The 123,667-nt window shown below is 41.4% G+C and overlaps 7 protein-coding genes across 29 annotated transcripts; 2 read left to right on the forward strand and 5 right to left on the reverse strand.

Annotated features, from left to right (window-relative positions):
- Positions 1-3,553: 3,553 nt before the first annotated feature.
- Positions 3,554-29,320, forward strand: rhobtb3 (Rho related BTB domain containing 3). The gene is made up of 13 exons (XM_080494909.1): positions 3,554-3,652; positions 4,103-4,334; positions 5,173-5,365; positions 8,441-8,598; positions 8,923-9,031; positions 11,473-11,668; positions 11,819-12,015; positions 19,755-19,864; positions 21,277-21,382; positions 22,568-22,741; positions 26,338-26,504; positions 26,988-27,084; positions 29,181-29,320. Coding segments are annotated over exons 1-13 (1,860 nt in total). The 5' UTR covers positions 3,554-3,650; the 3' UTR covers positions 29,300-29,320.
- glrx (glutaredoxin (thioltransferase)) lies at positions 29,183-36,549 on the reverse strand. Its single transcript, XM_080494910.1, has 3 exons — positions 36,285-36,549; positions 33,495-33,626; positions 29,183-29,320 (listed from the first exon to the last, which is right to left on the reverse strand). Exons 1-2 carry the CDS (start codon positions 36,489-36,491, stop codon positions 33,513-33,515), a joined length of 321 nt encoding a protein of 106 aa, XP_080351036.1. The 5' UTR covers positions 36,492-36,549; the 3' UTR covers positions 29,183-29,320; positions 33,495-33,512.
- A 2,400-nt stretch (positions 36,550-38,949) lies between these two features.
- Positions 38,950-55,784, reverse strand: ell2 (elongation factor for RNA polymerase II 2). Its single transcript, XM_080495165.1, has 13 exons — positions 55,723-55,784; positions 55,284-55,600; positions 52,420-52,467; positions 51,461-51,585; positions 51,183-51,346; positions 47,976-48,235; positions 47,523-47,647; positions 47,103-47,172; positions 46,349-47,018; positions 44,724-44,796; positions 43,780-43,951; positions 42,776-42,820; positions 38,950-41,477 (listed from the first exon to the last, which is right to left on the reverse strand). The coding sequence occupies exons 2-13, from the start codon at positions 55,455-55,457 to the stop codon at positions 41,361-41,363; spliced, it is 2,043 nt and encodes a 680-aa protein (XP_080351291.1). The 5' UTR covers positions 55,458-55,600; positions 55,723-55,784; the 3' UTR covers positions 38,950-41,360.
- Positions 55,785-60,044: 4,260 nt separating this feature from the next.
- On the reverse strand, positions 60,045-63,085 carry LOC308129570 (globoside alpha-1,3-N-acetylgalactosaminyltransferase 1-like). Its single transcript, XM_080495541.1, has 3 exons — positions 62,973-63,085; positions 61,523-61,585; positions 60,045-61,206 (listed from the first exon to the last, which is right to left on the reverse strand). Exons 1-3 carry the CDS (start codon positions 63,004-63,006, stop codon positions 60,254-60,256), a joined length of 1,050 nt encoding a protein of 349 aa, XP_080351667.1. The 5' UTR covers positions 63,007-63,085; the 3' UTR covers positions 60,045-60,253.
- Positions 63,086-66,211: 3,126 nt separating this feature from the next.
- Positions 66,212-79,402, reverse strand: pcsk1 (proprotein convertase subtilisin/kexin type 1; the record flags this gene model as incomplete). The annotated part of the gene is made up of 14 exons (XM_080494699.1): positions 66,212-66,637; positions 67,103-67,264; positions 67,886-68,019; positions 68,116-68,273; positions 69,369-69,602; positions 69,717-69,817; positions 69,955-70,167; positions 70,493-70,665; positions 71,509-71,597; positions 72,258-72,334; positions 73,759-73,905; positions 77,340-77,462; positions 77,547-77,651; positions 79,214-79,402. 14 exons carry the CDS (start codon positions 79,400-79,402, stop codon positions 66,212-66,214), a joined length of 2,331 nt encoding a protein of 776 aa, XP_080350825.1.
- A 5,341-nt stretch (positions 79,403-84,743) lies between these two features.
- cast (calpastatin) lies at positions 84,744-118,614 on the forward strand. 23 transcript variants are annotated; one of them, XM_080495022.1, is made up of 35 exons: positions 90,275-90,414; positions 99,058-99,108; positions 100,021-100,065; positions 104,157-104,225; positions 105,997-106,122; positions 107,740-107,868; positions 108,405-108,515; positions 108,835-108,876; positions 108,963-109,064; positions 109,166-109,246; positions 109,713-109,751; positions 110,545-110,631; positions 110,781-110,900; positions 111,100-111,129; positions 111,216-111,320; positions 111,442-111,558; positions 111,656-111,754; positions 111,849-111,929; positions 112,750-112,806; positions 112,907-113,011; positions 113,104-113,220; positions 113,337-113,420; positions 113,504-113,617; positions 113,976-114,080; positions 114,247-114,363; positions 114,682-114,795; positions 114,888-114,995; positions 115,092-115,196; positions 115,297-115,389; positions 116,087-116,131; positions 116,225-116,359; positions 116,527-116,613; positions 116,792-116,821; positions 117,062-117,163; positions 117,266-118,614. In XM_080495022.1, exons 1-34 carry the CDS (start codon positions 90,340-90,342, stop codon positions 117,152-117,154), a joined length of 3,018 nt encoding a protein of 1,005 aa, XP_080351148.1. In that variant the 5' UTR covers positions 90,275-90,339; the 3' UTR covers positions 117,155-117,163; positions 117,266-118,614. The 23 variants fall into 23 exon arrangements, with proteins under 23 accessions (XP_080351167.1, XP_080351157.1, XP_080351162.1 ...); XM_080495040.1 differs by lacking the exon at positions 90,275-90,414 and adding an exon at positions 97,273-97,475; XM_080495039.1 differs by lacking the exons at positions 90,275-90,414; positions 99,058-99,108; positions 100,021-100,065 and adding exons at positions 85,842-85,961; positions 86,516-86,611.
- A 623-nt stretch (positions 118,615-119,237) lies between these two features.
- Positions 119,238-120,974, reverse strand: cd8a (CD8a molecule; the record flags this gene model as incomplete). The annotated part of the gene is made up of 6 exons (XM_080494397.1): positions 119,238-119,289; positions 119,933-119,972; positions 120,138-120,245; positions 120,335-120,433; positions 120,524-120,835; positions 120,926-120,974. 6 exons carry the CDS (start codon positions 120,972-120,974, stop codon positions 119,238-119,240), a joined length of 660 nt encoding a protein of 219 aa, XP_080350523.1.
- Positions 120,975-123,667: the final 2,693 nt, after the last annotated feature.

Consider the following 123,667-nt stretch of genomic DNA (forward strand, 5'->3'; position numbering starts at 1 on the left):
TTAAAGCTCTCTTGTACTTTACATGCGTTGCAAAACAATTTTATTACATCGTCATTTCTTTTACCATTTGATGTAAAAAAATAAAGACAGTCTGTCATATTGAGGTATTTTTCTGTTTCAGTACCCACAACAGAGTCTTATGGCCCCACTATTGCAGATACCATGTTTATAGAGCACAGAGGCTACAGGGTACAATGTGCCTCTGTGCATGAATGATGCTGGTCTCTGGCGCTGGCATACAATGAACTCTCCGCTTGAAAGGCTTTGGCCTATGTGACGCTTCAAATACAATCACGAAAGGCACAGGGTTACACGGGATGAGGGGTCTCTTTAGTACTCCTCATTAAACATTAAAATATGATGATATAATCAAATTGGAAATCTTTATACAAGGAAGAGTCTATCATCAGCAGGTGGCCACTTGCAAGAGGTCAAGTGGAGGGTCATTTGTCAAAATAAAGGGAAGACTGTAGGGGAAAGTACTTAGTAGGCTTGATGCATCTACCAAACAGACGGTAACAGCATGTAAGCAGCGTGGATTTACAATGTTGCAATGAAGTCAAACTCAAAGCCTGCTTTTATGGGTTGCATTATTCATTGGGCTTGTGAATGACACCACAGGCTGTGCTGATTAAACCCGTAAGACTGCCTTTCCTCCAATAACTCTGCAGGCCCTTGAGTCTGTCCAGGAGGGACCACCAGATCTCATTATTACCTTTTATTTACTCATCCCACAACAGTCCCAAAGCAACTTTAAGCGATTTGTAGTTTCTTGCTGTGTCAGCAATCACTCATTATAGCTGTCATTATTGTTGTCTCTATCATTAACACTGCACAAACGCTCCTACATCAAAAATTAAAGTACACACAAGGTGCCTGCTATTGTGAAGATGAGCTGGTACTCCGTTGATCAACCTATCCCAGTTGCTGCATATCTTCAGCACACACCTGTCTCACTCAGAAGAGCACCCTGTTTCATTTATTCACGCTACAATCTGCTCTGAAACACTCTGACACGACAAGGCAGCTTTAAAATTGACACATAAATATAAACATTGATTCTAAATAAAACAGCCAAATGATTCAGTGATAGCATGTATTGCAATTACTTTTTTGCTCTTAAGAGACACTGATTTGCTTTAAGTTCAAACAAATCAACACACAAGTAAGTGCAAACCTTGAGTTATCGCACCTGAAAATCTATTGTCAAAATAAAAAGCAGCAGATTAGGAGAAGAGTATCAGAGCAAGTTCAGAGCGTGACAGGTGCATCCGGTTTTATTTAAACATTTGACATTTAAGCTCTGCTTGTCTCGTTGCTATTGCTGTTTGGTGTCAATATGCCAAGAACTTAAAAGCTCAAAAAGCCTTCAGATAATGCTTTAAAAAAAAAAAAGAGATTCAAACAGACCTACATAGTTTAAAATATATGATTGCACTGTGAGAAAATGTATCTATAACTATAGTAGTTTTCAGACAGTTACAGAAAATTCAGTGCAAGAACATAATATATGATGCAAAGAAGTAGGCGGAATGCTAAAATTCATCAGTGTCTTGCACAAATAGAAAGAGATCTCCTATGGTGGATCTTCAGGTACAGAGTACCAGGAACAGTGCCCTATAACTAATAATAAATCTAATAAAGATTCAATTACAATATTATCATTATCATGATTGATGTTATCATTCAATTACACTGATACTTGGACAGAAGGATGGATGACTCATATCCACGAAAAAACACACCCTCAGTGGTTCAGTCCTAAGCTATTTAACTCTCTAACAATCATAGAATTGACCGTGAACATAATAATAGATGTGCACAATGTATTTATCAGTACTTTAATAGCACTGGGTTTCAGATCTGTATGTGTGTTGAAGTCACATCTTCGTTTTGAAGAACACTGCTTGAAACACATTTTGTGTATACTGCACCCGCTCATCTCATGTTTAACTTCCTTTCTGTCATGTGTCTTCAATATGTGATGCTTATAGGTCACTGCAATGACTGTGCTTACCTGTGTCTGATTACCTCATCTTGCCCTTGTGTCGGTGTAGTCTGTGCTGGGGGTGTTGCAACTCTTTATTTTCTTCCTTCTTCTTCTCTTCTTCTGTCTATACCTAGTTAGTTATTTTTGCACCAATGAACTTTTCCAGCCTTTCTGGTAATTCATTCATATTTTTGACTGCCCTTGTGTAGTCAATGTGACTCTTTACGATTCAAGGAGACAGTTCAGCAGCTGGAAACTCAAAACATTACCAGCAGGGTAAGTCCTATTTCTCATTTAGAAACGTCCACATGACAACAACAGATAGCCAGCAAGTTTGTTCCACAATTATCAGTTGAATGACGATTAGTGTTTTCATTATCCAAATAGGGCAACACATGGATTAAAAAAAAAAATGGGTGCAATTTCAAAATTATACAACAATTACGGAATATAACAAATGACCCAAACTTGTGCTTCATTATGCAAGTCTGCAGAAACACTGGAAAGCCTCGTTTCCATAATTTAGGCTTATATTGGCACAGTGAGCCATTTTTGCAACATTATGCATGAAAAGTTTCACAAGAAAAACTATATTTTGCAGCTGCATCACTGATCTCTTAGTTTCAGTCTCAGTATTGCGTTATATTTGCAACTGTTCCTGAATCTATTAATAACAGCAGTTCTATTAACAGAGACATTTAAATTAATGACATTTATGCTTTTTACACTTTGCAAAGTCATCACGTCGGTCAGTTTGGATCCTCTGGCAGGCTGGAACATGTGGACGTGTCCTTGTGCAAAATATACTCAACTCCAAATTGTTCACCTCCGTGTGTGTGTGTGTGTGTGAGAGAGAATATGTGAATGTGATGTAACATTGCAGCAGCAACAACAGCAACATGTTGCATGTTTCTTATACAAACGGTGTTTGTCTCGGTCATGGTGAAGGTGAAGAGCTTTGGAAAAGCCAACAAGGTGTAAATATGAGTGAACAAAACGACGCTGTCACGCTGTATGGCGCGTCAACAGCGGCAGTGGTGCTGCTGAGTCAGTCACAGTTCAACCTCTCTCTCTCCCTCTCTCTCTCTCTCTCCCTCTCTCTCTCTCTCTCTCTCCCTCTCTCTCTCCCCAGTTATTTTGTTGCCTCTGAGACTTTGTTTAACCCGCAGACGTCATTCACGCGGTGTGGACGTCTTGCTGCGCCGCTGCCCTCTCCTTTGTCCGTCATCATGTTTCCGACGGACTGACAACTTGTCCGTGTGTCCGGTCCAACGGGCGCCGCTCCGCCGCTTGGCTGCCGTTCAGCCCCTCCGCCCGCTGCTCCGCCCGGTCCGGGCTGTCCCGGTGCGCGTCTCCGCCTGCGGTCGGTTCGGGGGACGGGATCGAGCTCCGCTTTCTTTTTTCATTTTTTTTTTTTTTTTTCATGAATGAATAACGAGAGCCGAGAGGCGGTGGGGGAATCGTAGCATGCCAGCGAAAGCCCCCTGCAGCCGCGCTCCCGGGGGGCCAGCCGCCGATGAGAGGGATTAACGACGGAGCGGAGCCGCGGCTCATTGCGGAAAAGCGAGCCTCGCTGCTGCAGCCTGGCGTGGAGACGCAGCGTGGAGAGACGGGCTCCACCGCGGCGCACAGCAGCGGAATAAAAACCGCCGTGACCACAATGTAAGTTCATCTCAAGCAGCAACTCATTGGGAGATGTGAGGGAAGAAAGAAAGAAAGACAGACAGAGAGAAAGAAAGAAAGAAGGAAAGGGAGAAAGAAAGAATGGGAAGAGAAAAAAAAAACCAGGGGCTGCATGCTTCATTTGTTTCACTGTCCATACATCACTGCTTTGGTAAACATAAAATCAGCGCCGGGGAGATCTGTCAAAGTGCCTAATTTATTGCACCATTATGCCCACTCAGGTATTTAAAAAAAAAAAAAAAAAAGGGGGCCTTGGCGAGCTCATTCTCAAGTCATTTCCAGTGACATAACGGTGATGCACTGTCTCCGTGATAGACATGAATAATAAGGACCAGTGTGAAGAGAGGTGTCTCCAAAAACCCTGAACATCAGCCATCCCTTTGACGCCTCCCTCCACTTCCCACCACAGTTATGTGCCTGTCTTTGCAGGTCCATCCACATAGTGGCTCTGGGTAGTGAGTGTCCCGGAGGAGTGGGGACCGGGGAGGAGATCCTGGGCCAGGGGCAGCTGCAGGGGGGCTTGCTGTGGAGTTACCTCGGTCATGGGGCACTGGTGGGACCCTGCGACCTGGAGAGCAGCCTGCACAACCCAGCCTTCATGGAGTACACCTCACGGGTGTTTGGGGATGTCACTGTCGTGGTCCGGGATTGTCCCAGCTGGGTAAGAGACAAGTTTGTGTGAGAGCAATACGAAGAAAGCCTCCAATGATATGTATTAATTTGTTTCTGTGGCGTTCTTTTAACTCAACATTGCCATTTTCACCTCACCTTGTGCAATGGCAAATCAGACTCGGATTTATGGAAGCAGTGACAGTTTCAGATGGCAAAACTCGTCTTGAAAAAGTGGTGTACTATTGCTTGAGCACTGTCATTGTCAGAAGGTGTGCATCGCCTCACTGATTGACTATTTACTTTTCACTCTGTCTCTCAGAAGACATACAACATTTCAAATTCCAAGGGCGCCTGCCTTAAAGCAGCGATTGCAGGCTTTTAAAAACATCTCTATTCTTAGGAGGAATGCTATTTTAGCATGCACTGCACGACACAAAATCTGATGAAAGAACTTTTGTTCCTAATAGCATATGAAATTGAAATGAAAGCTCTGTTTTGATTTTGTATAGATGCAGTGTGGGTCCTAATAGCAGACTGTCGAAGTCTGACATGGGTGTTTGCTGGGAAAAAAATCTGTCAGTCTAATTCTGCATCACTTTGTCCTTTTTATATTCAAATTGCTCAAAGCTTTCTTTAGTGCCCCCCTCTGCCTAATGAGTAGAATCAGATTTGTCTCAGAAGACTTCTTATGGGTAAAGTCCCAGCAGCAAGCCACACTGAGCCATTCATAGTTAAAAGGGAAAGGTTTGAGGTTATGCGAGGTAAAACTTGTGGCGGGCCACAGGTTGGATATGCAGACCGCTTAGAATAAAACATTCCTCAAGCATCTGTCCTTGTCTGACTTCCCTGTGTGAAAAAACATTGTCACCTCTTTCATGTCTTTCTAGGACCTGTTGGACAGCGATTGGTCCAGCGTACGGAAAGTTCTTGAGCAGGCGGACATCCTCGTCATCAAATACTCAGTCACTGACAAGCTGGCCTTCCAGCAGGTCAGGAATGGCTACGCCCCGAGACTCCGCCCCCTCCTGAGGCACTGGGGTGTACCTGTTATCCTTGTTGCGGTTGGTGCACGTCTGAATGGTGAGAACGCTTTCGATCTGTTTTTCTAACAAGTAGGAGGGAGTTCTCCTCAATTAGTGGATCCTCTAACAAGATGCCAAGGTTGTGTGTAAGCAGTTGGAAGGTATACATAGCGCTATGTCTTTATAAGTCCGCCACTGTGCAGGATACTTTAGTATTTACTGGTCCGATGGCTCTCGCCTCGCTGCTTAATTGGGGTTCTGGGAGTGTGTGAAGCCGTTGCTTCTCTTGTTGGGTAAGTGAGATCGCTGTCAGAGTCTTGTGTCCCTTGGTGTGTCCTCTTCAGCTATGAGGAGGATGCTCACGATAAATTCTCCCCTTGGCTGCCTTCAGGCTGTCAGCTCACGTGCCTTTCAGCGGAAAACACAAAAGCGAAAACTCCAGGTAGCTAGTTTTGGACCAACAGAAGCCCTGCAAGTAGACAAGGGTTCATTTTCATGTTACGTTAAGGCATCCAGGTGCAGCTTTCCTGGACATTATTTCACCCGTTATGCATTAACATACCTACATGTGCGTCAGTGCCTCAGTGAGGTGTGCATGTGTTCACAGGCACACTGACCTCCTGTGAAATCCAAATTCTATAAACAAGCCCATCAAATGCTCCAGGTTGTATTTTTAGATTTCCTGCTCAACATACTTTGGGATCCTGTCAGAGCACTGCTGCAGAATGATCACAGTGGAAGCCAATTCTTTGCTGGAGAGGGGAGGAGAGGAGAGGGGAGGAGAGGAGAGGAGAGGAGAGGAGAGGAGAGGAGAGGAGTGGGTTGCGGTGGACCCGAGCTTTTGTTTGTGTTTTTGTTTGTGGCTGCTGTGAGTATTTTCATGCTATCCCCTCATGACTGCAGAGAATGACGGCTGAGCTCTGAGCGCTTCCTGCTGCTCGACTCTCGACCACCTCAGGCACAGCTGTGGCAGAGAGCCCTACCATACGTGCATTAACGCAACCATTAAACCAGCAATAAGCGAAGGAGCACAGACAGATATAACCAAGGGCACGCACGCAGACCCTAACACACAAACATACCACGGATATGCCAAGTCACTCCCTGTCAGACACACACACACGCACACACACACACACACACACACACCCTCAGCCTGGCTGCGTCTCTGTGTCATGCCTGTAGGTTATTAGCAGTATGATTTATCCAATGCCTCAGCACTTGGCTGCTTGTCCTGCCCATTCTGTCGCTCTCTCTCTCTCTCTCTCTCTCTCCCTCTCTCTCTCTCTCCGCCTTTGTGAAGTCTTTCTGTAGTTCTTTTTCCTCCTTCAAGATAATCCCTCTAATTTTCTGTCTGACTCTGTCTCTGTGGTCCTCGTGCACACACACCACTGTGCGGCGGGTCTCAGCGCAGGTGCCTCTGCAGATTTGACACATTACTGTGGTCTCACTTATAAGCTGCTGTACAGTAATCCCCACCTAACGGTTTGGCCAAGATGCAAAACTGGCAATCTTAACGTGCCAAAGCAGTACTATTATATTTAATTATTTTATTTATCATGCTAAAATTTCCCAAACCAGCAAACCGAGATAATTTCACAAGCTGAGTAAATAAAATAATTAATGGCTTGTGTTGTTAAAGCTCCTTTTGCCTCTTTTTACACTGTGGTCCTGAGTAGGAGTAGCAGCAATGAGAAGACAGGGCGAGTCTGCATAATACAACCACATGTGGCTGTGCCATCTGGATTGTACGCAGGGTTTTCTGAAATATATGTTCTATTTTTGGCTACATTGCACAATGCTATATTACGGGGTCTGTGCTTCACATAGGGGAACTTTAACTTTGTGTTTTTCACTTGATGCATAACATTTTTTACAAATGTTGGGGCAAATGATTGTATTGGATTTTCATGTTAATGACACTGCATTCTAGTATGCTCACATGCTTTGTTCACATTTATGGATATGGTGCCTCCTCGAGGAGTGACGAAGAGTGTAGTTTGACCAGCAAGGAGAACTTTGAGACCAGCTCTCTATGAAGGATGGGTGTGACTGATAACAGTCTTCGAAAAGGTTTCTTTAAACATCATTTCACACAGCGGGTGTACCCTCGAAAGTAATAGGATTATATCCTCAGCATTTGTTTTTACCCTTGGGGTTTAAAGGTCCATATTTGTTTTCACAAATTAGTGTTGTTCAATTTCATTACAGTTTTCCCATCTACAAACTCACCAAAATTACAAAATGCTGAATATACCTGAAAATCATGAGAATACAATAAAACTACTGAATAAAAAAAAGAGTGAAATCGATATTTGAAGTCTTTTACAAACATAAAGGCACCTTATAATGTTTAATAACAAATGTATACCAATCTGGCCTTATGTTCTTCTATCTCTATGCGTTTTCTTCAGTATTATTTACACAAGTTTTAAGCTTTGAACCCAGTGAAGCTGGGTGAATGCACAGCCGCTTGAACTGCCACCACCGGTAAAACACAATAAAAATATAGCAGTTGTTTTGTATGTTCCATGTACATCTGATTCACAATTTCTCCATGGTCTGTTTGCAGGCCGGTCAGGGACAGCGAGGCAGCCACATGTGTCCCTGTATATGTGCTGAGGTTTGGTGTACAAGTAGATAGAAATGCTGCTGCAGCCTCGTGTCTGACAGAGAATTTTCACCACAAGCTCTCATTTGATTTGAAATGTCCAATTCATTGAGAGAGAGCTCTGTCGTGCATTGTGCAATTTGTGAGGTATTTTTGTCCCACTGCTGTCGTTAATGTGTATTGATCCATGCTGAGTATGAAAATGACCACCGAGCTTTTTGTGCTCGAAGGCATCCGGATACATTCTTCAAGTGACCGAAGGGTTTTTGACAAGTATAGATTACACTTGAGCTCTTTTCATATTTACTGTGAGGAGCAGCTCTTTCAGTCAGACCCAGCTGTAGTATTGCTAACATCAGCTGTCCAATTATTCCCGGGCCCATGCTTCCTAAAAAGCATAATGTAATATTGGTAAGTCATGAACTTCCCCTCGCACCCGCGTTGTCCATTATTTACACGGTTGTGTTGTGTGTTCGGTGTTGTGATGCTTCATCTTGGAGCTGAATTCCCTTCTGTGTTTAGATGAAGGGCCTCCGTGTACGTGTCCGTTGTGTGCGTCGGACTGGAGCAGCTGTGTGCCTCACAGTGAAGGTCTGCAGCTGTCCCGGGACCTGGGGGCCACCTACCTGGAGCTGCCCTCGCTCAACCACGTCTTTGTGGGCCGCTACTTTGGCAGCGTGGTAAGTGTTAAGGCGATATGGGAACCAGGTGATTTAGTTTTGAATAAGCTTAGGAGCTTAAACTATCGATGCTGTTTTCCCTTTTACTTTTTTTTTTCTTTTGTTTTTCATTTGACCCTGTGCTTGTGAGATTTCACTCTCACCATATTTGCAGTCGTAGATTAACTCAGTGTTTCCAGAGAGACACCATGCACCATACAAGAGGAAACAATGACAGGCTGGTCTTTCCAGGGATTCATCTCTAAAGCAAAGAATCGATGATGTAACTGCCACTATTTTTGCTGCCTGTCTCTGAACTAACGTGTGCATTTCTGTTTTATTCAGCTGGAGTACTTCATGATTCAGTGTCTGAAACACAAAGCCAAAGAGAGACCAGAGAAGAGGCGCGGGAATAAAGTGAATGAGCTTCGTCCCCCTCACTTAGAACAACCAGGTCAGACGAATACTACAGCATGTAATGGACAGACACTGCTTTTACTACAGTATTATGCTTTTATGTCTTTGCTCCTCTTGTTCCTCTTATTTTTAATGTACTGTTGTTGTTTTTTTATATAGCTATTTCATTTTCACCTAATTAGGTAATTAAAGTTTATATAAATGACTCCTTCTAATGGCAAATTTTCTGCACACTGAGTTGATTGGTTCTACTCAAGCTTACTTAGCCATAAAAAGAGCTGAGCGCAAAGGTTTCATCTGGATCAATATCTTCTGTTCCAAACTGAAAACAAGAAAAGAGACAAAGACCGAGGTAGACTACTTTTATACCACGACATTTGGATCAATTTTAGACTGAACTCTGTTCCGCTAAACATGCAGTAACAGCTGAGTTTAGCAGCTCGAGCTGCAGCAGCTCTGTTGTGGGATTGGAGAGGATTAATCCTCAGCCATCGAGGACATTTTAGAGAAGACTTCAGACATACATTTTGCGTCAATGCACAGGGAGCATTCAAAAAGACTCACTGTGCTTTTTTTTTGGATATATAGTTCACGATATCACAGAGAAAAGAGTTGTACGGTATTGTTGTGATTCTTCCCTTTTCAGATGCTAAGACCAGGAAATATCTTGTGTTTGTTTACTGTGGAATTGCTCAAAAACGTTTCAAGATGTGGCTCACTTTTTATGACTTCTCAATTAACCTTAAAAACGAGGGAAGAAAAGTGTATTTTTATAGCACTATTCAGCCACAAGCCGATTAAAATCACTTTGCAAAGGCATAGATGTACAATGAATTTAACACAGTTAAATTGCCATTAAAACAATGACAATGGAAAGCAAGCTAATAAATAGATAAGGAGATCTCACAATTAGTTGAAAAGCCTCTCATGTTCAGGGTTTCGACTTTCCAGCAGTATCATCTTGACTCTTGCAGATTTAATACAGACTTTTAGTCTCTGAGCCAATCAGATGCAGTGAAAAGATTAATTATGAGGAGATGAATGGCCATGCTAATGAAGGGAGGATGAAACCCACCGAATCACAAACAGTTTTACGCGGAGAGCCACTCGCACACTGCAAGTTGATTACTTGTAGCAGAGCTTTAACGAAAACAGAGATTGTGGAGGGCCTCGACAGCCGCACTTCGGTTGCTTTTCCTTCATCTTAATGTTCTCCTCTTTCAGACTGGGCGTCTCTCTCTCACTCTCCTAATTTGATAAAAGATAGTGTGATTAAAGTGTCTGCCTATCTTAATGGCCTGATGTTGCCACAACCTAAAAGCTTTCCGTGTGTTGAAATTGAAATGGCATTAAAATGGAAAAGGTCTGAAACCGGGCGCCCACTCTATGAATAGATCTCGCGGCAACAAGTTTCATTTAAAAATAGGAGTTCATAATGGTATTCTGCAAATTTCATATCACTCCACTCTTGTGCTTTGCCACATGCACGCTTACGTCTTCATCACGTAAATTACCTGAAAACATTCAATACAAACAGTCGTGTAGAATATTGATCTGAGCGCTTTGCTGCCGTGTGTGTTTCAGTCTGATGGCTGACAGATTTATGTCCGGCCAAAAATGGCAATGGGCGCTTGTGGATTTATTGGTGCTTGTCCAACACTACTTTAAACTACTTATAGAGTAACTTGCATTAAATATGACATGCACTGATTCAGGAACAGCATAGATGTCCCAGGCCAAATCAGAGCAGCCATTTAAAAAAAAAAGAAAAAAGGGAGATGAATTCCACAGAGCTGCCCTGAGTGTGTGAAGCATGAATAGGAATGTAATTGGACGATGATTTGTGGACCTCACCACCAACTACACACCCCGTTAATCCGACGTTGTGAATAGATGAATCACAAAGAGGAAGCAGCTCTTGTTGTTCCAGGAAACATCTAAGATTTTTGTGTCGGAGAAGAATTCGATCTCTGTGCTTCTTGAGCTTGACCAGAATGCAGTGCAGCAAGTCTGAGCGCGCATCTTTTCACGACTGTCATGAGAGCAAAGACAAACATATCTTGGAAGCCTTTATTTCTCTGAAGCATAGGCAACAGGGCAGGACACCGCTTGACATTGTCCACTTTTAGCTTCCTCTTCCTTGGATGAAAGCTCCAACTGCACAAAAGCTGTCAAAATCATTTCCTGCACCGAGCAGTGCTCACTACATTTTTCTTTGACTTGTCAAATCTGATTACCCATTAAAGGGGGTAATCTCTGCCATGAGTAGACGAGGTAGATAGAGAAATAATGGGCACATCAAAAGTCTGTATTGTACGTCTTCCAAAAGGCTTTGCACGAAATAAATGTGGTGGATTGACTTTATATTTCGTGGCTAGGGGGTCAAGCATAATTACGGTAGTAATCGTTAATGATCTTAACTCGTTCTATCTTCCTCTTTCTTTTCTCGTAATCCACTTTGCTGCTGCTCCCATTCAGCTCGTCTTCCCCCGATCCGAGTGGAGGAGTCCAGCTTCTCCCAGGACATGCAGTGGCTGTTGGAGCGTGGTGTGCAGTTCGCCGATGTGGCCTTCTATGCCGGGGATTCTGGGAAAGAACTGGGGTGGGCCCATGCCGCTGTGCTTTGTGCTGTCAGCCCGTACTTCAGACAGCTGCTCCTGGGGCCCAAGACCAGGTAGGAGGGATAATAACTTATTCATAGGATGAAGCTTAATAAGCTTTTTTCACCACCTGAGCCTGTAGCCGGCAGCGGCGGCTCTGTCATTTCTGCAAACTCTTCTTTTGCGTAACTCTGAAGCTTTGTACTCGCCTCTGGTTTGGACAGGGAGCGTCCGCAGTCCCGATGCGTGTGCAGGGACCGAGACGGAGCCCCTCATTCACTGCTCTCCACCTGGGACGGCGGCATCATTGATGACATGCCAAGATCAGAAGGACACCTGACAGGACGTCTCACACGTCTGGTAGTGAAGGACCCCCTCCTGTGCATGTGCCTTTGGGAGACGCTCATGTTTATTTACAGAGGTAAAAACCACCAGACACAATTCTCAGGTGCATTCATGTCAACATTATAGCTCCACACTGCTCATACAGAGAGAACAAACATGAATTTGTACTTTCGACAAGCAAAATATGTCTCAAGAATTTGAGTGAATGCTTCCACAATATCACAGAGGGCATTGGATGTACAAAGAAAACTGTGAATTCTCACATTAAAAGATGTTGGCAGCTCTGTGAGGCATTGCTCTGAGCTGACTAAAAGCTACAGTGATGATGTGCCGTCGCTGCTGTTTAGCAGGTGCAATGTTTACAATGTTCGCCCTCTTATTTGAGTGTTGGCTCATGATTGGCATGCTTGTTGCTGAAGGATGACTGGGAGGTTGGGAGTTTTGTAGAAAAGCAAAAATATTTATGCTTTGCAGATCCTCAAAGTCTAATTGCAGTTACTCGATTCTGAAGTGGTTATCAAGATCTATTTTTATTAAATATATAAAAAAAGTCGGGGCATTTGCATTGTATTGTGCTACAAATGTGCAAATGTAAATTCTGTCGTTTGACTGAATGTCGTAAAGCACACGCCAAATGTTGAAACGCAGACATTTGACGTGTGTTGTGTCTGGACTGCAGTCCAGTTTACCACTCAGGCTCTTTTACTGAGAGGCCAAATAAGCATCTCTCATTGAAAAGAAATGTCTTGCGTATCATATATGTATGTCACTCCAAAGCCTGTAAATGCTGTTAAATTACTGTGGAACCTCATTGCATGTGTATCATACCATACCTCAGTCTGTCTTAAACCAATCCAGCTCAGAGAAGACAACAGTATAGTTGCAGCTTATTTGTACATGCATCACTGACTTTTGATTGAGATTGGGATATAGTGATTACCTGCATTGACAGACAACTCGTGCTGGGTTTTAGAAGACATTTTTCCTGTATTGAGGACTGTATTTCATTAACTTTTCTCTGTTGGCACAGAATTACTGTACTGAATGTGTATCCACATGATTTGAACATTTTCAGTCACCAAATTTCAGTTTTTAGCTTTCAACATGTTGGCGTTTTAATAATTGCCGCTTTTAAATTAATTTCAGACAAATGTCCCACCAATGTTTTTTTTTCTTTTCAATAAATTTAAAATTTTGATAATATGCCTGTAATTTCAACTCAACCATTTACCTTGTTATGAGATTAAATCCTCCAAAAACATGAGCCACTACGCTGAAAAATCGAAGAGTGAGAACTTTTGTTCTGAAGACTTCGGTGAATCACATGTGAATGCAGCTAAATTACTTCTGAATTAAAAGCTGGACCGGCCTGAACTCCAACAGCAAGGCTGAAGCACAGAAGAGCGTTCCTACCAATTAAAGCCGTGTGATTTCACCAGGATAAAGTTGCCCAAACGGACGTTCTGGCAGCGGGATCTGATGCACTGAAAGTGCCAAACACAAAGTGGAAATCAGAAAAGACAAAGGCATCTCCAAAACTGGTTTTTATCTACTTGGCTTGGTCTTCTCTCTCTCATTATACCACACAATTTCTGGAAAAAGAGTTGCATTTGTTTCATGCTACTTGTGCCAGCTCTAAAATATATACATTTATTTTAAAAAAGCAGTAGTTTGGTTATATATTCAGCCTCAAAGCTTCATGTTTTACTTATATAGACACAACTAGGCCTGTAGTTTAAATACAGCTGAGAGAGCTGGACCAGCTTTCACTGTATAGAAACTCCATTATTAAAATTGCCAGGTCCTCTTTTTCTTATAACTTAGATGTAATGATTAATGACCCCTGGCAGTTGGAAGCAGTTTGTCTGCTATTGGGTCTTGTCCAATAATCCATTACACCAAGGAACAGGATTCAGTCAAATGGAAAGCATTTCACAGTAAGGAACCGTAGTATTTTAGTCTTGGATCTGACCATTCATTTTGTAATTGTTTGATTTCACAAGGTTTTTTCTAAAGCTTACATTTGCACTTGGCTGCCTGCAGCCACTCGTACCTTCTGTGTCTCCTCCCAACTCAGATCTATTAAAGAATTATGAAAATCTGCTTGGGGTGATGGGTATATTGAAGAAAGCCTTTGAAGAAACTGACATTCATTTTCGATAGCTAATAGGAGCTGGAGATAGTATCGCACACCAACCTGTTATACTGTCATCTTCAGTCCCATGTGTACACGGTGAATAGTCCTCTATAATGAACAGTATCACACATCAGCTTCACATAACAAGCATACAAGCTTAAAACACTGAAGAGAGCATTCGCAGGTGTCATAAATTGTCATGCTTGCATTCAAAATGTTCCTTAGACGCTCACGAAGCCTTGTTAATCAAGCATGAGTTTTTCTTTAATGTGGTAAAGGAAAATCGTGTCGGTCGGCAGCTTAAAGAATCTGCAGTGCCGTGCCTGCCGCATGTTAGATCAGAGCGCACGCCCCGTCACATGCCGTGCATGAATCGTTATGGCAATAGAAGCTGCGCTGGCATCTCAGTCACAGAGGTCTGTTAACATGTAGGTGAAAGGCAATGCACATGTAAACAACACTGGAGGCACACATACAACACATGCACAAGCTGCTGAAGTTTGAGCGGAGAAGGGAAGATTATAGGGTGAGACTGGTTCTCTGTGAGTGACTGCATGAATAAAGATAAGTGAGCCAGCAGTCGAGAGATGAAAGTGCGTATTTTCATGCACGCTTGTAGAAGTCTTTGCACGTTCCTCTTCTCGAGTGTGCAATGAGAGAGATGAAACGGCACAAAGTTAAAAACTGTGGTGAGAAATGAAGGTGGCGGGATGAGAGGGTGAGACAGGGGGCGGGGAGCCTGAGGGCCACAGAGCAAGGGGCTGCTTTTTCTGCAATTTTGTCATAATGTGACAAGCAACGAGGTGGGAAAGAGCATATTGTTAATATATGTGAGTGTGTGCTGTACGGAGTGTAGCGGAAAGATGAGTGCAATACCAATGTCATGTTTTCACGAGAACTGCAGGGATAAAATGTGAAGTCTCGTGTGAAAAATAACAAACGTTAACCTTCAGCATGGCGGGCCTGATTGTGTGTATAAAGCATCTAACTTCCTATCCAGTGTGCGAGTGTATATATGCAGTATATCTGTATGTTCTTTGAATTGGTTAATCAGTCGTGAGTGGGCGCCTTCTTTGTTCAGAACAGCATTGAGAACACAGTGAGCTAATGTCTAATAATCTTACAGGAAAATCCATAAGAAGCTGCTCGTTGTATGGGTGGAAGCACAACTCGCGCTTCCTGCTTGAGATTCATTTCATTCATTTGATTGTTGCAGTCCTTTTTAGAGGCATGGCAGAGCAAATTTCCACATTGTGTTTTTTTTTTCTGTGAACACACACTGCGTCATACTCGTGCCTTAACTCCACACTCTGGGTTTTTATCACTTGAGTGTGTGTGGACAGTCACAGAGGCCACGACTTTCCTCGTGTGACATTAACTCTGTGAGACTGTGTCTCCTTGTGCAGTGTTCTGCTGAATTATTGAATTTGTCACTTGGTTGTTATTGTGTGTGCGTGTGTGTGTCCGTGTGTGTGTGTGCGCATCATCAGTATAATACAAACTCAGTGTGTTTGTGGTCTTATGTGGAGTCTTATTTTGGACAATACAGAAGTTGTGACGGCAACTTGTCTAACTTTGGATAAATATAAAATGTTGGAAGTTGCTGTCCTTGTACTGAACTGGGTTATGTCTGCAAGATGTTGGAGTGGCTCGCTCCATGGTCCCACACTGTGGCGAATCGGGTTCAGTGTATTTCTGTGTAATTTTGCACGTTTTCCCAATGGCCTTTGTGGGGTTGTTTTAGTTAATCTGTGAGTCCACATTGGTGGTATATGTATGCGTGTGATGATCGGTCTTTCTGTTTGCACTCTGTTTGCTCTGGTGTCAGCTGGGACAGGCTGTAACCCCCTTGACCCGAGTCAGAAAGAATAATACATGTTTGCGAGATGGACGGATGAACTGGTTTTTCCTGCTCGCTTGGACGTACTTTGTTTGTGCACCTTGGAAGAGGTGAGGCGAAGCAAGCCGACCTCATAATAAAACAGAATGAATAGTAAATGCAAGGCGGTGCAGCGTAAAAATGATTGGCTGTTTTACTAAAAGAAGCTGCAAGCATAAAGCTCTTAAACCTCTTCAACCAAAACAAGTCAGCTGTCGGAGCCGACCTGCAAGTGTCTCCGAGCTTCTTTAGAAAACAAACCGAAAGCAGCTTCTGCCTGTTTGGGTTTGAGGTCGGCAGCAGAGAGCAGGTTCAATCTTGATGTCCGGAGACGTCTGGATGGCCCACAACGGCAGAATAACAGAAATGTTGACTGGGCCTAAAATGTTCAGAGATTTGGGTATGAACACCTGAACTGATTTGGATTCAAGCATTCGCTGCAACTGTATGATACATTTTTTTCCCCCAGGAAAGCCAGCAGCAGATTTACAGACGTCCAATCTACACAGGTCATAACCTCAGCTTTTTTTTTTTTCCTATTTGTTTTCACACACTGGTGAAAGAAGTTACATTTGATGCAGAAACTTTTTTATAGATAGATGCAGAAGAGGTTTAAGCGCTTTTGTGGCTTTTGCGTCCTCTATATATATCTTGTCCCATTTGATGCGTTCCTCTTCCATCAGCTGGTGTGTTTCGGTATGTTTTTGGTGTCTGGCTGCATCATATCTCAGCACAACAGCTCCCGAGCTAAAGCTAATCTCTCGCCCTGAGTTGGAGGTGTCTGCTCCGTGCAGCGTTATTACCAGAGCAGCGCGCGTTGAGGTAATCCCTCTATCAGTCCAAATGCCGTCGTTATGAACTAATGATGAGCTAAATCCGGCCCAGTCCAGCTCTCCGACACTCATTGATGGTCTGTTTGCGTCCCCATAAGAGAGAGAGAGCACGCCGCCCGAATCAAGCTGCTGTGCAGGGTTTATATACCAGAGCGGAAGTGCAGATGTGTAATCCAGATGCTTTCTCATTTAAGTTGATGTGGTATTTTGTGTGGGTTCATATTTAGGTTAGTCTTTCTAAATATTTAGTGACAGTACCTGATTCTTTTTTTGTGACTTTGTCATGCTTAGAACACACTGAACTATCAAAAATGTACATAGTTTTTCTCAGCTCTATAATTCAACACCTATATAACTCGATGTGGTGCCATTTAATCTTGTGTGGATGTTTATTGCTGCCAGATGTTGATTTAACCATCCATCTTTATGCCACGTTACGCTAATGAGGCTCACGAGGGGCTCGAGCTAATCCCAGCTGGCTCTGGGTAAAACCATGTACTCTATGCAAAGGTTGATAGTCCATCACGGCGCAATCGGGATAACGCCTTTAAAGAACCTCGCAGGTTAAGTCCAGGAGCATCAGGATGATCATCTGTGTTGTTGGATGGGATTGGAGGATCAGTCCATTCTTTCTAATGAATGTCCTCCTTGTTTTGATGCTTGTTTTTTTTTTCTTTTCTGTTTTTGTGTTACCCTATATTTAGTGTGTCCTGTGTGATCTAATTTAATTTGAATGCACCTTTGTCTCTTGCTGTCAGCAGCTCCCGTCTTCTTTTCCTCTAGCTGTTTGCTCCAGGGGCATGTGTTGTACCTGTGAGGGGGGCTCTGTCTGACTGTCGTACAAAGCATTTCTTTTCATTTCAGGTCACACCAAATATGACTGATGACAGTAAAACACCAGTATAAGGTTTTACTGGTTTATGTTATCCATGGATGATGTATTGATATCAGCTTGGTGTCTGGTTGTGAGAAGTATAGATATATACGATAGTATATTCTGTGTATGAACTCACTCAGTTAATTGCAATGGAATCGACACAGCTACCATCTGCTGGAATGTAGTTGATTGTGTGCTTGTCTGCTTTGACTGCTTTTAATCCTTATTCTGCTGCCGGTCACATAATGCCCAACAAGCAGGTATTGGCTTAATACCTTTGAAATTGGGATGCAATCTTACTGTTGCGTTTGATAAAGTGCTTGTGTGTTTTTAGGTGAGTGTGTGTGTTTTGTAATCCTGCTGTCTGCAGATGGATCTACCTGCACCTGTGTCTGTTGTGTCCTTGTCAATGCATTTTGTGTCTGTTTCACCATACTTTCATTGTCAGTTTGTCTGGTCTGTGTTTTATGGCTCACTTCTATCCTGCACTTTAAAAATGTGTTTTTAAAAAAAAAGTTTTTGTTCCTCCTCTTGCTGTTTGTTTAGGACTTTTCCCATCTCATGCATATTGAAACTTTTATCTTATGTTCGTGTGAGCTTTTTGCCTTCTGGGTAGAATAACAGACTAACAAAGTGTTAATAACTAACAGAGACTGATAGGAGTGGTGCGCGACGAAGGATGTCACATCAATGGTTGACTGAAAGTTGCAATATGTTTGACCAATGTGTCGAAGTTTCTGAAAAGTAGACATGACACTTTTGTGTCTTTTATAAATCTTTCTCACTGATATTCATTATCCGGCTTGGTCGGTACAACTTGAACAATCAAAGTGATTATGAGCACATTCCGCTGCAGTCTTTATTTAATTTATGTCAACATGCTAATCTCCGTGATAATGAGCATGTTAGTTGTTACCGCCGCTGTGTTCATTTCACTTCTGTTGGAGTGGTAGAGTCTTTGTTTTCACAAAGAGAAGAGGCATCATATTTCCACTTCTGTAAGTAAAATGGTTCTATATTTCTAACGTTATACAATGTCAAACAATGGAACATTGACAGATTGTCCGTTAATAAATGTTCTCCGATTCTTTAATGAAGTAGAAACAGATAGTTGTGTAAAAAACCCTTGCAAATATACAGGTTCTGAAATGTTCTAGAGTATAAAGGTAGAAAAGTGAACTTTATTTGACCCACGGTGGCTTTTTTAAGGGGCTGGTGCTCATATGCATGTACAGACCAACAATATAAATGTTGGTCAATGATAATTCAACTCAATTCAATTTGATTCAGCATAACTTAAAAACGAGTCTTCAAGCTTGAAAAAACTGGTAATAACCTGACTCGACTTTATCTAAAACACTATGAATCCATAGAGGAAGTCTTAGCATTCAGATATGACTGATATTAACTTCATCACACTTAAATTCATGACTTTCTGCAGCTACATTGTTCTTAACTGTGGCCGTCAGCTGCTCTGATCTTTTCAATGCACCTGACTCGTCATGATGGAGGTTAAAACAATGAAAACACAAAAGAAGTAGATATTTGTGCTTAAGAGTAACATTAAAAAGTTGTGATCTCGTAAGTACACTAACAAATTACGAATATTTTGTTCCTTGCCACCTCTGCAAACCATAAAGGGTGTAGGGGAAAAAAAAGTTTTCCTGTTGTCAATCGGCTGCATATCAACCCCAGCTCATTCTTTTTTGACAGAAACGATTGATTACTATACTGAAGGTTGCATTGACTGCGTTACTGTCGAATGTTTGATGCTGAATATCTGAGGGAGACTCAAACGTAACACACAATGGCAATACTAGTTATGATTTGTGTAACATCAAATCATAACTCTCTTATTTGTTTAACATTATCACGATTTGCCAAGATGTGAAAGTATCCCACCCGTTAGCCACTGTACGTTACGTAAACCGAGAAACATTTCAAACAAGACAACTTGGACCAAAACAGGATCCAAGTGTTCGTGTATGTATGTGGGTGGTTAGAATACAATGCCTGCTCGAGGAGTTTGCTCGTGTGTGTAAACTGTTGTGAATCCATAGCATCAGAGTGTTTGTGGATGTTTTTTTAGGAGCGTGGGAGTGGGATCACCTCCAGGAGGCCCTGGAAGAGAAGCTGAAGAATTCGCTGGCCGTGGCTCAGCTCATGGAGCGCATACGAACTCTCATCGGCAGAGACAAGGTGCGGTGTACAAATTGTCCTGTGTGCCCCTTTATTAGCTCGGTCAAATCTGAGAAATGTTATTATGTTTGTAAATGAAATATACACGTATGAAGCCCTCCCTTAAAAAAAAAAGAGGTTAAACACAGACAGCCTCTAAACTGCTGTTTGAATGCATAAACACATGTTTTTGTATTTGGAGACTAAGAGTGTCTTAATTAGCTAGACCTCGTTTAGGAACAGTGCCTTAATAATGTGGCTATAATTAGCATGTTTACATAATTACTCTCTGTAATCACTTCACAGATACTGTGAGAATGAGCACAAAATAAATAAGGGAGCCTCTCCAAGGAGCAAGAGCACACTCCCAGCCATGAGCATCAATGCACTGTTGAAAACTACAGTGTGACATATGTAATGTATTGCGTCTGTTGGGAGAACGCGAGGTGGCTCCCTATAATAGGCAGCAGACTCTAAACATTTAGAGAAGGATCAGTAGATGTGACGTGGCCGTGTCTGACAAGCTCTTGGCACCATGTATGGTCCACCAGCCCGTCTGGATAGAACTCGGTTTCGTACCTGCGGCTGTGTTGAGGGGAGCCGACATGTTGAGATGACAGGCTCACTGTAACGCGATGAGACACCCTAATGTCCTGTCACGATTCGATTCCATCCTCTGCAGACACCTCCGGGTTGTGTGACTCCCTGTGAGAGCGGCTGAAATTGGCTCTCTCCATAAGTTTTTTGCATCGATTCACAAGATCAAAAGAGGCTCAATTTGTGGGCTGTTTCCCACTGAAGTGTGTTGTGTGTGTCGAACGCTCTCTCTGCAGCTGCGCGACCTGAGAATATGGACTTCTTCTTGCTTCAGTTGACTGAGAAAGGTCAGGTGATGGTAATGAGAGAATGTGACGACGCTCATTTGTGGGCTTTAGAAAACCCTGTGTGCGCACAGAAAAACTCTGCACGCCGACAGCCTTTCTTAGTCCACAGCTGCAATTCATGCTGCACCGAATACTGAAGACACGTAGATTGCATTGTGCTTATCCTTAAAGAGCCTAAATTGAGCACGAATGAGTTGATAATAGACTGGACGGCCGTCTGGTTTCCCCTCTGCTCTCAGTGGTTTGCCAGGTCGGCCTTCTCCTTTTTGGGATTGCACTTCAAGTTTGTTTGGGAAACATTAAGCAAGACTTGCAGAGAGGCGTTTTGTATTCGACGAGGGAAGTGGGAGAGATGCACTGAATGACAATTGTGTTTGTAACCGTTACCTGACAGACAGCAGAGGAATGTTAACTGTCGGGGTGTGTCGGCTTTCTCCTTGGCTTTCTGTGTGTGTGTGTGTGTGTGTGTGTGTGTGTGTGTGTGTGTGTGTGTGTGTGTGTGTGTGTGTGTGTGTGTGTGTGTGTGTGTGTGTGTGCGTGAACGCGCAGGGCCCCAGGGACACGCCGAGTGCACGTGCAGCTCAGCTCTGTCCCCAGACTCTTGTCAACCTCTTCAATTCTCCTCTTTACTCTGATGTCATCTTCATGGTGCAAGGTGGGTTTGAGTCGATCCATTTGATCTACGCACGTTTACTCTGCACGCAGCATCACACACCAGAGGAAGGTCACATTTTATTCGCTGTGATTGAGTTATGATCTCAGTCCCACCCAGGGCCAGTCACCCATTTCAAGGCAAAATAGAATGGAGCGGTCCAAACGAAGCCGAGCGTTCCCCTCCTGACGGCAATGTTTCATCTTGACAGAAGCTCAACTATGACCTGAATTTAGCAATTCTCTATCATGGTGAGCAATGTAGGGGCAATGCCCCAAGCATCTTCAAATCAATACTTATCTCATCTCTTGTCCTTGCACCTCCTGATCTGTGAGTTAAACTCCTGGAGGTCATTAAAGGAAAATGTAGAGATTTGTTTTGATATGAACAGTTATTAATATTTAATAATGTCCCTTAATGGCACTTAGTGGTTATTGTCATGCAGCCAACAATCAAATATCAAACAAACTTTGTTCCTATCGTAGTTTTTACATACGACAAGGAGGAAATACACAGTGGTTTACCCTGAATAATACAACTGAGCCACACAATCAAACACCCACACCATCAAATGCACAAAAACTCAAAATGCACACATAGACACACACGGGAAAACACGATCGCAACCCTATTTGTGTCTGGGGAAAGCTGGAATAGTAGATGAAAATATCAAAACAAAATAGTAGGTAAAAACTCTGAGTACAAGGATAGAAGCTCAGGGTTCAAAATAACAGATACATTGTTATTGTAGATCAAGAGAATGCACAATACATAAAAATAAACTAATGCAGGCTAAAAATAACAAAATAAATCCCACATTAACTTAATCTACAAAAAAATATTTGAAGAAATCCATGCATCCATCTTCTACACCACGGAATATTGAATACATAAAGAAATCAAGAGTATATAAAACATAAAACTTCAAAGATTAAATACATTATTAACTACATCAATAAACAAAACATCAAGACTTGTGCCCAAAGACAGATTGAATTAACCTTGAACGCTGCAAATTTGTGATGACGCCAAAAAGCACGTTAGTGATATTAGAAACGTCTAATTGAGGAAAGTTAAACATGATTTAATGTTGTTCTCTCTTCCTATTGGGTATTTATTTTGATGCCGACATTACATGATGGATTACAACAAGTTCAGGGATTCGTTTTGTGCCGGCCTCTGATTCAGGGAGCGTGTTGCCGGCCCACCGAGCCGTGCTGGTGGCCCGTTGTGACGTCATGGCAGCCATGTTCAGCGGGAAGTACGCCGAGGCCCGGAGTCGAGTGGTGCCCATCCACGGAGTCTCCTCAGACACTTTCCTGTCCTTCCTGGAGTACCTCTACACTGACTCCTGTTGCCCTGGTGAGTTCACTGCACGCAGAGGAGCACTCAGCCTCGCTTCATTAGAAACGCTATAATGTGACACTGTGGAACAACATTCAATAAAAATAATTAAAATCCCAAAACCATCAAAAGCCACATTTCCTCTGTCTGTGAGAGGAGCTGTGCTCAGCTTTTTGTTTCAGTGAGCCCCGTTTGATTTGGCAAAGCTCACGTTCAGTATTTGTCTTTCTTTCAGAGAACTGCGTGCTTCAAAAGCTACTTTTGTATAGAGGGAATATTTTAAAACATGTTTTGATAGCGCTGAATGTGGAAAATTCTATTTAAAATGTGTAAAGCCAGATGCGCTTTATATAAGTCAATGTGACTTTTTCAAACTTAAAAACAAAACAAAACAGCTTATTATTAAATCTGCAGTTTGTATCAAACATTTAGTAAAAACCAAGCGCAGCAGAGTTTTCATGTAAAAATGAACGCGTGTATATCCAGAATGTTTGAATGTCTTCATACCACTGACAGTATTATCAGCTGTTCAACAATGTGTGATTTCATGAATGAATGAATAGTTTTACCTTACATTTGTTTCCGGCGTACACATCTGTTTCAGGGATCGTGAGTTCATGCTCAGGGGATGTGTGATTCACACAATGACACTCGTTTACAAAAGCACAATGAACCTTTCATGTAATCTTAATGTATGGCGGAAGCTCCGGTCTCCAAATCGAAAAAAGCCCTTCAGAGGAGTACATCAGTGTTTTCCTCATGGCTTCACAAAACAAAAGCACAGACGACAAGTTGCATCAACCATCTGTGTGACTGCGACATGCTGCCAGTGTCGGTCTCAGGAGGCGCCGGGAGAACAGCACCGAGATTAAAATTAAATTAGATTTAGCGATGACAAAAATCAACCCGTGGCATCACCGCATCATCTGGTTTTAATAGAGCCAAATCACCGTCCCAGAGACGCTGTTGCTGCTTTGCTGTCACTATCTGACACATTGCGTGCAACAATTTCAAAGTAATTAGTCCTGATAATTCTCTCTGGTGATGGCGTGAGCGACAGTACATTACAAGCGTGAAACCGTCAGTCATGTGAGCTGCTTTTACAAACTCGAGGTTGCATGGAGAAGAATTTTTAGAACTGATTCCAATCAAGAACCTCATTTTTAGAATAATCAAACAACCGGTCGGCAGATTTTCGCATGTTTTTGTTCGTCTCTTAAACACTGATAACATTCATATACAAGCAAAAAGTATTTTTCTCTGTAATGATCACAATTTCAATGTGAGCCAACACGACTGAATAAGCTGAAATATCTTAAAGGCTTTCTTGTTGTAGGTTTTTTTACTGCTTCCAACTAGTAAAATTGCTTAAAGCAGCTTTGAATTGCACATTTGTTTAGTGTCTAAATCAGCTTCCTGTGCTTGTTGTTTTGTGACAGCCATGAAAATGTTCTGACTGACGTGCCTTTTAACTTCTGAACATTACAGATCCAGAGAACAAAACAATGTTATGTTCACAAATTATAAATAATACTTATAATTTCTGTAATGTAGAGTTGCAGAATTAGTTGCTCAAAACAGTGACTCTTCTGCCGCTTTGTTATATAACAAAGCGGCTGAATAGACAATGCAAAGCTTCAGAACGATCACCTCAGAATAAGCAGCTCCCTCGCAGTTGACAATCTCATTATGTTCGTGCCACAAGATCTTTGTGATGAAATAATAATGGGAAAAACGTCTACAAGCAATACTGAAGATCCGGCTCAGGCGCAGGTAGGATGAAGCTGTTCTCAGAGTTACAGCTTCAGGTTGAGTCACGGCAAACAGGAAATTAAAGGCGTGAAACAGCTTGGGAGGCTGCAGCCACCCTGTCGTTATGTAAGCACTCAAGGTCAACGCAAGGTGACTCCATCAGCAGCAACCAAAACGAAGGGCGCGCAATCAAAGGAGGAGCGCGATCAGGGCGTCTCATTCTGAGAAGCCGAAATAAATAGATCTGCTATAGTCAATGAGGGTCAGAGTGAGAGGCTGGAATACATAGTTATGGCTCGTTTGTGCAATTGTGCAGTCAAAAAAAAAGCTAAATGTGTACCGCTGCTGCTCAGCTGGTGGTGCAGCAGCATGCAGGCAGTCGGTGTGGGCGCTGGGCCAACGACTCAGGTTGCATTTGGGCTAATATGATTTGACACTTTGACATTACATAATAGGGCCGACAGTAGTTTCTGACGTTTATTGCACGCAAGCATGTCATTCGACGGCATCAGAAGAGCAGCGGGTAAATATTTCAAATGACTCGACTATTGAGCTTCATCTGTGATCACATCTGGTTGAGATTGTACTTATCTGATGATCACGTGGAAGCTTTCCCCGGGGCGTCAAGAACCTCCGCTCGTATGTTGCATGTAACGGGTAATATAGACGTAGTACATAGATTATGTCTGCGGTGACGTTCAACCATGATTCCAAAAATCTTGAGACATTGTGTATACATTCTGCCATCTTCATAAAACATACTGTGTTTATATTGACAGTGCGACTCCAATTTTTTATTTTTTTTATGTGTACACCTAACAGTGTCCAACTCTGTTGAGCCCATTATGACCGACCCATAATTATAGGCAGCTCACAAACAACACGTGTTTAAACCTAATATGAGTAGTTATTTTTTCCAGCCACGGTCTGACACTACAAAGCAGCAGCATTTTAAAGGCACTTAAACTCTTTTATCGGTCATGAATATGGAACATGAACAACAACAGCTTTTTTTCTCCATCAAATAAAGGAAAAATAAATGCCGACTATTAAATTCTTTAGTTGAGTTTTGCCATTTTCCAGCAATACTTTGTTCCAAGTCGTTGCTGCTGGTGGAGAGGAGGCAAAAGTTTAATGCGCACAAGAGTCTCTTTGTTAGTGAACACAGTGACTCAACCACAACTTGACACGACAAAAAGATTTGAAGTGAAATATATTTACACATTATTTGACAAATATGGAGAGATAACTGAACTAAAAGCCCAAACACACCAAAGAAAATCATTGATTGCTGATGAACTGGTGAATTTTCTTGCCATTATTCACACCTGATGCTTTGCTTTTTGGACCCTTGGAAGCTTTATCATGTTAAGACCTAATATCAACCTCCTTAGATTATCTTTTCTGTTACATGATGGATTTGTAAATTCTGCTCCCCGGCACACAGGAATATTTAAAAGAAATTGACTGCTGTCAAGTAATCAGTGTGCAGAATCTGTTGGAGGCTTTTTAGACCGTGATGTGATACACCCGTTTTGACTTGAGAGCTGCAAATTCTTATTTTCTCTGAACACACGCTGCCGAGATGTTTATAACTTTGATCATCGTGTTATTTTCATAAATATGATTTATGGCACCTGCTTGTGGGAAAACTTCAGTCTGGATGATATCTGAATTTGTTTTATTGCAGATCACAATACACTTCACCGGTCTATAAAAAATGTTTATTATTTAAATAAACACATCAAATCTGAGTAAGAGTAGAATTTATCATCATCATTCAACAAGAAGAAAGCATTTGAATTGTTTTTCGACTCACTGGCAGTATATGAGCCCGGTCTTTGTGTGTTTGGTGTGTCCAGCCAGTGTGCTGCAGGCCATGGCCGTGCTGGTGTGTGCGGAGATGTACCAGGTGAAACGACTGCAGCACCTGTGTGAGGTCTGTGTGTGCGCTTACCTTCAGAGCATGCCCAGTAGAGAGCTGGCGTCGACCGGCATCAGCGTGGTCCGTCTCCTCCGCAGAGCAAAGGTCAGTTGCAAATGTTAGTGCATGTGTGAGTACAGGAGGGGAAACCTGAACACGTTGCATCCTGCATTATACTGGGACATCTCGGGGATATGTTAGTACTCAACAAATCTGGCCGCAATCAGTTTCTTCAATTTGGTGTCATTGTTTTTTTTTTCTTCTTTCGAACGATTCATCTTTAAAGTAGCAGATTCCCCTTTATTTTGGAGCACATCCATAAATATTTGGACATTGACACCATATTTACAGATGATTCACAAATCTGCAGTGCAGACTTCTTTAATTCCTCGACGTGAACTCATTTAAGAAGCACAAACTACAGTAATTAGACAACTGGCTGCTCGTTGTGGTGATGGTATACAGACCACGAAACGTTGAAAATAGAGTCAGTGCCCCGAGTTTTTATGGCTCTAACTGTAATAAAAGTCATCATAAATTCTTAAGGCGCTCATTATTTACAGCGTCTCTTTTTCCATCGATTCTCAGTGCCACAATGCAGAGCAGCTGTACGTCTGGCTCCTCCACTTCATCGCCAACAACTACCTGATCTTCAGTCATAAACCAGATTTCCTGGAGCTTTCAGGTCAGTTTGAACTCTTTATCCAACACAGAAATGTCACATGGTCCACTGCATGATTGATGTTTTTTTTTTTTGTTTGTTTTTTTAACAAAAAGCCAGTTTGTGGATTTCCTTGTTAACAGTTTGACGTTTCCGGATTTCTACACATTATTCATCTTCATAATTAAACAACTGTCACATGATTTATGAAGTCAAAAACTAGTAAAACAATCATGTTGGGCTCAAAATATAGTACACTAAAATGATTAACAACACGGTTACACTTCCTTCACAACTTGTAATTGGATTAATCAAAAGTCGGTTTGCACACACAGTGGAGGAGTGGTTCATGCTCTTACTTCAGTCAGAAGATCCCGGATTCAAGTTAAGCGGATTTGGTTTGTTGCGATCATGTAACATGATACATCAAAAAACATGATGTATTTGAGGTTAACGGTTTATGCTCAATTTTAATGTTGAGTTTCATCCAATTTTCCCTATTGTTTATGTTAAAATTTAATACTCCTGCCATCCGACTGCAGTGTAAACAGTTGACGGCCCTGAAATGGCCTGCAAAAAAAGATACATTTTTTGTGTAATTGGAGCCAACAAAATTGAGAAGAAAAAGAATAAAGACAGAAATGTTCAACTTTTTGTGACGTTGTGGCTGCTACCTTTGAACACAGGATACGTGACGGAGCATCCAGTGTCCTCCTGCTTCTCAATTCAATAAAAATCTGGACGACAGGTGGCATTACTGTTCAGACTGAGGTCACTGAAAAATATCAAATAACCTTCTGATTTGGGACCACAGGTGAAACGGGCCTGCAGCTCAGTTTTGCAGGGGGGGGGGCTGTTTTGTGTTGTTCGGGCTGCAGATCAGATAAAGCTCAAAGGAATCCAATTTAGGCCTTTTTCCTGCAGTGGTTGTTGGCCTCCGGTGTAACCCGTCTGCACAGTGAGGTGAGATCAACTACTGCTCCTCTGGATTGGAAAGTGTTAGAAATGGCTGGATGTTAAGATGTTAAGAGCTGAATGGCAGACTTTTAATGTATTTTACATCTCAGATGTAAAATACATTACATATCAGATGTAATTTTACATCTCAGATGTAAAATACCTGCGAGTCATTGTTGTGCCCAGCAGTTAGTTGTAATAACACAATGCCCATGATAATGCTTTATTAGCCCCAGGTCACATGGTTAGTTGTGGAAGTGGAGGTCACGACAGAGGAACAGCTTAAATATGTACACGTGTGGCAAAATACAAAAAACGATGTGCGCATGTCTCCCCACACATCTCTGCAGTGGAAAGTCTGCAAAGAAAATGGCCGTAGCCTGGCTCTGTTCATTATGCCTGTGTGAAAGGGGCTCTTAAATATGTAGAATACTTCACATTCTGTGTACTCGGATATTCTTGTAACACCCTCTATGTGCTGCCATGCATGAGAAACATGGCAGGTTGTCCATTCCTCAGAATAATGTCTCCTTTTATCTTGTTCTTTGATGAGCTTTACCAGCAAATGCTGCAGGCTTTTCGCACAAATTAACAGCAGTGTTTTATAGCAGAAGCATATTTTATTATCATTGTCGGTCAAATACAGAAAATTGTATTCAAGCCACAAAGACCTGGTGCGACATCAGTGTGTAGGTCCCTTTAAGACCAGAGGAACAGTTTTATGTTGCTCCTTTTACAGTCACATAAAAACAGATTTCACTTCACTTCAGAATTCCAACATCGTCCAAAGCTTACTTTCACGAGCGAATCTCAAAAGGAGGTTTGAGCAGACATTGCACAAGTCAAAAGGGAGAATACACACTGATGTTGCTTTAGGTCTTAATATGGTTTGATTTCTGGACGGGAGGTGAATTGCACAAGCAAAAGCCAAATAACTCAACTGAGTGCCACTGGTCCTCAGTTGCCTTTTGGTAGAAACAAGACATTTCAGCTTTCTTGGCTACATTTACAGCAACAAGCCAAGAAACGATCACACATTTGTCTGCAAGGGCAAAGCAAAGTACAGGAAACCTTGCAGATTTTTTTTTTTTAAGATCGGCAAAACCTCTTGTAGTCGTTTGCAGCATATTAGAGGATAAATGCCCTGATTATGTGCGTTGTAGATGAGGAACGTGAGCAGGTGGAGAGGCTACGCTGGCCGTCCAGAGGCTACCTGCAGGAGCTCAGCGAGTACCAGCAGCGACGGCGCAAACTCCGCAAGTCCCGCTGCATAGTCATGTGACCACATCTGGACGCCAAATCCCTGCAGAAGATGGAGAGAGAGACGAGGAAGGAGTCCAAGGAGAGAAAAACGACAAAAGGGGGTGGTCATCCACATGTGAGACATAGAAAAAATATCTTTTTCTACTTATCCTGCAGGATGAAAAGCCGCCTGTGAGGCCCGGCGCTGCCGAGGAGCACGTTGCTGAACTCCTTAACGAATGGGACCCGTGTCATCGACACGCATCTCACGCAGGGATTGACTGGCGCGTCCTTTCCATAATGACTATCTCATCATGGGCAATACAAAATGAACAATCCTTGAAACGCTGTATGATTTTAAAACGGCTGTCCAGCAAATGACCACAGGCTCTGTGACGGATTTAGTTTCGAAACGGCGCGATGGAGGTGAAAGCAAAACGGCACCGTTTGCGACCGCGTGGATCAGGTGGGAAACGACCCGGCATGGCGTGTGGCCTGGTTCAGGCTGAAATGTGACTTCGGGTGGCAGAAGCAGGATAAAACTACAGCACTGAAGGCCTTTCTTCTCTACTTTGACTCCTGGCAAGGTCTGTGTACCCTCTGCAGAACTGATCCCACATTGATTAAACCCATCCTTGCTCACAAAACATTTGTATCCTGTTGGCTCTAAAGACTGTGAACACTTGGACACACAGCAAAGTCATTCATACACACACACAAAATTCTGATTTGGAGACGTTTTTTGTTTTTTTTGTGTAGCAGAAAGTTTAATCTGGCTGGAAATGACATAAACAAGTGACAAGTCATGGGAATACCATGGATGATTATTGGAAAATGCTTCAATCCAAACCACTGTCCTGCATATTTTATGTGTCTCGTGGTACCGACACCTTTTCTCTCTGCAGACCTGCGTGTTCGAGCTGGAACACATAGAACATGCAGGGTAGTGGACCTTCAGGACCAAGACTCAACACAGCTGCTGTAAAAATCTAGAATTTGTTAAATGCTGAAACCACAGGCTGAGTCGTGTTTCTATAGGAACAGTTTGGGTTGTTATTAATGCAGCTGAAGTCAGGAGTGGTAATCAGATTTACCAAAACAGACTTTAAGTGATTGTCCAGTCCAATAGAGACTTAACAAGGCTGGTCTTGGTGACAACTGGACAAAAATATTATTTTGAAAGTAATAAAGCATGGAGCCAGATGGTCAAAAACAGAAATAGGCGAGTCGGTGTAAAACAACAAAACCAAGATGAGCGTCATCCTCAAAGACGTCAAATCTGCTCAGCCTTGTTATATTTGGTCTGATTGACGGGGTCAGTTTGTGGAAGTGGAAATGCTGCAACAAGCGGCTCAAACAACTGGACAGAGTCCACTTCTGGAGCACGTGCCTGAACCTACTCTGCAGTTCAGTTAAGGTCTGAACACTGCACTGACCAAAGAGCTGTGAGCGGACCAAACAGAGCGTGAAGGACTTTAGCGGTGCGGCGGCCTCAAAGTTCACCGTGACTGACATGAATAACGGTGCAGTTCTTGGCCCCGGTGTATCCGATTGGCTTTTGAGACGTTTTCAGTTGATAATCCCAGCCTACACAAAGCCTTTTGTTGGAATTTAAGATTTAGTTTACATCTTATCTAGTATATTTAAATGTCAGTGTGACGCAAACAAGATTACATGGGGTCGTTTTCTATTTTGGTCTGGACCTGTCTACAAGTGTGTATCCTGCCTTAGTTGTGTTAGAGCCACTTGAGCGCTGTGACGGCAGCGAAATGTGATCAGAAGGAATCTTTTTTTTTTTTTTATTAAAGAAAATAAAGGACTTGATTAAAAGAAAGAAAGAAATCCATATACATGAGACATATCTGGTACAATCTGACCTGCATTTGTCACATTGTTTATGTCATGATGTCCGAGACTGCAAAAATGACTACAAATCATAATTTGGCATGTGTATGAATTACATTTTAGTCTGAACTGTAAAGCTTAACAGAATCTAACCTCTCAGTAGCTCAAACATTCTAGCAAAGCGATCGTCAACCCCCTCAAAAAAGGCAACTGATAACACAGTCGAGACCACCGGCATACCCATTCATCTGTAATATATCGAGACCGTTTAGAATATGAGCAGGACCAACTTAATTAAAATTCTTTTATTAGATTCTTTCACATTTATAATGCAACGTCTGTGAGAATCTTAGAGCCCGGATAGTTTCGCAGGATGGACTTCATTCAGGTCGCAGTTGGGGTCAAACGAGGCCACGTCACAGTGAAATACAAGATATCATGACTTACAATGAAAGCCTCAATAAAAAAAAATAACTTCAAGCCTGTACCAAGATCCCGTGCTCTGTAACTGAATCCAGAGGAGGAATCACAAAAAGCTTTTTTTGTGTGGGTTGACATGGAGTCATGCAGAAGGTTTTTGTGGGTTTGCAATAAGGCGGGGGGCTTTCAGACAGAGTGTGTGTGCGTGAATGTGTGTGTGCGCGTGTGTGTGTCTGAGTGGACACACAATTATTTCTATCCGATCAGTTTTTTTTTTTTTTTGGAGAAGTTGTTTTCAATCATAATAAGATTATGATTTATTGGTGCTGCAATTATTTTTGTAACCTATGATGTATGTGAACATGTATTTTTGTTTTGTTTTTTGTTTTTATTTACATTGAGAAATCAGAAAACAGGGTTGCACTACTTTACAGTCTAATGTTTCACTGCTATTTACTCAAAAGAAATGATCAGTTATAAACAACAAACAGTAACTGATCAGCCTAATTTGTACAATCAAAAAATAAATAAATAAATAAATAAATAAAAACAAACAAACCCAGAGTGAATTCTCAACGAGTTTTTGATTCCAAGAATCGTAATGTAGCGGTCAACAAATGGTGTAACCATATTTTTATCCAAAGATCTATGTATTTACTGTAGAAGTGGCAGATTCTTGACCGTGTACATGAGATATCTGGCACTGTGTGAAATCAGTTGGCGTAGCTTCTGCGGCACAACACTCAAACCTTTGTGTCTGATTTAAAAAAATAAAAATAAAAAATAAATAAATTACGAATCCCAACCAAACTGATGAAGGCAGTGAAGAGCAGATGAAACTGTAGACTGTAAACAGAGGCGTGTCCCAGTGCTGCATCCACACCCAGGCCGTGGAGACACTCGCACCAGGCTCAGCGCTGTACAGACTGTAGATACCATGCCGTCTGACTTTAAATAAAGACATGTTTTAGAATGAACGTCGACTCAGTCAGTGTCTGAACTGCTTCACATTTCCTCCTCTTTGACTCTTTCCACTCCACAAACTCACAGGTAATTAATTGCACCTACATGTAAGCTTTTACGCTCATTTTCAGGCTTCTTTTTTTGCGTGCTGGAGCGTCATTAAAGCATTTTTTTCATGATTCAGAATTTCAGTTTTTCATGTGATGTATACATTGTGCCACCTCAGTCTGGAACCGGTTCTTTGAGGCCCTTGTCCTTGATCACCTGTTATCCAGAAAGCTTCCTTGTCCAAGAGCTAAAACAGATTCAACTTCAGGTAATTTGACATCAGCCTCGTGGCAGTCCCAGCTGCTGCACCGCAACCAAAGTACAGTAAGATAATGTGAAGAAACCTGACAATCATGTTTCTACAACATGTGGGTTATGTCATTGACACTCAGACTGTGTTCAAAGGTGCAATGAGATTGAATGTGTGGAAGCGTTACATGTGATATATCTATGAGGCTTGTGTTTAGTACTGCAGAGAAGGGGAACAGTAAAACCACTACAATACTTTACAGCAAAACTGTATAAGGGCTAAAAATGCTTCTTTCTGGACACTTGGTTTGAATAAATCATTTGTCAACTTGGAAAACGGCAGCGGGAGACGACATCACAGCCATTTCAAAAGCAGCAGAAGAAAAGAGTGTGAAATTTTTAACACGTCACATAGAAACAACGGCTGAACATCTTCTCAGCGATCATTACCGCCACCGATCAAAGAGACTGACCACAACATGCAGCTACATCACAGATGGGTTTTTATTTTTTCTTCCCCCAGTGGAAAGGGGTGACATGAGGAGTCACGCTTTCTCTCCCAGGAGAAGGGGAGGAGGGGGAACACATATCATGCTCTATAATATACAGCATATAGAGTCTATATGCTCTGCAGTGAATACAGATACACACAGAGGTAGGGTGTGTGTGTGTGTGTGTGTGTAAGAGAGAGTCTGCTCTCTGTTGTTTACCTGAAGCTCTCCAGCCAATCACTGCAGCGCTCCAATGGACTGCAGCATGCGCTCCAGCTTGCCACTCTTATGCAGGGCCTCCACATCGCTGCCACCTCCAACACACTCCTCACCGATGAACACCCGTGGGACCTGCAAGTCAGAAACAAGAGAAGGAGGGAGGGAGGATGCAACTAGTGCATTAACAGTGATTTTTTATTTCTTTAAATACTCTCAGGCAGAGAGAAAGGTAAAAAAAAAAACTTTGTCCTTTCACTTTGATGGCTGTGTTCACTAAAGCCTCCAAAACCGGATGAGTCATCCTTTGCCAGCACAGTCTGGCTATGTACAAAAGCACTTCCTGTGATATGTGAGGAATGTTTGGCCTTCACATCAGCCAGAGCCTCCAGAAATATTCACTGTTTGAGGGCATGTGGCTGATGGAAAAAAAAAAGCCTCACATCAGACAGTGGTCATGGGTTTTCTTTGGGCTTCAAATCATTCACATAAAGCTTTGAGGAGAGTTTGGGCTCATGTTCCTGCTGCAGTACGAATACGTAACTACGAGGATGCAAGCCAGAGTGTGTAGCCCGTCTCTTGAGGAGGGGCTGCTGCTTGCTCTTGGTCAGAGTGGAGATGATTCACAGTACCGGTATTTAGAATCCCACATTTGAATATGTCCAGCGCCACATTTCATGGTGGGTGAAACTAGTGAAGCGGCAGGATGCCCTTAGGTGGTGCTAGAAATCACAGGGTAGGCCAGAGGCTGCCCGCATTAGGTCTGGGTTTGCACATGTCAAAGAAAGCCACTTTGAGAGTTCCTGCTTTTGCATGAGTTTGACCTTTATTTTTCCAGGCAGTTGCTTGAGATCAAATGATCTTTTGCAAGCGAGACCTGACTATAATGGCAGCATTAAAAGCAAAAGGATGATCAAAGTACACAAATAGAAAATAAGTTGTTGATACACAAACAGAAAGACAGTGCATGTGTGCAGCAGCTTTTGGTTTCTCTGTAATGTTTGTGTAAATCAGATAAGACTCCAAAAAAAAAAATGCTTTTGCGCTTTGAGCTTTTCAAAGATCAGTCCTATTCATCATGTTGGTAAAGAGTAGAAAAGTCAATCTCATAATCCAGAGCCACATACATTCCAATTTGACCTCAAGCGGATAAGACAAACAAAACAATACCCTTTATATTGCATTATGCGATCACTAACGATGGCCCCTGGTGCAAAACTGTGAAATATCTAAAAATACTTTCCCCTTATTTGCAGCATTTTGCAGCCTTCAGCATGTATTTACAAATCCACCCTCCAGCTGTGATTTTGATGCTAATGATCCGTGCAGCTCACACTGCTCACAGTACTGTACCGACTCAGGTCTCAGCATCTTGTTCTGCCTCTTACTAGAACAGTGCAATCCTCAGTAAATCAATTACAAACACCACTTTTTATTTATAGAAATCACAGTAAGTGCCTTCTTCTTTTAAATTCTGGAAATGTAATCACTGGATTAGACCCTCTGGTGTGCCGGTTTCTAAACACCTCAAGGGACGAAACTGTCTTTCTGTGTTAAAGTTACTCTACCAGAACAAATCTTTAAATTATACTTCCCATAAAATGTTATCACAGAGAATAAACCAACACATGAAAACGAGACCATTATCACTCATCTCCACTAATTTCCAACCCGCAGTTTCCCAAAGTGATCATCATAGTTGATATGTTTACAAACAAACTGGAATTTGCAGGGATCAAACTTTAGGGATGTTTTGCAAATTGACCTCTTCTTCAGAAACCTGCTGCATGGGTTTCTGGGATATCAGAGATGGCTTTGCAGCAGCTCAAGTGAAAATATCAACATTTGACCAATTCAGCCCAAAGGAAAAAACAAAACAAACAATGTTTGGGTCTTTAATGTTTTATTTGTCCCGTGTGGATTCTAGCCATTTATGACTCTGCACTTGTCTGAAGATGGGAAAACCAGTTTGGTAACCTGATCCTGAGCTGGACAATCAGGTATTCTGGTCAACGAATGAATGTGACATTGCAAAATATGACAAAGCAACTCTTTGTATCGCACCATTATGTCTCAGTGTTTAAAGATGTTCCCTCTGGGATTAACTAAGCATTTCTATTCTATTTCATTAATTAATGAAATGTACTAATTATTTGGATGTCATTATTTTGAGCAGGTAGCTCTGTGCATAATCTATCTTCCACACCACTTTCTTCCTGAGTTGCAGTGGCTGGAGTCCATCACATCCTGTCTATAATCATTACCGAACAATTAGGAGTTAGATTTAAAAACTGACAATTTTTATAGCTCCCCAAAATGATGACTTAAAAACCTGACCATACTCAAGAGACAAACAGCTTGTATTGATTAATACACAGTAGGTATTTTATAGTAAATACCTCTCGTAATATAGACTTGGCATTTGGTTTTTCCACAACGATTTAACAACTGATAAATGTGTTTCCAGATAATGACTAAGCCTTTCATCATAAATTTGTATATTTTTCTAATATCCCACACTAATGACTGAGTAAAAATAACAATAATCCTCATGATCGTTAATAGTCATCGAGCCACATTACACAATGGAAAACACTACAGGCATCTTTTCCACTGATTTTATAACTAAATTATAAAGGAGCAAAGTCAAAGTATTTAGTGTTTGCTAATAAAAAAATAAAAAAAGGATAAAGAGTCTGTAATGCCAGCGCTTTAGAAACAAGTGCATGTGAAGGAAGTGATTTGAATCCGGTGTGTGGTGCAGTGCGTCCCGGGTGGAGCGCCGGTGTTTACCGTGCGGGCTCCGGTCAGCTCCAGGAAGTAGTCCTGCATGCTGCCCATGTCGCTGCGGCCGCTGATGTCCACAAACTCCAGATGTCCCGGCTTCAGCTTGTACTTGGACAACACCTCTCTGGCCATGGTGCAGTAGGAGCACGTGGGCTTGATGAACAGCACCACTTTGTCGCCTTTGATCTTCGTCTGCACGAACTGCTGTGCCATTGTTGATCCACTGCTTCCGGTCAGGCAGACAGACGTTTGAACGAGGATGAAGAAGAAGAAGAAAAGAAGGAACACGAGCGCCCGCTGACGTCAGGGTTCCGCCCACAGCCTGCGCGCGCATCCCTTCTTCTTCTTCCTCCGAGCTGATGCCAGTTCGCAGTGCGCGATACTCCAAGATTTGGTATCGATCCGATACGAAGTAAATACAGGGCCAGTAAGGCCGATACCGATGCTTTTTTAAAATTCAAGGCGAATGCATCATCAAACTGCTAAATCTGGGTGAATTATCATTACCTTTAAGTGTTTTTATGATTTTTCCCCCCCCATTGGTTTATTGATTAGCTACACCGAGAACAGTATTTTGAAAAAGTTAATAGTTAAACATAAAATAGTTATCATGATAAAATATTTATTTCAGGTAGAGCGTTCAGGATGGAGCAACATGCAAACAGGCGTTACCTTCAGGTTATTATCCGAATTGTAATCAAGAAGCCTGGTTAATTACACGTGAATCTCAGACTCGCGTCTGCTCATATTAAAAGCTGCCTGTCAGGCGATTCGGATGTGGATTTGAGTGGACGGAGAAGGGAAGATGCCAGTGATTGCAGAATTGTGGCCGTTTATTCTTCTTTGGAACACACCCTCGACTAACACGGTCAACTCACAAACATCTGCAAATAGAACACTGGAACGCAGCGGGGCAGCAAAAACTGCACTTCCTAAAACCAACCCATGCTACGACTGCACTTCCCACAATGCACTCGTCATTTTAAGTGACATGCTCAGCATATAACCCAGGAGAGAACAGTAATTAAGTCAACTGTAATTAAGTACCAATCTTATTGCACTGGTATCATTCGAGATTGATACCAATGTAGGTTGCAACACACCTGAATGCAACAAGGGCCTCGTTACTGGGCCTTTTTACAAGCTTCACAATGACGTCAACATCCGATTGAGGTGTGTCGAAGCTGGGAGAGCTAAAACATACTGGACACTGGCCCTCGAGGCCCGGAATTGGGGAACCCTGTTCATAGAGAATTCGAACGTTCCTTATCATGGCCGCCACTTAAACACATCTGGGGTAAAGGAGAAATAGATAGGAAAGGAGATAGGAGGGAATATTCGGGAAGTCCACAGGGACTTGCTTCACCAGCCTGTATGTCTGCACATTCAAGTGGTAATAAAGATGGATGGAATCTGTTTTCAGCACCCTGTGACCCCGAGTGTGTTACTGTTATGGAGACAAATTAAAATGATAAAAATGATAAAATAAGCTTTGGTAGAAAGCCCTGTGGTCACAGCTGCATAAGAATGACCAGTTCATACTTTGTTTGGGTTCAACTACCAATAACCTTTAATTACATCAAAATATGTTTAAATGAGCTAGAAAGCTGATAAAAATTGAGAAAGAGTGTTGACTTGACTTCTAGGATTAGAAACCTTTACCGATGCAGTGAATCGTTCTATTAAATTATGGTAGAGAACGTGAACTCTGCAAAGCACGGAGGTCTTTGTCAGTTTTAATTCTCAGTTATCAACTCCAATTGAAATGGGACATTTTTGCTTGTTGGGTTATTTTAGCTGTCACTGGAGTTTCTGGGTTGTAGTCACCTAAACAACCACATCCCAAAATAAGCTTTTTTTAGAGTCACGAATACTTGAGCCACCCATTTAGTCGTGTACGCCAGCTCCCCAAAGCCAGAGGCGCAGACAGCATGGTGCCTGCAGGCGCATGATGTATGCAGCCGTCTGGTCAAACCTTTCCCTGTGTGATGCTGGGAAGGCCTCCGGGCATGTGACAAACTCCTGGGACCAGACGAGTCTTTGTGCAGGAAACTCTGGAAGTTACTGTTTGTCAATGTGCTCAATGTGTGAATGTTTTGGAATTTTACAAGCGACTGAATTACAAGTGGGTTGCTTGGTGAAGTGGCGGATAGTCGTCATGGGAATAACCAGATGGGAGTCCAATTGGGGATCTTCGTGTGCAGACTGAACTTGTTTGAGGTTAGCTGGCCATTCTAAGTTGACTCAGAGACACAGTGTGTAGTTGTCTCTTAGACTTCATCCTGTGATGGACAGCCAGTCACCCACCTCGAGTTCATTTACTTTAGTGGCAGTGCAGCAAGGCCAAACCAACAATGATTTCAATGGAAATCCAGTCAAAGTGTGTGTTTTAACATGTATGATACTCCGCAGCAGCAGCAGAACAAATAACTTTGAGACGACGGTTGATAAAATGTATTCATTCACAAGAGCTACTCAGGACACCAGGTCTTGTTGCCATTACCTTGATTCTGATCACCTGCTGCCTCAGCATTTCACATGATCGGGTGTAAGAAAAAAAAAAAATATATAGTTTTTATAAAGTGTGAAACCCAAAGCCATACTAAACTCTCAAAAGGAAACTGGATGTAAAACAATAAGAGGCAGACACATCACCCAAATAAAGCTACGTTTGTTTTTTATTGAAATGTCTCGTACATTTTCAGTTGGGCAGGATCAGAATACACTCAAACTTCACTTGATGTCTTGTGGTTTCTCCTATTCAAACACAGCTTGGGCCGGGGGGTGGGGGTTCCATACTTTCTCATTAAGACTCTTGATCAAAGCCCCCCCTTGCTTCCTCCCACCACACAGATTTAAGTCACATGACGCTAATCCACATTGTTCCGACCAAACTCGAATGTGACAAGGGAGAGAAATCTTTGGAAGGCTGAGAGGAGGACACAAAACCACACATGTAAATAGCTTTCAGTTTGTTAGAGTGGCCCGTTGTAACTCAAATGATAAATGTTAAAGGGAAAGGGGAGGGGGGATAAACTAAAACACTGACCCTGTAGCCCACAGCTCTGAGGACAAGTGTCCGCTCTCGTGACTCCTTAAAGATACAAGTGCTGATTTTCTGTCCAGAGTAAGTCCAGATACAACAAATAAAAGTTTTGAATGATGCTAAATGGATTTTGACCGTCGATCAACCACAGCCGGTCTACTGCAGAGACCGACTGCTTGACACAACGTCACAATCACAATAACTGCACAGTATTTACTTAAATCTCCATAGTTGGGGAAAAGCTTGTGCCTTTTTTTTTTTTTATATTATTATTTTTTTCTCATAAACACACTTTTTGATTTGACCCCTGAGAAGAGACTGATCACTATAAAAAGGTAAAGTTCAACCAACAGGATCAATCTCTTCTTCAAGACCCCAAAGCAGAAATTTTATTCGGTGGAAGCAGAACCAGAAAGGCATTTCATTTTTTTTTTTTTTCTTTTGGCAAACAGTCCAACACAAGCTTGTAAACAATATTTCCCTTGTTGAAATACAGAATTTTAGAGAAGCCATTCATCCATCCATGACACTAAATCTGTATGTGTTGGGGAGGGAAAAAAAGAAAGAAAAAAAATTTTTTTCACCCCTCTTAATAAAAGTCAAACTGAGAATCAAATAAATTCATCTTGATACAGACGAGTCCTCCGGTGGATGAAAAGTGCTTGCTTGATCTCAAAAACAGAAACACTGTTTGCCTCATGATAAAGAGGTGGCTGCGCTCCTTTTCGCAGTCCGGAGAGGAAGAAGTTCGGAAAAATAAGGGATCTTCTGCATTTCTTCGATTAGGATCAGGTATCGTTACTCCGGCCAGGTTGATCCTGAAAGTTCTGGCTGGTCAAACACTATAGCAGCTTTTTTTTTTTTTGTCGTTTGTTTTTCATATTTCTCACATCACACACTCAGACACGCCACGTGATGAACAATCATACAGTTTGTAACACTCCTTCCAGACGACACCCTTTTCTTTTCTACACACGTACACACATGCATACACACACACACACACCTGTTTCCAGGCAGTTGTAGTTCCTTTGTATAGCCTTTGTATAGTTTTATTTTGTTTGTTTTTTTCCGAATGTAAACACCTTAAGGCACCCATAACACACCGTGAACATGAATCACTGCCCCGGTGTGTGGAATACTGCCCCCTACTGATAGGGGATCATACTCCTTCAATTACCCCAACCTCACCACTCAAGTGTGGTCATTACAACTAAATATAGAAGCCATGCACACGTACTGTAGATTCTCCATCCAGCCTCGTTTCCTCCCATTTCAGCCTCAAACTCGGCTTTTTCTTCCAGCACAGGTCAGTGAGAAAAGGGAGGAACTCGGGCCGCCGGAGAGACTCGCCAGAATGGATCTTGTATAGATCGTGCGTGCAAGATGGCTTCACAAAGTCAAAACGCATAAGGCTAACGGTATTTTTTTTCTTCTTTTTTTGCATTGAGAAATTAAACAATATATCATCTGTTGACTATCATTTTGCGCTGAGTCTTAAAATAAATAGATCTCCCTCTTTCTTTTTTTTCTTCTTAAATAAATGTTAATATTTTCTCTGATGCTCCAAAAAAAATGCTTTTTTTTTTTTCCTTTATTCTGAAAGTCCTTCAAAAAAAAAGGCTACAAGACTTAAAGATAATCTGCAAACCCCTTCACACATGCAGACTGCCCCCTTCCACTTGTCCAGTGGTATCAAATTCCACAGGAGCTAATTAAGAGAAGAAAAAAAAAAATAAACACAGTGAGAAAGCAAATGATGGGTTAAAGTCTAAGTAAGATTTTTTTCTTTTTTTTTTTTTTAAAGGTTTCAGGCTACGACAGCGACAGAGCCTGTGGAATCAAACATCAGAAAAGAAGGAAGGAATGAAGAAGGATGATGGGGAAAGGGGAAGGAGGACGAGGAGGGAGGGTTTTGTTGTGGAGGCAGGAACAGAAGGGGTGTTAATAAATAAGAGCGAGTTTGACACCCCCCTCCCTGTGTGACAATCCGTTCTCAATACTGATCAGTTGTGGCCACCGGGCGCTGCTCTCTCTCAGCACCAGGCGCCGGCTCTGCGCTGGTCAAAGTCGGCGATGAGCCTCTTGATGTGGGCCAGCTTGTTGTGCAGGTATTCACAGCGCAGCTTCTCCTTGTGGTAGTTTGGACTGTGCTGTAATTAGGAACGAAGGAAACGACACACAAACAAACAGGCTTCAGATGTCAGAAAATGACTGAAGAAGCACCACGGAGGCGGAGAGCAGAATCAGAAGATGAACCTCTCGTTTTCAGATTCGACTCCTTCAACACAACCACGTGTTCTTCACAAAGTAAGCACACGGCAATACCTTGACCTTCCCTCAACATTCTGCATTAGTCTTTGCAGGAAAACTATAATTAATTACCCGCATTTACATTTGCTCCAGTTTATTTTCCTAAAGAACTTTAAAATACTTCTATTTGCTTTGGATGGAAGAATTGAAGAGACATTTCTTTTCTTGAAGTGGCAGACATTTAATCCTGACCAGGACGACTCGCACATCACGAGAAACCCCACTGCTGAAGAGAAACCAAGATAACTTAATGGGCACACTTGGTTTTCTACACCATCTCCAGCCCTCCGTCTCAATGACCAGACGACGTGCGGAAAACAAACGGCAAGAACCCTCAAACCTCACGTTGCTCTTTTCTCACAGTCCTTGGATGAAAATCTCTGTTCTTGCCGACTATGTACAAACCTTTATCCCCGTTTACCTTTCCTCACTAACTGCAGATTTGCAACGTGTTGATCTTTAGGGCGGTCCGTTTGTCCCATTATCCTCACTTAACTTCCCAGGCAACAGGCGAAAGGCACAGCGCGAGTGTTTCCATCTCCACACCACTTGTTTTCAAAGCCACTCGTCCAGATGTCCCGTTTCTCAGCCACAGGTACGACTCGGAGGAAGTGGCTGGTTGTGGTGCAATGAAATCCTGTTTAAACTTTGTTGCTGGACTTCCTCTAATGTTGCAGAATCCCTTCTTTTTAGTTTTATCTCATGGTATGTATTGAAGCCTTTCTCCCCACGACTGTTTTAATAGCCTCGCTCCGATTTGCACAAACTCCACAGCATCAATCAGTTCTTGAGAGGAACACGGGGTTCCTGAAAGTGACAGCAACTTCACTTTTGAGTGGAATTTCAGGAGGAACCTAAAACGCACTATAACTTTTACCAAAGCCAAATAACTAAACTAGTTGTGACTAGTGTAATTTATACTTTATTAGCTGGTAGATCCTGGTGCTTCAAATGAGTTTACAAATCTTTTGCACACGGCACTTTGTGCTTATTTAGGTTGTAAAACTCAGACATAATGTTGGAAATGCACCTTTGCACTGTTTTCACTGCCGATTTGAGGTTTAAGGCTTTTTCACAGGCCACAGAAGCTCTTAACATGAATCTCATATGAAGGAGTCAGCAAAACAAAAGTACTCACCTCTTTCATCTTTTTGTACTCCTTCAAGACTTCTTCTTGCACCTTCTGCAAAAAAAAAAAAAAGTCACAATATATCCTTTAAAAATGTTACAAGCCACATATGGTGTGTTGGTGCACAACAATAATGCATCGCCTACATTTAACTGCACAAAAATCCAGGTGCAAAAATTATATTCATATATTTGTCACTATTCTGACATCTGTGTTGCAGATCTCTGAGGACAGATGTGGAACTTTGACAACACAATTAATTATTGTTGATTGTAAACAAGCGTTCCCTTCTGTGTGGGACTACGTTCAATGGCAGCCCATGAACAATGAGGCAGCTGTGAATTAGAATAAACTGCATCATTCATTACGCTGAAACAAACATTAGAGGTAAAACAGCAGAAAGATGAAACTATAGAAAAGTTGCTTTTTCTCAAAACAGTGAAACCAACATCATTTACATTTAATGATCATTAATTGAAACAATATTTCCTCCCACTGATCCTGAGAATTAAGTCTTAAGGCTTATTTTCAGTTAGAAGCGACTTTCATGACTAAATAGATCATTTTGTACCAGAACCTTTAAAACAGGGTCAATAACGTTCACTCAAGATAAAACACTTTGTAAAGCTTAATTTGTAAGAAAACAGCGAAGGCACAACATTAACAGACGATGTAAGTAGGAGCTTTGTAAGTAATCACATATCAGGATTTGACAAAGTCGTTTTAATACAACAAAAACAGATTTTAGTAGAATCTTTTTTTTTTTTTTTACTTTCCAATGTTAAGAAAAGATTAGTTGGTTATTTGAATAAACCCTTTGGAATTATATTAATGTTAGTCCTGTTTGTGACTTCCTGTTAAGAACGGAGGCGATACCTCGGTGTTTGACCAAATTCTTTGACCAAGATAATAAATTACCAGCACTATAGAAAATAAGAAAAAAAAAAGAGAGAGAGAAAGACAGAAAAAAGACTGCATACTATCATTGCATCAATATTAGATTTCAATATGACCTGGTGCTCTTTGGTGCCGGGAGGCAGCTTCCGACACTGGGTGTCCAGCTGGGAGAAGCGGCGGGTGATCCTCTCTATATGGGCGTGCAGCAGGCGGTACTCATCGTACTCGGCATTGAAGTCATTCTTGTAGGTCTGCCGCTGGTCAGTGGACACCAGCGGTGTGTATTTACTGGAAGTGCAGGAGAGAACAAGTCAATCAAATTGGACTAATATTTTACCATTAAGTGTTTGGATCCAACACAATAGGGTTTTGTTTTTTCTCTCTCTCTCTCTCCAAGAAATGGGTCAGAAAAGTGAGGTCGTCTTGTGTTCTGAGGTCGAAGGAAAACAAGAGACATGGGCTCTTCTTCATCTCGTCTGTTAAATGTCAATAAACAATCGGACAGTTTGTATACCACAAAGAAGTAAGAGTTTTCCCGATAATCGGGTAACCTGCGGATAAAACGAAGCAATGCAGAGCAAAGAAGATCAAATTAATCAGCGACACGAGGAGTTATGATCATGTTGACTTCTAACCGGCCAAGTTGCTGAGTCACTGAGTGCAACGTAAGAAGATTGAGAAGTCAAAGGAGGTTGCACCGAGGTCCTCAAAAATGTTTACGGAAAAGGATGGAAGGTGGAATGATTGACCAAGAAATAACCAGAACGGTTATTAATCTGAAAGTCTCCACAGCGCTCAACATCCCTGATGCAGATTTTAAAGCCAGCCTGGGCTGGTGGAGAAGATTCTATTCTTGTGCAGCAGCGAAGAGTCCTTGAAGGAACGGGTGAAATTGATCCGTATTTACTTCCACATTTCACACGTACTAGTTTTCTCACTCTCTCCATTTCTATATCCTTCAAAATATGTGTTTTCACTAGATTTGAGAAAAGCTGAGAGCTGAAACGTGAAGGCCACAGTGTGTGAAAATGAACCTTAAAGGCACATGAAGGTAACTTACCCTACATAGTCAGGGATGTCAATATTGGATGAGAATTCAGTGGACTGGACTGGCTTTTCTTCGACTGCAGAGTCTGAGGGGTGAGATCAAAGCATGTGAACGACAGCAGCGCATTAATAATCCAAAACTTTTCAGGTATAAGACGACGGCCTGCTCAGTGATCAGGTACAGTTCAATTAGCTTTCAAAGCAATTAACGACTGGCAAGTCTACAAAACATGTACAAATGAACTCCAAATGAAGATTCTTACAAAGGGTAAATAATGAGCTTAGATGTCCGGGTGAATTCTGTGTAATAAAGATAAAACTGTGTTCCAATGAATTGTAAACACAAAACAAGCCAACATGTGACTCCATTGTGGTTAAAATGGTTCCTTCCTCAAATATTTGGTTCATACTGACAGTAAGTACAAGTTTGACTATAAACAAAAAAGAAAAGCATTTCAAATCCATATTTGAATTCATTTGAGATTTTGAGTTGACATTTAACATCCAGTCTTTCCCCCTTATAAAACCACTAAACAATACTGTTTAAAGACATCAATACATGCCGAGTTTGGCCAAAAGGGGGCAGAAGACTTTAAAGAACTTGACAATGTTGCTTGCCACTGTGTGTTTTTAGACCATTTGCTTTTGGTAGAAATGAGGTCAGATTTGTCCTGATTTGAGCTTCGCATCCTATGGTTTTCACCCTGGGAGGGGGTCAATGTGGGACAGACTGCTGAATACGGTCACATAAAGCTTTGTTTATAACTTTGGCGTTTCTCTTCCTGTTCACGCAAACAAACGCACACACCAAAGAGACACACACAATCGAACCACGCAGCACGGAAATATCCCACATATCATACAGCACTCAACTCCATTAGAGAAGCGACAGGTTTTGCACAGCGAACCGTCCTCGTTATGTTGGTTTAAGGAAATGGTCGTAACGAGCTCATAAACGCCTGTGTCTAATTTGCTATGTATGTAGCGTCCGCTCACATCAACCACAGACACGAGAAACAAGAGACAAACAACACTGACTTGTGTGAAGTAAACTCAGCCATGATCTGCTTTTTCATGCTCAAAATGAAGAAAAGCATGTATTCAATGAACTCTTGTTAAAGACCTACGTCCCGATGGAACGTGACCAACAGCCGGCATGCTCGGGGAAAGGACCATGATACATAAATCACTGTTGAACTGATGTGCCCTTGTACTTTCCCCCATTAGAACAGGTCAGCATGTCTGCCTCTACAAAGCAGTTTGTTTATTTCTGTGTCTGTAGAAATTGACTCTTAACCATTTCCCCCCCCGCATTTTTTTTTTTTTTTAAGCCGGTGTGTCTCTGCCACTTCCTGTGTAAATATCCAGTTGTTTGTGCAACATTACTGCTATCTAATGGCTTGACGTGGTTTACAGGATGTTTACTCTTAAGAGCTGTATACCACGTTTGGACGTGTGTTGCTGCACAACTGAAGCCTTGCTGCGTCTTTTCTTTTTTTTTTTTTTTATTCAACACTTTCAACAATATTTCTGGAAGTGGCCGTACCTATTTTATATCATAAAAGCAGAAAAAGCTTATCGACTAATGAAGAGTTGAAACACATGGGTCAACAATGAAGACAATCAAATCACCAATACCTTGATCTTTGTGAGAAAATACATTGAGGTCTTCTTTTACTTCCTCAGCGCTGCGTTTCTTTTTGGCTCGACGGCTCGCCTCAGGCTGCTCCGCTACACTGGGAAGACTATCATTGGACTTCTCTTTTCGTTTCCCTTTCTCCCTCTCGCGATCTTTCTCTTTGTGCTTCTTGGATTTCTTTCTAGACTTTTTGTTGGTGGTGCCAGACACGGGTTGGCTGGTGACGACGGTGGAGGTAACTGTGAGTGAAGTGCGGGGGGGAGGAGGGCTGGGAGGCGCGTCTGGCCTGGGCTCAGGTTGTTGATAGTGATCCTGCAGGGTCTTATTGGAGGAAAAGGGGCTGGGTGGAGGGTCTCTGCAGGAGGAACTCTGGTCCATGGGGAGGTCCTGGGTGCCGCAGCCCTCCGGGGTACTGGGGGAGTTAGAGTGGGAGGCTGGGCTGGGCTGCTGGTGAGAGGGTGCGGGGGGATGGGAGGAGATGGGAAGAGGGGCTGGAGGGCCCGAGGTGACATTGGAGGGCAGGGACGAGCGTTTTCGGTTGGGGCTGCCCTCATCCTCGCGGCGGTCGGAGGAAGATGAAGATGTGGCCGGCCCTCGATTGCTGAGGTGGGAGATGCGGGCTTTCTTGGGAGCCAGGGGATCGATGAAGTCGAAGTCTGGCTGGCGCTTCTGCAAGAACACATCCGAAATTCAGAAACGGCATTGCACTGCTTGAATAGATGTGCAGCTATTTCCATGCATTTTTTGTACTACCTGGGGGGACGTGGGGACACCATCTTTGGGAGGACTGCTTGAGATTGTCTCAGTAGGAAGACCTAATTTGCTACAGTGGAGAAAATAGTGATGTTAGACAAGAAGCATGCGTGAATCATAGTCTTTTAAGTAACTCTTTGCTGGAGTATTCATATCAAATGCCACAAAAAAAACAAAACATGTGTTGCAGTAAGTATGCGCTTAAGCTCAGAGAGTAATTTAAAAAGCCTGATTAGAAGCATGTGTTGGCTGGCTGGTTGAGGCACGTGCCATAAGGCCACAATAGCCACGGTTTGTTTCTAGCTTGAGTGGCCTTGACTATCTCAGTATTTCTGTTCTTTTTTCATGCTGATACTAAATAAAGCACGACTCCAGAAAGCAAGAAAATTAAAGCACAACACTTTTTTTTTTTATCTGTACCGAGTCAGGATCCGGTCAACCTGGGTCTTGTCATCCTCAGAGTAGCCTGGCCAGTCTCGCTGGACCTCACGGTATATAAAGTCCTTCAGTGAGTATGTGTTGTCTTTGGGATTGAGGTTCGCCACCTGTTTTGCACAGACACATTTAACCAGAATTTTAAAGTCAAAGTAGGGCAACATGAAAACGATACAACACATACAGAAACTTTGCACTTCCTGCACTGATAAAACACCTGTCCATGTAAATTTAAGAAGGACTCGGTGATTCGGTTCTTGTGAATGAGAGACTCAATTCACATAAACCACGCTGGGGAAAAAGAGTAAAGCTTATTCATGGATTTAAACAAATATCTAAATGTACATTACAGAGGACAAGGCAATTATTTTCACAATAGCAATCATCTCAACGTTTGTTTGAACGAATGGCTTTAAAAAAAACAAACACACAGCGTACCTGTTGCAGGGTGCTCCCCAGTGAGTTACGATCCTTCTGGTTGATGCCGTCCCGTTGCAAGCGAGCGAGCACTTCCAGCTTCTTGTAGGATCTCAGCGCCAGAAGATGGATGATGCGGTCCCGGAACGACCGCTGGGACACGGGGTTGTTGGTAAGGCACTTACGAATAGTGTTGGCTGGGTTAATAGGCGTGGACCGTTTGCGCTCTGGGACCACTTCTGGAGTCGATAGTGCAGGCTTACGAATATGCACTTGTTTTCCTACAAAGGGATGGTGAAGGAAAAGGTTTCAGGTCAAGACATTGTTACGCATGTGAATTATGACTACTTTCAATTATCTCATTAAAGTATTATTTATAATCACACAATTAGAAGAACACCCTGTACTGCTTTATATCTTCAACTCTCCAATTCCAGTCAGGATGAGTTGAAACTATAGTGTGAGCAGAAACTGTGTTTTTTTTTGTCTTTTTAACATCAGGAGAGAAAACACGTACCACACTCTCATAAAAATGCAACAAACATAAAAGCAGTGATATTAACTTTTGTCTGCTATCGAATACACTTATTTATAAGAGGAGAGTAAACAAGTTTGTCAAACGTGAGAGAATTCAGTGGCGTTTCAGCGGTATAACATTAATGGAAAATGGACACGAGACATTCCTGTAAAATAATTTGATGTCTGAAGACGGTAAACTTGGAAAAGATATCAACTTTCACCATCACCATATTCAAAAAAGGCTCTATACCGAATTCTTTTTAAAAATCAAAGCAAAAATATAAAGAAGAAACCAACCAGGCATGTTCAATCAATCTTAAATTTAAGAACCAAGTCGGAATTTCACACAGCCAGAATGTTCCTTATTTATAGCAAGCAGGTCTCAACAGAACATCGTGAAGCTGACAAAAGGACACCGGTAACCTAAACAAGTCACTTTACGATCACATAAGGCCGTTTCAACATGAGAGAATGCTCCGAAAAATGCCGAACCATGTGCTTGACCAGGGCACCCGTCTTTTCCAAGGCACCTCTTCATGGTTATTATGAAATTCTAAAGCTCTTTAAAAGATTAAGGTTAGAGAAAGGGAACCCCCCCCCCCCACTCTTCCTTTAAAAAATATTTATAAACAGGCTAGAAGCAGAGTGAGCGCTCACACCGTTGACTAGTTCTTGCAGGCATCAAGCTTCTGCAATCAAGTTCCCTCATACAACCACAATTCTGTACATGTCAGGAGTACAGTCATTTATAGAATTAAATGCCTCTGCTTTCTGAATGACATTCATTACAATGTTCATTTAAAAATACCAGTTACAGACTATACTTGCAAACAAGCATCAAAAAGGCCTCTTTCAAAGCAGTAAATATGGTTCTCACTCCAAACCAGCTGCTGACGCCTCCTGACCCACTCCCAGTTCTCAACAGCTTCTCTCGTTTCGTGGTTTCAATCCGAGCCGGTGTATGCAAATATTACTGAGGCACAGGCTTGAAGAGGTTTTCAATTCATAAACTAACTTTCATTTATAGTCATTAACATTTCAAAGTTCAAAAAAAAAAAGAAAAAAGGATTTGAACTGCCAGTGGCATCGTAGAGATATCTTCGCATGCAAAGACGTGAACGATACTAAATAACTTGTTCAAAGTTTAAAACATCCAAACTGCATCACACTCACATTTCACAGTGTCCTCCATGAACAACTAAGCTGGGTGATTCATGACAGAAGCATACCGGATAATTAAAAAAACACTGCTTGTCATTTGTTCAATTGACGTCCAAGATAAATGACAACGCCGTCTTCCTGCTGCAACGACAGCATTCAAACAGAACTGGTTTTACCGCCGAGCTTTGGCATAATAAACCTGCATTCACCGCACTGTCTTTCAAGCCTTCTGTGGTCACACCATGTTTCAGTTCAGCAAAGTTTGTAACCTGGTTCTTCGCACTGACATTTCCAGGTGTGTGTTGCCCGACAGCCGACCAGCAGCCACTGCATAGTTTTGGCTAAATAAAAGTTTATTGATTGCAATAATGTGACAAATACCAGCAGGAAAAGGAAATAAGCTCTGCTGTGGATTACGATGCAGTGGCATATAAAATCTATGACAACAGTAATAATCAAAAAGAAACAATCACTGTTCCAACTTGGTCGCCGTGTAGCACCCAACCCAAATAAGGATGGCCAAGTCTAAACTTTGACAATAATGTTTTTTCCTTTATTCATAAAAGCTTCCTTTAAAAAAGGTGCCGTTTAAGTTTAGAAGGATGACAGAAATGCAAAGAAAACAATTAAAAACTCATCTCGATCTTTTTCTTTTAACTTCCATAGAATGAAAATTACTTCCAAATTTGGTTTTAAAAAGAAAGTTACTGACAGGAGCTAAGCCCTAACTGACTGATGCTAATCTCTCTTTACAAGCTGGGTTTCCTCAATTATATATATATATATATATATATATATTTTTAAAAAATCCTTTTTGCCATTTTATCTTGACCTGACACTAAAAAGAGCAGGATAACATTGTCATTAAGCCTCAGCAATGTGTCAGCTTGCCATTCCCGTCCCGAGCTGTGCCTGCCGTTTGTGATAAGTGTGTCTGTGCTGTGGGTCCGTGTTTGTTTTGTAACTGGAACATTACAACAGCAGTTTATTTTGTTGCAAATCCCTTGCCCTACCTGTGCTAAGTTGGATAAGACAATGAATGAGGCCAGGGAGAGACAGGGAAGTGATAAACTAGATTATGTAAGATTACAGGTTTGCTTTGTTCAGGTTATGTGAAACCCCAAGAGTTTAAATAGACATTAAACTGGTCTAAAAATGCCAATATTGATCATGTGGGAGAGACGCATCAACATCTGGACTTTTAGTGGAAAACCCCCACCAAAAAACTACTACTATTATACTTCAAATCTGGATATTTTGGCCAGTTGCAATAACAGATAAACTGCTTCATCTGCCACTTTTTGCCGCATCAGTCTGACTCCTAATCTGGAAAAACTGAGATGGCAAAATGGCTTAGTCAGTCCCAATAATGGCTTTGAATAGAGCTCGACTGTCAGCTTTCACCTATTCAGCCTCTCAAAAGGGGCAGAGTTTGAAAAGAGAGGAGAGGTGTTGATAGGATGTAAAGCCCCCGGTGGTGTGCAGGGATCTAACCTTCCGCCTGACCGCAGCAGCTGCAGATAAGCGGGGCTGTAGCGAAGGCCTTACCTCTGTACTGGCCGCCAGGTTTGATGACTTTGGTCCCACGTTCGCGTGTGTCCTCGACGGCCTGGGTCATACGTTCCCGGGTCACCTGGTAGGAGTCGTTCGTGGCACACACTGTGACTTTGTCCTGTACTGTGGCCAACAATGCCAGGTGTGAGGCCCCTGAGCTGGAAGACAAAGAGGGAGTGAGAGAGAGAAATGTGAGGGAGGGAGGGATTACCTTCCAGCAAAGTGTGGTAAGACAGCAACCGTTGATTCAGCTGACCAGTGATTATCATTACCTGGACACATACTGATGGATGCACTCAAAGCTTCCCTGAGGGTTGTCTTTGCCCACATTAGACAGGTAGAAATCAAAATTGTGAAAAGGATCTGAGTTGGAGTCAGTCTTGGGAATTTTAATGTACTGCAAATCAAAACAAACAAAGATTATGTTAAACAAACCATACGCAGCAAAGAGCACAAATAAACCTGGAAATACAATTTCAAATGTCTGGTTTTCCAATTCAGCAGCAGTTAGTGTGAAGAACATTTTCAATGGACACCATTCCTTTGTTCTTTGTGGAACACAGGATACAGATTTCTACATTTAATCCATGAAAGAGAATATCCTAAATATCATTCAGCTGGTGTTTGAAAGCTTTCACGGAGTACACAACTTTACACAATCGTTGTCTTGTTTGTCAATGGAAAGCGTTGTATGAGCTTAACAGTTTTTACTTCTCCTGAATTAATTTTGCCTTCAAAAATCATGAAGCTGAAAATCATTGGTAAAGATTATGTTTCTGAAATAACATTTAACTAACCAACACAACGCTTCTTATAATGTCTCAAAAGGTGAGGGAACATTGTACGTCGGTCTTCCATATGATAGACGACAGGCGATTTCCACAGACAGATGTCATGTGTCAGATTAGGGTTATAGGGGCAAAGTCTCCCCTAGTTAACACGGTGCAAAAACTAAGGAACACCTTATACAGGCCACCAGGTTAATTTCTGTACCATGCTGAGCTGGAGCCCATCCCAGTGGAGTATGGGTGAAGCCAAGGTACACCTTGTCCAGAACGCCAGTCCATCACATAGCATACAGTAAGAGACACGTTTACATCTTTGGACTAGGAGGAAACTACTGGAGTGGCCAGAGAACATGCAAAGGCCACACAGAAAGGACGTTTTTCCCTCTCGTGAACTCTGGGACTTCACCAGATATAAATTTCAATCTATAACTTAAAACACTTACCCCTTGGAGTCCTTTGAATTGTATTGTTGGCCGCAGAGAAGATACATTCTAAAGACAAAAAGGGAAACAACACATTTTTAGATCAACTAACTTACTGTAGGCAACTTTCAACAGTAACAGACAAAATGATCCAGCTCCAAAATCATACAAACATTTTGCTTTGGAGCCTTGAAAGCACACTGCACTATCTGACTGACGTTTGTGGAAGAACAACAACTGATTCTAGACACCGCAAAAGCCTTCAGGCCCTCAAACACAGGCATGCCTCACAAGTAACACAGACAAACACCAACAGCAGACATACTTGCCTTATTCTGTTAAAAGTTGCTCTAAAACTTGGTGGTAAAACTACAGCGGACAGCTGAAAGAGATCTTATTTGTACTCGTATGTCTGTGTGACGGGACAATAAGACTGTAGCATGTATTCCCAAACACAGACAAGAAAACCGAGGAGCTTGAACAACTAATTTCAAACGCATACCTCTGTAAATCTGTTTAAAATGCTGGGTTATTATACGATTTTACATTTATGGGCAGCAACTTATTTCATACTTAAATGAATTACTGATTTCTGCATTGCAATTGACCGGCTGGATTGCTTGGTCCAATATAAAACTGGTAAATGAATTTGCATGCAGAGGAAAAATGTCTGAGTTTTAAACCCATAAATGATCAAGTTAAAACAATAAACCATTTAGTTTTACATTGATTAGCAGATAGCAATAACACCAGTTAAGATGGTCAGCTGACGCTCAGTTCAGTATCACAACTCCGGCCTCATGATGAACGTAAATCAGCAATACCTGCTTTTTAAGTGGGAGGCAAAACAAAGTTGACCTTTAGCTGTGCACCAGTGGCGGAGGAAGGCTGAAACACAGCAGATAGTTTGACTATTTCTGAAGCGTCTTTGTTTTAGACAAGTTTACATTGGTGGCTACTTGAGATGGCGCTGTCAGCCACAAATATGCAGTGGCTGGTCCGAAGCAGTATGGAGGAGGCTGGGATATGAAGGAACAGGATTCTCAGCTTCTTTGCAGAGCTAAAGCACACAGTAGAACCAGTTGGCTGGACTTTCAAAATGTTGCATCGACTGGTTTGAGAGGAATGCGCATTTTACGAGCAAAAGTTTCCCTGCATTGGTCACCAGATCAGTCCTGTTAACTAGTGCATCAGCAATAAATACTTTTATCGGAGCAAAAGAAATACAATATGGTTGATGAAGCCAAGGCTTACACAGACACAGCTTGGATCACATTTCACATTGCTACAGAAGGCCAGCTCCTATAGTTTGATAACTGGCTCAACTACGACACACTTTACTGAGAGAGGGGGAGAGAAACAAAAAGCGGGCAGTTTTGGCTGCTCAGTCAGCAAGAGATGGCAGGCTGCCGTTCAGTACAGTGAACTGACTAACATTACCACATCCAATAAGGTTGTACCATGGGCTGTCACAAAAGAATTCCTTTAACTTAGTGATAATGCCATCTGCCAGTTGTCAGAAACTCAAATAGTCTTTTTTTTTTTTTGCTTTATTTCCATATTTCTAACATGGTTCATTCAGACAATCTCATGCCAAAGTATCACAAGCAGGGCAGGTTTGTATGTAGTGCGTGTGCCATAAAAAGCCATCGCAGAGACCTCTGAACGCTACAGCCCCATGCTAAGCCATAGTGCATCAGCCCAGAGAGGAGACCTAGGCCCAGGCCGGGTGTTATGCAATGGGAGTTGTTGTTGGCAGCGTTAAGGTCAGGTAGGCTGGCTCGAGGCCTCTGCAACTCAAGACTCCAGAGGTTCGTCCAGATTAGTCCACCTATGTTCACGGCTACCGGATTACTTCATTTGTACAGTTCAAGATTAACAAGTTATATTTGATCTGTGCAGGTATGCGGCGCCGTGTTGCAAACACAGTTACAAAAGCTGCTCTAATGCTGACAGCGTCACACTGTGGATGAAATACAATACAATTGTTCAAGTGGCACAAAAAGCACATGAACATGATGAGCACATCAAGTGACACTGGAAATATAGATTTTCTACTGTCAGATTACTTTCACTTGTAACTTCTGGCTCACCCTTTAATGCTGGTAATTACCAACATGTTAAATTTATATATACAATATTTAGTGGCGATATGAGGCCCTTCCTCATATGCTCACATTTTTTTTTTTTTTTTTTTGCTTGAATGTGTGGACTGTAACACTTCCTAATTAGGTGCAATTGCGGTGAGAGGGTGAGTCTGTCTGTGAGAGGTCTGCCAGGTTGTTATGAGAGGTTTTCCCTGCTGGTTAAAACTTGTACCCATATGGTAACCTGATCGGCGTTGAACTCCGCCGACCAGTACTCAAAGTTACATTAGACGTGATTAACATGGACGTTTCCACCCAGCTGCTGCCGACTTCAATACAACCCCAACGAGCTTAAAATCAAAGACGAGTTAAGCTCCACCGTGGGGACACAAGTTCGGTTTTAGTCGACGTGATCGTACAACTTTCCTAATTTGGTAGTTAATGGTCGTTTAGCAGGGGGAAAAAAGAGAGGACTTGTTTAGCCAGCACAGCACGGAGGGTTCACCCAGCTATCGTGTAGCATAACGACCAACTTCATCAAACCGCTTTTAAACCTTAAATTAAACATGTCACTCCACGAAACCTGGACAGAAATAAGCTCAATACGCCCGTACAGCTTCACATATCGATTGAATATCCGGGAGGAATCGATGAACGGGTTAAAATCAAGCAGAAAGTGTCTCTGTCAACATCTTTGCTAACTCGGCGGAGTTAGCTTTGCGTGGCAGTCCCGGCAGAGAGCCGCCGTTGTCAGCCCCGGCGGATTTTCGCCGCAAATGAACACCCGTTTTCACTCACCTTACACTTCTGGTGGCTCTCTATCGCTCTCACCGCCGTTTCGGTCAATTTGACGTGTAATACGGTGACTCTGTCGGCGCTCTGCTGGCCACAATTTAATCCGTAGCTCCCATCCTCGGAGAGAGCCGCCATCTTTACCAGCCCTCCACCATCGTCCCTCTGAGTCTGGAGCATTTAGCAGCACGGGCTCGCTCGGCTCCCGCAGCTCGCGCTGGTCCGGGGAGGGATTACACTCACACTGCTGGACTGCTCTTCACTTGCAAGCTTGTCGTTTATTCACCTTCTACTACTGTACTTAGTCCTCTTGCTTTGTTCCCCTTTAAAAAAATAAAAAAATAAATTATGAATGCGTGTAAAATTGAACACACAATAAATGCTTTATTTATCACTTTATACATGTATATATTTATTTAAAAGAAAGTTCTTGTCATTAGTTTACCTATTTTTTTTCTTCCTCCTGTAAGCTCACAGCTTCTTTCTCAAGCACATATATGTAGTTACCTCCTGGCAGAAGTGTGTCTGCCTGCTGTGTATTGCTGACATGCCAAAACTAATTCTAGCCCACTGAGAGTGTGTTCAAGGTGGCTGCAGCAGACTACCCTGGAGTGTAAACACACACACACACACACACACACACACACACACACACACACACACACACACACACACACACACACACACACACACAAAGTTTCAATAATTGTAAATTATTTCCCATATGTTATAAAAAACATTAGTGGATTAATACAGGTTTACAAACACACACACACACACACACACACGCACACACACACACACACACACACACACACACACACACACACACACACACACACACACACACACACACACACACACACACACACACACACACACACACACACACACACACACACACACACACATCTGCTGGCAATCTTCAGTGAATAAAGAGTCTTGGTATCAAGAAAGAAACTGTTTTCATGGGTGGTCTCCTCATAAAGAGATTCACTGGCCAGGGATTTATGTTAACAGCACTCTTTATTGATACTCATTTTCTATTGTATTTATCATTCATGTATGTTTAAAAAAAAATAAATCTTAATTTAGGAACAATTCCTGTGTGTTTTGTTGTTATGTTAGATAATATACTTTAAAATCCTTTGCAAAAAGTTCCTGATTCTTGAATGAATCAATCATTTTCACACATACTAACTTAATCCACTCTTATGAGCCTTCTTTCATTAAAACAAAATGATATTGCATATTGTGACATCACAGCAACACAATGGACACAAGTCCCCCCCCCTGCGAACTGAACTATCTACCAGCGTCAGCCCCCTTGACCTGGTGATTAGTGGCGTAGCCCTGGGCAGGGTGGAGTAAAGGCCTGTGTGAATCCAGCAGATTACCATAGCTCTCCACTCCACCCATCCCCCTGCCCTGAAAACTCACACACACACAAAAACACAGATTCATACTTACACACACACGCATATGCATGTGCAGGCAAGCACGTAGCAGCATTTTTGACATTCAGTCACTAACTCGTTGGGGCTTTCTCAAAATGTTCTGATAACGTAACCCACTCATTTATGAAGAATCTGAAGCAACATTCAAAACTTTTTTTATTTTTTTTATTGCAGTAGCTTAATTTATTTGCCTAACAATAGAGAGATCCGGCCCATGCTTTGTTGACAGAATCTCTGTACTGAATTACATTTCCTCATCTGTGACTTTTTTAGTTTAAATAGCGAAGATTTTAAATGTTTTCTTCCAGAAATACTGCAATTTGTAAGTCAGATCACCTGCTGCAATTAAATGCGGTCCTCAGGAACAGCTCGCATGCTCACTGATTTCAACTTTTGTGTTTACAGAGACCCTGAAGGCGTCACCTGATGGAAGTGACAGAAAACGTAAGTCACACACCCAGTCTTTGTTGTCAGGCTAAACTATAAACACAACTTGCATTGCTCTCTTACCATCAACCCAGTGACACTTCACCTCCAAAGCTATGCTCTCATTCCTCAAACATGACTTTTTTTGTTTTTGAGTATATCTTTCATTGTTGCTCGATGCAATTCCACCGAACAGAAGTTGTAAATTTGGGGGTACATATTGAAATAATTAGTCTGTTGTGTACAAGACAACGGAATATTTAGTGAGGATAAAAATAAACATTATCAACTGTTTAATTGATAGTATGTAAATTGAAATGTCTTTCTTCTTTTTCAGATGTGTATCTTTCCCTCTTGTGTGACCTTTTCTTATACTGCTGATGAAAGGGACTCCAAGAAGTGGAGAAAACACCCTCTGAATTCATTTCAGGGCCATGTCCTTGCCATTCACATTTAAAGTGTGTCTGCGTTGTCATGTGATGAAGAAGGAGCTGCAGTGAATGGGTCTCATGGCTTTGTGGGTTTTCCAGCTGGAATTTATCAATACAAAGTGTTAATGAAAGTTTGAAGCAGTAACATTTTTAAATGCATCAAGTGCCAGTCCAAAAGTATATTATGATGTCATATTGTTTTGTTAGTCAACTACTATTGGTTTATTCATCGATTCATTTTCTTCGGAGGAAAAATGTGAAAATTAAAGTGTACTTCTTCAATGACTAAATTGACCTCCTGTCGTATTTTGTTTGAAGGGAGGAAATATAACTCTTTAAAGCAAGACTGACCTCTGAACACTGTAGAGTCGATATTGTGAAATGACTCATTCATGGTGGAGTCCAGTATAACTAAATTTCTCTTTAACAATGAGTCAGACATTGCTTCACAAAACACTTGCTGGGAAATTGTAGCACATTAAAAAAAGACATTTGCATGATAATGAACATATCACCTTACAATGCATAGAATATATATGAAAGCATGATGCAGCATCATCCAGAAGTCCCAACCATCCTGTAAGTGAACTGTAATTGACTCTAATAAGCAGCTGTAGTACGGGCACAGTTGCCATTAACTGAAGCGCTTTTGTCTTGCGGCAAAATACTGGTTTTGGATTTTATCCAGATGGTTTAGTGTCTGACTTGAGCGCAGACACATGTAGGACAGGTGAGCTGTGGATTCCAAATTCCCTCTTGGCTTAAAGTAGAGTGCACATGATTTCCTTATGAGTGACTATAAAAGGGCAAGAGATCACCTTTTTTTTCTTTCTCCAATGTGAAGATTATTCCCAGGTTCACTGTTTCATAGCAGGTACAAATAAATCCTTTATCTTCTTTGTTACGCATCCGTGCTACTGTAAGTAAAGCTCATTAAAAACTGCTGCATAATTAGGTTAATCCAAACATGGAAATTCAGACTTTAAACTATAAATAGAAGAGAGCTTTAATCAAATCACAGTTTTGCTTTTTTTTTTTCCAAGGTTTTGCTGCTGCTGACAGCTGACTGGTTGAACAGATGCAAACCACATGACTCAGATTAAATAAATAATTCTTTAAACTGCTGTGCATTGTGGCATGAAAAGGTTTGCTCAGCATGGACCAGAATAAGGATAACCCAAGTAAAGTAAAATGCCTTTTATATTGGCAACAATGGCATTAACAAGAAAAATGATGCAGGGGCAACCGGTAGTATCCCAAAGATATTTTAAAATGGAAAATGTATTTTTCACACCTAATGTTAGTTTAATTGAGATAATGAAAGAAGACGAAGTCCAGGACAATGCCAAACATAAGAGCTGAGTATTGTCAGTAGCAGACAGTGACAACCGCTGTCTGATAACTTCAAACAGCGACTAAGACTACTTAAGATGGAATGAACTACAGAGTTTAGCACAACAGATCATTTTTGGCGTCTGTCTGACATTTGAACAATTAGTTATAATCCATTATCAAAGCTTAATCTATTGCCACTGTGCCCTCTTTATTTATTGTTTCCCATATTGGGAACAGGTGAACGCACATAGTGCTTTGTATAAATGTACATTTGACAAATTTGTTTTTGATTTGATTTAGGTAAAACTTTTTGCTATATGAGGAAGGAATTTGCTGTCCATTGAGTTTACATTTTGAAATGACCATAAAACCATCCAGAAGGAGTCTCTTTAAATTCAATGTATTTGAAGTTGGGATGCTCTAGAAAAAAGAAAAAAAAATGATTCTCTGGCTTATTTAAAGTTCATCTCTGTCTTCACTCCACGTGGCGATCTGGCCCTGAGGACAGATTGTGTTGGCAGTGAGAAAAAAAACATCTGCTGCTGTTTAGCCCTCCCATTAAAACACAGCACACACGGAGGAGAAAGCACAGTGTGAACGTGGGAGCAGTGTGTTTGTGTGTGTGGCTGGGACAGAGGCTGACTCACAGACGACATAACAGCCACCTGCATGTTGTTTGATTTTAGTCTTTGCTTTGACTCATCATTGAGAACAATTTCCATTTATAACAGAAAACTCATCGAAAACCAGTTTTATCAGGTCAACCATAGAGACACGTGCAGTTTGGAAGGTCCACATCCCATCGGATCTATTTTCACCCACCTGGTCTTTAAAGCCCTTGAGAAACAGCAGCTCTTCTAGTCAATGATTGACCAATGTGGGGAAAGTGTGCACTTACACTGTTGACTCTTATCGCCACTGAACACAAAGCCTCTGAAGCAGTAACTCTGGAGCTGACATTAATGGAGAGGACAGCACCTTGTTTAAAGTGACAGGTTAATTTCTTTTTTTTGTTTGTCTGTGGTGGAAGATAGGAGCAAAGGAGATAGCCACACAAAGGCTCTGTCTGCACAAATGGGTCTTTTATTCAGTTCAGATTGTGCACTGTGTGACTCTGTGATTGGAGGCAGAGGACACAATTTAATGATCAATCTGAATTCAACCAAATGTGTGCATTATTTGTATTGTTTTTCTTCACATGTCAATATAACCCTGTCTGCAGGATTTTGATCAGCGTTCTAAATCCATTTGGTAGGAGTGACATCGATATCCATACCCAAATCGGTTCAATTAGCAGAACTCTATTCCTTTTTAATTTAACAAAAATTTAACATCTGTTCTGCACTTTCTGCTGCTCATTGTACGCCTCACATTGCCGTCCCAATGAAACCAGCCTCTGGACAGGCACATTAGCAGCCAAGGCTGAATCCCACCAGCTGTACTCTGGTGACAGCACACAGGTCGGCCTGTGGTCGATCAGGTAGCGATTCAGGTAGCTCTCCTCAAAGCCCCTGGCCGTTACCCCATTAGCCTGGTCCTGAAGAATCAGCAAAGAACAAGCACGAGTCAGTTTGTACACCTCAGACACTAGCCCACCATAGAGCTCTGACGTGTAGTAGTAATCGCCTTCATCTTCCTCCACACAAGCTGATGAAACATCTTCCACTTCATAAGGAAAGGCATCTCTTGGCATTCCATAGAGTTCGGGGTGCAGCGTAGCCACCAGGTCTCCAAAGATTTCTTCTTCGACAGGGGCCAGAAACTCCTGGTCAACATCAGCACAGAAGATGTAGTCCACCTCTCTGCCGACCGGGTTTCTAATGGTGTCAGCAAGCAGGCTCATCCGCTGATAAAACAACCTGTCCCACCCAGGCACCTCTGCAATGGGAACCACCTTCAGCTTCCGTTCAGACCCCAGCTTGATCGGGGGATCCAGGGAGCTGGGACTGTCGGTGAGGATGTAATAGGTCACCATTTTACCAGGGAGAAAGTGGATTTCGGCTGAAGAGAGGAAACGTCGGATGAAACGAGTGTAAGTTCCCACAACCAGGACCAACAGGCCTGTGCGGATTCCCTTTTGTGCAAATTCTGCTCTGTACCATGCTGAGCTGCTGGTGTCCCCCCACACTAAAGGAGCACCCCACGTTGTCACCACAGGAGTTTGCGGCTCTTCAGGCTCGATTACCATCGCAGGGGTCATTGCTTGTTCCTTTGCAGGGACATGGAAGAGATTATGAGCGAACTCCACATTGACAGGAGCTTTATGACCATGAAGGAAGTCTACGGAAGCAACAAGAAAATGTCTTAAATGAGAGTTATTTACACTGAAGACACACGCTCAAAATCTACGATGGTCTCTGAAGAGTTTTAGTTTTTACGAAATCCATAATATGGAGAGGTATATCATGACATGAGTAAGTTAAAATGCAAACACAGATCTTTCTGAACAGGACTGGAAGTTCACTGGATGTAAAAACCACAATTATTCAGCTCAGCACACAGCTCAGCAGAAGTTACTAAAACCAGCCATCCAAGTTTGACTTCAGGTTTCCACATGCATGCGCGTGGTCTAGAACATATTCTTCTGTCTACTTACATATGATAAGAGAGAGTAGAAAACAGCACAGGACAAGCTGTATTCTGGTCATTCTGACTGGTCCTGTTTGAGAGACAAAAATAGAAGCACACACTTTGTGTCTTGCAGAAAAGAAACATCACATCTAGAAAACAGTGAGATTCAAGGTTTAGTGTTTTGATACCTTGTCCCCCACACAGAAACTTGTCTCGGTGAGCTCACTTAAACAACACAGACTGATACATTCAATCTCTCTAAAACACATAATTAATGATATAAACTCCTCGCTGAAATACACATTTATTGTGAAAATTAATCAAAACCATTTCCTATAGTTTGACCGAAATTGTAAATGGTGTATCACAATTACTTTTAGCAGCAGCTGAGGCTGTTGGGGAAAAATTTATGAAAAAGAAATGAAGGGCTGGGGGTTATAACACAACTCTTATAGAGCGTGTGTATATCGTCTGTGTTTCAGTCAAGATGTCATGGTTTTTAAAAGTTAGTATCTCCTGCAGGTGGGTAGATGTGGCACTTCAGCCGGTCATCATTAGATTTTCAGAGTAATTGTCCCTGAGCTGTAGTGGACAATCAATGATGTGCTCTGCTTCTTTCCTGTTCTCTACAGTACAGCTGCAGAACAAAACCGTGCAGCAGTTGGTAAGAAGGTACTTCATAGCTCAATGATCAAAATGAATAACCAGGGATTGAGGAAGGTGAGCTTGCTTCAGCTTCCTGTGAATGTACAGTCTCTGTTGGGCCTTCTTCACCTGATGGGAGATGTTTGAATTCCAAGCGAGGTCAGCTGATATGCAAGCTTTAAGTCATTAGAGGCTCTGCGCTCTCTCTTCTCCCTGCTTGCCGAGAGCAGAGGGTATTTAGTGTGCTCTGATCGACTAACTTTCACTTCCTGGTCTTTTTTCTTGTGAAATGCTGAATTTCTACTGAATTGACCGAAAATTTGTGCTACAAGTCTTCTGCCATGAGGTGTGGGGAAACATCAAAAGGAAAATGGTGACAAATTAATGTGAAATGCGGTACAACTGAAAACCACAATATCTACAATGGTAGGTCTAATGCATGCAATGTAGCACCAGAAGGCAGACTGAACTGATGGATGTGAGAGATTTACGAGCAGTGATTGAGCGATGACACGGCATTGCAGGAGATAAAACAGGCATACTATGCAGCCAAGAAGTTTGGAACAAAACCCCTTGAAATAATCGACGAGATTTTCAGCCTTCCTGGACACATTTTTAGGATCAGATTGCTCAACCTGGAAAAAAATCTCTGCATGGCTTCGTGTTTACTTTTCAGTTTGGGTGGTTTTATCTTGGTCTTCTTCTCGTAAATGCTGTTCAGCTTTAGCATATTTGAACGTAGCAGTCACAATTCAATGACAAGTGAGGAGAAGAATTCTACATGAGACGAGTAGAAGAGGTGGAGCAGAGGCCTTGGACATTGTACTGACCTGTGGGCGACTTGCAGAGTGGAAACAATGCCATACTGAAAGCTCCTGCAGAACGAAAAAGCAAACCTTTTTTCTCAGGACTATGTTTACCCCACTCTCTGTGTCTCTCTGGTGCTCACTTTATTTCTTCCTGGAAATTCACTTCTTTTCCACTAGTTTTTTTTTTCTGCCTTGCCTCTTCTTTCTCTTTCCCCTCATTGCTCTGATATTATTTCCACTCCCTCTCCTTCTCATGCCCCGTTTCCCACTCCCCCCTCTCACATTCTCACTCAAGCCTTTGCAGTATTCCCTTTTGGAGAAAAAAAACAAAGCTGCCAGATGTGTGGGGAACAGGGGACTATGGGAGAAGTAAAGTCAGGGAGAACACAACCGAAAATAGGACAACCATCTGAAGGTAAAGGTATTCCAGTACAAGAAACTTGCTATACTTTCTTTCCTCCTATGCTTGGCAGAAGTATAAACTTTAATCAACTTAAGTTACTCAAAATAGACGATCAATTCCTCTACTGTTACCGTTTGCATTTCACAGAGAGAAAATACCTCTCCTCATAGCTCAAGTGTTTCCTCAGCTTGGCATCAGAATACAGGCTTCGGTTCCACGTAGTAGGGTGTTTTACCTCTATTTTTTCACAAGGTGGTAGCATTCATCAGGAGGTATGCTTTTGCTCTTATATTAAGAAATTAAAATATTGATCCAACATAGTTAAAAAAAACAAACAAACCCCGGATACTTCAGAAATAACCCATGTGAATTAAAAGAAAAAGCTAACCTCATATGAATTTAAAAAAAGTTTAAAATTCAATTGACAATTACAATGGTTTAAATCAGGAAGATAAAAACAGTTTTTTTTTAAATCGCTGTTGGTTCAACACAATTCATTTAAGGAAACTTCATTTAATAAAGTTTGTTTACTTGATTTTTTTTCTTAAATCATTAAAGTAAAAAAAACTATGTATTTCTTTCATTCAATTACTCTGAATAAAGTATAGAAACAATAGTTTATGAAAACTACGAAGTTAGTGAAACTCATGTGATGGTCTTCTTCTTGAAATACAGGGAGGAAGCTGATTGATTTAAACCATTCGACTGGTATGAATCCCATGAATCACATAAGGTTCCAACTTTCATAGGCCTTGTTCGCTCATCAGCTTTTTCCATACCGAGTTGTTTCTACACTGCTAAAGAAAGCATTCACACTTTCATGTTGATGCACAGTCAGTGTTGATGGTAAATAAAGATAATTCTGAAAACAAGTAATTGTCTGGATCCTCCTTGGGTCACTACTGTTTTTCTTACCTTTGCATATCTTTAATGTAATTGTAAGCAGTCACTGCACTGTATAAATTAAAAAGGATCTAACAAGTATGCAAATGTTCATTGTAGCTGCAGAATTAAGGTCAATTAGTTGCACGAAGTGCTGAAACAATTAATTTTCTGATTTATAAAATGTGTTTTGTCTCACAGAATGTTATAACTCAATCCACAGTTAATCCAACTCCAAGAATCACTACATATATTTCTGTAAGAGACTCAGATCGACTCAAGAGGTCACTTTGCAATTTATTACGATAAATCTCAGATTTTCTTTTTGTACATCCATAAATATTGGTGTGTGTAAACAACATTTGACTGATGCAGCAGCCAAAAACAAAACCCATAAAACCCCAAAAATAAAACAGCACAGGCTTCACTAAAGAATGGATAAATTACAGGGTGCATGTAAAGCATTTTTCCAGACGGCATCTTTTTCCTGTCAGCTTGTTTTTGGAGAAGTGGGGCAGGCAGTTGCAAGCTGCAGAACAGAGACTCTGCATCAAGGTTTCATCACAATTCATGTCATAAACACTTACACGAGCATCTGTAAATTGATCTACACCACACAGATATGAGTATACACATTTATTACAGCTTATATTAAGGCGCTCGACATGAATGTACTTGAAGCTTGCAGTGCAGAGCTGCTGTTCTGTAGAGCTTCGAGAGGGAGATAGTACAATTAACATAAAAAGAAGGAAAAAAAAGAAGACAAAGGCATTGCACTTGTCAATATTAATGCAGAAATCTCTCTGTGATTTATAGAACTCTTTGTTTGGCAAAAATGATGATGAAACACCCTTATTTCCTTTTGCACAATCACTGAATGCATGCTTTTCCACAGCAGGAGTTTGGCAGTGCTCATTTGTATTTACGAAAACTTCACTGACTTAGCTGTACTTGAGGTACGAGAAAATAAATGGTTTGATATTGTATATTCTATTTCAAATGTTATAATGGATCCATAGAAAAATATTTCATTTAATGCAGCATTGTAGTCATACAAAATGAAACAACTTGCACGTGAAGATTGATTGAGGTTGTGTTAATTTTAGCTGATGGACTTCACGTTTTTCTTTTCTTTCTTTTTTTTTTTTTTTTTAAAGAAAACTAATCCAATCGTATTGTCTGTATATAACTTAAATTAAATCATGTTCACAATACATATATTTCTATTTGTAATACTTTAAAGACTCCAGAAGAAACATCTGCTACTTCCTTGAGCTTCAATGACACCCTGAGAATAAATATTTTGTCAACAAATTCAGCATTTTAAATAAGTGATCAATTTAAAATCTGCTTTGATTTGCTTCATGCCATATTTAGCACTCTGTTTTAGGGGGTAAAAAGTGTTCTGCTACTATGTTAACTGTACCGACAACATATGACAAATGCCTAAAACAGAAATTTTATTTTTAAATTGGAGAGAGGAGATTTTCGAAGTCAAGTGTTTCAAAATAGTGTTACAATCATTGTCTCTGTTAAATATATAGATAATATGTAGATACTATTACAAACTTAGATTCTAATGGTGGCATGCTTGAGCAGGCAATAAGAGAATAGAGACACCCACATGGCGAGATCGCGTTGGTTTTACACCGTCCCCACACAGAGATATGGTTTGTTGCTCTAAACAGGCCTGGGTTTATAATCACAGTCGCAAATTTTGCATTGGCTGAAAAAAGAAATGAAAGAATCAATTGGCAAATGAGGGTGATGATGATGACGATGATGATGAAGGACAAGTGAAAATAAATAGAGTAGGTATGCAGCATTTGGGGTAGAAGTGAGTCGAAAGAGTTTCTTCATTTCTATTCGAGTTCCCGGTCTTATCTGTTTGCTTTCTCCGCCTTGTTCCTCTGCTCCCAAACCAACATCCCATGTCACTTCCCCTGCTGAACCTCCTCTCAGCTTCTTCGGGCCTTCACTTGCTAAAGCCATCCAACATGTCAAACAGGGCCTGCAGCAGCCGGTCATCTCGGTGCCTGTACGGCTTGGAGCGGTAGAAGCCATCGCTGTAGTCACTGTACACACTGTCCTCCGCGCCCCGGTACTTATTGATCATATCCAGGGCCTGGTACAATTTCTGAGGTGGGAGTCTGGTTGCAGGAGGAGAGAGGCTCAGAGCCTGTTGCTGCTGTTTCCTCAGAGCAGGGGAGATCCTGGCTGCAGCAGGGGGCTGCTGCAAGGCCGGGGTCTGCCTGTTGAAGGCCGTCTGCAGGAGACGAAGCAGGGCCAGAGAGGGGGAGTAGGGTGGATTTGAAGACTTTTTGGGATCCTTCTCTGCAGTGGAAGAAGAGGAGGCTCGTGCGGTGTCAGTTTTCTGAGGTGGGTGCGTCTGTGTGGGCTCCTGTATCACCAGACAAACAGAGAGCAGACATCATATTGATTAAATCTACACACTGTGAGACTAACATCTCCTCAAAGTATTGAGCTGAAGACAAACACTGGCAATGTTTCACATTCCAATACTGTTTACTGAGTAAAGTGACAGTATCTAATATTGGTAACATCGGTATAACGAAAAGTTATCAAATAGAGCGAACATTATTTCTGTTTAACATCAAAACAAAACCGGCCCTCCATAGACTCTTCTATCTGGTTCATGTCAATAAATGTCAAAGGGGAATCGTCTTGACTGTTAAAGATAATTCTCATCTTTACTGTTTTCTATCTTTTGTTTCATGCAACATTATGTTTCATTCACTGATTCATTCACTGATTTTGTTGTCAAGTGCGATTTCACGCTTATAAAATAAAGAATTTGATATCAAGAATTTGATTATTCTCTCATCCTTCATATTACTGTTCTCACCTCCATCATGTCGTCCATGTGTTCAACACCACGGCGGTCGTTCTGCACGGCATTGTAAGGGATGTACACTCGTGGCTTCTTCATGTGTTCCGGTTTCTCCGACGTCCCATGAAGAATCAGCTTCCAGTTCAAAATCCTGCCTTCATTCTCCATACGGCCCGACTGAGGAGGACACGAAGGTTAGTTTAATCAGAATAACAGGCCATCGAGATTGAAGACACTCTTGTGCACCACACCGAAGAAGATGAAATTGATCAATTGTTCTTTTGCAAAGTAAGTTTCTCTTAATTATTCTTAGTGCCATATGTGCTAATAGTGTACTGTAATTATCTGCTTGTCTGGTTCATCGTGTGTCTTTATTTGTGCCAAATATATCACAAGTATCTGTAAAACAAGTCTACCATGGGTACTAATAAAAGTAACCTTGAACCTTGAACCTTGAGGTGATTTTGACAGGGATCAGCGATTCTGGGGTCCAGATTTGTGTTTATTTCTTACTAATGCTTCATGTCGTGCTGGGCTGTGATTCCCCTCTAACTCTACTCTCATGTCTACGTCTGCCTCGGATATTGGTTTGTAGTTTGTGATAGATTGTTTAACCTGTAATAAACTACTTAAAGCAAGTATGTTTGAGTACTGTTTGAAGTCTTGTAGAAATATAAAACTAATTTATTATTCCAGCTGTGACTTCATTATGGGAAAAAATCAGAATAAAATAAAATAAAATAAAACAAAATAAAATACAATTAAATTAAATTAAGTTGATATGTAGCAGTGACTCACAGTATCTGTGATCTTCAGGGTCCATGTACCAGCAGGATCTTCTCCCCATGTGTGGACAGACATAAAGTCCCAGTTTCTGAAGCCATTAGAGGATGTGTCCCTCTCTCGCTCAGCGAGCAGCACAGTACTGGTGCCTGAGGGGAATTCAGAAGCATAGATCCTTTTTACAGCACTGTTATTATTGCTCACATGTGCATGGGTTTATGTGCATTTGTGTGCATGTCTCTCACCAGCTGGGGAGGTGAGTGTGATGTGGAGGTCTCCTCTCCTGGTGTATTCAATGCTGGCCTCCACCTGCACGTGCTCCAGTGAGCGGACTGCATTATTCTGCCCCGCACAGGCCTTAGTGGGAATCTCTATAGTGATCTCCCCCGCTGCTTTTATCTCCCTGAAGGATGCATGAAAATAGCAAAGAATGAAACACAAACAACTCTGCTTTTCAACACAAGTCTTCCACACCAGCCAAGCATTTTCTCATTTCAAAATAAAATAAAATAAAAATAAAAACAACACAAAATAAAATTATTATTATTATTACTGCCAAAGGAAATCAGGCTATCAGAAAGAAAAAAACCGCAAATCACTGTATAGTTTGTTCAATGACAATTGCCAACCAGCACAATATTATTATTCGTTTGCAAAAACAACTAATCCCCATCTCTCACAGACAAGAATGGAAGGATTTCCGTGTTCAAGCTTGCATAAAGCTGGAAGCAGGGCGTATACCACTCAGCATTGACGAAATGTAGAGCCAAATCCTCAGGATTAAACAGGGATGTAACACAATAATGTGGTAACTGGGTGTCAGTGCAACTGAGTCTAATAATCCAAAGCAAATAGTAGAGAAGACTCTTAAAGAAGTGCAGAGCTGTTGTTTGTTGTACCAGGTATCTATAGAAGTTTCAAAGACAAATCACTTATTCACTTCATAATTTGGGTGGCACTAATTCAATCAGCAGTACAAACTAGACATCTGTTGAAACCGCAGCAAAGGGACTGTTTAATCCCACTGTTTAAAAATGTGTAATTACCAAAGTGCTTTTTGTTCATGATTGAAATTTGAATGGTTGCCCATGCCATCCCCACTCCAGGCTGAAGACCTATTGTTTTCATGACTCCACTGAAAAAGCAACAGATGCGTCTTTAATAAGAACACAGATGGTTTGGTTGTTTTGCTGGGTGCACAATGTCAGGGCAAGAGAGAATAAAGCTCTTTTTCTCAATCACTAAAACGAGATACTTTGTCAAAATGTGAACATGTTGCATGGGCTACAACTTCAAATATGGGTCATTGGTATAATAAGGATTCTAAAGAGTTACAACCATTTTAAGAGATTGTTGATTGTGCACATATTGTGCATTAGTTTTATCATTTGCTGAAATCCTCAACATATTGTCAGTATCTAAAAATGACCTGGGCCAACAACATGCATCATGTCTTAGTTGGAGAGGGGCAGGTGATATAAAATCTTCACATATGTACCTTGGCTGAAAAGAGTCATCTCTGACGATGCACTGCTTCTTTTCTGGCACATGTTTCCAGGTGGCTGGGTCTGCAAGGTCCACCAGGGCTTTGGCGTTTAGAAGGCCGAAGCCAAAACGGCTGTTGACCATCAATTCGGCTCCATTTCTCTTCCAGCCAGGGTTATTGGCCAGTGGGTCAAACTCTGAAGTCCAGACTACAATGTGCTGCAGGTCTCTCCAGGTGAGGTCAGGACTGATGTGACAGACACAGACAAGGATTGATGAGTTTTCAGATATTAAACTAAACTAAGCAACGTGGGATTTCTGTTGTTGTGGTAACAAGTGATCAAGCAGTCAAAGTGCATACTTTTGTTCTAGTGCAAGTGCAAATATCCCAGCAGCCAGTGGGGCAGAAGCAGAGGTTCCAGTGTGAGTCTGAGTGCACTCATTGTGCAGATCAGCACTCGTCTGAAAGCAAGGAAGCGACATATGGAAAACTGATTTATTGTGCAAAGACAACCTTAAAACACATGGCATCTTCTCCTTAGCTAAACTACAGAAATATAATACGACCTGGCACATTGTAAACAGGGGGAGCCACTTACAATCCTCTGATCAGTGTAGTCTCCGCTGCTGTATGCTGTAGCCAGAGTGGATGAGCACTTCTCTGCATACCAGGGAGACAGGCCCTGCTGGGAGGCACTGCTGATTGAGATAGTGTAGATGCTGTCCGTGTAGCCATCGCAGTCACAGTTATCGCCCTGCCTTCCGCCATTGCCTGAAGCCCAGACAAAGATCGAGCCTTTCCCACCACGGCCCTACAGACAGCACAATGCAGAAAATAAAATATGTGATGTCCAATATGGTACGACAAAAAAAGAACAGACACACAAAGGTGTAACGGCTAACTTAGTCCATGTCATGGTTTGATACAAAATGAATTCCGACAAACACAGCTCATTGCTAACAACCCGAACTGAGGGCATTTTGTCATTAAATGCTTTATTCTTAGCGGCTAACTGCATTGTCTTTATTGATTCTGTTCTCCCTGATTAACATCACCTCTGCACCTAATAGCTCCAATTAGAAAGCTCACTCTCACATCACACCGACTGAGGAAGAACTATCTTTCTGTTGAATTACCTTCTGGATACCATATTCAAAGGCCTTCTGGGCCAGACGACCAGGACCCTCTACTGTCTTGCCATCATCATTGGGTCCCCAGCTGGCACTGTAGATGTCCACGTGGTTGGGATTGAACCCAATGGAGCTTGCTTCAATAGCATCAGTCACAATCCCATCCAGCATACGAATCCCTGAGAAGAGACAAAGACAATATTAAAACGTTTTCTTCACTGATGGTTTAAACACACTGATTTACTGTATATGCTTCTGATGATTCTTTAGGATGGACACAAAAAAAGTATCAAAGGCTTAATTAGCATACCAACAAATATGTCAGGCCTATAAAATGTTAGCAGATACTGTTGATAAAAAAAGCTCCTCGGATATTGCAGCTCAGGAATGAAAAGCACTATCTTTTGTCTGGATCTGACCTCTATCAGGAACTCTTTCTTCCATACATGCTTAAAATAAAATCACAATCCATCAATGTGCAGCATGCAGTTGGTCAAAGCAATGATTCTGCTTAGAAATGATCAAACATAATATATCAGTAGTATGAAAACACATTCCAGTTGTCATATCACCATTCTCTTTTTGATACAATTTTATACACGAATTAACTTTATTTCACGATATGCCTCATGTAATGGTAGCCAAGAAACATCAGATAATTAAAAAAAACATAAAAAATGTTGTATTATGTGGCATGGTATAAAAATTACAGTGACCCTCCACTAGGGCCACTGTGCACAGCGGCACCAAACAAGCTGAGCAGGACTGCACCGACCACCAGAGGCAGAAGAGAGCAGCCTGCAAGTCCAGCTCCACGGACCAGGTGGCAATGACCCACACCTGCAGCCTCTGTGGCAAAGACATTGGACTTCACAGCCACGCGAGGAGATGCAGCCCCCGGACCTTATTAATCCTTGTCCAGCCCATCGTCTCATGAGACGGAAGGTGGCCAACGACGACGACGATAAAAATCAATATGCATTTTTAAGAACAAAAATCAAAGCCCAAAACAAAGCACTTACCTCCAACTTTGGAGTTGTAGGCCACTCCAACCCCACATTTATTGTTGTCTGCTTGCATAGCGATTTCTCCCGCACACCTGGTGCCATGCCTGAGAGAATAAGACATAATTCAGTGATATATTTGCTTTTTTTTGTATAGAAAATACTTTGATTCTTTTTTTTAATCTTATGTTGACTGAAATTGCAACACTGCATGTGTCAAGCCATTTACTACTTTGTTGTGTTTCTTATTCTGAAAGACGTCCACTCAACCATGAGACATTGCTATCATTGTTTTGTGACACAACCTATCAGATAAAACATGCTGAATATGATGACAGGATCAATATGAGATCGATGGTTTTAAGTGTTTATAAATCGCTATTGTGCGAGGTGTGGATAAAATGTTCATTGTGTAAAAAATGTTCATGATTGTTTTGAGAAAAAAATATACTGTCTTGTATTTGTTTTCAGCAGAATGTCCAGTAGGAGCTCTAGATGAGAAAAATTAAACTGTAAGATTGTCTGAGAAAGGATTTCTCTTGGCTTCCTGCCTGTGCTGTATACAGCTTGTAGACTTAAAAACTTGCTTTCTCCTCCAGGTCCTCTCTCCTCAACAACTTTCAGAAAGTGGAACGAGAAGCATTTGTGCCTCCTGCAATGAAATAGCGTGCTGTCTGAAGTCGAGCATTTTGTTTGTTTGTTGCTCTCTGTCTCTGTTCATTACAGGAGGTCAGGTCAGGCAAGGTGTCACATCTAAGCGAACTCACTTGTTTTCATTGGTGGAGTCGTATCGAGGGAAGGGGTCCGGGTCGTTGTCGTTGAAATCATAGCTGGCTGCCGGGTCCTTCAGGAAATAAAACAACAAAGAGTTAAGTCTTGTTGAAACGCCTGCGACGATGTCCCTGCGCATCAGTGACGAAGGCTTCGAATACACATCCGTCTGGGACTGACCTGTTGCCATAGTGACGTGTATGACTGGTGTTAAGAGGCGAGAGTGATGCAACCAAATGTTACAAAACACAGACACATACATACAGAGTAAATGGACCCGAGGAAGGAGTGGTTGTGGACAGAGATGTGTTGAAACACAGACTGTTTGAAATGATGTGGCTGCCTCAGGGCTCTGTCACGAGTTGACAAACTGCAAGGTTCAGCTGTCCATGCTTTCATGTGTCAGGTTTGGTCTTTGTCACTTCTATCATCATTCCCACTGCATTGAGGAAATACAATTTGGATAAAAAATAATCAAGTCATACTCAATTAAAAAACAGGAGCTTGTTCATGCTATTAACAGTCATGCTATTAACCCTCTGTTGGATGACTTTGAAGGACATTTTAAGAATGATGAGTTTTTGATCCTTTTAAATCTTTGAAAAGAAGGTGGCAGAGAGCTTTAGAGCTTTAGTGAGAGGGAGCAGCAACACCACAAATCTGTTGGCTTTCCTAGCAGGATTCTTTTTTTTTTTTTTAATACATTTTGATCAAAATAAAAACAACTCAAGAGTTTGGTCTTGTTGTGTATTATCTTCATTTTTACAATTTCTACAAATCATACACAAGCAGTGGTTGTCTCAACTATTTAAGTCATGTTTTTGTTGCTTCTTGTTGACTCTAAAATGGTTACTTTTGAAGGAACCTAAATGTGCAAATTTCTAAATATAGTCACATTGCTATTAAATAATGCAGATGGACACTGCTCATATAATTGGTAATGATGAAAGTCTCGCCTGAATGATCCTCTTTGATTAATCGGCATTAACTTAATCGCAGTGGGAGCTGTTTCCCTCCGCCTTGTTGTCATACATTACTTCTTCCATTTCCTCCTTGGATCCCTCTCGCTTTTCTCTTCCATTCATTCTATCTTGTGAGAAGTGGCTGGCTTCTGAGTGCAGCAGGGCTTTGTGAAGCAACACTATAGATGGGGCTTTATTGGGCTTTCAGAGTAACTCTCAACAAGATGAACTGAGCCAAAATGAAATCTCGATGAGCTCCCGTCCAGTTGCGCCTCGCCCTTATTGGCTTTAAATCATCTCATTACCCATTCAAACTGTGAAGTTCTTATTGGTACTGTAACCACTTACTGGACATATATAATTCATATCTGCATATTAAATCCGTAATCAAGAAGCTCATCATAGATGTAGAATTATAATTTAGAAGACTTATTACTGTCTCTAGAAATCGCCTTGTAAGGTGTCGCCAACAGCATTGCTATGGCAACGGCAGATCCAGACGACGGAGGCTGTTTCCATGGAAACGGTGTCTTACGTAGTTGGAGTAGATGTCTGTGTGGTTCCACTCCAGTCCGTCATCGAGGACGGTGATGACCACTCCTTTCCCCGTGATGCCTTTCTGCCACACGGGGATCACGTGCAGGTCGAGCTTCGGCAGCGAGGATGACGTCCGCGTATCTTGCTGGAAGACGGGGGTGAAAAGGCACAAATTATATATCTACAATTCTAAAACCACATCCGGCCACTTTAGTTGGAAAAAATAATCACATGATTGGTTTAATGGGGTTTTCCTGCCTCCTGGACCTGCCAGTTCCTGTAATGACCTTTACTGAAATACATGACTGGATTATCAGCATTTGTCAGTGCTCTTCTAGTGCATGGCCACTTCCAGGCAAAAGTGCCACTAGAAGGTCATGTTATTCAGGCTTTTGTTTCCCCCAGTGCATCAACTCAGCTGATTAATTTAACAGTCAAGATACCTCAAAGAGCCAACACATGGCTGCGGTGAGTCTTCCTGGTTCCTTCATGTTCAATCCCCCTGTCAGATTATTTAGAAATCCGTGGCTGTATAATATTACGCAGTGCAGAGGGCATCACGGCTGTTTTAAATGGAAAGTCAGCGGGGCGTGGGGCGAGCGAGCTAGACCAATGCCTGCAGACTGCCTGACTGCTTTGCCTTGGGAGGAGTGTGATTCAGAGCCGGAGACGGCTAAAACTAAAAAAAGATCTGTGCTCTTTGGCTCATTGTGCATTATGCACAGACACTGCAGAGCGCCACCCCAAGATGTGACTCATCCCTGTGATGTATCGCCTTTTCTCCCCCCTTGACTTCTTCCCATATCCTCAGTTTTATCCCCCAGCTTTTCAGCAATTGTACCTCTATTTCACCTGTGACATAGACGTCAATGTCAATGCACAGTAGATGTCTCACTTTGCTTGGCTTTTTAATATGCTATCGCTGCTTCTACTCCAGGCCAGCTCAAACACACAGGTTGATAGGTTTCAGTGTGGCACCGAATGACTCACTTGTTGAGGCTGGTAAAAGAGAAAGGTCTTTCCGTGGCAGTGCATGGATTCTAATGGTCCAGAACAAACATACATGCAGCAGATTATGGAAGTTTCTCTGCATCAGTTACAGATGTAATGCGAGGCTGGACACACACTCTCGGGCACAAAGCTATCCCTCGATACACAATTGACACAGACGGTAAATTGCAAAGCCATTGATGGTCTCTCTCACAGACATGCAATCAGTAGGAATTTCAAGCTACAAGTATGAGTCACTCCCTGATTAAATTCAGTTATTCACCCACTCATGATAGATAAAGACACTTATTCTGCTCTGAAGCTCAGCTCCCCCCCCCCCTTCCCCCCAACACACAGCTCCACCTCTGCTCTAATATCAGTTAGCGTTGAGTCTGCCACCAACACTGTAAACGTGTCCATCCTATCTGCATTGCCCACACTGCAATTTTTCATTCCATTTTACCCATCTATCATATCATTTTCCCAATCATTTTATTATTTTTCTCTCCATTTGTAAACACTGGAGGTGAAACATGACATTATCATATAGAAGCAAATGTTTTCTCCGTCTCTGCATTTTGTCCATGCTGAATGGAAAATGAGAAAAAAGCACCGCGCTTCACATAACACAGCCCCCAAAGTGACACAGACATTGGGTGATGTGGAAATACACTAAGCGGCACTTTAAGGCCAATTCCATTAGTGTCATCATCCCTCATCGGCAAAAATGATTCATCTCAATTTGTTTTCTTACTCCCAAGCATGTGAGTCATGTTCGGTTAGTGCAGGTGAAACAAAATCGATGCTGAAAGAGCTTAATATGAAGCTCTCTCTCTCTCTCTCTCTCTCTCTCTCTCTCTCTCTCTCTCTCTCTCTCACCCCTCCTACATATCTTTGATGAGCATTCAGCCAAAAACCATTTCCATTTATGCAAGTGATGTGAAACAAAACTTATACTGTGTACATTATTTTGTACTATAAAGATACTATCACTGCTAAAAAGATCCTATGGAATGTCTGAATCAGTTCTGATACAAATAATCAGTAGTGGCTGTTATGTGTTGGTAGTAATTGTTTCTTCAATGTTTTGAGCTGCACATTGTGATGCAACAACAATGATAAATCCCATAAAAAGAAGTTTGGAGATATAACATGTTTGTGCTCCAGTAGTATAAAATTGCCATTCTGGAGCCATTCGTTTATGGGATAATTCAAAATACATTGCAAAATATTACCAATTGAAATCAATAAGTAAAGGAAGGATATATATTTATGCTCAGAGAAGGAAATTAACGTCACTATATTTTAACTGTTAGTTAAGGCACACTTTTATAATCTTTTTTTTTTTATCTGTACATGGGGATTCATCTTTAAAGTTGAATATTTCTCATCAGGCATTATATCTCTCAGAATACCTCTTTAGCTGCATATTTCAGTAAGAAAAGCTAAGAACAGTATCCATTCACAGTAGAAATGTCTGGATGTTGATCTGGTGATTATACATCAGAAAACAGGAAGACTTTTTCACTGCTGAACATTCAGGAACTGGTCTGTTCATTTCCTCCATGTTTACACACTATTGTAACAAGAGGAGATAATACTACATAATTGTGAGCAGAAACCTATCCCATTTTGTGTTGGGATATGTTTCTGTCATCAAATTCAAAATGAAGTCACATTATTAATGAAGCCGAATAACATTATACTGTCAGTATGTGAAATGTTGTTCATGTTCTATTGTGAATGACATCTGGCTGATTGAGATTTGCAAATCATTGCCTCCTGTGTTTATGTACATTTTGCACACTTGATGGGATTGGAGTCGCACATGCAGAACATACATGTTTTCAGAGCTCACTGAGAGCTTATGAATTAAATGAGTAAAGATGTTGGGGTCATTTTAGGGTCAGGAAAAAGTGAATGTGATGGTGATAAACCGGGAAGGGGATCCACAGCTGTGACAAGCTGTCACTACTTGGCCTGACTGGGCTAAACCATCCCATTCAGGATAGATTGACACTTAATGCAGGGTGCTCTGCTCTGCTCCATCCCACTGGATTATAGTCTCGCCACCCCTCTCATCTCTGCACGGGACTGTACAACCAATTAGGCAAATGGCCCTTTTGGCGAGAACTGCTTGATGCTATTATTTCACTGCTTTCGTTTATTTTTACTCTTAAAAGATGCTCATATCAATGTAGAATGTGTCTGCAGAAATGCCAGTGGCCTTTATGCACTCTAACTGAGTAAGTGGCACATCTCAAACCATACAACATTGTATACATTTACAGAGTGGTGCACAGCTTGTCTTGGGAGGAGCCTGTAAGGATCTAGAGCAGTGAGCGTGCGGATCTGCCCATCACTGACATAGCTTTTGTATATGTGTCCCAGGGGAAGGCAGACTGGCTGCATGCAAACACACGGACAAACCAGAATAAAATAGAATGACACATCAACACCATGGTGGAAACCCAAATCTTTTCAATAAAATTCTGCAGCTTGAATAACTTAATATACATACAGCTGCTGTGAAAATATAGCCAAGATTGTGTGTCCTTACGCAGCATTCAAGCCAATTTGAGGACTTACCAGGTACCACTGCTGGTTCCACATGGGATCATCAAACAGCTTGTCCACTGGGCAGTCTCTGCACTGCCTTAGTGACGCCCGCTTGTTGCGACGCTTCTCATACTGCTGTTCTGCCCACAGCACCTGCACAGCCCAATGAAAACATCAGACCCTCTTGGACAGATTAAAACAAGGGCAATGGTAAAAGTAAAAGAAGAGCCTACTCACCCGATCATCTTCAGACAGCTGCCTGGTCACGTGGGTGGCACTGCGTTTCATTCTGCTAGGATGACTGCGGTGTTTGAACAAGAACAGGTCTTCCAGGGCCCCAATCTGCAGAGAAAGGACAAGATGTGGGGCAGATGCAACGATATCAAGCCAGTCACACAATACCACTGATTCGCAGTTTTGCATATTGTTGGAGATCATTTTAGTAGCACATTAGTATTTAGTATTTTTATAAATGTATTAAACTTAATTGCTCTTAATGAGCCCATAAACCACAGACAGAGCCTACAGGTGTGTATACATTACATGTCTTTGAGGGTATTAACTATTTTAGGATTATCATTATGAACTTGTACTGTACCTGGTCTTCCCATTATGAAACTAATCGACTGTTGGTCATCACTAAGTGGGAGGCATTTATTTATGAGTCTGCTGATAATGTATTTTATATTGCCGTTGAATAGATGCTAATATGATAAGTTCAATAACATCAATAAAACTGACCTTATGCTGCTCATGACTCTTAAATTTACCACTTTTATTTGGCTGAAGTGAGGATGTAAGATTGTCGCGAGTCTGAAAATTTACTCTTTGGAAATTCCTGCTAAACTCGCTCACACCTATATGCAAGGTTTCTCTAATTCCAACACTCATACGCTTTACACCTTTTGGACTGAATTCAAGACTAAAGATAAAGCTTGGATTAAGTAGTGCTGTGGACAAAGAAAATAAAGATACATCTTCATTTAATTGAAAAAAATGTTTTCCAATGTAAACGTATATATTAAAGATTTATTAGGAATGTAAATATTTACAATCTTCTTTTGTTTTCTGTTTATCTAAATTTAGCATACAAAATTTTAAATATTATGAAATGTATGTATTGTTCTAATTGTTTCAACATATAGGCCAATTGTCACAACTATAATGATGAAATGCTGAAAGGTTTTTACTTTCTATGTCGTGAGTATAAAAATAACTCTTCATTGATAATCCATTTTTGAGATACTCACCTGTTCAAAACAGACAATAGCTGAAGAAAGCACGATGCTCATTACTCTCAGTGTAAATGCATATATAAAAAAATCTGTCTTAACAAACACTAAATAAACATTGCGTGGGAGAAGGTATAAAGTGTAGCCTATCTCCATGACGCCATTAGGATCAGTTAATCATTGACTGCTGTTGTTTAGAGCCACAGGTTTCATAAGCATTAATGAGCTGGCCTAAAAATACGGGCGAAGCCTAATATGTACAGAGGAGTCTGTGTAATTTACTGGTACGGAAAGGGATGTACAAGAGAAGGAAATTAAAGCCTGAGTTAGGACGTTTTCTGCGGTGTGTAAACAATGAGTCATCGTGAGAATAAATCCTCCTCCTATAATTTAACCGGGTGATGAAAAGCACGCAGTCTGATGGCTTCAGCGGGATAAAACAGAATAATTAGCGCATTTGTGGTGCAGTCTGTTGTTACAGCAAAGTCCAGTTTAGCTGCGGGTTTAATGAACATTTCATAAATGATAAATGATTTCGGTTGAATCTAAAATGTTAGATATTAAAATGAGCCGTGCAGTTTATTCTACTTTGATGCCATAGCGTATGTTTTCGGTTGTTTTCATCTTTCCCCCGGCTGAGCCGGTGCTCCCCTGCGGGGCGTTGGTGCCTACCTGCCGGACCAGGTCGTAGCCCAGCTCCCGCGCGATGGACTCCGCCGCGGAGCGCCCGCCGGGGATCTCCACTGCCCACTCGTTCAGGTACTGTCTGTCCCGGAAAGAAGCCTCCAGCGAGCGAGGAACCACGGAGGAGAGGACGGCAAAGACACAGCACATCACCGCTGGACGACATCTCACTTCCATGTCAGAGGAAATTCAACCAGATGAGAAAGAAAAGGGGGTATTTACAAACAGCGTCGGATTCCCTCTAGAGAGAGAAAAAAAATAAACTCAAGAAAAAGGAACCCCCAAAAAAAGAAAAGGGGATTAAAAAAGAAGAAGAAAACTCCCGGGTGTAAAAAGTGTGTGGTGAGAATGAAGAGATGTTATTTGTTGCCAGGTTGATCCTGAAGACGCTGCTGGCCGCGATGGAAGGAGCGTGAAACTGCGCGTTATTGCTCTGCTGAGGAGAGGAAATACTGAGGATGGGAGGGAGCTGCCGTGTGTGTGTGTGTGTGTGTGTGTGTGTGTGTGTGTGTGTGTGTGTGTGTGTGTGTGTGTGTGTGTGTGTGTGTGTGTGTGTGTGTGTGTGTGTGTGTGTGTGTGTGTGTGTGTGTGTGTGTGTGTGTGTGTGTGTGTGTGTGTGTGTGTGTGTGCGTGTCGCGGTGGGGGGTGACGATCACACGTCAGATGACTGGAGCTCTGACGTCAGTCTGGCGTCTACCTTCGGTAAGATTTGAGTTCGAGTCCCGGAGGGGCGACGATGTGTGGAGGGGAGGGTGGGGGGGAGTGATCCGACTAAAAATACCCCACTGTTTGTTCCTGCAAGAGGCAGGATGAGGAGGAGGAGGAAGAGGAGGAGGAGACACAGGAAGAATCAATGCACAACCGTAAAATAAACCTCTTGTGATCTTATCGGAAAGCTTGTGTTTATGATTGAGGAAGAGGAGAAAGAAGAGGACCATGCAGTGTAGCATCAAATCCTCCGTCACATACGTGTAATACCGGCTGCCGGCCCCATGCAGGCTGTGGTCACATCTGCCGCAAAAAGGAGAAGAGAGACTTCAGCACCGCGGACAGCTCCCCGTCCACACCGCAGATAACAGCCACGTCAACACAAATTACCCCGTCCGCACTGGGAAGTGATTTATTATTATTATTTATAACCTCATTAAAATTAGACAACAGGCTGTCCTTAGTCTTTCGATCAGGATATGTGCCAAAAAATAAACGATTGTTTAGTATTGAAGGTTATCAAGCAATACAACAACATATTATATCGTATTTTAGAATTTGTTGTGTGAAATCACAACTTATGAAGGCGTTATCTGATGAAAACAATTAGTTTATTAATCAGTTTGAGTGCTTCAGCCAAACGCAACAGCATTGATTATTTACACCTGCACTGTTAATACAAGCAACAGTGTGACGTTGATTTAGTTCGGTGTGGTAATATGTGCCTCTATAGTGAGTAGAATTTTAGTCATTTTTGATGTCATTAAATTGTATATATTGGATGTACCATAGCAAACAAAATCAACAAAATTACGACTAAGAGAAATTAAATACATCCAACATGTTTGATGTTGTTTGCAAACAATTGTTTGAAAACAATTAAATGTAATCTATGTGACATGAAAGTGTCAAACCATAGTGTACCACATATAACATGACTTATGACTCACCTTTTGAACGATGACTCACTTGACAAAATCATTGAAGTTACAAAGCTTTAAGAAGGAACATTACTGTATACTACGGATTTAATTTAAAGGATAGAAGCATGGATGGATGGATAAGATAAGGGTTACTACTATTACAATGTTTTTTTGTGATTGGATACATGCTGGTAAGTCATGGCAATGTATTTCCGGCAAAGTGATTGAATTATATTCAGAATAGGTTTTTATTTTTATTTTTAAACATAAATATGTTTTTTTTGTATCTCTAAATATATTGATAGTTGATTGTACTTGGTTATTTATGCCTACTTCACTTATGGTTCAAGCTATTTACTGATTGAAATGATACATCAGAGCAGCCTGATTTTACGTGTTTAGATTGATGCTGAGGTAAAAGTGCGGTGAGAGCGGTTGGTGCTTCATGTCAGACTGTATTAAAGACGGGGAAAGAAACACAACAAGAGCAGGACCAGAGGAAAATGCTTGTCAGTTTTCATTCCGATAGATGGTGCTGGCTGTAATAGTGAGCTTGTTCATCATGAGTTAAACTTGTCAGAGCTGATAATCACTTGTACCTGTGGTCATCTGGCCATGTGCAAACAGGTCTGCACCAGACCTGCAGTATAATCCATCCTTACCTAGCAACAACTGTTTGCTCTGACCGAGGCGCCCACTCTGGCACACAGAAACAGGCGGCTGAAGAAAAATGAAGAATCATTGTTGATCCTGGTTTCAGTATAGACCAATGAATCTTTGACTTTTTTTCTCCTCATCTTATACCTGTGAGCCGTGTGTGAGTGCATGTTTCCCTACAGTGCTGTGAGATCACTCATCTTCCTTTATGTATTCCACTGTGAGAGCACTCACACCAACACACAAACCCAACACACACACACACACACACACACACACACACACACACACACACACACACACACACACACACACACACACACACACACACACCAGTGTCATCAGATGAGATCAGAGGTCTGACTGTATTTCGTCAGCTAATTATTTTTCCAGCTCCTCGGATGTGCGGTGCAGGAGAGCACAGGCTTTTAGCTGAAGGGTGACGCAGACGATGCTGGAGGAGCCACCTCAGCACACAATAACCCAACCAGAATCAATTAGGCAAGACTAATAGATCTGAAGACTTCAAATGCAGTTCCTGCTTATCTCATGGTTCATTAGAGGCACCAATGTTCAGCATCTTCTCTGCAGTTTTCACTGCTGCTGAGAAACAAGACTTACCTCATTTTGTCTGCATATTGTATCTTTAAGTTCATGACTTTTACATCTCATATGTTTTTTGTTTTTATTTCAAATAAAGTAGAGACATATATGTTGATGTTTGATTCTAAAAGACAAAAAAATGGGAATCAAACAAAAACATACTGTAGTATAACATGATCAGAAAACAAGTGGCTGTGAAGTAAACTGACACCAGTGATTGTGATCGACTTAATCCCGTGGAATAAACCCTGTGAAATCTGTTACCTGTGACACAAGGACACACGGTTGCCACGACAACCTCCCTCCTATTTTATCTTTATTGTAACTGCCATCATTAGAGCACTAGTGTGGAGCCCGTCTCTGACAAGCGCCTCAACCAGTTTAAATAGCTGTTAAATAAAACCTTTAAGTGTTTCACTGATGTATTTAAATTCAATATTTTCAATTTCAATATGTGTTCAACGAAAGAGGCAGAAACAATTATGTGACAGGCATACCAGCAAACCAGTCGTGTTATGATTTAAGTGCGAGTCTAGATCCTGAAGATGAGGTTTACAGAAGTAACAGGTTGGTATAAATTGGACATCTGAATAGGAAACTGTCAGCCTCAAACTGAAAGAAGAGTTAAGAATAAAATGAAAGAGGGAATAATGCAGTACATATAAAGTACATATAAAGATTATCTGTTCCTGCTGCATTTTAGTAGTGAGATACATGGTTCCTGGACAAAAGGCTGCATTCATGCAGAAATGTGTAGTGTGACTGGCTTCTCACAGCCTTTCACTAAAGACATTCAGTTTTTGTTGAAATAAAAGATCACCACATTTATTTATTTATTTTTTACCAGTTAGATTGTAAATAAACTTGGTCTGTCCTAATAATGTGGACAAATGTCTTTTTTTCTTCTTTTTTTATTATTGTTGTGTTGCTCTGTCACATAAGCTGTTATGTCAGTGTTGTTAAGTTCAGCATATGTTGCATTAGTTAATCAACTGGAAGATCTGGATGTAGGCAGTTCTTAAAATATACAGATTAATCAGCTGACAACGAGAGGAAGTAACAACAAAACAGGTGGGATAAACTACCAACAGACAGACGAAAGCAGCTGCTAATGCACCACACATCCTGTTAATGCAGTCTGTTATTGTTCGTCAGTGTGGAAGATCTTCTCTGTGCTGCTGTCAAGAGGATACACTGAAGGAATAATTGTGTTCCCCTCAACCAGTAAAGAGGAGTTCAGTTTATTGTAAAAAGGATCAAGACAAAAGCTTAAGCTGACAAAAATAGTGACGTCGTAAAACATGACTTGTATATCAGTGACCCATTTGGACATATCGTATTCCCCAAAAGCAATTAAAAATTCATTTTGAATAAAGAAACAGCTGAAACTGAACCTCTGCATTGATTGTTTAGTAAGTTACTACTTGGCATTTCACCATCAGCAGATATAAATAATCCTGAAAACATAAACAAGAGGTTAAGTATCGGTTTCAGACATTCATGAATCACTCATTCACCAAATCTCAGCCATTTTACAAATGCCATCTGTTATCAGAGGATGCTGCGGAAATGTCGTTCCGGTGTCAAAGCGATTGGCATCACTCTGCCCGTGATAGACTGAGGAAAGGCTTCTCTGCTGCGGTGGCTTGCACACTGTTATCATGAAGCTTGAAGGTCAAACAGACTTGGTCTCTGGGCTCACGGACATCAGTACTTCACTCACCCTGGAGTAGAACTGGCAGTACTGAAAATTGTAAATATAGAAAGTGAGTATTGAATAAAGCCCACGCAACACTGTTTTATTCACCTTACATATTCAGTATAAATGTTTTTGTTTTTGAACATAGTTTGTCGAGAAGCTGCACTGAAATGATTGTAGGTAACTGCTGTCTGGTTTACTGTAACTGGGTTGTAAGTAGTTTATTTCCACAGCTCACAGGTGGGCCTAACGTGTATCCTCTTTGTTCCTGTTAAAAATTCGTTTTTCAATTCCATGTGGCATTGTTTGATTTTCCCTGTAACAGTGTAAAGGTGTGTTGTATTTATCATATGAATATAAAGTTGAATTGAAATGAACTTCCTGCATTTCGTGTAACCACAAACACTTCAACACACATCAAATTAGGCTGCACATACTTAGTTTTGCTGCCATCATTTGTTTATCCGAGCATATTTAGTTTAAAAGGACATATTTTTTTTGTTTAAATAAAGCTGGAAATGTAAATCTCTCAAACTCCAAACAACTGTTAAAAATGCCTCTCCTCATTGTGTCTAATTACAGAAAAGTTGGAGGGTCACACGGTGGCGCAAACACTTTATTTGAGGGACACCTCTTACTGTAACACCCCCATAACACCTCTACCGTGCTTGGATGATGTAATTCCTGTTTGTTCCAGCAGGGGGAAGCACTGTGCTTCACACACAACGCTCACAGAGAGCGGAAAACCTGACGACCAGCCGTGAGTCAACTCTTCCCCTCGGCCGCGGGGCGTGTCTCCTCCATGACTCCAGCCTGAGGAGAAACTGTTGCGTGTTTCTGTGAACATTACACATTGATGCCTCACAAATTTAACATGATTGCACTTTTGATTCAGTACCTCCACCTCTTTTACTCCTTTAATTCCATCCTCTAATCAATCTTCAGATTCCGAGTTTAGTCATCTAAAGTGTTTTTTGTTTTGTTTTGTTAAAATCAGTCAGTATAATGTTGAAAAGACTGTGGATCTGACAAGAGTAGCACATGAACAAGACCTTACACGCTTCAACTCCATCTTAAACATTTGTAAAAAAAAAAAAAAAAAAGAAAAGGAAAAAAAAAACCCTCTGCCAGCCAGTTTGATCATGAAATGGGAAAGTTGATTTTTTTTTTCCCCCAAGCGGGAGGGGCAAACTAATTAAATCCAAGAGGACGCTCAGTGTGCACACTAAACAGGACCGAGTGCGCAAAGCAAACTTTTAAACTTAAGATTGAAGATGCCACATAAGAAGAGAAGCCATGGCCATCATCATCACCATCACAAACAGACGAAGGAGGAAAAGGAGGAGAAGGAGGTAGGTTCTCCATTTTTGTTTCTCATTACATTGACAAACACGTGAAATGTCTCACAAGGGTGGCTTTTCTCAATTCCATTGATATGGCTACGTTTGTGTTGAAGAAGAAAACACCAGAGGTGTTTCTGACACATATACTACAGAGAACTGTCGGGATTCATCTTCTTTTAGTAAAAGCAGCATCACTGGTTATGAACAGATGTGATCTCAGAGGTTTTGATGTTTGCATCCGTCTCCCAGAAAAAAAAAGAAAAGAAAAGAAAAGAAAAGCGTCACACCTCAAATTGTTGGCGTAACTTTGAAAAAAAAAAAGTAAAACAATAGCACTTTGTGAATTACTTTGGAAACAATTGGGTGCGTGTAAATTATTAAGGAGGTGAACTACATGCAGGTCAGAAAGGGATTATTGACATTTTTCATTTTTTGGTGAAGCAGGAGAAAAAGATCATGCTGATACACATCGAATGTCTGGTAATTAGTGAGTAATTAGTGGATCGTGCGTGCGTGTGTGTGTGTGTGTGTGTGTGTGTGTGTGTGTGTGTGTGTGTGTGTGTGTGTGTGTGTGTGTGTGTGTGTGTGTGTGTGTGTGTGTGTGTGTGTGTGTGATGACAATGTACCGTGTCCGGGGAGTGGCACGCGGTTCTGGGAGGCAAGACAAAGGGAAGGTGTCGCTGTGAGGACGGCAGCGCGCAGCAGTTTGAGGCAGCTTGAACTTTATTTCTAATCGGAGTGAAGGTTGTGTTTTTTTTTTTTCTCCCTCCGGGTGCATCATGGCGTACGCAGCGTTTTGGCTTGTGAGTACCGCTCCCTCCCTCTTTTCTTTTCTTTTTCTCTCCGTTCTCTTCAACCCTCTGGCAGTATACTGACACTGTAAAAAAAATTATAGTAGTAAAGCTTGGCACCTGTATTCGTGTTCTTGCAGGAAAGCAGCCTGACTTGTCTGAAACTGTAAGTTTGTTGGATGCCCTTTAACTCTTGGCACCAGCTGCACGATAGTCATCTTCACGCTGAAATCAATATCTTCAACGGTTTTGCCTATAGTCTGTCACACAATGTTTGTAGATGGGTGTGTGACTGTTTAAACTGAGACAGGCTTTGGAAAAGTTTCACAAGTGCTGCCATTTGTTAGTAAATTAAAAAAGATAATACATGATTTGAAGTGAGACTGACAGTTAGTGTCGAGATAAGTTATTTTTAAAAAGCTGATGTTGATGAGTAAACCATCAGCACATTGTGTTGCAATCATGCATCCTGTACAGATATTTCCTTTCAGTCTACTGCCAAATTTCATTTCACCCTTCAAAACATTTGCACTTCCAATAACAAGCCCCCGTGTGTGTGTGTTTAGCAAAATCAAAAAGAAGTATTGGCTCCCAAGGTTGACATCCAAGACCGACAATGTCCCAAGTCACCATTCTACTCTGCAGCGCCCTACTATCGAAAGGTACCTGCTTCTTCTCCTGCTGCTTTCTCAGAGATACATTAAAGGGCTTTGTTCTGCAGTGGCACTATGTGGCCTGGAGTTTTCTGTTGCAGCAACACTTGAATAAAACGGCAGTGAGAACCTGCATTCCACTGATTCTCGTGAACATTACTGACTATATCATAGATAAAACATGTTGTACTGAAGTAAAGAGCTGGCACTACACAGGATGGTAGATGTCAAGGCAACTGTGTGTGTTTGTCTCCCTCTGCTGAGTGCAGCCCTGCTCCATGGCTTCCCAGACAAAACCGTGTTGAAACCTGTTTGATGACACAGAAAGTCACATTGTTATCAAAGAGGATGGAATTGATTATCAGCTATGAAATTGCTGCTTTTTTCCTGTTTCCTTCAGTCGAAAGTCCTGTCCTGTGAAGAGCCACTTCAATTTCTCCATGTCCTCAGTTTTCTCACAGTTTTATTGACTTGGGTTTTGAGAATTAAAAGAAAATGTCACCTGTGAGTGACATTTCTCTTTTTACTATAATTGCCACAAGTTCCAGTTTGAAGTTTAGAATCACACCCAAAACCAACTTCAAAATCTCATCTAAATGCAGCGAAGAGGGTTTGAGAAGCAATGCCTGTGTTCAGAAGTTCACTAGTTCAAATGTTATGCCTTCAGGTTACCACTGTGGGTCCTTGAGCAAGGCACTGGACCCCCAAATGGGGGTAGGTGTAGTTAGTTATGGACAGACTCAGTTAAATGCAGATAATTAATTCCCCTAAGAGAATCAACAAAGTATGCTTTTATTCTTTTGACTTTGTGTTGAACATTTCCCAACATTTTACTTTAAGTCAGACAACAGTGAGTTGAATGATTGACTGAAGTGCGGCCGGAGTCTAAATATAAAGATGAACACCAGTGTAGCAGGAGTCCTGTTACATATCCTGTACATACTGATTTCCATACACTGCCACATAATCACGTTGATGACAACAACTATGATTTCCACATTCACTTATGCTCTGCTGATGTCATTAAATGTGCTGAGCCGGTTGCTTTTGGTTCACAGAAACAATCCCAAGAAATATAGATTCACCATCAACATGCAAGGATTTCATACAGTATGTGTTCGAGAGGTTACAGAACGGCTCACCTCATTTCCCATGGTGCACCAGCTTGCTATACAGGCTCGGTCGGTAGGCACGTCACATTTACAAAGGTGTGTCTGTCTGCCTGACAGGGAGGATGACAGAGGATGAATTGTGTGGAGAAGCCTGTGTGTTTATGCACACACACGTATGTGAGCAGGCTGATTTTATGCTGAGTACATATATGCAAGTATGATTATAAAACATGCACATGTGTGGTTGCATTTTACAGGCTTTGTTTGTCTTTATTTTAGGCTGTCAGGTGTGAGGGGGAAAAAAAAAAACAAGCACAAAAAACTCAGACTTGCGTGACTTCATTCCAACTCTGTGTGAACATGCAGGGTTATTAAATCAACCAGCAGAGGATTTCAAAGGGTGACACGGCGGCTTTCTCGCTGAGAACAATCATGGCAACATGAATCATGTCAATGGATTGTTTACTGCACCTGATTTATCTAATTTAGGCTCAGTGGGTGTGGCTGCCTAGACCAGCTGGCTCTGGGCATGGGAAAGCCTATAAATGTTATCACGCCAATCCAGAGATTCAGAGTCATCAGGCATGTGTTTAGGCTGTGGGATACCTGGAGAAAACATACACATAAAGGTACAGAGAGAACATGCAAACTCCACAAACAGGAGTGAACACAGATATTCATTCATTATGAGTGGCTCTATAACAGGGTGAGCTTTATGAAGACAATGGAAGGAAGGGCAGAAATGATGGGCTTTTGCCAGGATGCCTCCTTCCTTGTATATTTAAAATTATATCATGAATAAAGATTGGTGTAGTGGTTCAGGTTCTTGTCGGTGAAGTTTGTATTTTTCTTATGTTTTGGGCTCTTTGTTTATGAATTTTGAAAAGTTGATTTATAAAGTGGCAGAGAATGACAGAACACCCCCCCACAGAGCAGAGTATGCAGTTGGAAATACTTTTTGTCATGTGTTGATGACACTGACTGTAAATATGTACGCGTGTGTTTTGTGGTTTGGTTGAATTTAGCCAGTAACAAGAGGAGTTAATAGGAGCAATTTTATCTTGCAGGATCCACAAGTACATGCACGAGTCGACGTGTGCATTTAATGTTCCCACAGCTGAAAACTTACAGCTGGAATCCAAAACCTTGCAATATTGTATAACTATTCAGTCCTATTGGAGATGTTTCTAATCAATTAATAATCTGAGACATCAATTAGGTTTAGTGGTTTCTCACAGTCATTAATGTCATAGTTATTAACGGTTGCACACTGACGATTCAGGTTTTAAGACAGGAGAGGTTTACCTGGTCAGGTAACTTCAGTGACCATTTTGCTTGTGTGTCACATCAGCTAGAGATTCACGCCAGGCTGGTTTAAATTCATTAAAAGTTTGGGTGTGTTGTTTTCTTGTTTTGCTGCCGGGAGCTTTCAAATAGAAGTGAGAGGCAGGGCTGCCAGACTGATTCCTGCGCTATGATTCACTGAAAAGCTGTATTGTCTGCAAAAACCCCACCCGAGGCCCGCCTCCAGGGTCACGTGAAGCCACAGGTGAGATGTTGCCTCAGATATATGGCTAGGAATGCACTTTGCTCCTGAAATGATAAAACGCCGCCGCAAGGAAAACAACTGGCTGCAGAGGTTCATGCTTTCATTTTTCCTTTTTCTTTTTTATACACGTCATGTGCTATTTCATACCACAAAATATCTTCTGCAGTTGAAGAGGGTTGAAAGCAGAACAAGTGTTATTTGAAAGAGCCATATAGGTGAAAGATCAGAGCCTACATCCATGCTCCGAGTCTCAATCGGTCCACAATATGCTTATAGAAACACTCCCTACATTCCTACTTGTTAAATCTGTTTTGTTTTGCTTTGGCTGTCAAGAGGAATCCCCTCCTATCTCCACCTACAGGATATCTTTGGCACAATGAAACATTGACGTAATCTGGGTCCCATCAATATCCGCTCCTGGGATTTTATATTATTGTTGTAAGAGAGTAAGATTGAATAATTTTGAGCTGAGCCCGGTCCCTTTGGGACTGCAGATGACAGATCTTGTAAAGTAAAACCAAAGTTGGTATTAGTACTTTATTACTATCGATGGTTCAGTGGTTGCATAGGAAGTGTGTACATTTCTTTGTGTGTGCGTCAGGGCCTCACAAACATCATAAATCTGGGTGTGTTCTTGTTAATAAGAAGCTTAAAAACAGGCCTCAGAGAAAATCCAACATCATTTTGGCATGTTGTAAAGGTTGATTTATACACATGCACATGTGTGTTTATTAATACATGTGTGTGCCCTTGTGTGAGTGTGTGTGTGTTAAAGCTGTATCTGCTTTCCTGAGAAGCAGCTCTGATGTGCCCCTCACCAGGTGGGGTGTCAGTCCTGGGTCAGCTCCCTTCCCTTTATAGCCCAGAGAGTTACTGCCCAGCCTCTTGTGACTTCCACATCTGATCCTACCCTTCTCTGCCTGATCACCACGCCCCCCTCCAGTCCCTCTGCCCCTCCTCTTTTTTCTCTCTGGGTCCCTTCCCCTCCTGCTGGAAACATGCTGCGAGCCGAGTAGACAAGGCAGAGGCTGACAGACATACACACACACAAACACGCGGAGGCACATTAAGCCAACATGGGCCAGATACTGACCTGGATCCGAGGCCCGCGGGACTCCGCGACACTGCAGGATGTGGCTGTGGAGGAGCAGGTGTGTGCAAAATGTGTGTGTGTGTGTGTGTGTGTGTGTGTCGGGAGGGGGACGTTTGTGCCATGGTAAAGGCTGAGGTACAAATCCAAAAGTTTCCACGTGTGAACTTGTTGAGTTAATGTTTTTCTGCCTGTTAATATCAAAGCTGATGCACAACAGTGTTATTGTTGGTTCTGTCCATGTAGTTGGTTCAAAAGACCTACAGGGGAAATACACAGTGGGAGGAAAACTCTCCTGGCTCTAATCCAAGTCAGACCTCTCTCTCTCTCTCTCTCTCTCTCTCTCTCTCTCTCTCTCTCTCTCTCTCTCTCTCTCTCTCTCTCTCTCTCTCTCTCTCTCGCTCTCTCTCTCTGTCATCCTGTGCTGGAATGTCTGAGGCTCTCAGTCAGCCTCTGTTAGTCTGCTCTGTGTGTTTTTGGTAGGCAGATATTAAGACCAACACAGAGACAAGGCCTGCAGTGTTCACTACAAGTTGCTACATGAATTAAAGCACAGGGAAAATAGATACATTGCTCCTACAAAAGTGTGAGGATGTCTGTTATGTCCCGATGACGTCCTTGTTTTCATCTCACTGGAAAAGAACATTTAGTTCATTTGGGAGCTAAATTCGATTCTTGTCTCTCAGACTCACGCTAATAGTATTCTCCTGTGATAATCTGCAGTCACAGATGGAGCAATCTAAAAGGGTGTGTAGCTGGAACAAGTTTAAGTGTCTTTCATGTTTTTCTTTGCACAACTTATAACTGCTTGGACTTTAGCTCATATCCTGCAGCTCGAGTGCCCGCTGTATCTTTTGTTACATTTTTCAAGTGATTGTCAGAGAATATGATGGCATGGTGATAAGTGAGACCTGCCGTTGTTATCAGGGCTGTGCTAATGTGCGCTCTGAGTCAGTATGTGATAAAGGTTAAATATCTGGGAGGGGGAATGTACACAGACAGCTCCGAGAGTTTTTGTGGGAGGATTGCTGCTGTCGTTCAGCTGAATGTTCACTTACAGATACAGAACTCGTCCTCCTCCTCCAGTTAGCCAGCCTGGACCATTATCATTAAACTGAGAGGAAATGTCCATCGAGACAAGCATATCTCGCCAAAACATGCATAATTAATACAATTGAAGCCAGAAACAGTCAGAGAAACTTACATATCAATGTACTTTGTATTTCCTGGCTGTCAGTCATTTTATCCTGCATGATGGTTGCATGCATAAACATATTATAACATAACATAAGCCACAGGTTTAATGTTTTCAAAATCTGAATGATCTTCCAATGTCTAAAGAAAATAAGTGTCAGTTAATCAATGTTTTGTATAATTTTAATACATTAAGCTACTGAAAATAATTTTTTGTGTTATGTTGAACTCACACTTGAATGTGCAGCATTCCTTACAGGTATGAAGGTAATATTTCACTCATTGTTTAAATGTCCGGTTCACTACTGTGCACTTCTGTCCCTTATTGTTGTTCTTGGCCACACAAGAGACCTGTACCATGAGGCGGGTACCCGGATTATCTCTCCAATACCTGGATTGACAAAGCTAACCTTTTGTAATCCTTGATAAGCAATACTACAAATCAGGTCATCAACTCGATAATTCAACCCAGGCTTTTCCCATTGGGATCAATATGGGTTCACACTAAAAGGGCAGAGTTTGTGGCATCTGACCAATCTCAAGCCCTGCAGAGCAGCTTCCATATTGGACAAGCAGACGATTATTCTCCAAAAATATGAAGAATTTGAGCACATAACCAACAGCAATGCTTGTAGAAAATTGCTGAATCTGTTAATGGGTAACTTTGTGAGATTATCGTTAATTTATTCATTGGAAAATATAATTGGACAGCATTCTGATCACTAAATCACACTTTATAACAGCACAGACATATCGGGCAGATATTCCTCATTGTTCTTCCTTTTGTTTATATTCTCCATCAAGTTAGCATGGGTGAATGTGCTTTTCATAAATCCATGTTTCTACAGTTTTGCCATTATTATTAACCTCATTAGTTCAGATGGAACCTTTGTGGAGTTAAACAGATGTGGGAGTGCTGAATGACAAGGCTTCATTTCATTATGTCAAAAGGATTACACTCTTTATAAATCTGAATCTAAATCTATCTGAAACACATTCTCTCCGAAGCACTCTTCTCACGATCTGTGCACCAATCAGGATCTTCTAAGAAATGAGCAGGTCATTTTCCAAAGAGATTTGATTGGTCAGGAATCAAAGCTTTTATACTTGGTGATAACTTATCCAGAACATAACCTGCTCTGGAGAACGTCAGCCGTTTAGCGTGAGTTATCATGGTGAATTACCCCGGTAAGACGTGAACTTGCGTCACAGTACGGAAAAACCAGGGTTAAGTAGTACAGGCCTAGTACAGGGTAGTACAGGCCTCATGCTGCTATTTTCATTTACAGAAACCTCCCTAAGCACTGTTATCAGCTCCACACAGATTTCGGGCATGAGTTTGAGAGAATTAAGGGACGATAATGAAGACTTCAACAAACAAAAAACCAAACAATTGTCTGACATTAGTTGGATAAATGTTGTGTTTATAGTTTGTTTCTAATGTGTATACTATAATAAAAAATTTTTGCATTCACCAACATGCAGACTGTGTTCCAGTGGTCGACCAAACACATTTGGGTTTGTTTCAATGTTATATTTCATAGCTGAAGTTTGAGGAAGTGTTTACATTTTTCTTATGAGGTATGTTTTCACCACCTGTTGATAAGTAGAACAAAGTGTCACTGTTGGAAATATTGCAGTGCCTCTGGAAAATTTTTTTTTTACTTTCATTCCATAATATAGCTACTGTTGGGGAAATCACAAACTTCATAATAATACCAACTACCTTTAAAATGATTTCATCATTTCACTGGCGTGGTATTAAAGACACTATGTCGGTCTAGGATATGAACAAATAACACAGCAAAGAATACAAATACTAAACTTCAAAGCATTTCCGCCATAGTGGACATGAGAAAGTAGTGCGCAACACTCAGGAAATTAGACTCTGCTGACACAAAGTCCGAAGTCAGATGTGCACTGACAAATCAGTCCATGAGTCTTCCCTCCCCCATGTTTTTGATACAGTTGCCAAGGGCCGGTGTCATGTGCAGTTCACTGACATGATGTCATCCAGCATATGGATCTCAAAGTTTGCCCTTTTTTTAATTGGTGCCAGATAGTTACAGACACTCAAGCAAAAGTTGTGCATCTAAAATGCTGTGTGTGTGTGTGTGTGTGTGTGTGTGTGTGTGTGTGTGTGTGTGTGTGTGTGTGTGTGTGTGTGTGTGTGTGTGTGTGTGTGTGTGTGTGTGTGTGTGTGTGTGTGTGTGTGTGTGTGTGTGTGTGAGAGAGAGTTAGGGAGAGCACTTTGTGTACATGTAATTGTAAATAGTGTCAGCTCTGTTGACATGTTTCCAGCTCAGCTAAATATTACCCGTCCATTTCCTGTTGAATGTGTTATTGAATGTAGCTGTTTGTTCCCTCAGTAGGCCGCGTGTTATTTCCCAGCTCCCGTTGCGACTTCACTGTCAGATTTCCCACCTCGTTGTTAGTTTGGCTTCAGCTCTCACAGACTTTTTGTAAGGTCAGTCATAAAACAAAAGCAGCCCTGGGAATACACCCAGGTTACTGAGCTTACCTGAAGACATGCTGCAGTGAGGCATGGTCGTTCAGCCCTCAGTCATGCTTCGTGGAACATTTGTAGCTACTTGATGTTTTTCCTGGATGCGCAAGGATAAATAACGATGTGCTAGGCCTCTGACACTTTCTGGAAATTGTAATTTGATATTATGATCGAGACTCCTGGTATTGCTTCTCATAAACTAAGCTGAAGTCATTGATGACATGCTAGCAAGCGTGTGATTGTCGCTATTTTCTTAATTGCTGACAAGTCCCAACTCTATTTGGGAATTATCGTTCTTCATGTACTTTGTTCTGTAACCAAAATGCACTGATTTACTCTGCTGTGTAAAAGTTGGGCATTTCTGTTGTGGGATGATGTGCAAGTTAATGAAGCAGGGGACTATGTGCAGTGCTATATTTAGAAACACTCCACAGACATGCAGCAGAGCAAACAACATCTATAGATTATTTTGAGTGGGCAGGCAATGGGGCCATGTTTTCATAGCAGCCACAATTTGTAGTTCATATGTTTGTTTTCATCAAATTATAGATTAATCGTTAATTATTGTGCAATCTGGTTTGTATTATGGCTTTTAGATTACTAGAGTCAGAACATTTATTCTACTTACAGCTTATTGTTGTACCAGAACAGAAGACTTACCATTTGTTAGATCGGCGGAAGATTTAAAGAGACAGGTGACACCTGGGAAACTAATGCTCCAGTGCACAGCTGAGACTGATTATACCACAAGCAAAAACATCCGAGTATGACGCTAAATTGGAGCTTCAAAATGCCTCCATACTGGATCCTACTGATTTAAGATATTTCCTTACACCAGTGACTTGCTGTGTATTTGGCCACATTGCATCCAAAACAAACAGACGAACATAGTTCTAAATGTTTAACTGTTGGAAACTAGTTGATTCAATTGATTTAATGAAGATTAGATTATTTCTTTTAGTACTATTTCTCGTGTTTTTTTTTCTCAGTGAAAGGTGCTTTAGTTTAGTTTGACTCACACAAACTATTGAATTGAGTTGCCTCAATTCACAGTTAATTTAGTTTCCTTCTTCCTTTAGCCCAGCGGTTGTCTGAACGGGAGGATGAGACTCCCCTCACAGCGCTGACATCACGTGGCTTTGAAAATATATTTTGATCTCGATGATGCCTGCGACAAATTTACTATTGGAGTATGTGCTTTATAGAAATTATTATATAGTTTTACACCTCAGTTGTGTCTTTTTATCTGGATTTCTTCTCCAAACTGTTTTTTTTTTAATGTCCTTTCACTGCTCATATAATTTCATCACTTTCACGAACATGCCCTTAAGCTGGATTTCTCAACACATTGTCACATTTTGCAGGTCACAGCATTGATTCTTCTCCTTTTCTATGAGTTGAGTCGATAAGTTTCATAATGCCAGGTTCATACTGAGTACAGTAGTACAGTCACTGTTCAGTATCAAACAGACATGATTCACACACTTTTTGAACTTCAGGCTAAACGTCTCTTTCCAGTTAAACCTCTCTGTATAGTAACCTTCTGCAAATTAACGTGTGCGTAATCAATCTATCAAAGACTCACCTTAAGAAATACGACCCCATAAAACCTCCTCGGTTTCTTGTTGAACTCCGAGAAACCTTGTGTTTCTATCTTTACTGCTCTGATTGGTCAGCCACTCTCAATGGGTGGGTCTGATTTGCTTCATTTGTTGTTAACAAAGATAAATGTTACCGGGACTACTAAGCAAAGCATTTGGATTCAGTATAAGCATGTTTGCTCACATACCAACACTCTCACACTGACACATAGTCACTGATGCAGTCAAGGACACAAAAGCAGAGGACGGGCTCTGTTGTGTTTGTGGGTGTCCGGTGGGGCGGCACTGTTTGAGATTTATTTTGTAAGTTTCCCATGCTCAAATATTTCTGTCAGGGAGAAACCAGTGTGGCGATTGCACAACATGTTTAGGAGATCAGAAGGGTCTGCATGCGTGTCCTTTTAAAGTTATTTTAAGGGGAATGTCCTTAAGTCACTCTAGATTTGAGACAAGCCAGACCACCATGCGCTGTGGAAACAAAAATATGCCAACCATGCTCATTCCGTTTATCTTTATTCAAGGTGCAGCTTGTTAATCATCAACATGTTGAGGATTTTGCTTTTGTAAGCATACTCATATTCAGGTCAGAGAGACCTCAATAAGAAGAAAAAAAAATTCCCCTTAAAGAGGCATGAATATTTTTTAGGGCAAAAGAAGAAAACATTGCACATTTGTTATAAATCTCAGTTCGCATGTTGTATCAGAGTGAGAAGACTAAACAAATACGACATATACACACGTCCCAGCCTTGTGTTCATTCAGCACAAATCCACAGTCAGATCCTTCAGTTGACAGACACAATAAGTGTTTGGGGTTCCAGATGACACAAACATCCTCATTGTGTTCATACAGGAACAGTTTTGGACACAAGGGGGAGCTGCTTTTACAAAACCCACCACTCTTTACATGTTTTGACATCTTTAATCTTGTAGAGTAGTTATATAAGTATAAAGTATCTGGATTAACTTTGTGTGTTGAACTCAGCAGTGCTGTGAATGCTGCGTATGTGCAGAGAGGGGAAAGTTTACTGTGCCATGGTTCTCTGAAAATCTTGCCTAATCTCTGGCTGCTGTCCAGATGTAGAGTTTCCTGTCTGATCCTTTGTCCGGCTCCTACTTTGATGACCTGTGGAGGTTGGGAAATAAAATGTTTCGTTTGCCATTAGTTTCCTGACGGATTTGACTTCTCTGTACTGGCTGCTCTTTGGGTGTGGTTTGTGCTACATGTGACGTCCTCCTCCCTCTCCCTTTTCTTTCTGCGCTCACACTCTGCACAGCCTCTCCAACAACAAAGACAATCTAGATTCCTGAGGAGTGAGTCTCACAGGCGCACCCAGACTCTGCAAAACAGCACTGCTGAAGCAAATCCACTCCTGCCTCACAGTCCAGCTGTTCCTGCCTGATGTGGGCCACCATGTCTGTAATCAAACTACAATTAAGTGACTTCCTCACTGAATCCCGCCTTGACGCGGCTCAAAAGTTTCCAACAAACGGGCTTATTTAGTGTTCGTGGCAGCGGTGGGCGTGTCTGTGTGACGGTCCAGCCTGACTGAGCCTGCTCTGCTGGCTGACGAGAGGAGGAGCCTGAACACTGCAGGGTTTGTTGTGCTGGGTGCAATAGGGCGGAGCACAAGGTTTTCCCCTGCCGGGTGTGTGCGTGCGTGTGTGTGTGTGTTTATATGTCTGTTGACATGCGTGTGTGTGTCTGCATGCATCTGTGACACACAGTGTGGATTGAAGTATCTCTAAAGTGAAGCTACGCGGGGAGAGCATCTCGTGTACACAGCAACACACATAAGGGAGACATACTGTCACACTTATGGTATGTATTGAGAGGATATTTGCCTTTTTGTGCACTTTTTTTTGTAGGTTGGCTGTGTGGGAATGCTTCCTGTTTGACTCCCTGTCAGATCAGTTGAACGGCTGACTGATCAGCGGCAGAGTGGTCGGTCAGTTCAGAGGATTGATGGCTTATTGTAAATTTAACCACAATCCTCCATTGTGGTGTGGTGGTAAAGTTTGCTGCCTGTTGCGTGTCAAGTTCGTAAAAATCTGGCACGAAAGCGCTGAAGTGTCGCTGTTGCTTTTTTGAAGCCTGAAAGCAGCTGTTGCTTGGGTAGCAGAAAAATAAGACCCAAATAAACAGTAAACACTTGGTTTACTATGGATATCTATTGACAAAAACAATCCTGGCATTGTTGTTTGTTTTTTTTGTATATATGTCATCTTGGTTCAAATGCAATTTATATTGTCCAGATTAGTGTCTGTCAGAGAGGACTCATGATCAGTGCTTGTGTCTGTCCCGTTTAACTGACTGCGAACTCAGTAAAGTGCATGTCAGGTCACAGCACAGAAACCACCCAGTAAAATCAGCTTTCAGTAACAACAAAGAGTATAAACGGCACCAGAATAGCTTCTTGATGTAATGGCAGCCCTCCTGAGTTTGCCCAGCTGTCTGAAATCATCCGTCTAACAATAATTCTTATCCCCTCTGCCGAGTTGTGGCTCTTCGTGGCTTCTTTTTACACTCCTGCTCTACGTTCTTTCCTCGTTACACTGACAGCAGCATTCATCATTTCCACCTCTGAGCCCGGTTGAACCACATTACCCCTGCTGGCCCTACAGGAGAGTTTGCCAGTGGTTATTTTGAAGCAGCTGCAGGGGGAGAAGCGAAGGAGCCATTTTCAGCCATTTTCACGCGCGTGTGTTTGGGGCCTGTCGGGTGTGGCGCAGCATTAGTCATCACTTTTCATAACAATTCCTAGCTGCTGCTATGATAGCTGCTGGACGTGTTGCATTGTTTCTTTACCGCTGACGAGCAAAACCATCATTGAGAAAGCTATCTGGAAGATCCACCTACAAGCTGGCGACCGAGCAAGTCTGAAACAGGATCTCACAGACGCACACAGTTTCCTGTGGATGTGAACGGTTTCAAACGGCACTGTGCCACTCTTACCCACATTGCTTCGCTGCGCTGTTGTTGGCTGAAGAGTCATGTGCCTCTGATCTTTAACTCCTGTGTCTATTTTAACTTCACTCACTTGAGCTTTTTCCAACTCAGTCAGTACAAAAAGCACAATGTTTGCATCAGTGTCCTTTTCTGAGCTGGTCAGTCACTGTTTACCTCACTGGTTACTGCTACAGCTGCTGAGGTGCGGTGTTTTAAAAAAAAAATTATTACACAATGTGTGATTTTGTGCATCATCTGTTTACCACATGGTGAAGTGACCTCCAGCAAACTGGTTTTTGGGCGGTGCGGTTTAGTCTTGCACTGATTTTCACATGATGTATTTGTTTCATAAATGAAATTGAACTCTTGCGGAGACTTAAGCATACATGTCCCTTTTTAGAAAAATGAGTCCATGTGTGTGTTTGACAGCCTCATTGTGTCTTTTATAAAACAGATACATGTCAGGTACCGGCCTCTTCCACAGCACAAGCAAAGTTTCCACCAGGTATCCCTGTAATACTATTTTTACTGTCTGCACCCTTTTAATTGTGTCTGTGTGAAGGACTGCAGGAGTGCCTCGCAGTGCAATTTAACAAGGTCACATCCCGAGATGCAAAAATGACTCATCTTTGGCACAGTGTCAGTAAAAACACCGATTCAAAACGATGGCAATGGCAGCAGGGTTTAAATCGCATTGTGAGGTGTTCCTGTTTGCAAAGTCCACAACAATGTGTTCATGTTTGGCAGTTGGTGAGAAAACTTCTGTGTTTGCTGATGAAGTTAGAAACTATATCCTGCACTGTGTAGTGACTGTTCATGGGCTAAAAATGTCTTGTTTTCGAGTCATGGCAACACAGGAATTTCAATAATTCAGCTCATGCTGAGCCTTTGTTCCGTTTCATTTGCTGTCTGCATGGATTGAGAGTTGTTTAGTTGTTTATGTTACGTGAATATTTTACTTTGAATACAGGTATGTTGTTTTTAAGCTTACATGTGTCACTTGGTGAAAACTGAACATTGCATGACCTCACTGTTCACTTTGTAGTCACCGTTGTTAAACCGTTGCTTTAAATCAGGGTGACAGTAGAAATGGCATCATATGTGAAATATGCTTGTCAATGTGTTATTTGCAGTGTGTGTGTGTGTGAAAATGCAGTCTTATCTGTGAGCTGCTGCAGGACAGGAGACCTGAGGAATGCAGCAATGCAGCACTTTAAAGTGTCAGCAGACACTCAGCTGAGGCTCTCAGGTGAAAATGCGCACCTGAGTCTTACCGGCTGCTTTGACTCTTGAAGTACGAAGCGAAACCCAGCAACTAGAATCTTCTTCGTCACTTGTTGAAGTTCTTGTGTCAATAACTCAATCTGAATTCTACAAAGTGAAATATAACACAGTGTGGCACTTTTCTTCTTGATAGGTGTTCTTACATGGCGAATTAATCGAAGTCGATCACACTGACCATGTATGATCTATTCATTTTGATCGCATGTAGCACTTTTTTATTGTGCCAACATCACCTGCTCGCTTTTTCTGTGCAGTTTCATTTAGTTGGATTGTGGATCTGAAAAGCGGTGTGTTTGTCAGCATGTTGGTTTGTGCAGCTTAACCTGTCTTTGTTCAGTTGTCTGAGATGTGCTTTCTGATGTCAGGCTGAGCCTGGAGGGGAGGCCATTATGTTTGTTTACTGTGTTGATGGTTTCAAAGCAGAATCCTTCCTGACTGACATGAATGCAAACACATATGCATCATACCTCATGCTTTAAATCATCAGCATGACTTGCTTAAATGCAGAAGAGAGACCTGAGTGCAGAAAAGCACGTTCTTATAGGTCCCATGCTTTCATGAGGTTTCTTTCTTTTTTTTGTGTTTGTGTTTTTTGTGGAATCTTCGTATGATTACATAGCAGTGAGTCAACAAATCATCTGGGCCTACTTCCTGCTATATCAACCAACACTGTTTTTTTTTTGTTTTTTTGTTTTTATAAAAGAGGGGTTTAAAATACATCATATGGTCTTTCAGAGATTTGTGTTTTCCAGAAAGTTACTGTGCTGTACTGTGCCAAATCAAGAAATTGTGTCATCTATATTGATGTTGTTGTCACACTGGATGCTGAAAGGAGAAACATGATCCTGCAGCTCTGATCAAGTGTAATTTAAATATAAAAAAAAAGTCATCACTTATCGGTGTTGACCCTGAAGCTGATTACTACCCTCCAGCACTTGGAGGCTAAATGTGGAACTTACGGGTTAGCATTAATGTGCGATGCTATTTATAACTTCATTATCGGTCAGATTTAACATCGTGATGCGTCATTATCAATATTTCTCTTGTTATCTTATAGTGAGACTATAAAGCTGGTGGTTATTTGCTTAATGTTCAGTTTGCAAAATGCACTTCAGGAGGTGTTGTATTTGCATTACAGATTCACTCCAATACTTCACAAGGCTTTTTTTTCCACATTAAGCATCCTCAGATTACCTCTGGACTTCCTTTTTGATCTCTCGGTTGCCAAAACAGTGAAGCTAAATCCTGGAGGCACTCTCAGGGACATGCAAAAAAAGGTAATATGCAGTTTTTAAGCTGCATTTTAGCCAGTAAAAAGTGTCGTATTGTGTTATTTTAATTGCTATAATCTAATTTTGACAAACTTCAAAACCTCAGTTTACACAATTTAATTGGTTTGTCAAATTATCAAATTGTGTGGATCAAGTGGTAGAAGAAAAAGTGAAAATCCCAACTACCACTGAAGCTTTAACCCCTTTTTTTTTGTTTTATTCATTTTCATTATTTATTCCATTTCTCAAGAATGAAATGGAAACATGTTAACTCGGACACAAAGATCTTTCATGGTCAAAGGTCACTTCTCTGTCTTAGTCCAACAAAACATTATCTGAAGGAAAACACTGGATGTTTGTCGTGATAATACTTGAAAGCTTAAGGCATTTCTGACCAGATATCAGTCAATAAATTGTATCTAAACCATTGAGGTAACCATATTTAAATTGATGTCTTTACTTGTACTTGAGGATAACCTGATTAGTTTGTAGAGGTCAAAGTTCAGAATTGCGTTCTCTGTAAAGATGTGTCCTTAATGTCCCAGTTAGTCTACAAACTATGTCACAATCTTCCCTACTGATGAGAAGCGTGGTATCACTCTGACAACTCTTTATCTCTGTGACTTACTAATTTTTTCACCGATGACATAATGGATTGATTTATTCCAAGTTACTGAAACAGACACTAACACCTTTAACTTCTGCTAGGAGTCTTTCTTGATGTCAGCTGCATGTGGTTTGCAGGGCGGGATGCAGTGATCAATATTCATCACAGTAACTACATGACTTCCTTTCAGCAGGGGATGCCCTGACCTCACTTCCTCCTCTACGATGCTTCCTCTCCTCTCTAATCGTTTCAAATATGAGGATTCTTTGGTGTCACTCAGTTAATGTAAAATACAAGGGATGAACCATGTATGCAAAGATGCATACATTTTTGATTGATTGATTGATTGGGTGTGTTGTAGTGCATGAAAGCAGAAAAAAGGTTTTGGGGTGTGGCGTTATCCCAGGAAGTAGTGAGTTGAAGTGAAACCAGAGGAAACACGATGTACTCAGTGGGCTGAGTTATGGCCTTATTTGTGTTGAATGTGACAGCAGTTTGTGAAGCAATCTATCGCTGTGCTGTCATGCAGTCATTTCTAAATCTGAGGTCTCGGATTACAGATTACTTTGAGTGGTGGACCTCACTCTGCTCACTCTTTTTCCACCGACAGTTATATTTTAACTTTCCCCATGGTTTGTCTACATTCTTTTTCCTGCCAGTTTTGCTGAAATGCACAGCTGGCTCAACGGGTTCTCTCGCTGACAAGACAACGGCTGCTTCAAACTCCGATAATTACTCCTCCCCAAAGCATCCACCCTTTTTTTTTGTTTGTTTGTTTTTACCAGCTTGTGTCATTATATGTTTTCATGTGTTTTAGAATTTGAACACACCCGGCTTTACTATCGGGCTCTGTTAGGTCTGATGTACAATGGGTTGACATGAAAACGGCAGCAGTTTGGCACAAGCAGGTAATTGAGGGTGGAGGCTCTGCTCTACAATATACCAGGCTGTGCCTTTCAAAAATACTGAGCTGCACATGTGATCGCCAACTGAAAGGGAGTTTAGTTATTCTCGAATATAAATGGCTTAGATCAGAAAGGCATTTATTTGAGTTCTTCATAAAAGTGTACTATTTTCTTTTTTCCAACTCCTACATCTTTTGGTTGATAATCACCACAAAAAATTCAGAATTAACTTCTTTTTTTTTTTCTTATTCTTTTGAATTTTATCAGGCTGATTAAGTGCAAATTTAGATTATGTGATTTTAGCACCATTTATCTATTTCATTAAAAGATACATTTTCATCACTGAATTTACTTTTGAAGACAAAAGGAAATTATAAGCTTAGTGCAACAAGTGTGTACAAAAAGGTAAACGGTAATAATGGCAGCAGACTTGACAGATATTTCAAAGCATCTCACGAGCAGGACGGGTGAAGAGTTTTTTTTCTTTGACATTATCTTGAAGTCTGTTATCCAACTAGAGATTAGTTACTTGACTTGAGACAAAGCATGTGGGGAATGAGCATTAAGAGGGCTCTGTGTCTGTGGGGGAGGTCACACTGTCTACTTGAAGTTCCTCCCTCCTTTTCAATAATCTCATCACACAAAACAAATGTTTTCTTTCTCTGTCTTTTCTATTGTTACATCATGTTTTTCCATTGGCTTTATAGTGTTCTGCAGTAATCTGTCATATTTTGTAGATAAAAATGGTTGACACCTCTTTACGGTAAAAACTAAAGAACGGGTCACTAAAATGAAATGAAATAATAATTTGTCATACTTTGGTATTTAGATGTAAGCTTTGCAACTTGTTGGTGTAACTCCACTGTCAAAGGTTATCTCCGAAGAGCTTTTCAAGAGAAAATCTGAGACGAAGGTCACAGCACCAGTGACAATGCTTGAATTATATTGCTTGTGTGGGGAAGCGAACTAACGCCCCTGCTGCTTACATGTGAGCATGAAGATTGACGCCATCCAACCCTTTAGCCATATGCGAGTCCGTAGTCGACCTCTGTGGGGTTTAGTCGGTGAGAGTTACATACATTTTCCACTGTTTCCTCAGGCTGAGGACCGAATAGTGAAATGTACACCAGCCGTCACTATTTCTAGCTCTGTCAGTGAAAACTTCACATCGGTTACCGTATGCTCCTTTGTCTTTTATCTCTGTTGTCAATAAAACAGCCACTCCCTTCAGTCATGAACACAGCGCTTGAGTCAGCATGGTGGACGTGTTCATGAGCATTTTGAAGCATGACACTTTGTCTCTCTGACTCCCCATTGTGGTTGTGTCATTAAAAAAAAAGTGTGTATTTTCTTGAAAATCTTCATGGAATTGTTTAGTCTCCACTGCTCTTGTGACGTCGGTGTATTGATGTCTAAACCATGTCGTTGGTTTGTGAGCTCTCCCTCAGATGTGTGACTCTCTCTCTCTCTTTCTTTCTTTTTGCAGTCGCAGCCCGGCCAGGCCACACCCAAACCGGCAGCTCAGGTCTCTACTGTGAAGCCTGCACAATTTGAGGTATGACCTATTTTCTGCAACACTTCCAATCACTTCTAATCCTCGTCCGCACATTCTGAAGAAACTCAACTTCCCATGTCCGTCTGACCCTTGACCCCCACCCATTATCTTAACTATGCTCAGTGTTGTTGTTGCTCCCCTTCCTGTTCCAGTAAGGCACTGCTTGCAAAAACCTCTTTTAAGTCGAGCGTAGGAATATATTGAGCTGTGCCTCGGTAGCACGTAGAAAAGAGAATTTCCCTTTTCCTTCCATTCAACCACAAGAGAGGAAACACCCAGTTTCACTCGTAAAAATCCCGCTGGAACAATGGATGAAAGCGGGTGCCCCTGTGTTCATGTTTCTTTGTTGCTGATTGGACTTACTTCGAGATGTAAAGTGAGGAAACTAAATGCGTAATGGTATCAGACTGTCAATACTTTCTGAGACTCTGCAGACTGGTTGTCTGTCAGCGTGTTGTTTTCTTTCCTCTCAGACACAGTTTCAACAGAATAGTCTGATGCACTGTCACTACTCGCCAAAATCCTCTTTTGTAGGACACGTCATGATTCGTGCGCAAAAATAGCTGCCAGGATCTTCAAAATGGTGCTGAATTACATTTAATCCTCGCTATTTATGAACTGGGCTCACATTAAACAGTCATTAACCTTCAGCTATAAGAGCCTCCGGTTCGCTCCTGACCTATTTGACCCTCTGCATTCCTCATGGTTGACTTCTCCAAAGTGCGGTACAGCTGCCATGAAGGCGTATGCAACCTATAATGCCTGTAACATGTGCAGTGCAATTCACTCAACTATGAGACCCTTTTCCTGATTAGTGTATTTTATTATTCCACTTTGAATGTACATTCCTACATTTTATAAAAAGGAATGAAAACTGTATCAATAAAGAGGTGAAAGAGCCTGACGAGTGCAATCGTTCAGATGAAACTCAAAACGTTACCAGCTGGGAAAGTTATCGGCTCAATAGAATCACTATATATATGCTTGCTTGAAAATCATTACATTCTTTTGCACGGAGATCCTGTTAAGTAGACTGTCATGAATTTTTTTTCCTGGAAAAATGTATTACATCTGATATCCGAGTAAGGCCTCCAACAGAGATTTCTGCAGCTTTACAACATGCTACACTACAACATGGATTTATTAAACTTCAATAGGAAAGCAAGTTTGCCTGCACAGTTGCCCTCCACCAATTTTGAATTTGACGACCGCTGCCAAGAACTTCACTCTGGAAAAAAATAATGATATCCTGTACTTTGTCTTCGTGCACCACCAGTACAATCAGGAAATGAAAAAAATAAAGTGACAGAGAATTAAATTGAGCATCAATGTGGAGCGAAAACGTTCGGTTTGAACAGAGAATGTGGATGTGGTTGATGATTTTACCTTCCCAGGAATCTGCTAACTGCTGTTTTGGTGCAACACGAGTATCACTTTGATCATTCTGCTATTGTCTGCTCCTTGTGGCGTCGTCTTCTGCTGTCAGGGGAATAAAATCAGGATGTCTGTGGACACATGGTTGTGATGTGTACCACTTCTTCCTTTCATCAGATTTTAATACTCGATCCAAAACACTGTCATGTTTTTTTTTTCTTTTGTCTGAAACGTCCACTGAAACTATTTACCTCGATGAAATCGAACTTGCATAGACTGCTCCTCCTGTCAGGTTTATCGTTGGTCGGACCTTTTAACCCGTCCTTCTCTCATGGAGGCCGTACTTGGCGCGAGCATCCAAAGCTGTAGGTGATCAGATTCTCCTGGTGCGTTGCAGACTTCATCCTCAGGAAGTGCCATGGCTACAAAGCCTGGAGAGGTTACCACAGCAACAGGTGGCGCCGCTGGCCGTGGCGTCACGGTGGGAGGAAGCGCCACAGCTGGAATGGCGGGCACACCAGAGGTAGACAGACTGTGGATGTCTGAACGGGACTGGTGGGCGCTGCTGGGTGCAACATGAATCACTGCTTTTCCTCTTGTCACAACACTCGCAATGTGTGTGTGTGTGTATGTGTGTGTGAATCCCAGGGCTGCTCCTCTTCTTCTTCACTGCCTTCATCTTCCGTGCACCCTGTCTCTTTGGCTCATCCTTCCACTTGTCTTGACCCTTCACGTGCGCCGGAGGCCGAATGCTTGCTGCGTCACTTTAACCAGCTGCCGCATCGCCACGCTTGGGATGAAAGCTCTTCAAGGAAGCTGTTGACGGCATCAAATGACTTTTATTCTGACATTCTATTAAAACATGGTCCTTGGTGGTAGACTAACACTGTGCTGGCCGTGCTGGCTGTGCAGCGGCGCAAAGTGGCTCTAGATCAATGACAAAGGTGAAGACCTCATCAAGGCCAAAGACAGTTTGTAGTATCATATTGAGTATAAATTCTCTTCATATGATTTCATACATTTAGTACTGCTTTGTTGGGTTTTTTTTTTCAAAAGGTAAATCATTTCATTTGTCAGACCTGGTATTTTTCTGGTACTGTGGTCAAAACTCACTTTACACTAATGCTTAGTGTATCATTTCAATTTGCTTCTACCAGCAATAGTTTTGCCCTTCACCATTTGTTTTATCATGATTCCTTCTCAAACATTTTAATCAAACCAATCTTCCTGGTGAAACGCAACATCTGACCCACATATTTATACCCGCCCTCTCGCTGCATTTTGAAATCAACTCGGCTGTCATTTTTCCTTCAAGTCTTGTAGATTGTCTTGATAATAATTTTATGGATTTATTAATTTCTTCTGTTGCCTCTTGGCTTCTTAATGTTCCTGTCCTCAGCTGCAGGTGTGCTGTTGGTACTACAGCCTCGATACATACGTATTTTGTATTGAAGCTGTAGTGAAAATGTAAAAGTGAATCTAAAAGGTGCTTCTATGTAGTTTGTAAATAAATATACATGTTTGAAAAAAATCTTTGGCATCTTGTAACAACCAATAATGTAATAATGGCCAATAATGTTATAATTTTGGCCTTTTTCAATGTAACAAACCCATAATGTAATAACATGCTACTAAAAACACATGAAGTAGCATTAAAAGAAAAAGCTTCAAAATGCTATAACTGCTGCCAATAATGAACATACATAATTAAAGCTGCATTTCTTAGAAATCAAAGCCTTTTTTTCAGGTTTTGTTTCCCCATCAAAGATAGTTATAGCAGATTGGATAGATGTCATATTCATCCACTGAGGGCTCATACTCAATCTCATGAGTATGCTGTGTAACTCAATCTCAATCATGGTTGTAGAAAATATTTTACCATTTTATTAGCAAGTTATTACGGCTTTATTACAATCAAAATAGCTAGAATTTGTACATTATTGGTTGTTTCACACCAACACATACACTGATCAGACGGGATCACAGTGTTTGTTTTTCCTTTTTTTCCCCCTTCATTTTCACTAACCTTTCCAATATTACAGTAAAATATTATTCTTTTACTACATCTGCTGACTGAAGAGCTGCTGTGAGTCCTTTATTCTTTTTGCTCCTGAGTAACCACTTGGCTACATGTTTGTAGACAGCGCCCATGTCCCAGGTCAGCGCTCCAACCACGGTTCCCTCTGCTCTCAGTGGAACATCAGGGAGAACCACCGCTGCCGGCACCACAGTGGCACAAACTAAAGAGCCTACCAATCTCTCTGCTCAGGTAGACTCGACCACCACAGGCTCCTCTCCATCATCGCTACCCACATGACTCTCTTGAAGCGTCTCTTTTTAAGGGCTTCCTTTGTCTCCTTCTATGAGAACGCTCAAGTACGTGCTTTGAAGATCTCTCTTGGAGTTTCCTTGTAAAACCAATCATTGCGTTCCTTTTCATGCTTTTGGAGGCAACCCTTCCTTTGGAGACAAAAGGTGCTTTTGATTCTGCGCAACCCTTTGCTCGGCATGCCTCTTCTTGTTGTATTTACTCGTGCTGTCCATTGACAACGCCACATACATCACAAGTGTGAGTCAGAGAGAGGAAACGAGTGAAGAGGAGAGTCCTGAAGTTTGCTCATTTTATTGCACAACACCGGCCGACAAGTGAGTGTCATCGAGTTGGTGGAGGATTTCTTCTGCTGAAGTTGCCCTCTCCATTTCCTGTTTTTCACTCGTTTCCCGGGGTGTATTATTGAGTTCGTCAGAACATCAGACCAGTTGTTGTATTTGGACTTGAATTGATGTAAATTCATTGTGTTTTAGAGTTTGCTTGCTGGCACTACATTCAAACCTGATTTGAATAAAGCTAAAACCACTTTAACATCTGCATCTGTGCTGGAGAAGAAAGATCAAGCTACACCAACACAAAAAAAGGTAGAGCTTCCGAGAACCAAGGCTGTTCTGTTTTCTCTTGGGAAATCCGATGGATAGGATCAAATACTTCTGTTTTAAGAAATGATTGAATATTTGATTGGTGCAATGAAAAGATGCCTTCACGACGTGGCCAAAGGTTTTTTCTACTATTGGTGACACTCTTGATACTTTCTCGATGTAAAATCTTTATTTCCTTCACACTTAGTGAAGTATTAAACGTTACCATAACCCTATTTTTATCTATTCAACATGCAACTAGAGTTGAAATGGCCTAACTTTACGAGCACGGCAGGTGTTTGACTCTGGACTTGTGTTGCAGGTGCAGGTGGAGGTTCCCTCTGCGGCAGCTGGAGTCAAAAAGGTAAAGGAAACCAGAAAACATTGTGAATTTGCTCCATACATGCATGTTGCTTGCAGCGGTTGTGCTGAGTTGTGTTGCATGTGCAGGCACCTGATGCGGATCCCTTTGATGCCCTGGCCAGCATCCTACCCTCAGCTGACACTGTTGTACGCCCGGTGCCTGTATACACAGGGCCGGAGGTCACAGAGGTACAGCGTAGCCACACAGTGCATATAGATATATATACCGCAGTTTCCTCACTCCGCTGCATGGATCTGGCATGTTTAACCGTGTGGCGCATGTGTGGCAGAGCGGCGTCACATCCACGGAGGGTGTGCGTTGTGGAGAGAGGGAGGACACGCTGCCTCCGGGCTACAGATTGGGAGATATGGTCAGTTTGAGCCTCATAACGTCTTCTGCTGGACTTCTTTCTCACTGTCCACTTCTCTGGTAGTGGCTATCTCAGTCTGCGAATTGGTCGTCACTATGGAAAGTGGTTATAAGTGGCATAACAACTGTTATTTATTTCTGTTTAGCTCACGTGGAGTGATATGGCTGTTGCATGTTGTGCATTTTGGTGCTAATTTGAGTATGTTTTACAAAAAAAGCCCTTTCAGGCAATTTAATTAACACCATTTTCAAGCAATTGTTTTGAGGAAATAAACCAAATGTTTTTGCGCTGGTACAAAAAAACCCTAACATATTGGGGAATGTATTATAACCTGAACAAAATATTAAATAGGCTTATTTCTAAAATTATTTAAAAATTGAAATTGAACACCTGTTCTTTCATCACTTTCAGTTACAAATGAAATATTTCTCCAAAACCTGAATGTATTATTTCATTGTTTTTCTAGGGCCCACCTCCGGCAAATTGGAAACCCCAGGATGTTCCTGTAAGTAAAGCTTTCACTCCCCTGCAGCCTCTGTGATGCACTCTCTATATATAAAACTTTTTTGTTGTTGTTTTTTTTCCAATACGTGTCATCAAATGAGCTGATGTTAAACACACATGCAGAAGGGAACAGTTTCCACTGATGTGAGAGGAATCGTTGCATTGCTCTGGTGGGCGTTGCCTCAGCCTGACTTGACCCACCTTCTCCGTTTGAGCTCGTTGTTGGACCAAAAACTTGCACGAAGACACGCTGGCAGCGCATGTCGCGATGCATTCGTTACGCCACACTTTGACATATCCACCCCTACATTGAGTGTTATTTACTCAGCCAACACACCCACATTTGCCACACAGCCGACTCCCACTTTGTCATATTGTCGCAGAGGAGGCTTCTTGAGTTCGCGCTCTCACGGGCTCCGCTCCACACAGATAACTTTCTTCCTGTGTGAGTTCAGCTGCTGCTTTCATCTTGGTCATGATTTCGCGGATTCAGTAGGATTTTCTGTGCAATTTATGTCTCTCCTCTGGGTTTATTTGTTAGTTTTTGTTCTTCTTGGAATGTGAAGGGTGTGTCTGTACTTTTCCTCCTCTGTTGGTACATGCAGTCTGGTTTGCATTATTTCGCCCTTGTGTTTTGTCTTTTGATACAGTCAGTTATGCCCTCTAGTGGAGGAATGAGTGGCTCTTTGTGGAATTTGAACTTGAGCTATGTAAATAAATGAAAAAAAAAAATTGAATTTGGGCTTCGTATGTTGTTATCTTGTGGTGAAAGTTGCTTCTCTTGTTCTTCTCAGAAACCCCTCAGCACAGACGAAGCCCTGGACTCTCTTTCAGCAGGTTTCATGATGTCCACAGCCCCATCTGGACCCCCCCAGCCTAAGGTCAGTCTTCAAGCATGTAGCACCTCGGTGCTTGTTCTTCATCGTCACGGGTCGGTGCTGAAATCTTTTTTTAATCGCATGTCTGTTGGAATTGGCCACGAGTTTATAGTAAGCATTATTTTTTTCCAACATTAATTATTTGCCAAAAGGACGATGTCTGCACTGTCTCCACTGGTCCGACTAACTTCACAAAACCTCCCGCTGATAAGAAGCCAAAGATGGAGAAGGGCACGGGGAGTTTAGCTGGAATCACGGCGACTCCGTTCAAGGTATGTTCATTCAATCAAGGGTGTCTTTAATTTTCACATTCCTGTGTTGAAATATATGCAAATTTGGTTTGATCACATTGTTTGAAAATAATCAAATCTGCTTAATCTACAGGAAAGTTAGTCATTTCACTGCTTGATATTATTATACTTACTAATCAATATCCTTTTTATTACGCGTGGTTTTGTGATGTTCTTCCAGAAAACTCCTCCTACTGAAAAGAAACTCAAGGTGAACAATGTGACTTTGTCCTCTCGTGTTGGTACACAATACCCGGGATATTAGATCAGATTCTAAACATTATTTCCTCTCCTTAGGGTCCCTCTACGTCTCTGGATGCCATCGGTGCTCTTGGCGACTTGTTGCCAACAGATGCACCAAAACCTGAAGCTCCTAAACTCAGACCTGAAGACATTGTTTCGGTATGAGCTGCAAACTTCTCTTCACTCCATCATTACTCGAAGCACATTTGAGCTTGAGCACCAGATAAATCCTGTCTTTGTGTATGTTTTTTTTAATTTATTTTTTGTACCCTTTTTATAGGAGGGCAAACACAAGGAGGAGGAGGCTGTGCTTGTAGGAGAGCGAGACGACACAATCCACCCGGACTATAGGTTTAAGAAAGTAGACCTCGAGAAGTTCCCTGCTCCAAAACCCGAGGTGAAACCACAAAAACACACTTTAAAGCTCGGAACATCGAACTGCTACGTGTCATTTATGTAACGTGATGTGATACTAACGGCAGCATGTCCTTCAGCGCACCATGGACACAGGTGAGGCTCTGGATTTTTTGTCCGGAGGCTTCACCGCCTCCTCAGCAGCTCCTACTGTCTGCTCGCCCGCTCCTCCTGCACAGGTACAACAGACAGAAATCACAGTCATGCCGTTCAATCAAGTAATTGTGCAAAGAATCTCAGACCCTTGACTGCCTGACGTCACAACTATTACAGAAAGTTCAGACTTCAGCAGCAGCTCCTCTTGTGGCCGATGATTTCTCACTGGAGGCTGGACTCACTTCTACTACTGCCAAGGTACGCTGCTGCAGCACGGACACACCATCTTTCCTCCAAGTGTCCACTGAATGGTTCCACAATGTGAAGCACCACTGACTGCAGGCAGACATTTACAAATGAGGCATTTTTTTTTTTTTTTTTGCTCCTGTATTTTTTTTTTTAAATGATTAAGATTTAAACACACAATATTACCACAGTATTATGTCTATACCTGTCAATGACGTAATGATTTAGGCTATTTAAAAATGAAATGGAGCCAACAGTGTGATGGATTTCCAGTGTTGTCATAAAATGTTTGAGACAATATCATCATGACCTTTTATCAACAATTTCATGAATTATTACATTATCAGCTGGTTGTTGAAGTACCATTAAAAATCGTTTGAAAATGTAATAAATGGAACCAATAGTGTAATGCATAAAAACACATTTTCTTTTCCCTTTCTGTCTTTTTTTGTGACTCTATCAACAAGTTCTGACTATATTGGCGGAATATATATTATATTATTATTATATTTAAAATGGCTGCAATTTTTACAGTATTGTTTCATACGGTCCACAATTGTTTTGTTTTTTCTTTAAGTGTATGTGCTTTCTAGTGAGCTCTTGGATCATAATCCTCAGGATATAGTTTTTAAATGATGATAACATATGTGTGTCTGTGTTTTATGGACACCTGCATCATGCTTCAGGATACCTTTATTTCCTTTGCATAATCTTTTATGTGGGGAATACATTGCCTGCTTTCGTCAACTTCTGTTGACTTGCTATCATCCTGAAAACATGCATATAGTTTGTGTCCCGCTGTTTGAACTCCGCTATGTTTCGTTTTGTATAGAAAGTGGAATCCTCCGCACTTCCTCCTGCACCGACCACAGCAGGCGGCAAAACCAAGGTCGGTCAGATGCTTTCATCCACATTTGTCCTCCCATTTCTCATCAATTAAATTTTTTTGCGTGTGAAAGATAAATTCCGTGTCCATTTTTAAATGTCAGGGTGGATCCATGTCTCGGGGGGCTCTCAGTGCTCTTGGTGACCTGTTACCCTCAGACGTGCCAAAACCTAAAGAGCCTGAAGTTAGACCCGAGGACATTGTCTCAGTAAGAATACAAATCACTCAAACTTAGGCCTCTTATAAAATTATGATCTCACAAGATGCTTATTTTCTTTTTTCTCATTTTCCATCTGACAGGAGGCCAAACACAAGGAGGAGGATGCTGTGCTTGTAGGAGAAAGGGAGGACTCCATTCATCCAGACTATAGGTTTACTGTGGAGGACCTTAAAAATCTGCCTGCTCCAAAACCTGAGGTGAGACCTGGAAAAGACGAAACAAAAAAAAAGAAGTACTTTTTATGTCTGGGGGGGGACATATATTTTAGGTTGAGAAATTGTGTAAAACATAATCCACTCTCTCTCACCTGCAGCCGACCATGGCCACTGGTGATGCTCTCGACATTTTGTCTGGAGACTTTGTGACAACAGACTCGGCTCCTGTCGTCAGTGCAAAAGTGATGATTTATTATGCAAAAAAAATCACAACACATCGAGTCAAGATTGACACTTTAAGGGAACATAACGTACTGTTTTCCAGGTGAGTGTGGAGAAAATGTCAGCCTTGGATGTGCTCTCTGGAGATTTTGTGGCCCCAAGTAAAGCTTCTCAAGCTCAAGCATCTCTCCCTCCTCCTGCCACGAAGACCCCAGAGGTAAAGCCATTGCATTGCAATGTGCTCACATGCATGTGTTCCCTCCATTTTGTTTTGCCGTAGCAAAGTGAAATAGGAATAATACAAATATTTTTGTAGATTACCTCACTGTTTTTGCAACCCTTTACAGTTTTAGTCCACATTATGTCACTGTGTTCCGACAGAAAACAATTTGTCCCTCTGGAGCAACTAGCATAAACAAACTTGAAACTAAAATACATTTGTAGAAGGAAATCACTTTTTTTTTTTTCCTGAAATACATGAATACCATAACAATTGTTGGTAGTTTTTATCCTTTTCAGTTCACTTTTATGACTTCACTTGTCCTACAAAACGTGTTTGTCCTCTCTAAACACAGGGAGACGGTCTGTCTCTTGACGTTCTCAGTGCTCTCAGCAACACTTTGCCAGCAGATGTACCAAAACCAGAATCCCCCAAGCTGAGACCTGAAGACATTGTTTCGGTATGATATGGACACGCACCGACAATCTAATGAAAAGTCTCTAATTGTAATGCGCAATACACCGCAGTGAGCGATTTCCATTATTTTCACTGGTTCTCTTGTTTTTGTTTACAAGAGAGATGAGTAGATTCAAGAAATCTGCTGACTGAATCATGTGTGTTTTCAGGAGAAAAAACACAAAGAGGAGGACGCTGTGCTTGTAGGAGAGAGGGATGACACCATTCATCCAGACTACAGGTTTAAGAAAGAAGACTTGGAAAAATTACCTGCTCCAAAACCTGAGGTCAGACCATAATCAATTCGCTTATTCACTTACCGCCTCTCTGGTACCACCACTTTTTATTCCACTGAGCAGACCAGACAAAGAAAAATGTCTCTCAACATCATTTAATAGTGAAACTTACCGACTATAAACTCACAGGCCACACATACTAGTTATTATGGTCTAATGCTGGACTTCATGTATTTTCACAATAAAATGTATTGTCCACAGCTGCTGGGGGCCATAGATGCTGCAAAAAGTCATCTTTATATTTGTTTCTATGTAGCTTTGCACACGAACATATTTAATAACAATAAGCTGGTTGTTTTCCTCCTTCAGCTCACCTTGGACACCGACGAAGCTCTGGACATGTTGTCTGGTGACTTTATGACATCGAAAGCAGCTCCTGCTGTTCAGGCTGCTGTCTCTTGCTCCACAGCGCCCCCTACACAGGTACGAATCAGGTCCAGTGATGATATTTTCACATTGCAAACACAAATATATATATATATTTTTTTAATGGCTTTCTGTGTCTCTCTCCATAGTCATCTGCAGACTTTGCCCTGGATACCTTGGCCAGAGACTTTGTTACCCCCACTGCTGCTGCAAAAGTAGAGTCGGCTTCAAGCTTCGCTGCAGATGCTGACCTGGAGGTAAATGCACAGTCACAACTCGAGTCTTTTAAGTGCTTCTCTCCCATTGTGCTGCTACGTTTGAATGTTTTGGGATTTGTGCATGTGTCAACTCAGCTGGCAGCGGGGGCAGACGGCGCCCTGGATGCTCTGTCGGACACCTTGCAGGATATCAAACCAATCCCTCAGCCTGAGCCCGCTCTTCCCAAGAATATTGTCGATGTAGGGCTATGGTTTACATGCACACGCATTTCAAATCAAAGTTTTTGTAGTAATTCATATTCAGCATTCTACATCATGTGTATTCGTCTGCCTGCCGTAGGAGAAAAAGGCGGTTGAGGAGAGGCTAATCAAGATGGGAGAGAGAGACGACACACTGCCACCTGAGTACCGGCCCACCGAGGAAGACCTCAAGGTGAACCCACAGCGGCCTGTGCAAAGTGGAAATTTAACAACACTTTCACTGCTCTTCACTAAAATGTAGTTAAAGTTAAAGCTGTAATCAGACAAGCAGGAGTTAATGGGCAAGCATGTTTGCTCTTGTTATTTATAAATAGCTTGGCTGCCCTGCTTTAAAAACCACAATGAGACAGAAAGCAGACAGTTAACACCGTCAGGATTCTTGAGATTTTAAGAAAAACGAGGTTAAACCTGTTGCATGATTGATATTAAATATATAATCACTTTGTAAATTGTTATTTATCAAACTCCCAGTGATGTAAATGGGATTTATTTGACTTACACTCATTTAGAGTCGATCATTTACTCAAAAATACTCAGGTTTTTTGGTTGGTGTTTTTTGACCATTCACAAGGCATTAAAGTGTTTTTTTTTTGCAGGAATTACTTTTCATTGAGTTTTTTCCATTCGAGTATTGCCCACTGTAAATACTACTCTTGAAAGTCTTCACTAAACAATATCAGCTCTTTATTAAATTAGCACTCCTAACAAGTATTTGACTCACATTTTAAGCTTCATTCCCATTACAATGTAATCAAAACAAAAACATCAGTGTCTAATTACTCAAATTTAATCTCGAAATTCAGTTGAATGTTTGCAGAAGCTGTTTTGTGATTTCATAGTGTTGACTAATACATCTGCTCCATTTAAAGAAAATGGCCGAAGCTGCAGAAAAAGAAGCTGCAAAACCCAAACCGGTAGGTTTTGTTGTTGTTGTTTTTTTACATATCGCATCAACATAATGAGAGTGTAAAACAAGTTGAATGCCACATGTCGTTAACCTGCCATAGACGCTGGATGACAAAACGGCCTTGGATCTGCTGTCCATGGATTTCTCCGCTGCTCCCAAACCTCCTGCATCAACCACTTCATGTGCAGTCACAACAAAGCTGGAACCACCGGCGCTGGACTCGGACCCCCTGAAGGTAGCTGGAACAAGAAAATCCTACCTTCTCTCCTTTCATATATGTCATACAAACAAGTCCAAATAATTAATGGCAGCTTTCAAATTCAACTTCAGATGAAGACTTTCTTTACTTTACCACAAGCTGATCTTAGTCTGGAGGTTAATAATTCTATGTTCTTATCGTAGCCCATGCCTGGTCCTGTTCTGAAAACCCTGTCCAGCACACTGCTCCCAGATGCCCCAGAGTTCAAACCCAAAACGGACAAACCAAAGGTAAAACGTTGAGCTCACAGGCGAAGGCTCACTGATGTTACTCCAGAAGTATGAACTTGTGATAGGCAGTGTTACATTGCACCTCCCACAAGTGGTGTGGCAGCTGTCATCTGTGCTTCCTGCCTCACGCAGCAGCGCAGAGCTGCCGAGGCTAACCAAACTGTGGCCTTTGTTACAGGGCAAGAGCAAGTCAAAGTCAAAGTCTAAAGTAAGCACATTGCCTGCTGCATGATGACCTCGACTAATCTGGATATGCACAATATTTCGCATGTTGTATACGCATGCTTCAAACTGATCCAAATTAAAAAACAAAAGGAAAAATCACTAAACGGACTGAAAGTAACCCAGCAGCATGTAATAGGCTTTCGTCCCTCTGCATGTACAAGTACTGCATGCATTTTCTGCTTGGCGTTTCCTCGAGCTTGCTTTTTAAAACCTGATCTTTCAGAAACATGCAGAGGAGCCATCTGCCACTGACCTTCCAGCTCAGCCAAGCACTGATGTTGTGTCTACATCCACAAAGAAAGGAGGCAAGCGATAGAGGGCCTTGGTGAGTTTTAGTTTTTTTGCCTGCAGTTTTGTCCGTGAGTGTGCGACATTTTCTCCGTGATAATTCTTCCCGCGCTTACCTCTTGATTGTTTTACGTTTCAGGTGTTCGGTGCAGTTTGTCCTCCAGGCCCCAGGGACACATGAAGAGAGGAAGTGGTTCTCTGGATAATGAATCTATTTTTCTAAATCACCAAGAATGTATATTGGATGTATGAGAAAACTTAGAAATGCCCATAATGCTTGCTCGTCTCTCTCTCTCACTCACACACACACACACACACACACACACACACACACACACACACACACACACACACACACACACACACACACACACACACACACACACACACACACACACACACACACACACAAGCGATTGCACCTGCTTACCCAGCCTTCCTTGTTAGGTTTCGTATTCAAAGATGAGGCAGTCTTTGAAGAAAACGAATATAATCTGTGCAATGAATGAGTGATGAATGGATAAAGGGGGGGGGGACCCCGGCTCTGGGAGTCACGATGTACATCTCAGCTGGCTCTTCCAACGACAGACTAATATCACATGGTGTTTGTTGTACAAGTGGCGACGGTCAGCTCGTGGGGAAGCAGTGCCGAGGAGGAGGTGTGTGGAATCGGGATGTCTGTGCAATGTTGATGTACACAGAAAAGCCAAGTTTTTCTATCAGACACCATTAGGACACTAGTGTACAGCTTAGTTTGCTTCTTCTTTTTCTTTTTTCGACAATACATAGTTTTCATTATCAGATTTGTGGAGGATCACTTGGAGGTGTTCTGCTTGTTTCTGAATCGGAGGGTTTGGCTTCTTTTTTTTTTTTTCTTTGTGGAGAAAGATGTTTGTCCTTCGAGGAGAAAAAAATATATAAATATATTAATGGCGTTCAAAAGTGCACTTAATGAACCAAGGTGTTTACAGGCATTGTAAACTGCCACTGTTTGTATACTGTAGAAAGTTTTTGCTATATATAAAACTACACTGTGTACGACACTGTACAAAGGGCTGTCGCTTTTAGCTGTAAAGTGAAGTCGAGGTCTGTTTATGAAATGCATCAAGAAATAAAGAAAGCGCATCTGGTTCTCCTGGGTGGCCAGAATGGGGAAATTAAAGGGGGAAAAAACGAAAAACAAATGCAGTGTTTTAGAGGTGCGAGGGAAACGTGTGCGGGAACAGAATCTCCTCGAAGTACTTTTCTCTCCTCCTGCCTTGTAGTTCTTCACTCTGCATACAGTTCTTGCACCCAACTTCCTTTTGACTCGAGAGGGGCTTCAAAAAATACAAATTACTTTTTCTCATATCAACCTTCTTTTGTTTGTGCCCGGATCCTGAATGAGTGATGGAGATGCAAATGAGTGGGTTTGGTGTGTGTGTGTGTGTGTGTGTGTGTGTGAAAAAAAAAAAAGATGAGTACAAATTAAATGCATTGCAACCAGAATGACTTGTCTGACTCCTTTTTTTTTTTACATTTTTATTTTGAACGAAATTAAAACATTCAAATAATTTTATGAAATGTACATCTGTTTGAAAATGCTGTTTCCTTCATTTCCACTTTGGGAGAAGTTACATTTAGAGAAAGAAATGAAAACGAAATTAAATAATAATGAAAAGGATCAAAAGCTATTAACAGAGTTGATGTTGGTACCAGTCAGGTTCAATGAGGACAACTGGTGTAAAGAAATGTGAAATCATTATGGGACGACGGTGCTGAAAAAAGTAGCTTGTAAAATAAATCATGATGATAAATGGAATCTAAACACAAGCAAAAAGATATGTACAATGTATTGCCTCATCTATTCTGGAAAATAAACAGAAGAGAGCCGACCTGATATATTTGTATCCGATGCTTGTCAGAATTATAAGGATTACAGGGTTTGGACAAATATAACTTAATTAGTTATAACAGAATCTTACCAATGAGGTGCCGTCAGAGAATCCCATACGTCAAGCTTTCTTTTGTACAAGGCCATATTATTTTGAGACCATGCAAAAAAAAGATTTCTACAAAAACAACTGCCAGCAACAACCTCCAGTTATAAACAAAAGTGTGAACAGTTTATCTCAGGCATGTCTGTTGGTCATCATTTGTTTTTCAGGAGCCACCCCCCGCAGTCTAAAACAGAAATTAGAATTAATATGACTTTGAATAAGTAAAAGGTCGTATAACCAAGTAGAAACATAAATAACACATACATGTATAATAACACACGTATATAATAATAATAATAATAATAATAATAATAATAATACATAAATAAATAATGATACATGTATCTAATTATGTTTCTAAGTAGATACATAAATAACATTGTATATAACAAGGACCATTTTAACCACTGAGCTAACTCCTTTTGTTGTATTTTATTCAGGACACAGTTACAAAATTGAGAAAAAAAAACCCAACACAGTTTCAGTCGTATTTTACAAGCATGTAAAAACTCACTTGTACCATTAAAAACTAGAAATAAATAAATAGAAGTGCTTTTTTTTTTTCTACTGAGAACAAACTTGATATTTTCAGTTGGTAATTGTGAGGAGAAAAACAATGAATCGACTAAGAGTGTAGTCAGTTTCATTAGAAAATAGTAATTAAAAAAAATGTAATGATGTTCACAATGCAACTAAAAGAAATAGAAGAATAAAATAACAGAAAATATATGCACTTGTTTTATGTTGTTAAACTTTGACTGAAGAGGGTTTTAAAATATTTTCTAAATACTAGGAAAGCAGTGAAAAAACAAACAAAAATAACTTACTTTCTTTTGTAATGGTGGGGGCATCTCCGTGTTCGTATTTCTACAGAAAATCAAAACAAAACAAAAGATCTTTAGTACTGAGTTTCCACTTTGAAATAACTTCTTATGAAATCGCTTTCATTTGGTGACTGTATATTGCTCGTCTGTCACAGACCGATTACCCAACAGACTTTTTCGCTCGGCTCAACAGATTAGATGAACTTACTATTGCAGTACAGGATGGTGACAATAAGCAGCAGAAGAAGAAGACCACAGCCGCCAGCAAGAGGGCCCAGTATGAGAGGAGCACAGTCCATGGAAGGACTGCTTGTTTCTGTCAAACATGTATTTGTTTGTCACATTTTTCTCCCAAATATTTTGTAAATATGAGTATTTATTACCTCTACAATTCATAACATTTACCTTCCTTCTTTTTGCACGCGCATGGCGTGGTAGTTACAGGCAGAGTCGGTATGGTGGCCTTTGCTCGTGGCGTCTTTGCTGTTGGTTTAATTTGATCTACTAGAAGAGAAAAGTGTACAAGGGACGTGTTAGTGCCTGTTACCTGGTCCAGAGATGTAAACCAGACTCAAAAAAAAGAACCAAACTCACCGCCTGATAATCGAGTGACCGCTCCAAATCTCAGTTCACTGCCTTTGACAAGAGATGCACAGCTGTAGATGCCGCTGTCCGTTTCTTTTTGGAAGGATCTCAACGTTATCTGACCACTTGATTCAGAGAACAGCTGCTTGAATGTGGGACTTTCTGTTTTCAAGACGCCATTATTGCTGAAAGATGCAATGAATTGCATGCCAGACTTGTCCAGGACTCGAAACCAGATTTTCAAGGACCCCGTGTCCGTTATACAACTGATGGGAACTGGTGTACCCTCCTGGATTATTTTCTTATTGTCGGCTCCTGAAGCTGTGACGACAGGAAAACATAATGTTTCTTCAATACTCAACAAATGAACAAAAAGGAAATCGAGTATTTCCTACTCAATTTTACTCTTACCTTGAGAAAACGCCACAATCAGCAGAATCTGAATCCATACCTGGCTCATTTTTATTTTGTAGACAACAATGGCTGTTAAGCGCGTCTTTGTGGTGTTTAATGGAAATAGTCATGAGATAATTCAGTGAGATGTGAAACCACGCCCCAGCTGCAACCTTTTTCTCTGCTGTGTCAAATGGGATCATTGCAGTGGAGTGTTGCAGAGACCTCCTGCAGCAGGGTCGTGGTCTGCATCATGTTTTGAAGTAGAGCCCACCCGACCTGAATTTCACTCCTCTGTCTCCGGTTTAGAGCATCTTATAGAATTATTTCATCCACAGAAGCACAGCAGTGTACGGAACGCTGTATGTAGGCTGTGAAAGATGAGGGCAAATGACTAAAACTGCACAAATACAATACTAAAATTTTACAAACTCATCAGAATAAATAAATATTGGCAAAATCTGACTTGTTGGTTCATCACGATTTACTGTTAACTGTTTCAATGTGATCGCAGGATGATTGAATTTGATGTTTGACTTGTTTCAAAGCTCCTAAAATTCTTACCTACTCAATTAAATCTTCCAAGAGATAATATGATAGACCTAAAGAGTGTTGAAATACACACGCAGAGGAGGATATGGGAGGAAACATCTTCTTTCTTATATAGAATAGGTATTTTTGAGATATATATATGATAAACCAGCCATGTTGGTCAACACAAGCACGGGCCTCGTTTATTTAAAAACTACCGAAGCACTGAACGACATCCTGGTGCTTCTCACAGCCTCTTGGCACCTCGACCGACCGCGCACTTTATTTAGCTTCTCACAGCAATTTTAAATAGAATTCGAGTCTGACTTTTTTTTTAAGAGACTGGTAAATTCACGGAAGTTACAAATATGTTTAGAGAACACACATGAACAGTAAAATGTGACCTGAGGTAAAAACAAAACAAAACAAAAAAAACCCTCAATAAATTCTGATAATGTGTGTGAAAGTAGGACACGACGTTTAATGTTGACAAAAAGCGGCACTATAACGTTTCTCCTTCCTCTCCTGCTGTTAAATGTGGTTCAGTTTCCTGATTGAGAGGACACCAAGCAGAGTATGTGAGGACATTGAGAAATGGTCGACACAATAAACCACAGGCTTTGCCCTCCAGAGGTGCTTCTCTTTCTCCTCTCGTATGCAGGAAAAGGCAGGCGGAAATGGTCTCTAGACCCATGTGCCGCGTGAGCTATCAACCTTTTCAGTGGTTTCTTTTCTCCCGTCTCAGCGTCTGAATGTGACTTTCATTGTCGCCCTTTAGATTACAACCGTCAAAACCAAGCAGCATGTTCACAATTTATTATTGTAATTTTCTCATTTAAGAGCAATGAATTCATTGTTGATCCTTTCTATTAACATTTATCTGTGTGTGTGTGTGTGTGTGGGTGTGGGTGTGTGGGTGTGTGTGTGCGTGTAGTAGTAGTAGTAACAAAATTCACACACACACACACACACACACACACACACACACACACACACACACACACACACACACACACACACACACACACACACGGACGTTACTAAGGATGTTTAAGCTTTGTAAGCTAAGAACAACAATCGAAAATAAAAAAATAAAAAAAATCACGTGGGAAACACCTGGTGTCGACTGTTTGTGCTCACATCAGAGCGAAGCAGCAGAAGCTCAACACCTCTAAACTCTTTCTTTGTGACGGTATAATGGAAGTCAACACTACAACATCTTTGCTATTGGAGATATTTTGCTAGAAACTTGTAAGAGAGACATTCTGGACCGCATCCATGAGTTTTTAAACACACAGCCGTGTTGACTGAATGTCATCAGCTCTATTCTTGTCCAATAGACTGTCCGAGATTTTTTTTAAAGATTGATAACAATGAGGAAAGTGAAACAAAAATTAAAAGACCAATAAAGTAGATGTATACACACTATTAGATCAGTGCTTCTCAAATGGTGGGGCGAGCCCCCCTGGGGGGGCGTGGTGGGGTGTCAGGGGGGGCGTGAGGTGGGCGCGACTTTCAGTATTAGTGTCTTTATTCATGCTTGAATGATAAAAAAAAAGGGCCTCCAGCTCATTTTATTAATTTATTTTGATAATCAGGCGATTGTATGCAGAATGCTGGTGCCAGCAACTCATACAGTGGTTTATACAGATAAAGAAATAAATATTATCAGGTTCTCAATGGTAGTACAATTCGGGGGGGGGGGGCTGAAAAAAATTCTGTCCTCTCGGGGGGGTATGACAGAAAATAATTGAGAACCACTGTATTAGATGTAGATACAAGTATATGAATACATACTATTTATTCTATATAATTCAAATGTAATGTTTGTAACTGGATCCGTGGAAAAGTGTGCTCAATCTTTCAACATAGTATTTAACTCTGTGGTTAAGATACGGTTACTATCACTACAAATGAAATTAAGTGGTGGGAAACTCCTTCATGGGTTCAAAGATTTAATTCTGTTTCCACCTGAAACCTGCAACAAATGTGAGCACACTCTGATTAAATATATTGAAATATTTGGCAAATTTTGAATAATTACTGAGAGCAAATGTCTGAACAACAAAAGAGATCAGTGTCCAAGTCGCACTGAAAATGAAGAACCACATCCTGTGTCGCCACATGGTCGCAGGTCAAACACATATTAAACTGAAATGCAGCTGGTAAGGTGCAGTTCAAAGCACGTCGTCTTTCCTGCTCAGTGATGGAGTACAAAAGCAACGTTTT

The sequence above is a fragment of the Blennius ocellaris genome (genome assembly GCF_963422515.1).
Source record: "Blennius ocellaris genome assembly, chromosome: 4".
NCBI lineage: Eukaryota > Metazoa > Chordata > Actinopteri > Blenniiformes > Blenniidae > Blennius > Blennius ocellaris.

Excerpts from the sequence above, each read along its gene's own strand:
- cast (XM_080495022.1), top strand. The coding sequence starts at position 90,340 with ATGGGCCAGATACTGACCTGGATCCGAGGCCCGCGGGACTCCGCGACA. Across the intron at positions 106,123-107,739 it reads GAATGGCGGGCACACCAGAG|ACAGCGCCCATGTCCCAGGT; the intron begins GTAGACAGACTG and ends ACATGTTTGTAG. Across the intron at positions 113,012-113,103 it reads GACCCGAGGACATTGTCTCA|GAGGCCAAACACAAGGAGGA; the intron begins GTAAGAATACAA and ends TCCATCTGACAG.
- LOC308129570 (XM_080495541.1), bottom strand. The coding sequence starts at position 63,006 with ATGGCATTGTTTCCACTCTGCAAGTCGCCCACAG. Across the intron at positions 61,586-62,972 it reads ACTCTGCAAGTCGCCCACAG|GACCAGTCAGAATGACCAGA; the intron begins GTCAGTACAATG and ends TCTCTCAAACAG. Across the intron at positions 61,207-61,522 it reads TCTACTCTCTCTTATCATAT|ACTTCCTTCATGGTCATAAA; the intron begins GTAAGTAGACAG and ends TTGCTTCCGTAG.
- glrx (XM_080494910.1), bottom strand. The coding sequence starts at position 36,491 with ATGGCACAGCAGTTCGTGCAGACGAAGATCAAAGGCGACAAAGTGGTG. Across the intron at positions 33,627-36,284 it reads AGCTGACCGGAGCCCGCACG|GTCCCACGGGTGTTCATCGG; the intron begins GTAAACACCGGC and ends TCTGACTTGCAG.
- rhobtb3 (XM_080494909.1), top strand. Across the intron at positions 9,032-11,472 it reads CCCTCACTTAGAACAACCAG|CTCGTCTTCCCCCGATCCGA; the intron begins GTCAGACGAATA and ends GCTCCCATTCAG. Across the intron at positions 26,505-26,987 it reads GTCTCCTCCGCAGAGCAAAG|TGCCACAATGCAGAGCAGCT; the intron begins GTCAGTTGCAAA and ends ATCGATTCTCAG.
- ell2 (XM_080495165.1), bottom strand. The coding sequence starts at position 55,457 with ATGCTCCAGACTCAGAGGGACGATGGTGGAGGGCTGGTAAAGATGGCG. Across the intron at positions 48,236-51,182 it reads ACCTGGCGGCCAGTACAGAG|GAAAACAAGTGCATATTCGT; the intron begins GTAAGGCCTTCG and ends ATCCCTTTGTAG. Across the intron at positions 41,478-42,775 it reads AGTACAAAAAGATGAAAGAG|CACAGTCCAAACTACCACAA; the intron begins GTGAGTACTTTT and ends TCCTAATTACAG.